Genomic DNA, 144,179 nt, shown 5'->3' with positions numbered 1-144,179 from the left:
GCGCCCGGGTTGTCCTCTAAAAAAGAGGACATGTCCAGTTTTTCCCGGACATCTGGTAACCCTATGTAAATCCAAGCATAAAAAGGAGGGGAGAACAGAGATACCCATGTAACAGACGGTCCAGCAAACAAAAAAACAGTGGGATTGAAGACGCTCTGTATCTCTCCTCTCTTATTTAACTGTATATGCCTCCCCGAGAACTCTATTCTTCAGATAAGTCATGACCTCTATGACTTCACACACTCTTATTCGACTGTAGATTGCCACAATGTCCTTCTCTGTAAGCTCCCCTCATCTGTATCGCCTTTTTCTTCTGTAAGTTCCCCATGTTTGTATGGACTCTTGTATAATTGCAAATCGCTTTGAACCTCTGTAGGCATAGAGCGATCCACAAATCCAATATTAGATTAGATGCTTTTATCTGTACCCCTCAGCTCCACTGCCAATTCTAGACTTTGTTCCTTTCAACTAGCTGCCCCGTATGCCTGGAATAAACAACCTGAGTTCGTCCATCATGCCCCTTGTTTAAAAGTAGACTGAAACCCCACCTTTTTGATGTAGCCTTCAATTCATAACCCTACTCCCCACTGTCCACTGCTCACCACCCTAGCCAACAGATTAACCATCCCCTCCTCCTAACTATATCTTCTACCCTGGCATCCTGTTTGTTTGTCTTGACTGTTTAGATGAGAAGCTCTTTGGAGCAGGGACTGTCTCCTTCATGACTCTGTACAGTACTGCATATGTCTGGCAGCGCTCTAAAAATATTAGTAACTAGTGTTTAAGCCCGTTAGATTAACGGGTGCTAGATGTCTCCTGCTTTTGAACTTGGGCAGGGGCAGAGGCAGAGCCGGGGCGGGAGGGAGTGACGGTGGGAGAGCAATTTCAAAGCCTCAGCAGCGGCGGCTCCTTGACCAATCCGCGCTTACAACGTCCCCACACTTGCGGTCTGGCTGGCTCCCCCACCAAAGCCCTTCGCAGCGGCAGCCCCTCCCGCATCCGTCCCCGCGTTCCAAGCCTCTCCGAAGGCCGGCTCCCACGAAAATGGTACCCCTCTGTCCAAAGCCACCGCGGCAGCCTCCCTCAAGACACATTTCAAATCTGACATATTGTAATCACAAAACAGAAAATAAAATTATTTTTCTTACCTTTTGTTGTCTGGTCATTATTCATATTATGTAGGGGTCCCAGGCTATGGTTGGCTTTTGATAACTCGCTTGCCAGGGCCCCTTCTTTCTTCTTCCCTCCCTCCATCCCGGCAGCTGAAGACAGGCACCTCCCCCCAGTGGTCTGAGACAGGAGGGAGCAGTTAGGAGAGGCTCTGAGGGCAAAGAGGGGCTCAACAGCGCCCAACCACCTTTCCTTCCCTCCCTCCATCAAGTGCAGTGAATCCACCAATGTTAAAAGGAGCCGCGTCGAAATCGGAGGCCTGCCACTGCCGTAGCACGTTCCCTTCTGCCTTGGTCCCGCCCCTTCTCTGACCTATGGGACCGCGGCAGAAGGAATGTGTTACGGTGGAGGCAGGGCTCCAATTTCAAAGCAGCTCCTTTTAACATAGGCGGAGCTGAACTGAAGGGAAGGAACGGTGGGGCCGGGTGAGTAAGGCCGCCTGCTAGGTAGGGGGACAACAATGGCGCTTATGCTCAAGCCCCCGCCGCAGCTCCTCTCTCGATCCTGGTGCGGTTCGAGAGAGGAGTCATGGCGGCGGCTTGAACATAAGCGCGATTGTTGTCCCCCTACCTAGCCGCGAGGCTGCGGCGGGGTTTCCATGGCAACCCGATCGCGGATCTCAGTGTAGGGCCGGGTCTGGCGGCGCCGTGTAGGGCGAAGGCGGGACCTCAGCACTGCACCGCCGGGCGGCTCGCGCCGCCGGCCCCCAGGAGCTCGAGGCCGGTTGCGGACATGCCTGGCGTGGCATGGTGCAGGAGGAGTGATCGGTGGCGCGAGGTAGAGAGCAGGTGATGACAGTGATTGGTGGCGCAAGGTGGAGAGTAGGTGATGACGTAAAACGCGCGCATGCGCACTTGTGTTTTCGGGACGGATCAGGGAACACGTTTTTTTTAGTGCGCATGCGCGGCCTAGCATTTTATTATATTAGATAGTAGTAATAATGGCAGTATCCAGATGACATTTATTAACAAAAGATCATGATAGCAGTAATCAATGATAACAAAAATACCATGCAGATAAAACCAACTGATGTATAAAGGACCCAACACAGTCCGTGTTTCAGCATGAAATGACTTCCTCAGGAGTCCAGTCTTCTATGAATATCACTTCACACTGACAAACATCACTTAAGGCATCATGTATTGAAGAAGAATGGGCAACAATATGGAAAGAATTGGGAGGAGGATGGGAAAAAAATGATTGTTTTATGTATTACTTGTGTAGTTAATAGTGCTTTTATGCAGTATTTTATGTTCAATTAATTGAATTGCACTGTCAAAGTTTGAAAATCAATAAAGATTTATAAAAATAAAAAAAAAGAAGAACGGGCAAGTGTTCACCAATAAGACACACACAACAATCTTGCATGATGTAAATCCCAATACGTTCATTTATTTATTTTAGGTATTTATCCACCACTAGGGTTACCAGATTTTCCCAAAGGAAAATCCGGACCCATGGCCACACCCACAGGCCCGCCCAGTTCTGCCCCCAGCCCCGCCCCCAGACGGCATCCGCGCATGCGCAGACACGACACAATGATGTCATGCACTCCTGCGTGTGACGTCAACGAGTTGCATTCATGCATGCGTGGATACCTCCTCCTGACGCAATTTTTGCAGGAAGCTTTTCAAAACCCAGACAAAGTGGCAGGTTTTGAAAAGCCATCCGGACCCAAGGACATATCCAGGGAAATCCGGATATCTGGTAACCCTATACACCACTTAGATTCTAAGAGGTTTAAATTCAGGTAGTCGAGTATTTTTCCTTATCTGGTCCAGTGGGCTCACGATCTGACTAACGTGCCTGTGGCAATGGAGTGTTAGGTGACTTGTCCAGGGTCACAAGGAGCAGGGCTGGACTTGAACCTGAAACCTCAGGATGAGAAGGCTGCATCCCTAACCACTAGCCACTCCTCCTGATCTGCACTATTCTATAACACTATGTGCATCTTAAGGAAACACACCTGACCCACCCATATCCTTCCCATCATTATTCTCCTTTTGCAGGTCCATGTGGACACACTTAGGTGCTATTGAATAAATGGGCACATAGGTGTGTTTTGTGTGCGTCTGCAATCTGGTGCCATGGATCTGTTAAAATTCTTTTCCGCACGGAAACGTCAATGCAGAAGCAGTGTCTATCATTTGGCGCCGTATACAGAATCCCCCCATGGCATTCTCAGTGCTGTTCCTTTGCCAAAATCTGCCACCTCTGATGCAACTTCCTGTTTCCACCTGGGTAGACTGTGACAGAGGAACAGCGGCGAGGAGGCCGTGGGCAGCACTAGAGAATCAGTGCCACACCGGTGACCTCCTTACATTTTTACAGGTGAGGGGGGGCTTCGGAACCAGTTGGGGGAGGAAAAGAAGTACATTCCTGCCCACGGGGGCCCCCCTGGAGCTAAGGGGCCCAGGGCAACTTCCCCTGATTGCCCCCTCCCCATGCCAGCCCTGATGAAGTTGCCAGTTATAGAATTGTCCTGCAACTGGCCAGAATAAAGTGTGCACATTCCAGGTTTGGGAAGCTGTTGTGGGTTAGGACGCAAAAATTTCATCTATGACTAGGCCAACTGAGGGGAAGAGGGTTATAAATAAAAGTGCAGGAAAACCCAGAATATATTTACAGAGAAAAGCTCCTGCTGCAAGAGTCCAGCAGAGGCTGATTTGGCTTAAGCTAAAGGCCAAAGGGCAGGATCAAAATGCTGAGTTTTTAAAAAAAAGTAAATTCATAGAAAATCCTGAGTCTTCATCAAGCTGTCAACCAAGTTTAAGACCGTTGAGGATTCATCAGCTGTAGATAAAGTGAGACAGGTAGCATTATACAGCAGTCCTGTACAGCAGACAGACCATGCAGATATGAACATATGAAAAAGAAGGTATATACTGAGCTATATTTAAGGCTTTTGTACTTACCGTAAATGTTTATGATATTTTTTTTTTAATATTCATTGTATTGTTTTTTAAAAACTGTGTATGTATCTCGTGAACAGTTTAGGTTTAAATGGGGTATACGTTTTTAAATAAATAAATAGTCTGATGCGATCATGTCAGAGGGAACATGTTAACGAGGTGGAAAGTGGCCTGCGAGGTTCGCTACAGCCAGCCGCGCTTAGAGTTTTTTTTATTATAGAGGATATACCTGTTTCAGTCACATCCAGGTTACCAAAAGGTGCCCTGATTAAGCATCTGACCAGTGGAGGGACAAAGGCATAACCCCACCTACATCTCCCAGTAGTTAATGACCCCCTCCCACTTCCCTAAGAAGGGAAACTGACTTTGGCTACCAAACATTTTGAGAGCTTCAGAAATTATGGCCACTCTTAATAGAGCAGCAAGCAATTGTAAGAAGTGCAGTGGACTTTGAACAATGGGACCTATGTGTAACTTCCACTTTAACACTTTCATTTCTGTACAAATATGTGAGCTCTATTGGAACATAGAAACGCCTACTATACCTGAATTTATAAGACACCTGAAAGTGTTATGGCTATTGTAATGGTGTCGGATATTAACAATAATCACAGTTTTAATTAATTATATTTCATATTAAATATTTATGTGAAAAACTCAGACCCTGAACCCGTGAAATGGTGTAACAACACCAGCTGAGGTTACACTATTTCACGGGTTCAGGGTCTGAGTTTTTCACATAAATATTTAATATAAAATATAATTAATTAAAACTGTGATTATTGTTAATATCTGTTACGTTATTATCACAGAAGAATATAGATTTTCTCTCCATTATTGGCGAATATTGTAATGGTGTACCTTTAGGTACAGTAAGTCTTTTATCTGTTCCTGGAGGGCTTTTACAAACACTAGTGTTTTAGCCCGTTACATGTGTTACAGTAACGGGTGCTAGAATAGCCCCACATATACCCTGACCCCACCCATACTCTGCTTCTTCCATGCCCGGACCCTGCCTCCCACTAATCCCAGTCGCACCACCTCACCTTTCACCATTTCCGTAGTCCTCTGTACCCTTTTGGCCCTCATAGATCCTCCACTGCATTTATCACCCTTTTAGTCCCAGCTCCATTCCTATCTATCCTTCCTTCCCTTGCCTCGAAGACCATTCTTCCTTTCCCTATATTCCACCCCCAACCAGCTTCTCTTCATTTTTTACCCTTTCTCTTGTACCCCTTCCTTCTTCCTGGGAATCCCCCCTCCGCTCAGCTTCTGTCATTCTCCATGGAGTCCTGCTGACCTGCTCATTCCTGCTCATGATTTTATTTCCAGCATCTCTTTCCTAGGAATGTCCAGCGTTCATTCATTCATCATTTGTTTATTCCTTCCTCCCCCCTACCCCAGGTTATCTCCAGCATGTCTGTCCTTCATTCAGCACACATGTAATTTACAGCATGTCACTCCTTCTTCTCCTGCTCCCTTGATCTTCGGAATGTTCAGAAGGCCCCGGAAACAGGATGTTCCGCTGTAGGTGGTGTCCGACTCGCCACCAAAGCACCCCCAGAGCCTTTCCTCACAACAACGGCACAAAAGCCGCATGGATTCCTCGCCCTGCTGCTCCCATAGCAATGGCAACCCCGACACAGCTCTCTCCCAACAGCAAGCGCACCCTTCCCCCCAAACCAAAGCAAGATCGCATCACCGCTTCTCCTTCCAGACAGTAAAGCCCACCTTCCGACCACGGCTGTCTCTTGGCAGTGGCGGCGATCAAGACAGGCTGCCGGCGTCGGCACTTTCCCTCTGCGAGTCCTGCCTCTTTTTTCAACTTCCTGTTTCGGCATAGATGGGTCTTGCAGAGGGAAGACCCTGACGCCGGCAGCCTATCTTGATCACCTCCATTGCGAAGTCGCCAAAGAGGGCCACGGGGAAGCACCCCTTACCTCCTTTAGCGTCTGCACTCCGCCGACAGCCGCCTCGCCTTGAAGCCCTCCTCCTGCTTAGCGCGCATGCGCACTCTGCCGGCCACATCCAGACAGATCAGGACTCAGGGAACATGGGTTAAGAGTGCGCATGCGCGCTTAGCATTTTATTATTATAGATATAAAGGAATTAAAGTGGAATTTCAACCTAGGTCCTGTTGTTTAATGTCCACTGCACTGGCCACTAGGCTGCTCCTTTGCTCTGCAGAGACATCTATGTGGCCATTTTTATACAAATTCCAAAGTTTTCCCAATTCAAAAATGGCTGCGAGATAGAATTTTTTTTTGGAGGGGGGGAGACATTATGAGCAGGACATCTAGGACTTGATTTTTTAAAACGCGCATCCCAATGGCAGGCAGCGGTAGACATCCTATCAGGCAGCCAATCAGGACGCACATTTTTTTTAAAACCTCCCCAAGGCAGGTCGCCCACATTGTAGGCCTCCGTAGTGCATCTACAGAGATGCATAGCAATGTTTAAGCACACCCAAGGCAGGGCATGAGCATGGCTTCGCCCATAAGTGGCCTTGGGTGAGCTTAAGCATCGGTACACATCTCCTTAGATCGGAGAAATGTAGGACTACATTTCAAGCGTCTGTCTGGGAGTGTAGGCGATTCTGCATAGGACGCCGGTGCGTGATTGATACGTGATCAGCAGCCACTTCTTAGGCGGCCAGCGATACTAGCATCCTAATCAGAATCAGCCCCTAAATGTAAGTGGAATGCATGTTATGTTTGCCATGCTATGCTTGTATTGTATATATAATACTATGTCTGCCATGCATGTAAAACTATGCTCATCATCTATGTAAGTTTGTATATATGACTGTCTGCCATGCTAAGCTGCCACCCTATGGTTTTTATGCAATGCTCGTCATGCTGTGTCACACTGTGCCATGTTTGTCATGTTATATTTTAACTGGATTTATCATGCGTGTAAACTTGTAACCCATTCTGAGCGCTCCTGGGAGGACGGGATATAAAACCAAATAAATAAATACTAGATAGGGAAGGAAAAATCATTGGGGGAGGCAAGTGGCCAGTGATTCAGCACTCAATTGTTTTGAAGTGATTGACAATCAGATTAGTGTTGATCCAATCTGAGACTCTAACCAATGGCAATTGAAGGATGGCCAAGTCAGATGAGACGAACATCATCAGCCCCTCCCACTCCTGTTTATTAGTAGAAGAAAATACTCCCCATGCAAAGAAAAAAAAAAATACTACCACCCCTAGTACTCGTTCATCCCTCCTCTGGCTTGTCTCGTATTCTCTGTTCAGTTGTTGGGCTTCTGTGTTGATGACGCCTAAGCAACACAAAAGTACGTGTTTGATTCCACTGGAAAAGATACCAGAAGTAGTATGTGTTTCAAATACACAAATAAACGCTGCTATTTTATGTCTTCAAACATGGATAAACACAGATATCTTGTACCCTAATTAGCTGGAAAATAAATACCTGAGCCAACAATTCATATGCACCTAAGAATAGAAATCCTAATTATACCAGGCCTACATCAATGGAGAGCAAAGACAGCCTGAAGACAGAACGGTGACTGCACCAGGTCTCAGTTAAAGACCAGGAATACAGAGACAGCATTCCACACATCATCAGCATTTAATATTGTCCTTATAGTGTACTTAACACTTCAGTTTTTGTTAGAAGCTAGAGTGCATGAGCAATTAGTACTGATGTAAGGCATGTAAGTCACTTCTGTGGCAATGAGTCAGGTCTATTTCCATTACAAGTCAGATGCTACAATTAAAATTCTGCAAATGTGATGCCTGCCAAATTTAATTCAGGGATACAATTCAGCAGGTTTGTAGTTCCAGTTCCTAGAAGAGCATAAACGTCAAAAGTTTTCAGTACGCATCTCCCCCTTCTGAATTTAGTGAATCAAATGATTTCTGCAAACCAAGAGAGTTACATTTATTTTAATCTCCCTTTCTCTTTTCTTGGCGCAACGTTTTTTTTGTTTTTGATGTTTGACGTTCAGATGGTTGAAAACAATGTTCAACAACCTCCAGAAGTATAAACGGATGAGAGAGCACAGCAGCTCATTCAACGCCAGCAACTCTGATGGGTGGTTGGGCTCCGACAAAACTAAGGCAAGTCTGCTTCTTTCTAGCCTCACTTTCATTTGGAACTTTCTTATATTGCTTAACAAAAATGTAGGCACTGTTAACTTTACAATAATCTAGTTCTTACATCAAGGTTTTATTGTACTATACTGTATATGCAAGATCTGTTCCTATTCCCCTCCCTGCCCGGCACCCCCCCCCCCCCCCCAAAAAAAAAAACTACCTTATTTCCTCCAGCAAAGCTTCAGATCATCTCAGACCTTGAAACTTGGTTCTTCTTCAAGATTTTCACTATTACTATGTTTCATATTATGGGGCAAGTAACGATTGGAGGAGAACCAGAGAGATCTTTCTTCTGATAAACATGTAGAAATGTTATAGTGCATTCCAATCAAACACAGACACCACCATTTAATCCAAACTATTCTTGTTTGTTATTTGACAGGAAGCCAGTGTTATTTAAAGGTATTTTTCAAGTGCTTTGGGTTCCTGACACATGGGGTACAACCCACTTGGTACAAATTACAGCATTTGAAAAAAAAGTAAGTATAGTTACAATTACATTAAATCGCACTTGGAATCATGTATAAAGCAAAAATTTTAATTAACAGCTATTCTGTTAACAGTGCTTGGAGAAGTTTAAACAGTGATTGAAAATATATTCTGGACAATATTCAGCTGGCGGTGGTCAGTGTTTTTTTAAATGCTGACAGCCACCATAGACCCAGATATGTATTGCTGGTATCCTATCCAAAAACACTTGGATAACATTTAGGAACACTTAGGAAACACTTGGAAGCTATCCAATATAGCTGGTATTCAATGCTATACCACATAGTTGCCCAGGCATAATATCCTGATTTTTTAATGGGTGAGCAAAGTGAAGAGTGGTATATGGCACATGTTCTGTATCTGTCCCTTTTACTAAGGTGCGCTAACCGATTTAGTGCATGCTAGCACTAAATGCCCATTATATTCCTATGGATGTCTTACCATATAGCATGCACTAATCATTAGAATGTGCTAAATTGGTTAGCAAACCTTAGTAAAAGAGCCCCTTAGTTACGACTGCTTTTTATATGGTCCAACATGCCCAAGTAGCTACAGAGGCACCCACATTAAATATCCCTGGTGCCTTCATAACTCCTGGCTCCACTCCCAGAATGCCCTGGACCTAACCGAAGGCTGCCATGATGGTCAGAGGGATATTCCACTGAATATTGTTTATTGAAGGCGTCTATACTGCTACTAATGACTGGGTCCTAGTCAAACCATCATGACCATCAGGCAGAAACCTCTCCGCCTGGTTAAATCATTTTGAATATCAACCCAATTTTTGTTTTGGAAAGAAATGGTCAAGAAAGATCTTAAGGTTATATGAGGAAAAACTATAAAAATGATAAAATAATATATTTTGTAACAAGAAGTGGTCATCTGTGTAGAAAAGTAGTGGATATTTACCTTAGGGCAACACAAGATTCCTTATTCACATAAAAAGCAACATAGCCAATCACATATGCAGACCTGGAGAAACACAAGTTTCTCTGCATGCTTCACTAAGGGGCCCTTTTACTAAGGTGCGCAAACTAATTTAGCGCACGCGAAATGTTAAGGCGCCCATAAGTTTTCCTAACACAGTTCCATGTTATCAGACAATACAAAGAAAAATACCCCACAGGCAAAATACAAAGAAACAACAAGGAGTGGGGAGGGGACACAGGTCAAACCACTATGTGGACAAGTACGTTTATTCACGGTGATTTTTAGAGTGTGTGTTTGTTTTACCATTGTGCCAGGCGGGGTCCCACGAGAACTGACGGCAGCCATTCAGGGAGCGGTGCGGGACCAGGCAGGTGCGTGGAAAGCTCATGCCTGCCTTGTTCGCCGCTCTGCCGCTGCCGCAAGAGATCAGGAGGCAGCCATCCCGTAGAAAGAAGGGCAGGAGCACAGAAAGCTCCTGCTGATACAGTGCTGGAATTAAAAAAAGGTACCGGGGGGGTCCTGCCTGCCTGCTCACCTGCCACTAGGCCTGCCTGCCCTGTTCCAGCCTGCCACTAGAACACCAGAGGGGGGGACAGGGTACTCCATTTGGTTCAGAATTTTTTTCTTGGCTTTTCCTCCTCTACAGGTAGGCGTGTCTTATAGTCAGGTGCATCTTATAGAGCGAAAAAGATGGTAAGTACCTGTATATAATATGTAAACTGCTTTGACTGTAACCACAAAAAGGTGGTATTTTAAATTCCATCCGTTCTCTCTGATGCCAGCACTCAGCATCTGAATGGGCACTAGAATCAATAATGAAAGACTTTTTTGTTATTGGCAATAAAATTCTACCTAGCAGTGGTTAGTTACATCAAAACTGGATCTCAGGGATTGTTCAGAAGTCAGTGCTGTCCATATCCATGTGAAAAGCCCCCAGATCAAGGCTCAGGTCAGCTAAGGCAATGTTAATAGCCATTGTAGGGAACGGGGAGTTATGGTCATCACTAAGGGCTCCTTTTACGAAGCCACGTTAGTGGTTTAACGCGCGTAAAAGCACACGCTAATTTGCCAGCCGCGCTAGCCGCTACCGCCTCCTCTTGAGTAAGCGGTAGTTTTTTGGCTAGCGCAGGGGTTAGCGCGCGCTAAAAACCCTAGCGCGGCTTCGTAAAAGGAGCCCTAAGGGTGACACCTAGTAGACAGATATAATGCTAAAGAAACAGAGTCCTGGAAGGAGTCCTTGCACATGGCTCTTAGCCTCAGGACCATTGCCACAGTGAGCAGAGTAGGAACCATGGGGCAAGGTGAGTCCATTAAAATGGGGGGGGGGGGGAATCCCCAGGTGGTCGTGAAAGAAGGCTTATGATGCCAAGATTCGCCAAAAGAAGAAGAAGCAACTGGAGCAAAACTTAAAACACAACAAAAAAATAAAATAAAAGAATTCACAATTCACAATGTCATTTCAGTCAGGTCACTTTCAATCACATTTCATCTTCAGCTCTTTCTAATGGAAAGTCTTAACACATGTGTTCTATGAAATGTGTCTCTTAAATCTTATATGCCACTTTGCTGTGGGAAGCAAGGAGGCTATTTTGTTTTATATCTCTGGTAGTCCAACAGACAGGAAAGATATTGACTGCATTTTCATGTTTTCAGAGTGATAAGACAAAGAATCAATTTTTATTACTTTATTACCGCTTTTATTCGGGCCACCAATAAAACCACTCAACTGTATAGAAGTAGTTAGATTAAAATGTGTTTTAGTTACCGGAACCACAAGGATAAATGCTTAGGTTCGTACCTAGCTTAGGTTTGCAGTAAGTGGTTTGATGTGCTCTCTTTGGCATGTGCCACTTAGATTCCTCCCTTAAAGCTAGTTTCAGTTGAGAAGCCATATTTGGGGCTTTTTAGACTTAAAATTATAGCTGCGCGTTAAGCTCCCTTCATTTAATGTCACCTAAAACTAAAGATTTTGGCTGATATGGCTCAGGGTCTGCCCATGGATCCTTTTTCAAATTTTCAGACAGACTGGCTATGATGACCTAGCCCTGGGGTAGGCAATTCCAGTCCTCGAGAGCCGGAGCCAGGTCAGGTTTTCAAGATATCCACCATGAATATGTTATGAGATGGATTTTCATGCACTGCCTCCTTGAGATGCAAATCTATCTCATGCATATTTATTGTGGATATCCTGAAAACCTGACCTGGCTCCGGCTCTCGAGGACCGGAATTGCCTACCCCTGACCTAGCCTGATTACAGCATCTTTTACACAAGACAAAGGACATATCAGCTGCTCACACGAAGGATTTGCTCTGCTGCTCTCTCAAGTCCCTGGTTAGACTTTGGGCTCCTTTTATCAAGCCGCGCTAGCGGTTTAGCGCGCGTTAAACGTCCGGCCGCGCTCGCCGCTACCGCCTCCTCTTGAGCAGGCGGTAGTTTTTGGCCAGCACGGGGGTTAGCGCGTGATGAAAAGTCGCGCGCGTTAACCCCGCTAGCGCAGCTTGATAAAAGGAGCCCTTTGCTTCACGAGTAAAGTGTGTGGGGTGTCAACGGCATTTTTACGTCAGTGCTACTGTACAGTAGACTCTGGAAGGTGGAGGCGCGACACACAAAAAAAAAAAATGTTGGCGTTGCTGTGGCTTTTAATTTGTGGTTTGTTTTGCGTTTATTTAAAATTTTTGGAAAAACCACAAAAATGAAATGACATGTAAAACGGTCTCCATTCTGGGGCTCTGCCTTTTCAGCCCACGTTCAGAGTTGTTTGGAAGCTCCCTGCTAGCTGTGTCCTATCCCCCAAATCCTTCCATCTTCTTTCCACGGGATAAAAATGAAGCAAGAGTAAGCCCCAGCTAATGGAACAAACGTTTAAGAACATAAGAAGTTGCCTCCGCTGGGTCAGACCAGAGGTCCATCGCGCCCAGCAGTCCGCTCCCGCAGCGGCCCATCAGGTCCATGACCTGTAAGGTGATCCTTGTCTAAACCCTTTAATCCCCTTTTTCCTTATATCTATACCCTTTCATAGCCTACCTCTACCAACTTTATTTCAAACGCACTGTCTTATCAAACGTTCAGGAAGTCAATCAAAACTTATCTCTGTGACAAATTTCTCTGACTCCACTTCTGCCTTGATGCATTCCTAAAACACTGCCAGATAAACTCGATTCATCTTAACATGCGAATGCAATTTCAAAAGTTTTTTGCATTATCGCTGTCTGTTTACAGTCTCTTCCTCTGTAAACCGTTCTGAACTATTTGTGGAATTGCAGTATATAAAAATTAAATCATTAATATTAATTCTGCCTACTCCCATTTCATACCGAGCCACTGCCCCCACAGATCAGATCCCTTGAAGGGCTCCTCCACTTCAGGAAAGCAATAAAAACATACCTCTTCACCTAACTCCTCTGACCATGACTGATGGATTACAAAAAAATATATATTGGTACTAGATCCCGGTTTGTATCATGTTAGCAGTGGCGTAATAAGGGTGAGTGGAGCCCGGGATGGTGGTACCCCTCACCCCTGTCAAGCACGGGCCCCCTTCCCTTTCTCCGTACCTTTTTACATTTCTCAAGTGGCGTCAGAGAGAGCGCTGATGCAGATGCGGGCAGCAACCTTGCGCCAGGGAAGCAAAAAAGGTATGGGGGGAAGGGAAGGGGTGCACACATGCGGCGAGCAGAGGGGAGAAGAGAAGGAAGGGTGCCGTGCCCTTAGGAAGACCACGCTTGGAGCGGAGCACACTTCTGCCATACCTCTCTTACTATGCCACTGCGTGTTAGGATAGAAACTTGAATTGATATTCTTCCACAGTAACTATAGAAAATTCAACCTGTGAATTGTACATTATGTATATTGGTATTAGATCCCTAAGGTGTGTTAAGTTAGTTATCCATACAGTGCAAGTTTTTCAATACAAGTTATTATTCCATGACAAATTGTAACCTATAAACTGTATATTAAGTATATTGGCATTAGACCCGTGGAGGGGCATAATCAAAACATATGCCTAAGTCTGATTTGGGTATGGTGCTAGACGCCCAAAGTCAGCAGTGGTAAAATGCCTATTTTTGAAAAATACATCTAGAATTTTTTTTTTAATCATCTATCTGAATGTTCAGGCTATTGTTTGTCCAGACCACCAAGACATCTATATTTATATAACATTTTTGACTGAAATTTTGTCCAAGTCCCAAATGCCCAGAACAAGATCATTTGAACATGGAAAGGGCCAGTCTTCTAATGGACTGGCCACCCAGACATGGCAACAGAGCAGTGGGGCACCTTAAAGTCCACTGCTATGAACTTCACAAAATGAGTGCTAGATAAACATCTCACCAGAACTCTCTTATAGGTTATGGTGAGCCCCCCCAAAAACCACTATACCCACCTGTCTATAACCCCAATAGCCCTTATGGTTTCAGGTGGCACCTATATGGCAGTAGAGTAAGGTTTCGGGGGTTTGAGTGGGCGTACATAGTGGTTAGAGTGGCTTATGGGCCTGGATCCTCCTCTCTATGGTTCACTAGCCTACTTCCCAGGTTATTTGAGACACCCGTGTGCAGCTCTACTAGGCTTTCCTATACCAGGGGCTGAGGTTCAGGAGACAGGTATGTACTTTTTTACTCTGATCTTTGGGGGGGAGGGGGGAGGGGGGCAGTGAACACTGGGGGAGTGTGTGGGGGGTCTCTACTTTGTTTCTACAGTGGTTATCTGGAATAAACTTCCTCAATTTATTAGAATTGAAAAAAATATCACAACATTTAAAAAACTTTTAAAAACATATTTATTTAAAGATGCCTTTGATTTTTAATAGTTCCTTTAAATCTCTTACGCTTTAGTATTATTGTATATGGAGTATGATCAAGCCATTTTGTGCTACCATTTTTACCCTACCTTTTGTACTTTCCCTTTTTTTCACAAAACCCGAAATTGTAACTTTTTATCCTTTCCCTTTCCCCTCATATACGTTTTAAATTGTTTTTTTTTAGTTATGTTAATATATTTACAATGTTAAGTTTCTTATCTCTTTTTATTATACTATGTACATCGCTTAGAAATTTTTATAGGCGATCCATCAAAAGATTGAATAAACTTGAAACTTGAAACTTTGGATACCTTTTTGGCACTTATACCTGTTTTTACATCATCTAACTCACAACATTTAAATTTCATCTAGGATGTCTAGTAAAACATTCGATTATCTCTGCAGGATGACTAAGTCTATGTCGGCCCCATCCCACCCACATACTGCCCTAAACACTCTTCCAGATACGCCCCTTTCAGCTCTGGGCGCACAGCGGCATTCAGAGGCGTAAAAAGTCCTTCGGCACATTCAGAAAGTTAGTTTGCTTATCGGTACTTGGGCGGCCTGTCTTTTAGATCAACCAAATGCCGACTTGGGCAGGTTTTTAGACGTGTTTAAGTTTTGATTATGAGCCCCCTAGTATATAACTAGTTAGAATAAAAACTTGTATCATAAACTATACTGTAATTATAGCAAATCATAACCTGTTAACTGTCTTTTATGTATGTTCAACCTGCAACCCGTTCTGAGCTCTTTGAGGACAAATTAAATAAATAAATAGTTGCCATAAACGAATTAAACAAATAGATAGTTGCCAGGTATCAGAAGACATGAGGCCAGCACTATTCTAACCAAAAGACCAGAATCCAAAATGATGCCAGCCCCTAGTAAGGAAGAAGTGACCAGAGGAGGGGTTCTCCCCTCCCTCCTTCTCAACGGACTGATGAGGTAAGTTTGCAATAGGGAAGGTGAGGAGTCCAAGCAGCTCTTTTTCTTTCGCTGTGGGTGCAGATGTAGTCTTTAAAATTAAAACATTTCATTTCATTTTAAAAACAAGGCGAAATTAAATTAGAAATGTCATGGAAATGTCCTATTTTGTTTCCAGTCAAAGCTCCTACCTACCATTTTTCCCTCTAAGCTGAGCGGGAACAGTGCTGCCTACTGGAAGGCTACTTGTACAGAATCTATGAAAATATTAATCTGTATCAGTAGATCACTTTTTTTCAAGTTTTATTTAAAATTTGATTGATTGCCTATCCTGGATTCTAGGCGATATACAATAATTTTTTTTTAAACTTTATTTAGTTTTTAATGCCAACAAAAAGTGCAATACAATTTATATACAAATAATGATAATCAACCAAGCACTTATAATCAATCTGTTTCTATACAAAAGATAAAAATTCCCTCCCCCATCCATCATTACCATCAGGAATAATACCAAAACAAAAGATATACCCCCCACTCCCGCTCCCACCCACCCCTGGTTGTGTGGGTGAAAAACAACAGAAAATAAAGATAAAGGACAACTATAGCAAATCTACAAAAGACATCAATGGACCCCAAACTAATTTGAATATCTTATTATGCCCCAGCATGTCAGCATTCATTTTCTCATATTTATAAGTTGAACATAAGCTCGCCCACCAAAAAGGAAAACTAAGGTGATCCCAATTCTTCCAATTGCGAGTAATCATTGCGAGTAATCATACAATAAGTTAAAAATGGGGGAGTACAAAAATTAAAAACAAAGACATGTGCAAACAAAATACCTAGACACAACATACAATTAAACATGAAGGAAAGGGGTTGAGCTACAATAAATTCTAGAAAAGAGAACATTAAAAGGAGAAAACAATAAGAATAAAGGGGAATAGCTTCATTGTCACTGGCTATCTTTCAGGCAAAAAAGGGAGAAAATCGTGTCATTAAAGAGGAAATATTTCAATGCCCCTTTAAATTTATCTGAATTTTTTCCTCTCTAATGTGTATTGGTAATGAATTCCAGGTCATGGGGGCAGTTACTGAAAATGTTGTCATACGGCGAGTACTAATAATCTTTAGTGAGGGTACGAAGAATAGGCTCTGGGTGGATCGTGCAGAGTGAGTAGTTTGTCACTAATGGCAGGTTCCTTAGTTTTATGTGTTTTGAAAATTAACAAGGCAATTTTATAAGATGAATATGTCTACTATCTTTCATTCTCATCCAATACTAGAGGTTCTTAAATTCTATAAAAAGCACTAAAAGTCAGGCAGGCAGGAATCATTTACACTAAATTTTCTTTTTTTTCCAGCAAACTTTTAATATAGATATATTAGATAATCGAGTCTAGGGGCTCCTTATTCGAAGGTGCACTAGCGTTTTTAGTGCACGCACCAGATTAGCGCGTGCTGGCTGAAAAACTACCACCTGCTCAAGAGGAGGCGGTAACGGCTAGCGCGCACGGCATTTTAGCGTGCTCTATTCCACGCGTTAAGGCCCTAACGCACCTTCGTAAAAGGAGCCCTAGAGGCCTGTATTACAAAGCCATGCCGGCGGCTGCCGTGCAGCAACAGCCCCGAAGCCCTTTAAATCTCTGTGGGCTTTGGGGCCGTTACCGCGCGGTTTTGTAAAACAGGCCCTAGGTCTTTTTGGCGAATCAGTACAGTCCTTGGAGATTCAATCAGGCAAGGATTGTTTTAAATTGGTTTTATTTTGTTTTATCTGTGTGAATGTGTTAGGTCTGTCCTATTTTTTTCAGTGGTATTCCTTTCTTAATTTCTCTCTTTATTTTTTTTTGTATTGTACACTGCTGTGATCTGATGAAGCCTAAGCGGTATATTAAAGGCTCCTTATACAAAGCCGCGCTAGGGCCTTAATGCGCGGAATAGCGTGCGCTAAATTGCTGCGTGCGCTAGCCACTACCGCCTCCTTTTGAGCAGGTAGTAGATTTCCGGCTCGCGTGCACTATAGCGCACGCTAATCCAGTGCGTGCGATAAAACCACTAGCGCGGCTTTGTAAATTAACAATAAATAGAAAAAAACTAATTGTTGGTGCTAATTGACAATGTTTAGAATTTAACCCTGCATCTTTTAGTCAAACGAAGGAATAAAATCCAACGAGTCTGCAGTGAGGGCACCGTAAATCCGAGACAAAAAAGAAAACCGCAGACCAATGTACAAGATGCAGGCAGTGTTTATTACGATAAATAAACAATTTGTTGCATACAAACAGATCACCTTTTTACAGGTAAAGGGACCCGACACGCTCCGTGTTTCGATCAACACGTCTTTATCAGGAGTCCCTTAAATGGTGGTTAAAAAATACGCACAACAATTTTGCCTGATCTATGGGCTTCGATGTCTGGGGAAGCATCTCGCTACTGGGGAGACCGGGATTATAGTGCGTCTTTTAGTCACTATTCTATAAAGATGCATGTGTGCATTTTCTGCGCGGATCCCAAAAGGAGGTGTGGCCATGGGAGGGGCAAAGACAGGTCAGGAGCATTCTTGAAATTTGTACAAAGTGTTACAGGATTGGGCAGATTCACACCTAATTTAGGGCCCCTTTTATCTTAGCATGAGCCAGTACAGTAAATGCTATGACGCACAACGAATTCCCACGAGCGTCAGAGCAGTTACCTCGCCGGCCCATGTTAAAACCCTCCAGCACAGCTTGATAAAAAGGGGGAGGGGGTTAGATGTGAGGATTTACACCAGGTTTCAGTTGGTGTAAATTCTTGTGCCCAAAAGTGGGCACAAATCCCGGTGCCAAATGCTATTCGTATTCTATAAATCTAATCTGATCTAATCTTCTATTTCTGCGTCGCTCATACCTAGGTAGGCTCAAGGTGACTTAAAGAGGAGGGGGAGGAAGGAGGAGGGGGAGGAGGGGTGGGAGAAGAGGAGGGGAGGAGGGGGGAAGGAGAGGGGTGGAGGGGGGAGGAGAGGATACAGGTGATTAAGTGTCAAATAGATGAGTTTTCAGTTTCTTCCAGAATATGGCATCCAGCTTGGAGTATAGTTTGTAGAAAAGCGCTTAGCACTTGTTTTGTGTACCATATACAAAATTCTGTCTAATATAAGAGGCTTTTGTCATGTATTTATAGTAAAAAATAAAAATAAAAAAAAATTGCAGTTACAATATTGCCTATATTAACCAAGCATGTTTAGAAAAATAGGGTACCCTATTCTCTTGCATTGCTAACCTTATAAAACAAGTCCCTGGAGTTAATATATGATGTGCCATCGTCTGATTGATTTTGCAATTATGATGTTACCACGGTGAAATTAAGGTGTCTATCAAATGCAGAAAATACTGATGAACTACAAAAAAAAGGCTTGTTATTGACTAGCTAGTCCCTTCTGGTACAATTTTTGAAAATTAAAAATCAATAAAAATGAATGTTTTTCTTTTTAACTGCCGGATAATGAAAGAACTTCTTGTACAACTAAGTAAATGTCTGCTAGACAGACAGCACATAGCATAATTGAAGGGAATAGCTTGCTTAGAGTTTAATAGGATTTGGCTAGTGACAAGAAAGTGTCTACATGCTGGCAGTAGTGAAATTGTTATAAAACCTTATCTTATCCTGGGTCTTATATCCCACAACTACCTTGAACAGATTGGGGCTAATTTTCAGACCACAAGAAGCAGCCCGGCGGCGGCTACCTCCCGCACTCAGAGGCAAACCCGGAAATTCAATGATGGGGGCCATATCGCCAATCTACTGATAACAACCCCAGACTACAAGATGTTCAGAAAAGAAATAAAAACTATACTCTTCAATAAATCCCTGAAAAAGTCTTAATACCACGAGTACCTTCCTTCTTCCCACCTTCTCCCTAACTCACCGATACTACCTGATCTACTCTTTACCTTCACAAGAAATGACCTGTGATCTTACTTTGTAATACTCTTCTGTAATCCGCCTTGAACCGCAAAGTAATGACGGTCTAGAAATCTCTAATGTAATGTAATGTAATATCTTGTCCCCAGTAATGAATTTCCAGTCTAAGTTCTGTCCGATGTCCAGTGAAGAAGAAAAGGGGTGCAAGCATTAACTTCCTCCTTAGTATCTCTGGAAAAACTCCTCGGAAAAACCAAAGACACTGGAACCGCATCTTCACACTCTGCTTCCAGATGAGGAACTCTCAACCTCTCCTTTGGAGAGTAGAAGTGAGAGGTCTGTGCTTTCCGGTGGACAGTCTAGATTAGTGGTTCCCAACCCTGTCCTGGGGGACCACTAGCCAGTTGGGTTTTCAGGATATCCCTAATGAATATGCATGAGGGAGATACTTGTCAAATCTCTCTCATGCATATTCATTAGGGAAATCCTGAAAACCTGCCTGACTGGTGGGTTGGAAACCACTAGTCTAGATATAACTGGACGTTTGGAAGATCAGGATGGAGAGGAATTGAATAGAGCTCTTGGTGTCTGTCATTCCCTTTGATAGAGATCTTGTTATGAATTTTTTTTCAACATAGGCTCCCTATCCCTTGAATGCTAGCAAACTCCCCTCCAGTGTGAATCACAATGCTGGCAAGGTACTCCATACTCCATACAGTAATCATGGAAGAGTTGGAAGGTAAACTCTTCCCTTTTTCCTTTATCTTTGGAATAATAAAAAATAGAAAACATTTTTAAGACAGAAAAAAATCAGAGAGCCAACTCGAATGGCTCTCCTGAACACTCTCCTTGTGTGGCAGCCATCTTCACATTAATCCAGTTGTGTAAGCAGTAGAGATTGAACAGTTAATCTAAAAATGTGACTTTCAAAATATTTCCTGATTAAGTTCAAATTGCATAGCAAGCAAAATGATGTTTTAACAATCTTATTAACCTGATTTTCCATAGAAATTTGATTATCTATTTGAACACCCAAAATCCGTGTTACCGAATCTAACATATTATGATCATTAATGTTAAATGCTTGGAAAGATTGGATATTATCACTTTTTCCTAATAAGAGAACTTGTAGTTATACTTCTATTCAACTTATATTATCCAATTATCTACCATACACTTTTGGATTTTTTCTAGAAAGCCATTACCATCCCTTGACCCTGAAACATTATTGTAATGTTGTCAGCATAAATAAAAGAATCCATTTGCAATTGATTCAGATATTTTCACAATGAATGCATCAAGTCATTGAAAACAATTGGAGAAAGTGGGAAGTCCTGCAGGACTCTGTAGTTCTCCAAGCTTCAAATAGTACTCTATGCATCTTAACTCTATACTGTCTATTCTTCAAAAATCCATAAAAGCAATCCAAAACCCTTCCTGAAATTCCTATATCACTTAAGATATTAATCACTACCTCATACTCTACCAAGTTGAATGCACTTGATAAGTCACATTGTATAATAACGGAATCTTGACCCATACCCATAATAGATTTTCCCCAATTCAAAATTGTTCCTAACACAGCCTCAGTACTAAAATCTTTCCTGAACCCTGGTTGAATATAATGTAGTATATTTAAATGATCTAGTTAAAAGTTAAGTTGTTCAGCCACTCAGTTTTCTATTATTTTAATGAATAAAGGAATGAAGGTCACTAGTCTATAATTTGAATCGTCAGTTAAATCACCTTTAGAATTTGTAGGTATAGGTGTCAATATATTGACCCAAGCACTAGGAAACTACCCTTTTATAATATACTGATTATCCAATCTTTTAAAACACCAGCAAAAAGCAATGAGATCATTTTCATCAAATAAATAGGGCATAAATCTAACATACAATAAGAATTAATATTCTTCATTAAATCCTGAACTTCCAAATGAGTAATTAAAGGAACATCAACAGGAAACCTTTCTACTTCTTTCTGATTTCAGCTTGATTGCCTGAACACTAGCATTTACTTATCTCCTTGTTTTATTTTCATCTTAAAATATAAAGCTAAATTATCTGCTGAGGGTGCCAAATCCACAGGGTTAATTAACTCATTCACATCCCCCCTTTTACAAATTTGTAGCGTGGTTTTTAGTATCGGCCACAGCGGTAATAGCTCCGACGCTCATGGCGTTAGAGCTGTTACTGCCATGGCCGGTTTTGTAAAAAAAAAAAAAAAAAGGTGGGGTCACTTTGATAAATTTATTTACTGTAGAATATACTTGCCTTATATTAATCCTATATATTCCAATTAATTTGGTATAATATTCCTTTTATTTAAGAGCTGTATAAGATTTGTAAGTCCTGATTGCAACTTTCCAATTGAGTTTTGACTCTACAGTATTCGCTTTTCTCCAATGCACAGGAACTGAAACAGAAATAGTAATGGGCAGATTTCCCTACAGGTAGTTCTTCTTTTTCAGTTCCAAACGTTATTGAAAATTTTTCCACAACCATCTTAGAACCAAAAAGAAAAAAAAAAAAACCACCAGCATAATCACAATGAAGCAGTCTAATAGAAGAGAGGAAAAATCGGTGTAGAACAAATGTGGCATAGGCTGTGTCAGACCATTAAGTAAAATGAAATATTTTATTTAAAAAATTTCTAACTCGCACATCCTAATCTAATCTAATCCTTAGGTTTGTATACCGCATCATCTCCACGTTCGTAGAGCTCGACGCGGTTTACAGTAGGAGAAATAGGAAGGAACTACAACAGAGGGTTAGAGGTAGAAGTGTGAAGAAAATTTAGAGGACTTGGGATGCCAAGATATAAGAATTTCCTTGATTCCTAAGTTGGAGGGAGACTTACATTTTTTGAGAAAAGCCAGGTTTTCAGATGTTTGCGGAAAACTTGGAGAGAGCTCAAGTACCGAAGAGGGGAGGTAAGGTTGTTCCAGAGCTCAGTGATTTTGAAGTGGAGGGAGGTCCCTAGCTTTCCTGTGTGGGAAATGCCTCTTAGCGAGGGGAAGGATAGTTTTAATTTCCTGCAATTCTGAGTGAGTTACAGAGAATACACATAATGCAAACATAGACAATTACAATCTAATAACATCTCATATAACCAATAATTCTAAGATCAATTTCATATATAAAAAACATCATTCCCATTTTCACGAGTAATGTCGTTCAAACAACACTGTTTTAATCAATTTCCAAAAATGTAATAAAGATAATGGCTTTTTGACTTCAAGCGGCAAGGCATTCCACCACTGGGTGCCCTGCTCAGCAATCATTGAGCGACGGTGACACACTAGTCTCACCTGCTTCAGAGGTCTCAACAGCAGACTATGGACTTTTCCTCCAGGAACTTGTCCAAACCTTTTTTTAAACCAGCTACATTAACTGCTCTTACTAAATCCTCTGGCAACACGTTCCGGAGTTTATATTCTCTGAGTGAAAAAAAAAAATGTTTCCTCCTATTGGTTTTAAAAGTATTACTCTGTAACTTCATCGAGTGTCCCCCTGTCTTTGTAAATCTTGATGCAGTAAAAAAAAATCAATCCGCTTGTACCCTTTCTACACCACTTAGGATTTTGTAGACTTCGATCATATCTCCCTTCAGCCATCTCTTTCCCACCTGAAGAGCCCTAACCTCCTTTAGTAACTTCCCTCCCTTAGTTCCTCATACTCCCTTCATTTGCAACTGTCCCTAACACCTTCACATTGATGCTCCATGAGTACCCATATGTATTTTATCTACCTTCCCCAAAATGAACAAATATAGTGGAGCTTGAAATCTTAACTATGCGCTGTGGCTTTATGCAATATATGGCAGTAGAAGGATCACGCTTGACAGGCAAGAAACTCAGCCTTCATGTTTTACACGTAAGGGCCTGTGAAAATCAGTGATCAAGATTGTGCTTAATGTGAACAACATTGAAAAACAAACCGCAGAAAACGACATGATTACTTACTGTATATGCAGTGTTTTTGCTTTGTAATCTACCGTAACACAGCCTATTACGTACACAATCTTAGCTTTTCTATTGTTCCAGATGAGGCCACTTCATTATTAATACATGCACTCGGCTTGCGCCCTCAGATATATTGTATACATATGCCTATGAAACATAGTTGAAATGTTAATAGTAAAGATAAACTAAGTACATCATCAAAATGACCGTCTCCTTTTATATGACTCTATTTGCAATAAAACCAGATTCACTGATATGAGAAAATTGCAGGGTTTGGAAATAATTGAAAGAGACCAGGGGAAACACCACAAGGGCATAATTTACAAGTCTTTAAACTTGTCTGAAATATTTATCCTATTGCGTAGGAGGCAAAAGGAGGGCAGATAGTTCTGCTCTTATCTTCCAGGGATACAGTTGTTTTAAGGCTGTATATATTCATTGTCCACATCTTTCTAGAAATTCAATTCCCCTTTGATCATCTGTTGGCATTTGATCACTGATAGGAGTCTCTAATGAGCTTACAGTTGTTCTTTGCGATTTATGCCGCTGCAGGAAAGCGCACGAAGCATCCCATTCCAAGAGTTACGTGGTTCAGAGAAGAATTTTCACCATTTATTGATAATGACTTCCCAGGTCAACAAAGCACTATGTATGCCCACAACATTTGGTGCGTTGCGTAATTGATTCCGACAGAGTCTACACTGGATAGCCTGCTTCTGCGGCTCAGAAAACTAAGGTGACATTCTTGCAAAATTTTGAAACTAATGTATAACCGATGGGTTGTTTTGGAAATTCCTTGCATAAATACTAAGATGATTTAGGTGCTTATGTAAAATTATCCCATTGGTAGTTAGGCGTATGCATTTGCAGCAGCCCAGAAGCAAGTATAAATGGTTTGCATAAGATTGTGTGGATATGTGCCTATTTCACAACATAGGTATATATTAGAGAATGACATGGGGACAAATTTTTCCATGGCCCCGCGGGAACCCATTTTCCCGCCCCTTCCCGGCGAGCTCTTTTCCTGTCCCTGCCCCATTCCTGCAAGCTCCGTCCTCATCTGCATAAGCCTCAACACTTTAAAATCATAAGTGTTGGAGGCTTGTGCGGTTAAGGCAGAGCTTAGAGGAATGGGACAGGGATAAAACTCATAGGGACGGTGAAAATGAGTTCCTGCAGGGATGGGGAAAAATTTGTCCCCATATCATTCTCTAGTACATATCTCACCACTCTACCCCAATTCTATCAAACTTCTATCCCCAGGAATCTCTATGTATATGTGAAGAGCAATTCTATAATCTAGGCCCCTTGTGTATATAAATGTATAGGACAGGCTGATTGATTGACCCTCATCAGTGTTTATTTATTGGTGCTTAAGGAGCTCGCTTGACCAATGCCTTTGTGTGTAGCCTGCAACCTTGAGACAAAAGATAGAATCCCTGACCTAAGAATCTGTCGATTATTGAAGAAAGCAGAAGAACAATGGGAGATAGATTAAAGAACCTTGAGGAAGAAATAGTGAGGAATTCATCAGAGGAGCACAAGAGTAAATGGCAGCACAAGGACGCCACTAGTTGTCTGACCACGTGGTCCAACGTAGCTATAAATTAGAAAAAACTACAGTGGAATTATGTACTACTGAGGTATCTCCTCCTATATTATTATCATAATCAGTATAATAATACAATTATCAGTAGTGGTAGAAAACTAAAGATATATATTAACACGAGTAAAAGCTGCCTAAGAATTACCCTGATGCAGCGGGTAAGATTATACCACCGCGAAACGCTGGCAGCATTGGTTGCAGTGTGGCAGTGTCTTACAATGGCTGCAGCTTGGCAGCGGCCTTACAATTTACCGGCTCATCCAGTACAATACCGCTGACAATAAGAAACAGATAAGGTATTTGGCTGTTAAAAAAAGTTTTCTTTGAGCTGCTGACCGATAGAAGTTACAAGTTACCGGTTTTCGGACTTTATGGCTCACTGAGGCTACCAAAGAGACAAGTCGAGTTTGACACATGGGCAACATAATTCAGTAACGTAATAAGAAAAAAAGTTATCAGATGAATAATAACAATAAGAGTGGATAGGCAGGGGTGTTTTTTTGCCTATGATTTGTTTATTCAATTTTCTATACTGTTCTCCCAGGGGAGCTCAGAACAGTTTCCATGCATTTATTCAGGTCCTCAAGCATTTTTCCCCTGTCTATCCCGGTGGGCTCACAATCTACCTAATGTACCTGCAGCAATGGAGGGATTAAGGGCTCCTTTTATCAAGGTGTGGTAGGCGATTAACGCGCGGAATACCGTGCGTTCCACCGCCTGCTGCGCTAGTCGCTAACGCCTCCATTGACGAGGCGTTAGTTTTTTGGCTTGCCGTGGGGGTCAGCGCGTGATGAAATGTCCGACGCGCTAACCCCCGTAGCACACCTTGATAAAAGGAGCCCTAAGTGACTTGCCCAGGGTCACAAGGAGCAGCGTGGGTTTGAACCCACAACCTCAGGGTGCTGAGACTGCAGCTTTAACCACTGTGCCACATTGTTCCCACATTGTTCCAATGTTTTGGAGCTAGTGACTTGATCACGTTTGAAAACCCAGCTGGGTTAATTGCTCCATGTTCTGAGGCTTTTCACCCCGTAATAATATAATTGTATTACTATACTGATTGTGATAATAATATATATAGACTAGGAGGAGATACCTCAGTAGTACATAATTCCACTGTGGTTTTTTAAAAAATTTATAGCTATATTATAGGTGTCCAAGTTTTAAGTTAGGCATCGCTAAGTGCGAATCTGTAATGGGCGTCCAGAGAAGAGCAACTAAAATGGTTAAGGGACTGGAGGAGTTCCCGTATAGCGAGAGATTAGAGAAACTGGGCCTCTTCTCCCTCGAAAAGAGGAGACTGAGAGGGGACATGATAGAAACATTTAAGATACTGAAGGGAACAGACTTAGTAGATAAAGACAAGTTGTTCACCCTCTCCAAGGTAGAGAGAACGAGAGGGCACTCTTTAAAGTTAAAAGGGGATAGATTCCGTACAAACGTAAGGAAGTTCTTCTTCATCCAGAGAGTGGTAGAAAACTGGAACGCTCTTCCGGAGGCTGTTATAGGGGAAACACCCTCCAGGGATTCAAGACAAAGTTAGACAAGTTCCTGCTGAACCAGAACATACACAGGTAAGGCTAGTCTCAATTAGGACACTGGTCTTTGACCTAGGGGCCGCCGCAGGAGCGGACTGCTGGGCACAATGGACCACTGGTCTGACCCAGCAGTGGCAAATCTTATGTTCTTAATTCTAAATGTGATTGACATGCAATGCGCACCTAACTGTAGGTATCTATCTTTTTTAGGCACCAATTACAGAATCTGCGCACAAATTGTGTCTCTGCCCAGACTTCACCCCCTGAACCTGCCTACATGTGGGTCATGTAAAGTATGCCCCTTCTGTTCACTGTGGGCTCCTTTTACACAGGTGCGTTAGGGCCTTAACGCGTGGAATAGCACGCGCTAAATTGCCCCGCGCACTAGCTGCTACCACCTCCTTTTAAGCGGGTAGTAATTTTTCAGCTAGCGCGCGCTATAGTACGCGCTAATCCGGTGCGTGCGTGCTAAAAACACTAGCGCACCTTTGTAAAAGGAACCCTGTGTGTTCTTTTATGCTTGTAACCCCAGAGCAATTTTATAACGGCTTTTTTTTGGTAAACAAAAAGGCCTTTACATATGAGAAATCCTTTATAAAATTATCCCCTTAAGTTGCTCGGGAAAATCTATTTGAAAATTGTTGTGCTTTAGAGTTTGATGACTACGGCTGCTTCGTTTTTATAGTACAAAAGGATCAAATTCATGAGTGTCAAACATTGCGTTAATAATCTGAACTTGAAACAGAAAGGAGCTTTAGAATCGTTGTGGCATATTAAGCCCCGCCTATGGACCGCTACAAATGCAGGCTATTCCTAATTATGACAGGGATAGCCATGCAAGATGATAACCCATAATTGGAAAAATTGCGACCGCCTCCACTTTCCTTTTTGGTGGGCCAGATACGAAAAGATGAATGCTGATATGTTGGGGCATAGAACTTAACGGTATTGTGGTATATAAACTGTTATTATTATTATAGCAATTATTTTTTAATTGGTTTGGTGCCCGTTGATGTCCTTTGTTACTTCAACATAGTTGTATTTTGTTTTAATTTTTTTGTTTCTTTTTATACACATCCAGGACAGAGTGGGTGGATGGGGGGGGTATATCATTTTGGTTTATTCTTCGATTAAATATGTTGGCATTGTTATTGATTGAATTTAAGGGCTCCTTTTACGAAAGCGTGTTAGGGCCTTAACGCACGGAATAGCACGCGCTAGCCGCTACCACCTCCTTTTGAGCAGGCGGTAGATTTTCAGTTAGCGTGCGCTATGGCACGTGCTAATCCGGGGCGTGCGCTAAAACGCTTAGCGCACCTTCGTAAAAGGAAAAAGAATCATTTCAACAAGTCCCACTGACAATTGATCTTTATGAGGTGGGTTGTTGTTTTGGGGGGTTTTTTTTGCTTTTTCAGTTGTCCTCCCTGCCAATTCATATGTTCTGAATTGTACTGTTCTCCTTAAAAAAAAAAAAAAATGCTTAGTCAATTTGAAGAGGCTGATTGATTGACCCTCATCAGTGTTTATTTATTTATTGGTACTTAAGGGGCTCACTTGACCAATGCCTTTGACTATAGCCTGCAACCTTGAGACAAAAGATAGAATCCCTGACCTAAGAATCTGTCGATTATTGAAGAAAGCAGAAGAACAATGGGAGATAGATTAAAGAACTAGAAGAGAGGAGAACCTTGAGGAAGAAATAGTGAGGAATTCATCAGAGGAACAAAAGAGTAAATGGCAGCACAAGGACATTTTGAAAGAAGAGTAGGAGGGCGATAAACCAAAAGAAAGAGGTCACTTCCAGAATAGAGGTGCTAAAAGAGAAAGGGTGTCAACAAGAAAGGATGCCATGGCACAGAGCAAAACAAAGTACCACAAGAGAGTATAGAGACCATAATCTACCTTGTCCTGCCAACATGATAAAACAACTTCAGACTATACAAAACATTGCCCTCAGACTGATCTACTCCCTGAGAAAATATGATCATAGTGTTCCCGCTAAGCTGCGCTGGCCTGCGCTCGCGCACAAAATATTACATCGCAGCGCAAAGTTTCTCTTCACAGCGCACACACGCGTCGGTAAGGTAAGGGGACGCATTGGGGGGATTGCACTTCCCCACAATTGCCATGCTTCGGTTCCTCTTCTTCCTTCCTTCCTCCCCCCCCCCCCCCCGCGGGACCCTGCGGCACCATCAACTCTTACTCCCTCTAATGTCGGCCCTGCAGCTCCAGACTTCCTCGCACCTTCTCCCCTCCCCCTTTGGATCGCTATTATTTTAAATGTTATAGCCGCGGAGCTGTATCCATCAGTGGAGATGTCTAACCTCGGCCTGCCCCGGAACTCTTACTGCAACAGTGACTTCCTGTTCCTGCCTAGACGGGCGTCTGCTGCAGTAAGAGTTCCGGGGCAGGCCGAGGTTAGACATCTCCACTGATGGATACAGCTCCGCGGCTATAACATTTAAAATAATAGCGATCCAAAGGGGGAGGGGAGAAGGTGCGAGGAAGTCTGGAGCTGCAGGGCCAACATTAGAGGGAGTAAGAGTTGATGGTGCCGCAGGGTCCCGCGGGGGGGGGAGGAAGGAAGGAAGAAGAGGAACCGAAGCATGGCAATTGGGGGGAAGGGCAGAGCTGCAGGGAAGAGTGTTGCGGTACCCAGCTGGAGGGAGAAGGAAGATGAGGGAGGGAATTAAAGGAGATGCCAGGGCTTGGAGCGTAGGAGGAAGGTATGCCAGTCTAAGGGAAAAGGAAGGGGGAGATGTGAGAGCATGGAGGGGGAGCGAAAGATGGAAGAAAAGGAAAGGAGAGAGATGCCAGAGAATCAGGGAAGGGGAGATACCAGACTATGAGGAGAGGTGTGGGAGAGGGAAGGCGAGGAGAGAGATGCCAGACCAATGGGGTGAAAGGAGAGATGGAAGGGGGAGGCATACAGTTTCTGGAAGGGGCATAGAAGGAGAGAAGATGCCATATAGGGGAAGAGAGACGGCAGACAGTGGATGGAAGGAAGAGAGTTACAAGAAGATGAGGAAAGGAGAAACCACAGAAGACAAAGGTAGAAAAAAATTTCTATTTATTTATTGCTTTAGGAGACATGTGTCACTGTTTCTGTGAAGCATTGTATGCAGAGTCCAGCTTCTTGCTGGTTCAATTTAACCTTTGTCTATGTATTTTTATTTTATCCCCCCTTTTACAAAACTGTGAAGCGTTTTTAGCACCAGCCTTGGTGGTAGCAGCTCTGATGCTCAGAATTTTATGAGCATCAGAGCTGTTACCTCCGTAGCTAAAATCCACACTACAGTTTTGTAAAAGAGGGAGGGGTTAGTTTGTGATTACATATTCCTTACTAGGCGAAGGTGTTTTCTGTGTTCTGTGTGTTCGAAAGACATGGTTTTCTGTTAGGATTGACGGTGTAGGATTGATCTGTGCTGGTCTGGCTTGTTTAGTTTTACAATGGGTGTATTGATGTACTGCTCACTGCAATATGTAAGATGCTGCCTTTTCCTAGGTACTCATGTGTGACGTGTGGTTTGTTACTAAAAATCATGTTTTTCTTACAGATGGGGGGGGGGGGTGCCAAAAAATGATGGGCCCCGGATGTTACATATGCTAGGTACGCCACTGTATGTAAAGATACCAGAAAGCTGGCGTAGCAAAAACTTCTAAGTTTTGAGTATTTAACCCTCCCACAATCTCACGGGCACTCGTTTCAAGTTTATTGAGATTTTGATTTAAACGCAATATCAAATATTTTCAATGCGTATAACAAAAATAAATTTGGGGAAATAAATAAAACCATTTGAACCAGTGTTCCCGCTAAGCTGCGCTGGCGTGCGCTGGCGCACAAAATATTACATCGCAGCGCACACGTTTCTCGTCACAGCGCACGATCGGAAGAGGCGTACGGCAGATGGCAGGGCGGCGAGAGGAGAATCGGGCGAGTTGGCTCATAACTTGCTGGCGCCCGATATTTTTGGCTCACGGTGAAAAAAGTTTGCTCACAACACCCGCCCGCTTAGAGGGAACACTGATTACAACTGCCTTCCTAGACTCTCACTGGCTACCTATGCAAGCACGAATTCAATTCAAATTCTACTGTCTATTATTCAAAGCATTAAACGGCTCCACCCCCCCTATCTAAACAACCGCCTAAACCAGATCCTCACCTCAAGACAAAGAAGAACTCCGAACCCTTTTGCCTTCCCTCCACTCAAGGGCACTCAGCGCAAAAAGATGTTTGATAACCTTCTGGCGACGCAAGCAGCAAAACTTAACCACTCCATCTCCAACCTGTTAACGGCAACGGGCGACTTCAAAACTTTTCGAAAAGAAATCAAAACCCTACTTTTCAAAAAATTTAGCCAGATATCTTAACCCATCCCTTCCCCCTCCTCCTAGAAAAATTCTCCCCCAAAACCTTCACTTAAATAATCTCTTCCTCCCCAAAACACCAACCAAGTATTCAGATCCCTGAAATGTTACGTAATCTTATTTGTACTCTAACTGTAATCAATTTGTTATATCACACAGTAACGTACAGTCAATTTAATATCCAATTTGCAAGTTCTTCCGGAATTAATCCAGCTACCTCTCCTCCCTTGTAACCAAAAAAAAACAAACCCAAAACTGTTGTAACTTCACTGGAAATGTCCAGTTAGCTCTTTTGTAATCCGCCTTGAACTGCAAGGTATAGGTGGAATAGAAGTCCCTAATGTAATGTAATGTAATTTTTATTAGAAGAAAGGGTACAACCGGGTAACAGGAACAACAAAAATATCAAAAGCACAGATACAAAGAGGCATCATATACACAAGAAAGGGCACTCTCCACAAATAGGCACATTAATGGCACAGGTATAGCAGGGCAAACAAAGAGAAACCCAAAGGGAAGCCAGCTCCACCCAGCAAACGGAAACAAAGAAATAGCTGGTCCATACAAGCAACTTAAGTGCCCATCATAGAGTCACGCTTAGCGCCACCTAAGTGTGCTTAGGAGGCGCTCAGCATCCTAACATTAAGTGTCACCATATTTATGCCAGGGTCTTCTTCGCCTAAATTTAGGCACCAATATTGGAACCTAAAGGCACCTAATTCACAAAGAGGCACCTAATTCAAAAACATGCCCATGATTTGCCCCTAAACATGCCCACTTTTAGTGTAGGCTCTTTGAGCTAGGCACCTACTTTTAATAGAATCAAGTTAGGCGCCAAACTTTCAATTATGCCCAATAAAGCTGATTGTGAGGTGTAGAGTGCCAATATCGGCACTGATTAAGCCTATGGATCAATTAAGTTAAGTGCAGATATTAGTGCTTAACTTTAGGCAAACTTAGAGTACCGTTTATAGAAAACACAGTGGTTCTTAATATGCATGAGATAGATTTGCATATAATAGAGGTGACAAGCGTGCAAATCTGCCTCATGCATATTCATATATATATATATATATATATATATATATTCATATACCCTCCAGGTACTTTAGTTAGATTGTGAGCCTTTACATTATTATTATTATTATTACATTATTACATTATTATTATTATTACATTACATTATTGTTGAAAGCCTAACTGGCTGGGGATCCCCCAGGATAGGTTTAAGAGCCACTGGAATAGCACTCCACACAAAAAACTTTTTGTGTAAATTTTTGAGCGCTATTTACTGAATTTGGTCCTGCATAATCCTTATTCTTTAAATACAGTACATGCATAATTTGGATGGTGTATATTTGCAAGGGGGGCATACATGAGCAGAGCCAGGGTGGGACTCTCATTTACATAGTGTAGTCATGACCATTGACACCAGCTCTAATTGATATGCATTTATTTGCCCAGTTATGCTAGGATTCTACAAAACAAAATAAGAGCATAAGCATTGCCACTGCTGGGTCAGACCAGTGGTCCATCCTGCCCAGCAGTGCGCTCACGTGGCGTCCCCTAGGTCAAGATTACTATCTTCCTGAATAGGCTCCTCACAAATGCTCTGTAATAGAAATACCCAGATAACGCTGCTCTATAGAATAGCGCTGTTCATAATTTCCTGTAGATATTAGCAGATGTGTGCTGGAAACTGAACTTTTCTCTTTAATGTGTATTAGCATGAGATTGCATTTCGAAAGAGTTGTGTATATACAGTATGGTGAGTTTTCTCATACCTCTGCTTATATGTCATATTCCCCAGATGGATTGCTATCTAATTCAGAGTATCAAAATCATAAGACTTGTGAATCTTCCACAGGACCATCGAGCTGTAGATTGCTACAAGACTGAAAGTTATTTTCTCACCTTTTTACAGCATGAGGAAAGTTCCTCATTCCCTCCAATGTACCCAAGAGAGAAGGTATATGATTAATATTTTTCATTCAATAATAATATTCAATAATAATAACGATTTCTCAGGCTATGTCTGCTTCACAATGTTCACCATTCTATGTCTACCATGCTACACTTGCCTTGCTATTTTTGCCATGTCATGTCATACTAGGTTAGGCATCCATGTAATACTAATCCCCCCTTTTACAAAACCACGCAAGAGGTTTTTAGCGCCGACTGGTGCGCTGAATACTCTGCACTGCTCCGATACTCATACAGAACTGGTCACCGTACCATGAAGAAGGACACGGTACTACTCAGAAGGGTCCAGAGAAGAGCGACTAAAATGGTTAAGGGGCTGGAGGAATTGCCATACAGTGAGAAATTAGAGAAACTGGGCCTCTTCTCCCTTGAAAAGAGGAGACTGAGAGGAGACATGATCGAAACATTCAAGATAATGAAGGGAATAGACTTAGTAGATAAAGACAGGTTGTTCACCCTCTCCAAGGTAGAGAGAACAAGAGGGCACTCTCTAAAGTTAAAAGGGGATAGATTCCATGCTAACGTAAGGAAGTTCTTCTTCACCCAGAGAGTGGTAGAAAACTGGAACGCTCTTCTGGAGGCTGTTATAGGGGAAAACACCCTCCAGGAATTCAAGTCAAAGTTAGACAAGTTCCTGCTGAACCAGAACGTACGCAGGTAGGGCTAGTCTCAGTTAGGGCACTGGTCTTTGACCTAAGGGCTGCCGCGTGAACGGACTGCTGGGCACTATGAACCACTGGTCTGACCCAGCAGCGTCAATTCTTATGTTCTTGAGTTCCTATGAGCATTGGAGCAGTGCAGGCATTCAGCGTGCCGGACGACACTAAAAACTTCTTGCGCGGTTTTGTAAAAGGGGGGTATGTTTGCCATGTTATATATTGTTATACTGTGCTTGCCATGCTATGTCTCACCATACCATGTTTTGTCATATTATGTTTTACAATGCTTTAACTATTTATTTTTTTAAAAATGTTATTCCGCTATAAACTTAAGCGGATTGCATCTAAAATATCCACATTAAAATTCACAAACTTTAACAAAATGTAACAAATATAATGAACCTTTCACCACAACTAAATTACCCACATAGATTCCTTGCTACTGCCTAAATCTACCAGGTTAATGAGTGTTTATGGATTTTTCTCCTGCATTGATTTTATATCAATTGGATCAAAAAAATGGAATAATACAACACAATAGGCCCAATCTTCCACGAGTGACTGCCTTTCTAAATAGACAATAATTTGTTTGCAATCTGACCCCCTATTTTACAAATGCATAGCGCAGGCTTTAGCATCGGCAGCGGTGGCAACTGTTCTGACGCTCATAGTGAGCGTCGGAGCAGTTACCGCTGCTGCCGGCACTAAAACCCGCGCTATGCATTTGTCAACGAGGGAGTAACTGAAGATAGAAGCGAAATGCATATTTGATAAACCCCTGTTACTGATCCTAGATTGCTAAAGCAGCACTGCGGTAGAGAATGATACGGGGACAAATTTGTGCCCATCCCCGCAGGAACTCAATTTACCTGCCCCGTCCCCATGAGTTGTGTCGCTGTCCCTGCCCCATTCCTGTAAGCTCTACTTTAACTGCACAAGTTTTGAACATTTATGACTTTAAAGTGTTTGAGGCTTATGCAGATGGGGAAGGAGTGTTCAGGAATGGAGCAGGGACAAGAAAAGAACTCGTTTGACGGGAAAATGAGTTTCCAAGGGGACGGGTAAAAATTTATCCCCCGTGTCATTCTCTACACTGCAGGATACGAGTCGAAGAAAGACATAGCGGCACCAAAAAGATAATGTGTGCATCTGAGGTCACGTGAGGTTCCAAAAATATTGGAGGTGCTTGGGCACTCACAGCGCCCACAGAGCTGGTACCTATGGTGGTGCCCAAGCAGTCTTAGGTACCAGTAGGCATTGAAAGCATAGGCACATTCCATATATGCCAGGGTTTTCTTGGTCTAAATGAGTACGCCTACATTAGGCGCCTACTGGCACCTAAATCAACATCTAAAATTCACCCTTAAAGCACCCCTAATCATGCCTACTTTCTAATAGGTCTTGGAGTAGACGTCTACCTCAAAGTGGTAGGCACCTACCAAGTTAGACGCCTTACAGCTTCTAATTTTTTTAAAATTGTTTTTTAATGGTACTTTTCAATTAACAGCGCTGATTAAGCCTTATTGATTAATTTAGGCAACTAGGTCAGCTATTCGTGCCAATACAGGCACCTAACTTCAGACGTCGTTTATAGAATCTAGGCCAAAATATGCACCTCTGGACTATTTGCGTACTATTTGATTTGTTTTAACTAACAGCTAAATTATAAGTTTTAAAAACAATGGTTGCCTTTCATATGCATGGAAACTAGTACCGCCATTTTCTTTTTTACTATTTAGACCCATCCTCAATCAATACTAAGGAAAAAGCCACCAGAGAGTAGTGCTGGGAGCCAGAACAAACAAGCTGAGAAGCGAGTCCGATTTCAGGAGCCTGAGGAAATCACTGTGCATGGTATGTTCATGAGACTACAGTAAGCATGCGCGGATGATGTCACATGTATCCGCGCATGCTGGAGGCCCTCCAGACGTGGCCAGAGGTCAGAAAAAAAGAGATGCGGCTTTTGGGGGTGGGGCTAGAGACAGAACAGGGAGGGTTGGGGCAGAATGGGGCAGGGTGGGGCCATGCATCTGGGTTTATAGCTCTTCAAATATGGTAACCTTATACCAGTAGGTGGAGCACAGGCGAGTCATGAGAGTTCCATCTAGTGATATGGGCAGCTTTATAGAATACTATGGGATGCACACATTGGAAGGTGCATTTAAGTGTGGCAACTTACGCAAGCCATTGACATGGCATAAGCAGTCTTGCCCAGATATCAGCACCCCAAGGCTGCTTTACACCAGTATTTTATAATGGGTCAGGCGTACCCTATCACCTTTATATAAATGGCTCTATATAGGCCCCTTCGTACTTTTTGTCATGCTGCCACTGTTGCAGTCAGCACAGATATATCTGTGCTGTGAATAAACTTAACACATGGCAAATAACTTTTCTATGCAATAACTAAGGGCCCCTTTTACTAAGCTGCGGTATATGCTTCAGGTCATTTACCAAGGCAGCATCGCTACCACAACTTGTAAAAGGGGCCCTACATAAGGATTACTGAAGCATTAATATTTGAGCAAGTGCAAAGTTTTACTACACTGTAGGAAAAGAGCCAATAGGCATCTTTGTGTCTTTATAAGATAAGATATCAAAAAAGGGGAACAAATTAAATTAATAATGAAGGTTTCGACTGCAAAAACATTAATTTTTTTAAAAAAATACAGATGCAAAATAAGTCACCAGTGTGCTTAAACATATACATATCGGGGTCCTTTTATTAAGGTGCACTAACCGAGTTAGTGCACGCTAAATGCTAAGACATCCATTATGGGCCTACGAGCATCTTAGCACATAGCATGTGCTAACTCGGTTAGTGCACCTTAATAAAATGCCCCCATAATTTGTGAAAAAAGTGCTCAGTGCCACTTATTTCTCCTTTCCACGCTCCTGCCCCTCCCTTACTGGACGGCTGCCTCCTCATCTCTTGTGGCCAGTGGCGCACAAGGCAGGAGCGAGCTTTCTTGCGCTCCTGCCTGGCCCCGTGCCGCTTCCTGAATGGCTGCCGTCAGTTCTCGTGAGATTCGCGAGAACTGAAGGCAGCCATTCAGGAAGCGGAAAAGGGCCAGGCAGGAGCGCAGAGCATTGCAGAGCTTAAATATTCTCTGAATGAAAAAAATATTTCCTCCTGCATCAAGGGTCAGCCAATGAGCAAAATACGATTACCAAACTTCAGGGATCAGAATCCGTCTTAAAGTCCGAGGACAGAGAATAATCTCTTAGTCCTGTGTTGCTTCGGCAGGAAAGTGTTCAACTACAGACAGGCTGTTTCATTTGAGGCACAAACACATTATAATCCTTCTCTTTCAAGTTAACGGTTTGTATCCTGTAATCCAAACTGTATAACTTTTGTGTAACTGGGCACTGCAAATTTAGATCTGTCACCAAGCAGCAAGAGAACATGTCCTAGCATCACTGAAACTTTTCCATCCTGTGCACATTTATTCTGGATAGGATCCGAGCTTCACATGCCAGACTCTGAACTGTTCCAGTGCATGACCGAGTCAATATATCAGGTTTAAAAATAAACTTTGAAACATTCACTATGGCATTCAGACTAGCAGAAATCCCTACTAATAAAGCTGCAAAGTCCAAAAGCCCCACCGAGGACGTGATCTCAAGAACAACATACACAGAAAATGTCAGCTGTGTCTTTGATTTGTTGTATCCCTGGCTGAGATATGAATCATGGATATGTTTTGCTTGTAACACGCCGCTGGTTGTTCATATTGATTTACTGCACCGTGCTCGGTTATCAGAGGCGGCTCTGTTTTATTTCATACATCAGCACAATCCATGGCTCTATGGCAATAGTTCTTTTCACAGTGAATACATGTTTGGTTGGGTCGGATTCCTTGTTAAGAAATGTTCTGATACCCTACAGGATTTGTGAGTTGCATGGCAATCATTTTGCTTCCTCTGAGGAAAGCGCTCTACAGATTTGGTAAATAACTGGACTAGATATACTTGCTTATCATTCTATCCACCTTAGAGCCCATGTTACAATTGGATGCTTTCTATCCAGTTTATTAGCAGGTGATCTTGAAGGGTGAAAGAAGCTGAGTATTCCATGTTGCTCATAACCAACCAGTCATAGAGTGCAACAGCATTATTATCACTCTGACATGAGTTATTATTCAATCTGCTACTGCCTAGGAAAGGGGCCATTGAGTATTTGGTTGTACGAGTATAACAGTTTGGGGGGGAGTGCAGCAGAGGAGTTTGACCCATCAATTTACTTTAGACCTCCAGATCAATCAGAATCAACCTCTATTGAGCTATGATGCCTGGGAGATAGCAGGTACCATTTTTATCCACCTCCCAGCTCAGTCTGGGAGCCACAAATCATGGCTCTTTCTGATCTGGGCTATTGGGGGATCCTAAGTCCAGCTTCTATCAATGGCTGGAGCTCTTTCTCCCAACAGCTGTGAACATTGTTTTTATAGAAGCACCAACCTCAGCCTACCTGGAGAGCTGAAACCTGACCCCAGAACTGGGCTCGGGCCTTTCACAAGGCATAGCATCTAGCAGTTACCATAGAATCACTTAATCAACACCATTCACCCGTTCAGGCCACAGATTCTTATTTGCTCAGTATCTGTTATCTCATTTCTGCCCAGGCTTTAGAACCAGATGGGAAGAAGGGAGCTCCCTGGAGCTGTGTGGCCCATAGCAGCTGCCTTGTTTGCCTACCCCCCTCCACCCCCCCCCCCCAAATGCCAGCCATAGAAACATAGAAAAAAGCGGCAGAAAAGGGCTATAGCCCACCAAGTCTGCCCATTCCAAGTATTCCTCCCCCCTGAGTTTACTCCCTTAAAGATCCCACGTGAGTATCCCATTTTCTCTTAAAATCCGTCACGCTGCTGGCCTTTATCACCTGGAGTGGGAGTCTGTTCCAATGATCCACCACTCTCTCGGTGAAGAAGTACTTCCTGGAGTCGCCATAAAACTTCCCTCCCCTGACTTTCAGCGGATACCCTCTGGTGGTCGAGGGTCCCATGAGCCAGAAGATATCATCTTCTGACTCGATGGGTCCCGTGATGTTCTGACTCGATGCATCCCGTGACTTTAGGTGCACCAATGCTGACATACTGGTATTCTACAATGGCATCCTGACATACATATGCTCAACTCTCAGCATCTACACATCTACTGGAAGTGCCCAGTTATAGATACACCAACTGAATATATTGCTTATAGAGAATAAATTGAAAAGATGGGAGTACAATAAATTGTCCTACAATAAATTGTCTTACCTCTTCTGGTCAGGTGGAGTTCCTGAACCATGGAGAGGCACTACAGGGACTCCAGGGACCAGACGGACTCCACCTGACCAAAAGAGGTAAGAACGTCTTCGGACATCGACTATCCCGCCTACTTCGAAGGGCTTTAAACTAGGTAAGTTGGGGGAGGGTACCCACTCATGTACCAGCGCAGTAAGTAATTATCCAGGAGAGGTGAGTCGAAACTCCATTTCTGAGACCGAGGTAAGTACACACAGTAAAAACAATACTATAAGAGTCACTCAGACTCAGGCGGGAAATTCCACACAGGGTCTTAGAAAACATAAGGCAAGGAGGGCTATGTATGTTAATGCACACAGTTTAGGCAATAAAATTCTGGAATTGGAGACAGAAATAATGAACGCCGACCTGGACGTGGTAGCAATATCTGAGACTTGGCTCACAGACTCACATGGGTGGGATATGGCTATATCAGGTTACAACTTACTTCGTCGAGACAGAGAGGGCAGGATAGGGGGAGGGGTAGCACTATACACTAGAGAAGACGTCAAAGCTACCAGAATCACGGATGTCAAGTACACCGGGGAATCACTCTGGGTGAACCTGGCCAGAGGTAACTAAAAATGCCTGTATCTTGGAGTGGTATACAGACCTCCAAAACAACAGGAAGACAAGAATATGGAATTAATCGAAGACATAGAGAACATCACTTTGTGAGGGGACACGGTACTGTTAGGGGATTTCAATATGCCCGATGCTGATTGGAACACACTTTTCGCTACAATCAGCGGGAGCAGAAGGCTATTAACCTCCATAAAGGGAGCGCGACTTAAACAAATGGTACTGGAGCCCACTAGAGATCAGGCGACACTGGACCTGATACTCACCAATGTAGAAAGCGTTTCGGAGGTTTCGGTAGGCGATACGCTAGCCTCCAGTGACCACAACATGGTATGGTTCAACCTCAAGAAAGGTTTCACTAGATCAAACACAGCAACAAAGGTCCTCAACTTTCGGGGCACTGACTTTAAACGCATGGGAGACTTCGTCCATCGGGCGCTGCAAAACCAATAATGAAACCAATAATGTAGAGACTATGTGGTCAACCCTGAAATGTACCCTGCATGAGGCAACAAACCGCTATATAAAAACAATAAGCAAACGACGGAGAAAGAACAAATCCCAGTGGTTCACTGTGGAGATCTCGGATCTCGTTATAAAAAAGAAAAAAGCTTTTATTTCCTACAAGCAATCAGAAAAAAGGGTGACAAAAGAAGACTATCTGGTTGGGTCTAAAGCAGTCAAAACGGCAGTCAGAGAGGCCAAGCTTCGAATAGAAGAAAATCTAGCAAAGAACATTAAAAAGGGGATAAATCCTTCTTTAGATACATTAGCGACAGGAAACGAAACACAGATGGGATAGTACTCCTTAGGAAAACAGACGGGAATTATGTAGAATCAGATTATGATAAAGCCGAACTACTAAATGAATACTTCTGCTCAATCTTTACCTGCGAGGCACTGGGGACCGGTCCACAGTTGCAGGCAAGGCAAAGCTCGGAAGACCCGTTTCGGAACTTCGAGTTTACACCCAGCAGCGTCTACTGCAAACTGTCAAGACTCAAAGTGAACAAAGCCATGGGACCGGACAATCTACACCCCAGGATTCTTAGGGAGTTGTGTGATGTCCTGGCGGAACCGTTATCCGTGCTCTTCAATCTTTCCCTGAGTACGGGAAGAGTCCCTTTGGACTGGAAAACAGCTAATGTCATTCCACTGCACAAAAAGGGTTGCAGGACGGAGGCTGCGAATTACAGACCGGTGAGTCTCACATCAATAGTGAGTAAACTCATGGAAACACTTATTAAACACAAATTAGATACGATCCTGATCAAGGAGAATCTACGGGATCCCCAATAGCATGGATTCACGAAGGGAAGGTCCTGTCAATCCAATCTAATTAGCTTCTTCAACTGGGTAACAAGAAAACTGGATATAGGGGAGTCCCTGGACGTCGTGTACCTGGACTTCAGTAAAGCTTTTGATAGCGTCCCACACCGCAGGTTGTTGAGCAAGATGACATCGATGGGATTAGGAGAAACATTAACTGCATGGGTCAATGACTGGCTAAGCGGTAGACTACAGAGGGTAGTGGTTAACGGTGCCCTCTCCAATACGTCGGAGGTGACCAGTGGAGTGCCACAGGGCTCGGTCTTGGGACCGATCCTTTTCAACATATTCATAAGAGACCTGACTCAGGGGCTTCAAGGTAAAATAACATTATTTGCCGACGATGCCAAACTATGCAACATAGTAGGTAACAGCACTTTGCCCGACCGTATGACGCAGGACCTACTCTTGTTGGAACATTGGTCCTCGACTTGGCTAAAAAATGTAAGGTCATGCACCTTGGCAGCAGAAATCCATGCAGAACTTACACTCTAAATGGTGAGACCTTAGCTAGGACTAAAGCAGAACGTGACTTAGGAGTGATCATTAGTGAAGACATGAAAACTGTCAATCAAGTGGAGAAAGCTTCATCCAAGGCTAGACAAATGATGGGTTGTATCTGTAGAAGTTTTGTCAGCCGGAAGCCCGAAGTTATAATGCCTTTGTATAGATCCATGGTGAGACCTCATCTGGAATATTGTGTACAATTCTGGAGGCCACATTATCAAAAAGACGTGCTGAGAATTGAGTCGGTTCAACGAATGGCCACCAGGATGGTCTCGGGGCTCAAGAATTTCCCATATGAGGAAAGACTGAATAAATTGCAGCTATACTCACTCAAGGAATGTAGAGAGAGGGGGGGACATGATTGAGAAGTTTAAATATATCACGGGCCGTATCGAGGTGGAAGACGATATCTTCTTTCTTAAAGGACCCTCGACCACAAGAGGGCATCCGCTGAAAATCAAGGGCGGGCAATTTCATGGTGACACCAGAAAGTATTTCTTCACCGAAAGGGTGGTCGATCATTGGAATGAACTTCCACTGCAGGTGATTAAGGCCAGCAGCATGCCAGAGTTTAAGAAAAAATGGGATACGCATGTGGGATCTCTAGCTGGGTGAAGTTATGAGGGTGGGTCATTAGGGTGGGCAGACTTGATAGGCTGTGGCCCTTTTCTGCCATCATTTTCTATGTTTCTATGTCTTCCAAAACCTATCTAGGTAAGGCCTGCCCTGCAGACAAATGTTTTTAGAGACACTAATGCATTATCAATCTCTTTTCTAGACATTTCCTATGGCAACGACGGGGTTGGTAAGTTGAAATCTGACCTTGCCTTGGAGTCTAACCTGTGATTTCCAGCTGCCCTGCTCTCCCGTTAACAGAGAAATTCAGTTTGGAGTGTTTTGCATGCGTGAAGAGTTGTCAGCTTTCATGTAACACACCCATTAAAAATAGAAAAAAAATAATAATTTTCTCTTATTTGTTACAACTCCTGGTGGTAATAATTAAAGGGGGCCTTTTACTAAACTGTGGGAAGCACTAGCGAGTGCTTACCGCAACATGAAAGGGCATACCGCAAAACTGCGAGTTCCTAATCTATGTAGGCAAACTGCATGCTAAAGCATATTGGCCCTCTTTTACTACTCCGTTCATAGGAATTCTACCCTGTTTCCCTGAAAATAAGACCTATCCTGAAAATAAGCCCTAGCATGATTTTTAAAGATGCCTCTAATATAAGCCCTACCCCAAAAATAAGCCCTAGTTAAGATCAATCCCCGAAGCCCATCTCCCAACTGTCCCCGACATTCCTTGACTCCATCCCTGACACTAGTGCAGCCAGATTCGCCCCCAAAATTGGACTTGTCAATTCAGCGATCCCCCACCCTGGTGAGACCTGACATACCTCCGCTCTGAGTCCTCCAAAAAAGAGCTGCCGTTGCTGCTGTTTTTGGAGGCCTCGTAGCGGAGGTATGTCAGTCTCACGGTGAGAGGGTCAGTGGGGTTCTGCTGCACAGGGGAATGGGAGGGAGGGATAGAACGATGTTGCACCAGGGGATGGGTGGCAGGGGAGGAAAGATACTGCACATGGAGGGGAGAGAAAGGAAAGAGGAAGAATAGGAGTGGAGGAGAGTAAGGGAGAGATGATTGTTGTACATGAAAAAAAAAATAAGACATCCCCTGAAAATAAACCCTAATGCTTGCACGGATGCCCTTCTGCCCAACAGTGATTTCTTCTAAGCTTTTCAAAACCCAGCCAAAGTGCCAGGTTTTGAAAAGCCGTCCAGACTCCCAGACATGTCTGGGGAAATCCGGACATCTTGTAACCCTAACAAAGGGTCTCCAGATAATGGTGATCAATGTATATTATATTGAGAAAGACCCGACACGGGCTGATCACTATTACCTTTGTGCTCTTCAATTTTTTTTTCAATATTACATGCATGGCCATTAAAAGGAAAAACGGCTATTTTCCAGCTGTGGCAATATATAGAAATAAAACAAAAGCAAAGGAAAAAAGGTAATACCTTTTTGATTTGACTAACTCAATGCATTTTATGATGAGCTTTTGAAGGTGACCTTTCTTCAGATCAGAAAAATTACCTTAGTGCATGGGAAAGAACTGTGTAATGGCGCATTAAGGCCAGTTTCTACTGCAGCTTTGTAAAAAATGATTTATATCTCAAAAAGGCAAGCGATTGTAAATACGCACAAAGTACAAAGTTTTAAAACGGTAGCCCAACCAGTGTAGCAGCTCCCTCTGGTCACTTTCATCCACAATATATGTCTATTTTCTTAGTGCGGTAGATTCCTTCTTCTCCTGTGGGACCCTGGCTCAATGGAAACTGGCCTTTACCTGGGTTACTATGCTATAAATCTTTATTTTGAAGTATCCAAAGTTTTCCCTCTGTTTACCATACCACATTCCCCCACCTTGTTCTAGTCTAAACCATACCCCCTTCTAGATCCCAGTATACATAAAGCTGATATTTTAAAGGATTTATGCATTCAGTGATAAAGCTTGATTAAAAAAAATAATAATAATCTGGATCATTTGAACAGCTAATTTTGGATACATAAAATTAGAGGCAGAGAGGCCCTATTTTACTAAGCCACGGTAGAGGTTTTTACCACAGCCAGGGCAGGATTAATTCGTCGAGGGCCCCTAGGCACACAGGTACACAGGGCTGCTGCTAATCTCCATCATGCACCCCTGATCCGAGCCCGCTTGAAGCCCCCACCCCCAATCCAAGCATCCCTGGCTCCCAAGGCCCCCTTCAGCAAGGCCCTCAGGGTCTTTACCTGTAGTCCAGTGGGTGATGGGCAGGAGCAATCCCCCTTCACTCCTGTCCATCCAAAATAGAGCCCCTTTCAATATTCTTGCACTGCTACTGCTAGGAGACATATTTCTCTATATAAATATGTGTGTATATTCCAACTATTATTTATTAGGGCCCTTTAAGTTACATTAAGGGGGAAATAACATAACTTAAAACCCTAATGCAGCTGAATTACTTTTTCCCTTTCCCCTTTTTGTTGATGAGAGAAGCAGTCATTGAAATATATCAATTAGCACTGCAACCTGTCATTTCTTTCTTAAGAAAGCAAACCAAAGCTTAGTGGTTAATGAACTGTGCACATGTATTTTAAAAAGATAAATACCCCCCGTCAGGCCAAGGAATAGATTGGCTTCCCATCCATTTCCGAGTATAATTCAAACTCCTCTTACTGAGCTACAAATGCATTCGCTCAGCTGCCTCTCATTATCTCTCTTCACTTATCTCCCCCTATGTTCTCCCTAGCGACCTTCGTTCCCTTCTATCTGTGCCCTTCTCCTCCTCTGCCAACTCCGGAATCTGTCCCTTCTGTCTCGCAGCACCCGTATTCCTGGAACAAACTGCCCGAATCACCATGGCAGGCTCCGTCTCCGGCAGTGTTCAAGTGCCTCTTCGAGACAGCTTTCAGTTACTGTTAGTTTTTTTGATATAGCGCATTTCATAACAATTGTGGTCAAATCAAGGCGGTTAACAAAATTAAAAACAACCTGGGAGGTTCACTAAGCTTATCGATCGTGTCCCGATCAGTTTGTGACCCCGACCTGATTCACTAACCTTCCTCCCGATCCAATTTTTGGTAAAGCAGCAGCTTGTGGGGTATTTGGTCAAAGGAAATGTCTTTTATTTCAGAAGGCGTGTATGATTGGGCATAAATATATTATGCAATTTTGGTTATTGAAAGAATCTTCAAGTTTCTGGCATTGGAGGAACCAGTTTCATCGTTTACTTTTGTTTTGAGATTTGGGAGGTTAGGCGATCGTCCAGAAAAACTCATCTTTATATGGAAGTTTGGGATCCGTATATTCAAAACCTTTCACCTAGAGCACGAAGTTTAATTCTCAATGATTTACGTTGAAGCTAAGGTTGTTTAAATTACATTCCAGTTCTTTATTTTTATTTTTGTTAGCTTTCATCCGGGTGGGGGAATTGATTATGGGATAGAAGGGATAGAATTTTTTTTATAATATATGGATTATAATTTTAACAATTGTGAATTATTTATTATTTGTAAAGAATATATTTTTGTAGAATTTATATGTATTTTTATTCTATTCCTTTAATAAAATGTTTGAACATAAATAAGGGGGGGGGGAGGGAGGGGGAGGGAAGGGGGAATGGGGAAGGGGGGAATGGGAATGGGGGAATGAATAGAGGTATGAGGTGGGTAATATGGAAATATATTTTGGAGGAATGATAGAAATATGTATGAAAACTGGTATTGTGAATATAATTGTAATGAACATCTTATTGTATTATATTATTGTATGCTTATTTGATTCCTTTAATAAAATGTTATAAACTTAAACAAAAAAAAAAAAAGGCAGGGGGGAAGACCGATACTGTAAACAAACTGGGACAAAAGGATATTCAGGGAAGGGATGAGTTACAATATTTATAAGGGAAAGGGGAAATTAATAAAACAAAGGAAAAACACAAGAGGTTAAGGGGATAAAGTTTATGCCATGCCTGCCTGTCCAAGTTAGATTGTAAGCTCTTCCGAACAGGGACCATCTATTTAATGTCAAAATGTACAGCGCTGCGTGCGCCCTTCAGCGCTATAGAAGTGATAAATAGTAGGAGTGGTATATTCATGGCAATGGAAACCCAGGTTTCTCACCTCACAGTATGCATCAGGGCCACAAAGCCACCTGGCCAATTCCCTACTACAAAGTTGAAATTAGCAACATAGAACAGTAGCTTGGCTTAAAATAATGTAAGCTCCTTCTATTTCCTTTGTCATTTCGTGGTTGAATCACCTTTAAAATGATGCGTCTCTGCAGTAGAACGGTGGTCTTTGGTTTCCCACCTGGCATCTTTAAACTATTTTTGGGTTTTGACTTTTTCCACTTCTCCAAGTTTCCCCACAAGACCTTCACAAATCCTTGCATGTTTGCTTGTGTTTTATGGCTTTAATGTTGCACTAAATGCATCTGACATTTTAATCTCCGGGGCTCATTTAAATATGCTTCAGCAAGTGTTGAACGTCTCCTAATAAACATGCTGCTACAGGGACCATGACGCTGATCCACACTTAGGTTGCACACACATATTATCCGAAGGAATAGAAGTTGTCTTTGTGAAATCATTCTTTCTAAACCAACGTGCCAGAGCTGCCAAACATTTTATTGCTGTTATAATTCATGCGGAATGCCGATTATCAATATTGTTTATGATCCCATGAAGTATGCACACATCATGGATCTCGTGTTCATTGTGGAACAGGACCAGTTTAATAATGGCATCTGCTGTATAATTAACTACTTATCCACTCAAATACTTTCATGCTTTGTTCTCTTGCTGCATTTGTGAGACTCTGCCAATAGTTGCAATTAGTATTTGTCAAATAATAAACCTCAAGGGCATCAAGGGGTAAATTCGATAGATGGCTCTGAAATTTATGCACTGGAAGGATGCGCGCTGAGGGGCTGATTCTATAAAGGGCACTTAAAGTCAGCCGCCTAACTTAATTGACAAAATGCCCTTAAGAGCCTCAATAATTGGTTTTTAAAAAATGTATCCTTCCCCCGCCCCCTTACAAAGCCACGCTAGCACCTGCCACTGCAGTAACTGTGAAGCCATAGGGATTTAAAGGGTGTTGGGGCTTTTGCCGTACGGCAGCCGCTAGCGCGGCTTTGCGCAATGCAGTTAGCAGCACTTAACGCCTAGGTAGGCGTTTCTATGGGTGCAGCATGAGTTAGGCACCACTAAGCGCAATTCTCCAAAAACTTAGACGTCTGAAATGTAGGCCTTTAAAACCCTCACCAACATTTCAGGTGACTAAGTTTTTATATAGGTGCCACTAGCCGTGATGCTGTAAATGGCGCCTAAGTGTAATTAACACGTGGCCAGCGCCTTTTTTTTTTAGGCGCCAATTTAGGCACCCCTGAGTGCAAACTCTATAATGACAGTTCCACGTGGACTTGCCGTTACTTATTTATTTTATCAGAGTTTATTAACAGGGGTGTAGCCAAACATCCAGTTTGGAGGGGGGCCTCTCTCACCCAAGCGAGATGAGGCAATCCAATCTGGACCATCCTCCCCTCCGCCACTGCCGCTTCTGCTGCCTACCTTTCAAAGAGCCGATCATCACTAGCGGTGAGCAGCGTAGTTGGAACCTGAGAACAGTACCGGGCAGAGCTTTAGATTCTTGCCCAGAAATAGATAAGAAGAAAAAAAAAAACCCCAAAAAACAAATTTTTAGACTGAATCAGGTTGGGCAGACTAGATGGACCATTCGGGTCTTTATCTGCCATCATCTACTATGGTACTATGTTACACGCTGCTCACACCGGCCCCACAGCCTTCCTTCTGATGCACTCTACCTCCGCAGAAACAGGAAGTTAAGTCAGAAGGAAGGCTGTGGGGAAAACAATGTGTGTCAGTTATGCTGCTCTCTGCAGGCGAAGATCAGCCCTTTAAAGGTTTTGGGAGTTTTTAGCTGGTGGGGCTTGGGCGATCCCCATCAGCTACCTCATAGAGGTCCTGCTACTGGGTGGGCCTGAGCCCAAAGTGGGTGGACCTGGGCCCACCCATGGCTGTGCCACTATTTATTAACCTCCTTTATGAAAATTAAGGGCAAACAATACCTGGGAATAAATTAAATACCATATTTAAAATGTTTTCTTCTAAGTGCTTAGAGTTCTAGATTGCAGAATATTCTTTAAGGGCTGGGGTAGAATATTAGGGTATTCCAGGGCAAAAGCAAAGCACATTAAAAAAGACAATAGTTGGGATTGAGAGACGGAGCCTTAGCAAAGAGTTCAAGTCCACCTGAAATTCTCTTGTGAACTTTTATTAGCTTCTCATAGAGATTGCTACACTTTTTCTGACCTTCAGCATTGACTAAAGTACATTAAAAGTGCACATGAAGATATGCTTTTTGTGAGGCTCTGCTGCAAGCCTGCAATATCACTGTTTCTGGAAGGACTGTGTGATGAAGAACTTCTGCCATCCCACCAACAGGGAAAAAAAAGAGAAAAACAAATAAACCCTCATTGCTGCTGAATATCTTAAAAGTCGCTAACTGAGCAGCAAGTGCCAATAAAGTGGGGGGAAGGAATTCCACTGTAACACTAAAATACTATAATAATAGTGAAGTAAGTCCTCGGTGTGAGGTTGCAAGCTTGAGGCAGCCAAAAGTTCAAAAAGAACTACATCCACCACCCTTAACCTTCCTGGGCCAACTTAGCCCCACCGTATTACAGGTATATACTATGTGTGAATAAATGTAGTGAAAAAAACTTATACAGCTCTCCTTCCGGATTCACGGTTTCCCTACTTGCGGTTTCACTTATTCGTGAATTTTTTTTCTGCGTTTTTGCAGGCTGCCCGAACCTCCTTGAACCTTAACTGGTGGTCTAGTGGTGGCGCGGGGCAGGAGCGATCTTCCTATGCTCCTGCCCCGTGCAAAGCCTTCATCAATGGCTGCCATGAGTTCCCGTTGTAGTCTCGAGACATTTTGATGACGGCTTTGCACGGGGCAGGAGCATAGGAAGATCATTCCTGCCCCGTGTCACCGCTAGACCACCAGGGGGCAGCAGCCAAAGAGTCAACCTGAAGACCTCCACGTAGCTAGCAAGGAGCAAGGAGCTTCGTGTAGCTAGCACATAGCAAGGAGCAGCGCACAGCTCGAAGCAAAGCAGCAGTACTGCCAGCAGGAAGGGGAAACGGGCAATGTAATTGCCAGTGGCCAGACAGCCTACCACAGGGAGAGCAGAGGTAAGGTCTGGGGGAGGGCCGGGACGCAGGAGAGAGACGGATGTGGGTCAGAGCTGGCCCAAAAAATTATTCGTGATTTTTCCCTATTCGCGGGCCGGCTCTGCACCTAACCCCCGCGAATACGGAGGGAGAAGTGTATAGTGCAAATCACTCATTATAATTCACAAAATAACAGTGAAAATCCTGCCCACCTCCAGCCGAGAAAAATAAAGTAAACAAGCTCCTCCTCCTGCCGAGTACTCAGCTAATCTAAAGCGGTGTAGTCAAGTTTTTGTTTCTTAGGCAGCTTATTGTCAGTCCTCCTTAGGTTTGGTTCCTGGGGAAGGGGCTTTTGTCCCTGAAACCAAGCCTGGTCAAACCCTGGAGACTGGAGGAGAGTTTTACAACAAACTTTTCTCTCCCGGCGTATTATCTGACTCATTAAGCTACGATACTGCTGTTTTTGACTTTTTCAGCTTGTTTATTCTTCTGTGCTGAACGTGTGGGGCAGGGTTTTCACTCTTATTTTGTGAATTATACTAAAGGCTCCTTTTATAAAGGCGTGCTAGCGATTTTAGCGCGCTAGCTGCTACCGCCTCATTTTAAGCAGCGCGTGCTTAAAAGGAGGTGATAGTGGCTAGCGCGCGCTAAAATCGCTTTGTAAAAAGAGCCCTAAGAGTATTAGGGCTAGATTCACAAACCTGCCCGATCGTGACTGATCCGTGTCTGATCCGAGCAAGTCCGATGGATTCTTCAATCAACAATATTCAAATGAGGGCGATCGGAGGAATGCCCCCATGTGCCGACACGGATCGCTAGTGTGTGATCCAGATGCATGCACATACCATCTGCTTTCCCTGTAGATGGTCTGCACATGCGTTTGTGTTCATTTTCTGCATTGTTGTTTTTTTTTGGGTGGGCCCCGACTTGATCCCTGGCAGCAGTCCTGCAGGCTTCTTTGTGAGCCCGTGATTTTAACCTACTTAAACCTGCGGGTTAAAACCACGGGCTCGCTGGGCGGGGAAGGGCGGGGAGAGCAGGGTGGCAATTCGGGGCAGAGCATCAGTGCGGCAGGCAGGAGAGATTCGGGGCAGCAGAGAGCAGGACAGCAATGGAGCTGGAAAGTCAGAAAGGACGTTTGCAACTGGTCCCCAGCAGTCGCTTCTTGGGTTGATCGGCTAGCCCAGTCGGATCGCGAAATTTGTTTTGTGAATTGCGTCCCTGCCTACTTTGCATGCCGTTCCCCTCATTTGCATGCACAGATCAGAATCGGATTGGTAGAGAGGTATGTGAATCGAGCCGGAGTAAAATCGGGTCGCAAAGGGGCTGCAAACCAATCGGTACACAATCGGTTTGCTTAGTGAATCTAGCCCTAAGTTTTTTTCACTACATTTATTCACACATAGTATGTTCCTGTGATGGCAAAAAGCCCAGGAAGGTTAAGAGCGGTGGCTGTGGTTCTTTTTGAACTTTTGGCTGCCTCAAGCTTGCAACCTCACACTGAGGACTTACTTCATCATTATTATATTATTATTATAGTATTTCATTTTACAGTGGAATTCCTTCCCCCACACTTTATCCCACCAACAGGAGCTAGTGTGGGCAGTTGGCCTGATCATTCTTACCTGTTCTATAGTCCCACTTCCTTTTGGTGGCTAACTTGTTTGCATACATTTTATGTTCCTTGTGAGGTCAAAAAGTTTTGTTGCGTTTTAAACACGAGAGACCAAAACAGAGCAAAATATAAGCAAGCGAAGAATTCTGCAAGTTGTTCCACAAAGTAAAAGCAAAGCGTGTCAAAAAAAATGGTTTACGAGCATAATTCGTTGCAGAAGCATGCATGTAAACCAAATTACTCGTATATCAAAGCGAGTTTCCCCATAGGAAGTAAGGGAAACTCGCTTGATTGGTTCCACCTTCCTCCCCCCCAACACACCGGTAGCCACCGGCGCTGCTCCACCCCACCCCATCACATCCCCAAAAGAACCCCCAACCCCTGAGGCCACTGGTGCCCTTCCACATCCTCACCCCCGCAAACCAGCATTGTCCCCCCCCCGAACCAGCATTACCCCCCCCCCTCACGAACGCCCGCCCAAACTGAAGCCTTACCCCCATCTGACACCGGCATGCAGCACCAACCCACAGGAGGTGCCGGTGCCCAAAGATCGTGCTGCTTGCCGGACTGGGCCTTGAGCATCTGCACATGCTCAGGGCCTTCTGGCTCCCGCTTCTCTCTCCGAGATTCTCGGTTTCATAAATTAAAACCAGCGGGCTTGGCACCTCAGCCTCTTTCTTCTCCCCTTGAAACATTTGGTTCTGAGCTGCAAAGGAAAAGAAAGTGTCTTGAACTTGCAGGAGTGGAACAGGACCAGGAACAAAACTTACAGGGATGGGACAGGGATGTTGAGATCCCGTGGGAACGGGACAAATTTGTCCCTATGTCATTCTCTACCGGAAGCTTTCCTTCTTCCGTGTTCTTCCCATGCGGCCACAGGAAGTTGAGACAGAGGGAAGGACCCTGGGGCTGGCCAGAGAGTGCCTGTTGTAATTGCAGTTAGCAGTGCTGGTAAACACCGCAAGTTGGTGGAGCCCTTGGGGGGAGAGACAGAGAGAAGCAGGAGTCCAGCGTTATACCTAGAGGAGGGTAGGGGAATAGAGAGAGGTATGAACTGGTGAAGCAAGTGTGCTAATTCTGGAGTGGCTAAGTGGGAGCAAGGCAGTTTTTTGGGATGGCACTTCCCCCCCCCCTTCCCCCCAGGGCCTACGGTGATGCTTCACATGCTATTTAACTTAATGTTTCTCTTAAATGGGAAAACATAATAATTAAGAATACCTGAGAGCACCTATTAGTTGTGGCAAATCTGTTCTGATTGTAATTCTGCTTTTAAACGCTTGATTGCCTTTAATCTTTTATAACTGACGTCCTCTGTGTAGGGAGAGGAGGATGTCCGTGTGGTGTAAGTCATAGGCAGCACTGTATATAAAGATAACCACGGTAGGGCAGTTATAAAGCAATCAAATAACACCTAAACTTGCATCTTGTTTCTTTGTTTTAGATTTTGATGGTTCAATCTCCTCATTATCCTGGTTCCTGCTGATTTCGGTTTGCATTCTCCTGATCTTGGCACTGCTCTTGTTCTGTAACAGTTCCACCCAGTATTCCCACTTGGCTGCCTGCCTCCGTCAGATAAGGCAGGCCGTTTGCAGCGGCTGGACTTGGTTTATGCCACGGTAGCGAACGCTGATGCATTTTCACGTTTCAGGACCGTACATTGCTGCCAGATAAGGGATTTCAGTCGTTCTATATAATGCAAACGTATCAGAAGGAAAGAGTCGCTGTGTGGAGGGAGACAGGATGTCATCTGGAAATCAGCAAGCAGGAAAATCTGGTGCAAAGGTACATTTGTCGTAGATGCAGCTTATCCTGCGAGCTTCCTTCCAGAACTTGGCGCAATGAATAATAATAATTAATAATAATAATTTATTTTTTTGTATACCACTATACCAAAAGTTCAAAGCGGTTCACAACAAAGTAAAAAACACATACAATCAATATATAGAGAGAACATATTAAAACAGTCAAAAAAACTGGAATGCATCAGTTGAAAAATTAAAAGGCAAGGAGAAGTTAAACAGTAACACAACTAAGATGTAAACCTGTCAAACAGGCGTGTCTTTAGTGATTTTCTAAAATCAGAATAAGAAGTAGCCTCTAATATAGGTTTTCCAAGCCATGTATTCAATTTAGCGGCCTGGAATGATAAAATTCTGTCAAAAAAACTTCTTATATTGACATAATTTTAGAGAAGGGTAATTAAATAGATTTATTCTAGGTGTACTCTAGTTCAAAGAAAACTGAGAAGCAAGATAATCTGGTAGCATCCCAAAATCTGCTTTGTGACAAATACAGGAAAACTTGAACAAAACTCTGGTCTCTACTGGCAACCAGTGAAGTTTTTGATAAAAAGGGGTAATGTTCTCCCATTTTTTTTAGTCCAAACATGAGGCGTTCTGAATCAATCTCAGTTTTTTGAGTATTTTTTTTGGTAAGCCCCTAAATATATAACATTACAGTAATCTAGAATATTCAAAATGGACGTCTGCACCAGCAAACGAAACGAAGGTTCGTCGAAAAACTTCTTGATGGTGCGGAGCTTCCATAAAACCGAATATTAAGAAGGGCGCAAGCATGACAATGGAAACATGAGAGTCATACCTAATATGTCCAGGTTTAAGAATGAGGCTCATTCTTGTCATGGTACATGCAAAACAACGATAACTAATGATACTAACCCAGCAATCTTTTCAAACCAGATTAAAGAGCGTGTTCAAACTGTGACACTTAAAAGAGCCCAGATTCTTCTTCATGGCTTGTGCACGTTCCAACTCCTGATTTTTGCCAACTTTTTTTCCCGTTTTCTTCTCTTTAATTTTGAGTCAAAATGTTTAGCAGTCCCGGATTAAAACACATTTGAGATTGGACGTGTAAAATACCTTTTGATGGCAAGTGTTAATGTATTTACAGTACCTTGCTGCAGAAAAATAACCACCTTCTTTTTACTAGAAATGATACAATCGCTCATGTGAATCACCCTTCCAGAAGCTTTCACCTAGCTCGAATGTCTGGGAACAAGCACTAAAGTTCATTGAGACAGTAAATAGTATTTGTCTAATATCATAGATAGCAGGGACTGAGTGCCAGGTTAATTACCAAGCCTCTCCTTTAATCTTGGGAGTTTTATTCGGTCCATAAACCTCATGAGTTTTGCTTGCACAGCTAGGGCATCAGGGAAACTCCTTCAATTTCCTTACAGCTTGTATTCGGTTAGGAAAGCATGTATCTATTTCCGTGGGTACTCAACTGCAAATTATAGCTTTGCATAACGCTACAATCAAGTGTTTACAATGAACTCAAAAATGCAGTTCAACTGCAGCGATAGTCACCAGTCCCACTAGGAGCAGGACTCGGTCAGTTCGTTCCATGCTATATATTTTGTTATACCATAGCAATAATTGTCTAACATATTTTTATATATTGATGGTATCTGTAATTTTTCCTTAGTGCCTGTGAAAAATAAGTCATTCTACGTAAGTTGGATCCTACCTTTCTGAAGACTGGCTTTTCAATGAACAGATACTGTACATCACGGATTCCAAATCAATGCACTTGCAGTTCTATGGGGTTTTACTACCATTTCCAAATGAACAGCTCTGATAACAGTGTCCAAAAGAATAGAAAAAGATTTTGCTCATCTGATAACCTTTGCCATAAATGGAAAATAAAACCTATAACAGCGGAAAACGTAAGTTGAAGGAAAGCAGAGCAGCAGATAGAAATTACGAACAGGCAGATACTGAAATGTAATTACTCGTATATGGCAAAAAGACAATTTTTTTTTTTTTTTTTACATCTCTGCTCACCAAATGTGTTGTTTTCAATGGATAAGTAATGCACTTAAAAGCACTTGAAGAAACTGAAGACAATTTGGAGAAAGTGGGGTATACTGAACTAATAATATAAAAAGTACATGCCTACATGCTCACAAATCATATGTGAATTCTAAACAACTGAGCTTTTCAAACATTTCTCAATCAAGTGTCCTTTAAACATGTTTGAAGACAACCAGAGACGGAATCCAAACAGCAAAGAAACAGAAGAACTGGAAAAAAGCACCTGGGACCTCCAACGGTGGCTAAATAGGAAATCTTTAATATAGGACCCGACACGGCTGTGTTTCAGCATACCACCTGCATCAGGGGGTCAGCCTTGGTATTACAGCTGAGTGAGATACTGTTAAAAGCCCTTAGTAAGGCAGCTGACACAAAAGCACAAGAGAATTTTGTATGCACTTGTGTGGCAATTGGTTCCTAAGAGCTTTTGATAGTATCTCACCCAGTTGTCCTGCATTAAAGATATGATGCTTGGCCACCCTTGGAGGCCCATAGTGCTTTTTTTTTTTTTTTGGCTCTCTATATCTGTTTGAAATGTGAAAAAGCGAATATGGCTACTTACGATTGGTTGTACAGTGGCCATTTACTAACACCACATAACACACACTGTACGCAAATAAACCCCACTAAAGATTCACCCACACACTCATATGCCCCCAGATTCTACATATGGTACCCGGAATTTCATGCCTAAATTTATGCAAGTACCCAAGATGAAAACACAAATTAATTGCGTAATGAGCCAATTAACTTCAGTAATTGGGTGCCAACAACCAATTATTGATATTAATTGACACTTCTTAAAATCTGTGTCCGCACACAGTTGCGGGCTATTCTATAAGGCATGATGCCAAACTCTATTAGCATGTAACTCGAAAAGGGGGTATGGCATGTCAAATGCATTCCAAAAAGTTGCATGTGGATTCATTGAATATAGCCTCGGCATGCCTAACTTGGGTGCCGCCTCCACAACAAATAAATCAAAGAATAATAGCTCAACGTTAATAGTGCTAAATCTTTATAGACAACTTTATTTAGGTAGGGAGGGGGGGTCTGTAGGGTGGTCTGGTATTGGGTGAGGGGATTGTACAATACTGGTGGACAGAGTTGGGAGGGGGTAAGGCATTGGAGAGGGGGGATCTGTGAGACCGAGTTGGGTACAAGTCAAAAAAGGGGGCGACATCTACCCAAAGATGGTAACACCAAGAAGCCACTGAAGGGGGAAGGTATCAGTGTGGGCTACCATTAAGACGGGTTATTTTATCGCAAGTCGTTTTATGCAATGATACCCTGTGCGAAAATAATATGACTTGCGGTGAAATAACCTACCTTTCCCTTCTAAATGATGGTATTTTCAAAATGAGCATGGCTTAGTATTAATAAATCAACCGCTAAGCAATATTATTATCTTGAAGACCAAGACAATTCTATGAGCCGAATCTAAGGCTAATCCCAACCCGGTTATAGATTTTTTTCATTATTTTTTTATAAGAAGACTTCCAGTTCTCACAGAAGCTGAGCTATGACGCTGTCTTGCTCAATCTTCCCATTCAAGGGCTATCATTAGAAAAACCTCCTTGGAATATATATCTTCTGTGAGAAATCAAGTGTGCATTATAATTCACAATTAGTTCAATATTCAATAACTGTTATCCGATAAACTTATCTATAACCAGGTTGGGATTAGCCTAAAATATTATTAAAGTCATCGCCAAATGGTGAAAAACGAGCCGTTCAGTCAAAGAAGTGCTGGAAACAGAAAAAAATAGAGCAACACCGTTTATTTTGAGGAAATCAGTTGCATTATTTACATTTTTCTATAGTATTCCAAAGCTAGTAACAGTGCTTTCCAAACAATCCTGTATATACAGTATACAATAACACTGGCAGAATTAAAGCTACAAGTCTCAGTATTGTTCAAGCCCGTGTAGCTCCATATTATAATACATGCACTTCCTCTCTAAACTAGAGACTGTCAATCCTGCAAGACCTCCTGTACCTGCAATAGAGAATGACACGGGAACAAATTTGTCCCGTCCCCACAGGAACTCAATTTCCTAGTCCCATCCACATGAGTTTTGTCACTGTCCCTAAACCTGCCCCATTCCTGTAAGCTCTGCCTTAACCGTACAAGCCTCGAACACTTATGATTTTAAAGTGTTTGAGACTTGTGCAGATGAGGACAGAGCTTGGGCATTGGTGGAATGAGGCATTATGACATCACAATCCGAGTTCTAGAATGTTGCTACTTATGATTTTAAAGTGTTTGAGGCTTGGGCAGATGAGGACAGAGCTTGGGCATTGGTGGAATGAAGCATTATGACATCACAATCCGAGTTCTAGAATGTTGCTACTTATGATTTTAAAGTGTTTGAGGCTTGGGCAGATGAGGACAGAGCTTGGGCATTGGTGGAATGAAGCATTATGACATCACAATCCGAGTTCTAGAATGTTGCTACTTATGATTTTAAAGTGTTTGAGGCTTGGGCAGATGAGGACAGAGCTTAATGGAATGGGGCAGGGACAGGAAAAGAGCTTGCAGGGACAGGGCGGGAAAATGAGTTCCCGTGGGGACGGGGAAAAATTTGTCCCTGTGTCATTCTCTAACCTGCAACAAGCATTTCAAGGAAAATCTATCAAATAAACTGGACGGCATGAATAGTAGCTCCAGCCTTTAATGGGGATAGAAATAGATAGGAAACACAGTTAAAACAGACTTACATATAATTAAGTTTTGCATTCATAAACAAGCATTTAGGATATCTGCAGGCATTCAAAGTCTCCAGTGAGATCGCATTTAAAGTAGTCTGCACAATTCTGGAGACAGCACCTTCAAAAAGATATAAACAGAATGGAGTCAGTCTGCTAGTAAAATAGTCCGTGGTCTTCATCAAAAAGCATAAGGGGACAGAATTAAAGATCTCAGTAGTATACTTTGGGAGAAAAGCAGGAGAGGAGACATAGGATAGAGACATTTAAATACCTACGTGGCAGAGAGTTTCTTCAATTGAAAAGAAGCTTTCGAATGAAGAGACATAGGATGAAAATGAAAGGGGGCAGGCTCAGGAGTAGCCCGAGGAAATTCGTCTTCACAGAAACGGGGGTGAATGCATGGATAGCGGACAAAAAAAGCAAAATCCAACAAGTCAGAAGAAACGGTGAAACCAAAACAAGAAAAGACTGCAGAGCACAGTACAAGATGCAGGCAATGTTTATTCCAAAAAAAAATTGGTTACGCTCCACCATACACCGCAGTTCACCTACTTGGCAAACTTGTTGCGTATATAGTTTATTCCCCACCATCTTAGGGACCCAGGATGAAGACGCGTTGTTCATCAGGGAAACTCCTTCAATTTCCTTACAGCTTGTATTCGGTTAGGAAAGCATGTATCTATTTCCGTGGGTATTCAACTGCAAATGATAGCTTTGCATTATGCTACAATCAAGTGTTTACAATGAACTCAAAAATGCCATTCAACTGCAGCGATAGTCACAGTCCCACTGGTAGCAGGACTCAGTCAGTTCGTTTCATGCTATATATTTTGTTATACCATAGCAATAATTGGCTAACATCTATATATATAAAATCGGAGGTATGTATATGTGTGTGTGTGTATGTGCCGCGATCACGCAAAAACGGCTTGACCGATTTGAACGAAACTTGGTATGCAGATCCCTCACTACCTGGGATGATATGTTCTGGGGGTCTCGCGGCCCACCTGCACACGTGGGCGGAGCTACAAACAGAAAATCAGATTTCACCCATTCATGTCAATGGAAAAAATGTAAAAAGCTGCCATTCTCACTGTGACCAATTTGGACGAAACTTGGTATGCAGATCCCTCACTACCTGGGGTGATATGTTCTGGGGGTCTCTCGGCCCACAACTCTATGTTGCTTGCTCAAGGGTGGGTTCACCCAACAATTTATATGTTCTTGCTCCTGGAGGTGAAACTAAAAATGTTGTTTATAATCACGTTTTGCATTAGTTGTATTGTATTCATTTTGTCAAATATTTCACATTATAATTTGAATATTGTACTTTTTATTAAGCTGTAAAACAATAATTTCATTCACCACTATAAAGTATCTTTATTTGAATCCATTTACAGTGTTATTGCTATAATTAAATACCCGTGCAACGCCGGGGCATCAGCTTGTATTTTTATATATCGATGGTATCTGTAATTTTTCTTTGGGCCTGTGAAAAACAAGTCATTCTATGTAAGTTGGATCCTACCTTTCTGAAGACTGGCTTTTCAATGAACAGATACTGTACATCACAGACCGTGTTGGGCAGGGCAGGATTAACCAATAGGCCAAGTAGGCACGTGCCTAGGGCCCGAAATGGTCAGGGGGGGCCCGATGAAGGAGGGCATCAACACTGTTTTTTCCAAACAGCGATGGGCCCCTCCAGCATCGATCGGCAACGTGCCCCCCCCCCCCAATCGGCAATGCGGGCCCCACCCCAATCGGCAACGCAGCCCTCCCCCCATCGACGGAAGGTAAGACAAGCAAGCAACGCGGGTAAGAAAGGCAACGGGAACTGTAATTGTGCAAGCGGTGCTGCTTGCCCAAAGCTTCCCTCTGACGTAGCTTCCTGTTTCCACCTGGGCGCATGGTGGGGTAGGGGGCCTCGACGAATTAATCCTGCCCTGGTGTTGGGCCCCTTTACCTCTTTAAGGTGGTTTATCTGTGCGCAACAAATGTTACTGGAATAAACATTGCCTGCATTTTATACCGTGCTCTGCAGTCTTTTACATAAGAAGGCCTCTGCTGGGTCAGACCAGAGGTCCATCACGCCCAGCACTCCGCTCACGCGGCGGCCCAACAGGTCTAGGACATGTATATTAACCCTCTATCTATACCCTTCTATCCGTTTTTCCTTCAGGAAATTATCTAATCCCTTCTTGAACTCCAATACCGTACTCTGTCCTATCACACCCTCTGGAAGCGCATTTCAGGTGTCCACCACGCTTTGGATGAAGAAGAACTTCCAAGCATTGGTTCTGAATCTGTCCCCTCTTAATTTTTCCGAATGCCCTCTCGTTCTTGTAGTTTTCGAAAGTTTGAAGAATCTGTCCCTCTCCACTTTCTCCATGCCCTTCATGATCTTGTAAGTCTCTATCATGTCCCCTCTAAGTCTCTGCTTTTCCAGGGAAAAGAGCCCCAATTTCTGTAATCTTTCAGCATTTGAAAGGTTTTCCATCCCCTTTATCAATTACGTCGCTCTTTTCTGAACCCTCTCGAGTATCGCCATATCCTTCTTAAGGTACAGCGACCGATACTGGACGCTGTACTCCAGATGCGGGCGCACCATCACCCGATACAACGGCAGGATAACATCCTTCGTTCTGGTTGTAATACCTTTCTTGATAATACCTAGCATTCTATTTGCCTTCTTAGCGGCCGCTGCGCACTGTGCCGACGGCTTCATTGTGTTGTCCATTAGTACCCCCAAGTCCTTTCCTTGGGTACTTTCACCCATTTCCAGCCCTAACATCGTATAGCTGTACTTCGGGTTTCTGTTTCCTACATGCAAGACTTTACATTTCTCTACATTGAACTTCATCTGCCATCTCGTCGCCCACTCCCCTAGTTTGTTCAGGTCCCTTTGTAAATCTTCGCAGTCCTCTTTAGTCCTAACTCCACTAAATAGTTTGGTGTCGTCCGCGAATTTTATTACTTCGCACTTCGTCCCTGTTTCTAGATCATTTATAAATACATTGAACAGCAGCGGTCCGAGTGCATGCATGGAACAGCTTCCCAGTTGGGGGTGGTGGAAACAAAGACTGTTCCTGAATTTGAGAGAGGAAGGGATAGTAGAGATTGGTTGATAGGGGCATAATCAAAACATAGGGGTCCTTTTATTAAGGCACGCTAACTGATTTAGCGCATGCTAAAGATTAGAACTATCAAAACATAGGGGTCCTTTTATTAAGGCACGCTAACTGATTTAGCGCATGCTAAAGATTAGAACTATCAAAACATAGGGGTCCTTTTATTAAGGCACGCTAACTGATTTAGCGCATGCTAAAGATTAGAACTCGCTAAATGCTAAAGGCATCCATTATATTCTAAGGGCGCCTTAGCATTTAGTGCACGTTAATCTTTAGAGCGTGCTAAATCAGTTAGTGCATCTTAATAAAAGGACCCCATAAATACGTCCAAAAAAAACCCTCCTAAGTCGGCATTTGGATGTTTCGCTTGCCAAAATATCCCAAGTGTCAATTTTTGAAACGAGAAATTTGGATGTCTCGTGGGTCATTCATCTTCTAGCTCAGGGGTCTCCAAAGTCCCTCCTCGAGGGCCGAATCCAGTCGGGTTTTCGGGATTTCCCCAATGAATATGCACTGAAAGCAGTGCATGCACATAGATCTCATGCATATTCATTGGGGGAAATCCTGAAAACCCGACTGGATTGTGGCCCTCGAGGAGGGACTTTGAGACCCCTGCTCTAGCTCATCTAAGTCTAAAAAGGGACATGTTCTGGGTGTGTTTTGGGCAGGCTAGACGTGGATGTTTTGCAGTGATAATGAAACCTTTTGCAAGACATCCTAGACCTGTTTTAGAAGCATCTAAGTGCTAAAAAGGGAACCAGACTGACAAGATGACCACTGGAGGGATTAAGTAATGACCCCTCCATACTCCCCCAGTGATCACAGCCCCCAACTTTCTAAATAGAACAGTACATACCTGTCTGTAGAACAGCAGTGCCTGGTATGGGAAATCCTAGTAGAGCATCACACATATGTTTTAAGTAACCTAGTGGGTTAGTTAGTGAACTACAGAGAGGAGGACCCAGGCCCATAAGCTACTCTAACCACTACATTTATGGTGGAAAGTATGAGCCCACCAAAACCCTACTCTACAGCCATACACTGTAGGTATCACCTGCAGCCATAAGGGCTATTAAGGTAGTAGACTGATGGGTATATTAGGTTTTGGGGGAGTTTGGAGAATTCAACATAAATGGAGGTTATGGTGAGATGTACATCTGGCACCCTTTATGTGAAGTTCACTAAGGTACCCCACTACTTTGTTGGCATGTCTATGTGGCCAGTCCGTTATAATCCCTCCCAGATCTAAAAAGCATTGATTTGGACGTTTCTAAGTTGGACATTTTTGTGGTCGAAAATGGTGAGGAGCTTCAGACGCAACTACAGAAAGGTGGTATATCAAATCCCACCCCCTTAATTTAAGTGCAATATTTAGGACTTAACCAGTTAAAGCTGACCACATAAAAGACAGCCCTATCTTTGTGCGATTCTTATAGCTGGTTAAGTGCCGAATATCACACTGAACCGGTTATATTTTGGCCAGCTCTATATACCCAGATATTCAGTGCCAAAGCCTGGACATAGCACACCATTGCATTTCTGGGTCTAATGCTTATGGTGGTCATGAAAACTCTGATCGCCATCAACTGAATACCGGGCCCTTGCTGAGTAGGGTTGTTTCATATTCCTACATATTCTTACTAGTGATACTGTCAATAGATTTTTAACACGTTAGTAAACATAGAAATATGCAAGATGACAGCTAGCCAGCCTGCCCAAACATACTGAGGGACATTTTCAATAGAATGTCTAAGTCAAAATTTGGACATTTCCTACTAAACATCCAAATTCAGGAGTGGCAAAATGTCCATTTTCAAACAGGACATCCAAATAATTTTTTTTTAAAGCCTACTTGGACGTCTTGGCTGTCCACAGTGGCATTAGGCGGCCTAAAGCGCCTATGGGGACGCGATTCCGATGCCAATTTTTTAGGCGCAAGTAGGCACCTTGACAAATTTTTCCCTGTCCCCGCAGGAACTCAATTTCCCCGTCTCCATGAGTTTTCTCGCTGCCCCATTCCTTTAAGCTTTGCCTTAACCACACAAGCCTCGAACACTTATGATTTTAACGTGTTTGAGACTTGTGCAGATGAGGACGGAGCTTAGGCATTGGTGGAATGAGGCATTATGACATCACAATCTGAGCTCTAGAATGTTGCTACTTATGATTTCAAAGTGTTTGAGGCTTATGCAGATGAGGACAGAGCTTGAAGGAATTGGGCAGGAACAGGGACAGAACTCTCGGGATGGGACGGGAAAATGAATACTCTCTCCACCCTCCCCTGCTTTGCCCTGTATATGTCACTCAGGGCCAGACTCTATAAACGGCACCTAAGGGCACCTACATTGTAGACGCCACTCAGCATGGTTGTCAATCAACCGCTAGGAACCATTTATAAAATCACGCTTAAGGGCACCTAAGTGGACTTCGGCATTGCTAGATGTCCTAGACATAGGTGCCAGTCCATTAGGTGAGGTTTTCACTCACCTAATTTGGCAGTACCTATGTCAGACGCCTAACGACGCCTAACTCAACCACACTTATTCTCCGCCCTAATCATGCCTACTTTTTAACATAGGTGTCATTAGGCGTGGGAGGGCACCTCCACTTAGGCGTCGCTAGGTGTCGTAAGAGTTCAGCAATGAACTCTTAAATTGCTTAATTAGTGTTTTTCTTGATTGGCTGATTACCAGCATGGTTAATTCGGCGTGGATCCTGAACGTAGGTGTTGCTAGGCGGCCACAATTAGGGCGTTTAGTGGCACCAAAATATGGCCTTCAGTGCTGTACCTCTTCAGTGCTGACAACTCCTAAATGACACACTGGAAAAGGTAGGCAGCCATGATACCTGTGGCACCAAGACACATAAATACTGATTTTCATACTTTAAAAGAACCCCTAATTAACTGGAAAATTAATACCTAAATTGACATCTAAGAACTGAAGCCCTTAATATAGCTATTAAATCTTTGGCCAAATACACTGCTCAGTCTGTATCATAGTGAATCAAACCAGAGGAGAATACAGTGACGTAGCGAGGGCGAGAGGCGCCCCTCTCCCGCCCTCATCTCCACCTCCTCCTGCTCTGTCCCTGTCCCCCTTCCACACACGCACACCCCTTCCCTATCCTGTACCTCTTTTAACTTCCCCGACACAAGCAGCATCACCAACTTGCTGCCCGCGTCGGCTCGCCCTCTGATGTCACTTCCTTGGCGCTGGACCCAGAAGGGACGTCATAGGGAGAGCCGACGCTGGCGTGAGCAGCAAGTTGGAGCTGCCACTCGTGCTGGTGAAGAGACAGAGGTACGGTGGGGGAAAGTGAAGGCGCGCCCGTGGCGGGGGGAAGAGTGGGAAGGAGCAAGGGGGGGCAGAGAGGAGGAGGGGTGCCTGTGCCGTCACCAAGACGGCGCCCGGGGCAGACCGCCCCCCCCCCCTTAATACACCACTGGAAGCATGAATTGTTTGCTAAATCTGGAAAAAGCAGAATGAACGTACAGTAAAGGTATAAACCCATCAAAAAGGAACGTACCTTCTTCAGGGGCATACGGTATGGTTTGGCAAATGCTCAAATTATGTATCAAATAACAGAGGTGGTGCCTTCATAATTAGGAGCTGCTTGCTAAACAAAATTCTTACAACCGCTGTGTTCAGCTTAACCAACTAGTGGAAGCTGAAAAGCTAGAGTGCAGGGTGGCTTGTGGACGGGTGTTAAATGATGCCACTCTTCTCGTCCTGTAGAGAAGTTCTGGAAGCAGACCGTCCGATCAGCAGCTCCTTCTCGTGGATCAAGCTGTCCAGCAGATCCTCCTGCCTGTAGTTGTGGTAGACCTTCAGAAAGACGAGAACCGTCACACCCAGCCAAGCCAGCCAGGCCGCCCAAAGACCAAACTGGACAAAGCAACATAAAGCAGCATTAAACTTTTGAATTACAATTTACAACATAAGCCTGTACTTATAGTTAAATATGTCGCAGTTTCCAACCTTAATGGAGTAATTAGTTTCACTTTGTAAAAACAAAAAAAAAAAATTTTTTTTTAAAGACAAGATTTTATTTATTTATTTTTTCATCTTTATTCGTTTTAAAACTTTCAATAACTGTGATACAATATACAATACACAATCAATTTCATTTAACATCACTTAAAACTCACACAATTCCTTCAAAACAATTACCCTCCCTCCCCTACCATCAGTTTCTCACTCAAAGACCTTAAATATCCCACCCACTCCCTCCCTCCCCCTAGATATGTACAATCAACATAGGAAAAGAAAAATATTATCAGTCCTTACAGTATTTTTCTAATGGTCCCCAAACCATCCTAAATTTATTTAAAGATAAGATTTTAAAAGTTCACAGCACAAAGCAATGCAGTAAACTTTTCATTTCTATAGAATGGGCCTAAAATTCTCCCTGCTCTCCTCTCTTGTACTGATACCTGCGATATCCACACTGTACTTCCATCTTACTGTATACCGTCTTGAACTGAAAAGGTATGATGGGATATAAATAAAGCTATTATTATTATTAATTCACTAGCTCTGTTCCCCAGACATCATCATTTCCAAAGGCATTTCCAGTGTTTTATGCACACAAATGCGTCCCTTACAAAATTTTGTGCAACTGTATGGGATATTCTACGATGGTTTTGTTAAACTCTGCAAAATACTCATTGACTGCATTGATGACTTGGGGCTCCTTTTACAAAAGTACGTTAGGACCTTAACACGCAGAATAGCGTGCGCTAGCCGCTACCGCCTCCTCTTGAGCAGGCGGTAGTTTTTCAGCTAGTACACGCTAATCCAGTGCATGCGCTAAAAACGCTAGCGCACCTTTGTAAAAGGAGCCCTTAATGGACTGTGACGCCATCTCATAGAAATTTACCAAACTTTTCAAACCACCCTCATATAACAACACCCATATGGCGCTTACTCTATATAGGAAAATATGTGTGCACTTTGTTCAGATGAGTGCGTACAAGTTAGATACATGAGCACTTAAACCAGCCACAGAGCGGTGGAGCTGATGTAAGTGCACACGCCTTAATACCAGAGATGACATGTACCTTAGGGCTCCTTATACTAAGGTGCACTAGCGTTTTTAGCGCACGCACAAGATTAGCGCACGCTAGCTGAAAAATTACTGCCTGCTTAAAAGGATGCAGTAGCGGCTAGCGCTCAAGCTATTCTGTGCGTTAAGGCTCTAATGCACCTTTGTAAAAAGAGTCCTTAGAGTATGGTACAAGTTACACATCTAAGTGTACTTACCAGGTCAACTGTAACGGAACCTTCTCCCAATCCTGGTGCAATCCCTGCGGAGTCCCACAGGGCTCCCCTCTATCCCCCTCTCTATTCAACGTCTACATGGCTTCATTGGGACTTATGTTATCTGCCTAAAACTGAAATCATATATATACGCCGATGACATCACAATTATCATTCCCATAACCTCTCTGACACAAGAGACGGAACAATTCACCTCATCCATCCTCACCAAGATAGAACAATGGACCATACTATTCAAATTAAAACTGAACCCAGAAAAAACCAAGATTTTCTTGGCAAGTCCTACATACAAGATAACAAATACCTCTTTGAAATTAAACGGATTAAACTACCCAATTAACCCTACTATCAAAATCCTTGGAGTCATCCTGGACCGATGCCTGACTTTCGAAGCCCATACTAATGATCAGGTTAAAAAATGCTTTTGTACCCTCTGGAAACTTCGCACCATCAAACACTACTTCGACTTCCTCTCCTTTCGACTGCTGGTCCAATCACTAATCTTAAGCATCTTAGATTACTGTAACATTATATACCTGGGATCCTTTAAGAAAACCTTCAAACGCTTGAGAATCGTACAGAATGCTGCCGTTCGCCTCATCTACAATCTCAAAAAATCGGATCTTGTAAGCCCGTATTACAGAAAACTGCACTGGCTGCCGATGGAGGCAAGGGTCATCTTCAAGTTTGTTTGCCTCTGCTTCAAAACCTTAACAGGCTCTTCCCCAATCTACCTGTCGGAACATTTTGAATTTTCAGGCTCCACCCGCACACGTAATGCCTACCTGTTTGCCTTCCCGTCTTTAAAGGGCTGTATCTACAAGAGATTCCTTGATAGAGCTCTGTCATTCCAAGCAGGCAAATGAAACAAATGTCTAACCACCCTCATTTCAAATTCACCCTCCTACCAAACTTTCAGGAAATCAATTAAAATCTATCTCTTTGATAAATTTCTCTGAGTCCCTCCCTGCCATGCATCTCTGATATGCCTCTGGATATACCTGACTAATCCCGATTTGCTAAGCTAATCTGAATGTCTTGTATGTAACATCGCTGTCTGTGTACAGTCTCTTCCTCTGTAAACCGCTCTGAACTGTTATGGTACTGCGGTATACAAAAATAAAGTTGTTATTATTATTATTATACCTACCTATCAAATATGCACTTAGGTAGATTTTTGATATTTATATGCAAATGTGCCAGCATTTTAATCATTTATATACATAATTGTGATGTAAATGTTAAATGCCTCCTTTATAGAATTCTATATATGTTTATTAAAATTTACTGTACTGCTTGGCTTATATAGGTTGCAGCAGTTTATAGTGAATAGTTTTCCCCTAAGAGACTTACTCAGTGAAAGAGCACCCAGACGGCATTGCAGTTGGAACCTATTCTATTAAGGACAATAGACACCTACTGCCCGATAGTCAAAGTGATTTAATCAGGCAGGAAACGTTCTTGCCTGGTTAAATTGCTTGTGGCTGCTTGAAGTATTGGTATTCAGGGGCACTTAACCAGATGGTGTCACTGAATATCACAACAGACCACCCCTCGCTAGTGCTGCAAGGCTGCTGCTAGAAGTGACAGCAGCCATTTTTGACAAGGAGCTGTGATGGGCAGAACTGAGTAGACATCGCTCCTGCCCTCAAGACCCCGAAGCCAATGCCAGCCAGTGGCGGTCCACACTCCCCACCCTCCATTGGCACCGTTACTTAATTTCAATTATCGCTGATAGTATTCTTGAAGTCATTGGAGTCATTATCTATTATATTTTAGTATGCATTAGGGGCTGATTCTGTATAGGACGCTGGTCTCGGCGGCTAAGAATCACACGCCAGCATCCTATACAGAATCGCATCTGTCTTAAAGAAAAGATGCCTTACCCACCCCCCACCCCCAATTCTCTAATTGGCACCCTTGTCACCGGCAACAGATACAGAATCGCGCCTGTCTGATCGTAATAATCAGGACTACTCAAATCAAGTCACTTCACAACCAATCAAGATGACCTTTATTCTATGCAATCACTGTGGTGCTTTAATTCCAAGACACACTACCGTATTTTCACGCAAATAACGCGCACCCGTATAAAACGCGCACACGGGTATACCGCGCATGCTGCCCGACGCTCCTTTCGCCCGCCCTGACTTTCCGACTCTCCGTTCACCCCCCTGACTTCCGTGCACTGTCCCCCCTTGAAGGTCTGTCCCCATCCTGAAAGCCTGATGCCCCCCCCCGACGTCCGATACATCCCTCCCCCCGAAGGACCGCCGACTCCCCAACAATATCGGGCCAGGAGGGAGCCCAAATCCTCCTGGCCACGGCGACCCCCTAACCCCACCCCGCACTACATTACGGGCAGGAGGGATCCCAGGCCCTCCTGCCCTCGACGCAAACCCCCCTCCCCCCAACAACTGCCCCCCCCAAGAACCTCCGACCGCCCCCCCAGCCGACCCGCGACCCCCCCTGGCGACCCCCACGACCCCCCCACCCCCCTTCCCCGTACCTTTGGTAGTTGGGCCAGAAGGGAGCCCAAACCCTCCTGGCCACGGCGATCCCCTAACCCCACCCCGCACTACATTACGGGCAGGAGGGATCCCAGGCCCTCCTGCCCTCGACGCAAACCCCCCTCCCCCCCAACGACCGCCCCCCCCAAGAACCTCCGACCGCTCCCCCAGCCGACCCGCGACCCCCCTGGCGACCCCCACGACCCCCCCACCCCCCTTCCCCGTACCTTTGGTAGTTGGCCGGACAGACGGGAGCCAAACCCGCCTGTCCGGCAGGCAGCCAACGAAGGAATGAGGCCGGATTGGCCCATCCATCCTAAAGCTCCGCCTACTGGTGGGGCCTAAGGCGCGTGGGCCAATCAGAATAGGCCCTGGAGCCTTAGGTCCCACCTGGGGGCGCGGCCTGAGGCACATGGTCGGGTTGGGCCCATGTGCCTCAGGCCGCGCCCCCAGGTGGGACCTAAGGCTCCAGGGCCTATTCTGATTGGCCCACGCGCCTTAGGCCCCACCAGTAGGCGGAGCTTTAGGATGGATGGGCCAATCCGGCCTCATTCCTTCGTTGGCTGCCTGCCGGACAGGCGGGTTTGGCTCCCGTCTGTCCGGCCAACTACCAAAGGTACGGGGAAGGGGGGTGGGGGGGTCGTGGGGGTCGCCAGGGGGATCGCGGGTCAGCTGGGGGGCGGTCGGAGGTTCTTGGGGGGGGGGCGGTCGTTGGGGGGGAGGGGGGTTTGCGTCGAGGGCAGGAGGGCCTGGGATCCCTCCTGCCCGTAATGTAGTGCGGGGTGGGGTTAGGGGGTCGCCGTGGCCAGGAGGGTTTGGGCTCCCTTCTGGCCCGATATTGTCGGGAAGTCGGCGGTCCTTCGGGGTGGGGGTGCGAGTGGTCCTGCCGGGGGGGGGGGATGTATCGGACGTCGGGGAGTCGGCCGGGCAAGAGGGCTTGGGCTCCCTCTTGCTCCGATCGTGGATGCGGGTGCGGGTGGGAGCGCGTGCGAGCGGTCGTTCGGGGTGGGGGTGCGAGTGGTCCTGCCGGGGGGGGGGGGATGTATCGGACGTCGGGGAGTCGGCCGGGCAAGAGGGCTTGGGCTCCCTCTTGCTCCGATCGTGGATGCGGGTGCGGGTGGGAGCGCGTGCGAGCGGTCGTTCGGGGTGGGGGTGCGAGTGGTCCTGCCGGGGGGGGGGGGGATGTATCGGACGTCGGGGAGTCGGCCGGGCAAGAGGGCTTGGGCTCCCTCTTGCTCCGATCGTGGATGCGGGTGCGGGTGGGAGCGCGTGCGAGCGGTCGTTCGGGGTGGGGGTGCGAGTGGTCCTGCTGGGGGGGGGGGGTGTATCGGACGTCGGGGAGTCGGCCGGGCAAGAGGGCTTGGGCTCCCTCTTGCTCCGATCGTGGATGCGGGTGCGGGTGGGAGCGCGTGCGAGCGGTCGTTCGGGGTGGGGGTGCGAGTGGTCCTGCCAGGGGGGGGGATGTATCGGACGTCGGGGAGTCGGCCGGGCAAGAGGGCTTGGGCTCCCTCTTGCTCCGATCGTGGATTGCGGGTGCGGGTGGGAGCGCGTGCGAGCGGTCGTTCGGGGTGGGGGTGCGAGCGGTCCTGCTGGGGGGGGTGAATCGGGCGTCGGGCGGGGTGGGAACTATGTTTTAAAACTTTTGTATACCGCGCTCACGCATATAACGCGCGAGGGGTATGCGCGGTAGGTAAAAACGCGTATAACGCGCGCGTTATATGCGTGAAAATACGGTATTTGGAGACTTAAGGCTTGCCCCATCTGTCTTCAACTTGCTAATATTAAGGAGGAGCTCTGCAAACTTAAACAGGAATTGAATACAATTAAAGCAGCTTCCATCACTCCACAAAATCATACCGACTTACCACCTGAGAATAAAACAGCCCAGGAATAAATGGGTCACAGTAGGCTCAGGAAGACTGCGACATGTAACACAGAAACATCCACCTTCACTAATATTACCTCTACAGAATTCCTTCGCTCCACTAGTGCACTGCGATACTCAAGAAAACAGAAGGGAGGTGGGACTGAAATCAATGAAGGTAACTCAAGAGAACAAGCGCACCCTAAGCACAAATAAAAAAGCCAAAAACAGAAAACTCTTACTGTTGGGGGATTCCATCATCAGAGGCATTAACCTTGGAACATAAGGCGAGGAGACCAAAATAGTGAAATGTCTTCCAGGATTCTCAGCTACCAGGAGTTCCAGGCAAATACTGACTATAATTAAGGAAGAAACTAAGGATTTTAACACTGATGTTGTTATCCATCTGAGAACAAATGACCTGGCCAACAACTCCACATTTGCAGCATAGAAAGCCTTTTGGGAGCTGGGTGAGGGCTTGAAACTTTTTGTAAAGACTTTAGCTTTTTCTGAAATACTGCCTGCATATGGAAAGGGAGAGCAAAGAGTGAAAAACACAGAGGACTTTAATAGATGGCTCAAAGCCTGGTGTCATCAAGAAGGCTTCAGGTACATAGGAGGATGGGGAAATACATGGAAGGACAAGAAGCTATATTGCACTGATGGGCTACATATTACTACAGCAGGAAAAAGAAACCTTGCAGAGAAATTTAGACAATATGTTTCTAGGCATTTAAACTAGAAGGTGTATGTATGAAGGACAATTATAGAGACAATTATAGAGACCACCCCCGGCAAAAGAAAATATGTGATATTAGTAAAGATTGCAACATAAACAATATCAGCAACTCATTTCTTAGCATTGCAACGAAAAAGGAGATTACCGCTGAAAAATAGTTGGAAAGCGATGATCACAAATGCTCGCAGTCTAAGCAACAAAGTTCATGATCTGCAAACCCTGATGTTAGAGGCAGATCTAGATATTGTTGCTATCACAGAGACATGGTTCAGTGAATCACATGGATGGGATGCAAACATACCGGGATATAATCTTTTTAGGAAGGACAGAGATGGACAAAAAGGTAGAGGAGTAGCTCTCTATGTAAAAATCAATATCCAAGCGACTGAAATGTAAGGGACCTCGGGAGAGGAAGAAGCAATATGGATCGCTCTGAAAAGAGAAGATGGAACTTCTATCTACGTGGGTGTAGTCTACAGACCTTCAACTCAATCGCAGCAAATAGATAAGGATCTGATTGTGGATATCCAAAAGTTTGGAAGGAAAGAGGAGGTGCTGCTGTTGGGAGATTTCAACTCCTGGATGTGGACTGGAATGTTCCGTCTGCGGAATCGGAAAGAAGTAGGGAGATTGTGGATGCCTTTCAAGAGGCTCTGCTCAGACAAATGGTGACGGAACCCACGAGGGAAAAAGCGATATTGGATCTGGTCCTCACAAATGGAGAGAGTATCTCTAATGTTCGAGTGGGTGCTCACCTGTGAAGTAGCGATCATCAAACGGTTTGGTTTGATATAACAGCTAAAGTGGAGAGCGGCGGAATGATACTTAAAGTCCTAGATTTCAAACGTACAGACTTTAATGAAATGGGAGAGTACCTGAAGAAAGAGCTGTTAGGATGGGAGGACATAAGAGAAGTGGAAAGACAGTGGTCTAAGCTGAAAGGAGTGATAAAAATGGCTACGGACCTTTATGTGAAGAAAATAAATTAAAACAAGAGAAAAAGGAAGCTGATATGGTTCTCCAAACTAATGGCAGAGAAAATAAAGGCAAAAGAGTTGGCGTTCGTGAAACATAAAAAAAAAACCAAGAAGAGGAGTGCAGAAAGGACTATAGGGTGAAACTGAAAGAAGCCAAGAGAGATACGTCTGGCGAAAGAACAAATGACTAAAAATGTAAAAAAGGGAGACAAAATTTTTTTCAGATATATTAATGAAAGGAGGAAGATGAAAAATGGAATTGTTAAACTAAAAGATGCTGGGAACCGATATGTGGAGAGTGATGAGGAAAAAGCAAATATGCTAAACAAATACTTCTGTCCTGTGTTCACAGTAGAAAATCCTGGAGAAGGACCCAGAATGTCTGGCAAAGTTGCACGAGAAAATGGAGTAGATTCTGCAACATTCACGGAGGAGAGTGTTTATGAGCAACTTGAAAAACTGAAGGTGAACAAAGCGATGGGACCAGACGGGATCCATCCCAGGATACTAAGGGAGCTCAGAGAGGTTCTGGCGAGTCTTATTAAAGACTTGTTCAACAAATCTCTGGAGACGGAAGTGGTTCCTGGGGATTGGAGGAGAGTAGATGTGATCCTTATTCACCACAAAAGTGGTCACAGGGATGAAGCGGGAAACTACAGGCCGGTGAGCCTCACTTCGGTTGTTGGAAAAATAATGGAACTGTTGCTGAAAGAAAGGATAGTGTACTTCCTTGAATCTAATGGGTTACAGGATCCGAGGCAACATGGCTTTACAAAAGGTAAATCGTGCCAAACGAACCTGATTGAATTTTTTGATTGGGTGACCAGAGAGCTGGCTCGAGGATATATGCTAGATGTAATTTAGTTAGATTTCAGCAAAGCATTTGATACAGTTCCTCATAGGAGGCTGTTGAACAAACTTGAAGGGCTGAAGTTAGGACCCAAAGTGGTGAACTGAGTTAGAAACTGGCTGTCGGGTAGACGCCAGAGGGTGGTGGTTAATGGAAGTCGCTCGGAGGAAGGAAAGGTGAGTAGTGGAGTCCCTCAGGGTTCGGTGCTGGGGCTGATCCTGTTTGTGAGTGACATTGCTGAAGGGTTAGAAGGAAAACTGTGCCTTTTTGCAGATGATACCAAGATTTGTAACAGAGTAGACACTGAAGAGGGAGTGGAAAATATGAAAAAGGATCTGCAAAAGTTAGAGGAATGGTCTGATGCCTGGCAACTAAAATTCAATGCAAAGAAATGCAGAGTAATGCATTTGGGGATTAATAATCGGAAGGAACCATATATGCTGGGAGGTGAGAAGCTGATATGCACGGACAAGGAGAGGGACCTTGGGGTGATAGTGTCCGAAGATCTAAAGGCGAAAAAACAGTGTGACAAGGCGGTGGCTGCTGCCAGAAGGATGCTGGGATGTATAAAGAGAGGCGTAGCCAGTAGAAGGAAGAAGGTGTTGATGCCCCTGTACAGGTCATTGGTGAGGCCCCACTTGGAGTATTGTGTTCAGTTTTGGAGACCGTATCTGGCAAAGGACGTAAGAAGACTTGAAGCGGTCCAGAGGAGGGAGACAAAAATGATAGGAGGCTTGTGCCAGAAGACGTATGAGGAGAGACTGGAAGCCCTGAATATGTATACTCTAGTCTAGAGGAAAGGAGGGACAGGGGAGATATGATTCAGACGTTCAAATACTTGAAGGGTATTAACGTAGAACAAAATCTTTTTCAGAGAAAGGAAAATGGTAAAACCAGAGGACATAATTTGAGGTTGAGGGGTGGTAGATTCAAGAGCAATGTTAGGAAATTCTACTTTACGGAGAGGGTGGTAGATGCCTGGAATGCGCTCCCGAGATAGGTGGTGGAGAGGAAAACGGTGACTGAGTTCAAAGAAATGTGGGATGAACACAGAGGATCTAGAATCAGAAAACAATATTAAATATTGAACTAAGGCAAGTACTGGGAAGACTTGCATGGTCTGTGTCTGTATATGGCCATTTGGTGGAGGATGGGCTGGGGAGGGCTTCAATGGCTGGAAGGGTTTAGATGAGCTGGAGTAGGTTTTAACTGAGATTTTGGCAGTAGGAACCCAAGCACATTACCGGGTAGAGCTTTGGATTCTTGCCCAGAAATAGCTAAGAAGAAAAAAAAAATTTTAAATTTAAATTGAATCAGGTTGGGCAGACTGGATGGACCATTCGGGTCTTTATAATAATAATAATAATTTTATTTCTTATATACCGCTAAATCCGTTAGGTTCGAAGCGGTTTACATAGAAATATACATTGAGGAAACAATAAAAATAGGATAAATAAAGAAAAGGTACTTAGAAATTCCCTTACTGTCCCGAAGGCTCACAATCTAACTATAAGTACCTATGAAAAAAAAAAAAAAAAACCCAGTTATGAAAATGAATATTAAGATGTAAAAATTAAGACAAAGATAGAACAGGAAAGAAACATCCCAACAAGAAAAACATTGATCTCATTACGGCCATATTCTTTTAAAGCAAGTGTACATCCCAGCAATAATAAAGTGGGTAAAGTAAATTAAATTAAAATTATTTGAATTAAAACTAAATATATATTAATTAATTAATTAATTAAAAGAGAATATATGGACTCTATAAGTATGTAAGAAAGGAATAACGATAGAAATGAATAGAAGGAAAAAAACAAAAAAACATTAGACAATGGAATTCTAATGAAAATTTAAAATAAAGATGTAAAACAAAATAAATAAGAAACAGTATAATAAGTGATATTTTAAACACGATGTTATAAGAGTCAGGAGGGTCTCATTTCCACTTCAGTCAGACCACCATTCTCAGCGTCTCTAGTCCATCAGCCGTTTTATCCGATCAACCGCCATTATCATCCTCAGCACACAACTACAGGTCACCTCCTCCGATGCAAAAGAAACCTCCCTCAGTCTCCTCAACGGTCAGTGCGCTGAACAGCTCTGCTTCCACATAGATCATGCCGACTTCAATCATCTGCTCCCTGGTCCAGACTGCGCCTTACTCTGCTAGCCCTCGCTCCCGCAGACACCGCCGTCATCTGCCGTCATCTACTATGTTACTATGTTTGGCTCAGCTGCCTACCTTTGCAAGGGATCCCTTGCCATCTGATGATCGTGGAAAGGGAATCCCCGATCAGCTGAGTTGGCAGGACTTCCCAAACTGCAGCTTTGGGGAGTCCTGCTGGCTCAGTTGATTGGGGTAAAATATCCCTGCCGTGATCAGCTGAGCCAACAGCAGTTTTTAGCGCAGAGAGCCAGGAGCATCAGGAGCCGGGAGCATCGGGAGCAGCACGGGCCGTTCAGCGCGGCTCACAGCGCTACAAACTACTAGCGCAGTTTGATAGAAGAGGTCCACAGTATTGTTAATAATCTACTTCCCATACTCCCATTCCTACTTCGTTTCCCCCCCCAGTTAGAGGTTGTAAACTGAAAAAACACCATGAACACCTTCTTTCACAACAAACAGTATTGTGGGGTAAAGACCTAGATCAACTGCTTTCGCCCACGATTTATGAGGAATTCAGAAAACGTCTAAAAACTCAACTGTTCCTAAAGTATCTAGACAACTGACCCACTCATCTTCTTTCTCCTCCATAGGGATTCCTCTGTCCTATTAATCTCTTTCTCCTCAACAACGCATTTCCGGTCCTATTAACTCTCCTCTTCCCCCCTCTTAAATTCAATCAATTTGTACCTCGCTTAATCTATTATAAACCGCATTGAACTTAGCGGTATTACGGTATATAAACTGTTATTATTATTATTATTATCTATAAGAAAAAAGTTAAACAAAGAGCAAATTACTATTTCTCCAATTATTTGTTCAAGAGGAAGGCTTCTTGATACAATATCAAACATTTACATGGAAAACCTAGGAGAAAATTTGCACCAAAAGCCAGTACTTTAGATTTAAACTTAAGAAACTACCTCCTTCTCAGCCGAGTTGCTCTAGACGCCTCAGGGAATATAGTAATCTTTTTGCCACAATGCATTACATCTTTCTTAGATAAATTAGCTTTTATGACTGATAGTTTATCTTTTGCTGTTATGAATGTGACCGATAATGTTACCTTAGAGGAAATAACATCCTGATAGATTTCAAGAATCTGAGTCAGATTGGCAATTGTAGGATCAGCATTAGCTTGTCCTTCCTCCTTTGAAACATTAACTGGACCAGGAATATAATACAATTTAGACCACAAAATATTATCCACATCAGACATTTACAAGACCCGCTTAAGATAATTCCTAAACAAAATCTCTGTTGTCAAAAATTGGGTTTGTGGAAAATTCAACAATCCAAGGTTTTTCATCCGTAGGGAATTTTCCCAAGTATTCTCTACATTCCTATGAAGATTCAAGTTATTCATAATTGACTATATCACGTTTCCTCAATCTTTTTAAGAATACCATCCACCTCCCGCATTTCTCAACTGCTCCTTGTGAAAATTTGACAACTTGATCTGTGATGCTCTTCAGTAATAGATGATTATTTGAAAAAAAAGTCCAAATATCCTTTAAAGCAATCTCAGATGATGCTGTGGGCATATCCAGAGTCACAGTTGAATCCGCAAATAAAAACGCTAGTTTTGGTATAGGTAGAAGGTCTTTACTAACGGAGGAAGCACTCTGCTTTAGAAAATGACACGGGGACAAATTTTTTCCCGTCCCCACGGGAACTCATTTTCCTGTCCCGCCCCAGAGAGTTCTTTACCTGCCCCTGCCCCATTCTGCAAGCCCTGTCCTCATCTGCACAAGCCTTAAACACTTTAAAATCATAAGTAGCAACATTCTAGAGCTCAGACTGTGATGTCATAATGCCTCATTCCACCAATGCCTAAACTCCGTCCTCATCTGCACAAGCCTCAAACACTTTCAAATCATAAGTAGCAACATTCTAGAGCTCAGACTGTGATGTCATAATGCCTCATTCCACCAATGCCTAAGCTCCGTCCTCATCTGCACAAGCCTCAAACACTTTAAAATCATAAGTAGCAACATTCTAGAGCTCAGACAGTGATGTCATAATGCCTCATTCCACCAATGCCTAATCTCCGTCCTCATCTGCTAAAGCCTCAAACACTTTCAAATCATAAGTAGCAACATTCTAGATCTCAGATTGTGATGTCATAATGCCTCATTTCACCAATGCCTAAGCTCCGTCCTTATCTGCACAAGCCTCAACACTTTAAAATCATAAGTGTTCGAGGCTTGTGCGGTTAAGGCAGATCTTACAGAGATGGGGAAAGGACAAGGACAGCGACAAAACTCACAGGGCGGGATGGGGAAATTGAGTTCCTGTAGGGACGGGAAAAATATGTCCCCATGTCATTCTCTACTCTGTTTCTCATTTAATATTACGACACTAGCTGGGACAAACTCTTGTAGCTTTAAAGGTGACAAAAACTCAACAGAACTTCCAGGAACTAGGGGAGGTGTCTTTTCAGTGGAGTTAAATGATGCCCCTAAACTTGAAGTTGACCGAGGTGAGGGATTAAATTATGATAAAGTACTTATCTGAGCAGAGGTGATCACGTTCTTATCCATAAAAGTACTTGCAGCAGCCAAAGGTGTTGACATTGATTTTGGCTTTCTCTTCACCATTTTAACAAGCACACTTACATATGTCCAATTGACCAAAGTGGCACCAAAGGGATACAACCCTCTTTGGTCTTGCGCCCCTTAAGTCATGCACCCTGTGGATCGCAAACTGCAGCCATTATACAGGGAGACTCCAGATATCGGCAGCAACAGATGGCATCACTGTCGGGGGGGTGGTTTCCTGCCATATGAGGGATGACCCAAGAGTCCAATCTCTCACCCAGCCACCTATCTGTAAGTGCTACCACAGTTCTCACACTGTGCCCCAGGATAGCTCCTCCATTTTCTATTTATAAATATTTAATACAGCTACAATACTATTTTATCCTAAAGCAAAAAATAATAATTATTATTATTTTTTCTACCTTTGTCATCTCTGGTTTTTGCTTTCCTTCTCTTCTCTTCACTCTCTCCCTTCTATATAACATCTGTACCCTTCCATCCACTGTCTGTCCTCTCCCCCCTTCCATATAACATCTGCCCTCTTTTATCTGCCCCTTCCAACCAGTGTCTGCCCTCTTCCCCTTCCATATAACATCTGCCCTCTTTCTCTGCCCCTTTCCATCCACTGTCTGCCCTCTCCCCCTTCCATATAACATCTGCCCTTTTTCTCTGTCCCTTGCATCCACTATCTGCCTTCTCTCCTTTCTATGCAGAAAGCTAGAATATCAAAACAGTGAAAATCTCTCTCTCTCTTATATATATATATATATATATATATATATATATATATATATATATATATATATATATATGCGTGTGTGTGGGTGTATACACACATCCCATCCGCTGGTTACCAAAAGCCAATCTATATATATAAAATCGGAGGTATGTATGTGTGTATGTATGTGTGTATGTGCCGCGATCACGCAAAAACGGCTTGACCGATTTGAACGAAACTTGGTATGCAGATCCCTCACTACCTGGGGTGATATGTTCTGGGGGTCTCACGGCCCACCTGCACACGTGGGCGGAGCTACAAACAGAAAATCAGATTTCACCCATTCATGTCAATGGAAAAAATGTAAAAAGCTGCCATTCTCACAGTAATTCAAAAACGGCTTGACCGATTTGAACGAAACTTGGTATGCAGATCCCTCACTACCTGGGGTGATATGTTCTGGGGGTCTCGCGGCCCACCTGCACACGTGGGCGGAGCTACAAACAGAAAATCAGATTTCACCCATTCATGTCAATGGAAAAAATGTAAAAAGCTGCCATTCTCACTGTAATTCAAAAACGGCTTGACCGATTTGAACGAAACTTGGTATGCAGATCCCTCACTACCTGGGGTGATATGTTCTGGGGGTCTCGCGGCCCACAACTCTATGTTGCTTGCTCAAGGGTGGGTTCACCCAATAATTTATATGTTCTTGCTCCAGGAGGTGAAACTAAAATTGTTGTTTATAATCACGTTTTGCGTTAGTTGTATTGTATTCATTTTGTCAAATATTTCACATTATAATTTGAATATTGTACTTTTTATTAAGCTGTAAAAAAATAATTTCATTCACCACTATAAAGTATCTTTATTTGAATCCATTTACAGTGTTATTGCTATAATTAAATACCCATGCAACGCCGGGGCATCAGCTAGTAAACTATAAACCATAAACTTGGAATCCTCAGAGACAGTCTTTACATTTTTGCCCTTATTCAATTGTGATTTTTTTTTTCTTTATAACTGGTCCTTTCCTTAACCCACAAATATCTAGAATATTTTCTCCTCTTTCTCCAAAGATTCTCATCAGTGAGATAGTCTATCTAATCATTACAACTTCTTCAACCTCTCTTTTCCTCAGACATACTAGTGAAAAGTAGCAACCTCATGTCTCTCTGGTAATAATGATGTTCATCTTAATCACGTCCAATCTGGCCACTAGCCGACATGTGACACCAAGGTAGCTCTATTCTGAGAGCTTAATGATCCCCTCAGCGCTGATTATAAATCTTATTCACTCTTGGGATGAAGTGAGAATTTCTATCCGTACTTCAAGCAAATCATACTTATTCATTATTAAGGCAGAGTGTCAAGTGTGATAGGAATTTTTATCAAGCAGAGCTCTTTATCTGAAAATGGAATGTACATGGTCTCAGCTTTGGTCATTTCTTATGTTGAAACACTAAAAGGTGTCAGAGCTGACAAAGAATCCAGCTTATGCAGTATTTAGCATCTTTGCATATAATTATACTAAACTACTTCCCAATGTATTAAAATTATTTTTTGCCTTCGGGAATAGGCAAGACAAGAAAAACTGGCACAGAATATAAAATGTATTTCAGAAACTATTTAGTACTGAAATCAACTTAAAGCTAGATAAATAATATGTACATGTTCCTCTTGGGTCGCATCTTTAAAAGGGCCACCCAAGGTACAGTGTGCTGTCCCCAATCTCATTCTACCCTCTTTAAAGATCCCACATAGAAGAGGCCCCTTCTGATCAGTCCACCCCATGTCTTGTGTTCCTCAAGACTGGAGTCCCTAAAGTCTGGGCCCCAAAATAAATGCTTCCCAAAATAAAAGCTTCCCACTTTACAGCCCCCCACTCCAAGCAGAGGCTCTTCCACCCTCAGGAGCTCTTTACAACATCACATCCCCCACCCAGAAATACCCAACAATAGGAAGATCCCATGGAAGGCCTCCCCACCCACTGCTAGTCCCCTCCCAGACCTACCTTGACAATTCCCTGATATCTAGTGGCAGAGGGGGGAGATGGATCGCCATGGGCACAGTCTTGGTGGGGGCCACCAGCAACTATCTACCCCTCCATGCCACACTCGCGTCCTCCCTTCCCCGCCCCCCCCCCCCCATATCTCTTTAAAATCTTTGCCAGTGCTAACAACTACTCTAGCTTGCTGCTTTCACCGGCCTGGCTCCCTCTGAAATCACTTCTGTGTCACGGGGCTAGGAAGTGACGTCTGAGGGAAAGCCAGCATGAGCAGCAGGCCTGAGAAGCTGCTCACGCAGGTGAAGATTTAAAGAGGTATGGGGGTGGGAAGGGAGGGTGCAAGTGTAATGCTGAAGGAGCAGGGGGGTTAGCATGGAAGGAGCGAGGGACAGAGATGAGGGCACGGGGACGCGCCACTGCCTCGGGCACCTCCTACCCTCACTCGCCACTGTCTAGTGGTATCTTCCCAGTCACTCTTGCCTTTGTGCCTGGTTGAAAATGGCACCAGCAAGCCTCAGAAATAGTTTTACAGTTACTACTGCTGGGGTCAGATTTCTGTATATGATTTTATTTCTGGGTGGGGGTTGGAGATGATATTGGAGGAAGCTCCCAGAGGGGCCTTTGTTTGGGGGAATATGGAGTGAGGGCGTTGATTTGGGGAGCCCACACTTGAGAGACACTAGACTTGGGGAACACTGGACTTGAAGGGACTATCAGAAGGAGGCCTCGTTTATGAGAGGGTTCATTCAGGAAGGCAGTGTGTGATGGGAGCGGAGTAGCATGTTGAATCTTGGGAGACCCCTTTAAGATAGGTTACCAGATTTTGGGTTGCAAACCCCGGACACATGGCCCCGCCCCGTACTGCCCCAGCCCTGACCAGTTCCACCTCCGGCCCCTCCCCCCACAAAGCCACTTCTCTTCTTCCCTGATGAGCTCCGGCCCTGTCTGGAGGGCCTGGAGCATGCGCGGATGTGTGTGACCTCATCCGTGTAGGCTCAAAGGCCCTCCAGATACGGTCAGAGCTCATTGGGGTTTTCCAAAACCCAGACAAACTGCAGGGTTTTGGAAAGTCAACCCGGGAACCTGGACAGTCTTCTAAAAAGAGGACATGGCCGGGTTTTCTCGGACATCTGGTAACACCTACTTTAAGAGGCAGCCCAGAAGGAGCAGGTACATAAGATATTATTTATCTAGCTTTAAGTTAGCTTCAATAGTAAATGGGTGCTTCCTTGAAGATTCATTCCAGAAACCAGTGGCGTAACAAGGGGAAGGCGGGGGGTTGAACCGCCCTGGGCATTGTCTCAGTGGGAGTGCCAGTACTTCTCCTCGTCTCCAACCACCCACCTTTTCAAATCTTCGTCGGCAGCAAGCAGCTCCTAGCTGCTGCTCACGCCCCCCTCCGCTTTCCTTCTGACAGCACATCCTGGTCACGGGACCAGGAAGTGACATCACAGGGAGAGCCGACTAGGAGCTGCTTGCTGCTGGCAAAGATTTTGAAGAGGTACACGGGGGGCGCATGGCAGGAAAGAGTCCTGGGTGCACACGGCCTGGCAATGCTGGGTGCCACCGCTCCGGGCACCTACCTCTCTCACTACGCCAATGCCAGAAACATCAGGTTGTGACTTGGTGAATCAGTGCTCCCAGAATGGTAGGAAAATGCTGCTTGCAAGGTAACTCAGAAGCAGCTCGATTCAGTTCCCATGAGAGCCAGTAACCTGCCTTAGAGAGATACTACAGGTTGGTGGCTCCCGTGATAAACGAAGGTAAAGTAAAAGCCCATCTTTCAGCGCACTTTGATAACTTCCCCCCTAAATGTGTTTAAAGATTTAGGAAAGCTATTTTTAAAATAACAAAAACATGATTTACAAGTTTAATGAGGAAGGAATAAATACAATTTAAACAGGCAATCTTCAGCCCATGGCAGCATTTAAAAATCATTGAGTGCTGTCGGCTGATTTAGACCCAGATATTCAGTGACAAGTCATATCGGGCGAATACTGCTGAATATCCAGATCCTTTGCGACCTTCTAATGTTCAGGGCTGTATCTGGATAGCTCTCCAGATAAGTTAGGACTTTCATTTATGCGGAGTTACTTTCCCGAGCACTAACACTGAATGTCTAGATAACTTTTCCCGGATTGTCCCAGCTAGGGTTACCAGATTTTCCAGTTGGAAAATCTGGACCCCCCCCTTAGACCCTCCCCCAGGCCCGTCCAGTTCTACCTTAGCCCCGCCCCCTGCTGCCTGCTCTGGTCGAGCAGGAGGGCATCCACGCACACCTGTGCATGTGATGTCATCACGTTGCCCTCCTGCACGATGGCGATTTTGAGGGAGGCTTTTGAAAACCCAAAGTGCTGGGTTTTTGAAAAGCCGTCCGGACCCTCAAAAGGAGGACATGTCCAGAGAAATCCAGACATCTGGTAGCCCTAGTCTCAGCACTAAGGGCCAGATTCTATAAATGGCACCTAAGCGTGCCTACATTGTACCAGTGTCTAAGCAGACTTAGGCCTAACTCAGACTCCTAGCGACTAAGTCTAGCCTATTCTGTGCCCTTAAAGCCTAAGTACAGGGTGGTATATAAAATAGCTGAATAGAATAAGGCGCCACTGAGTTTCACACGAAACTCTTAATTGTTTAATTTTTAAAATTTTTGCCAATTAACGTCAATGGCATGGCCACTTACCAGGCCATTCAAGCTAATTAAAACAATTTGGGTTGCTCGTGGATTTTAGTTAGGCCTTGGCTAGGCATCCTTAATGTAGGCGCCTAGTGGGTGCCTAACGAAAGCGCCATTTATAGAATCTTGCTTTAACCGGATAGCGCCACAATGATCAGACGTGATATTCAGCAGCATTCTCCAGTTGGGAACGCCGAATATCATCTCAGGACTCGGCCGACAGTAGTTAAACGAGCAGGTATTCGCTATGCAGGCAAACTGTGAAAATCCCTTCTCTTCTGAATCACAGGTCTTTGGAACGACCTTACTACCCCGCTGCGGAACCTGGGCTCCCTCCAATTATTCCGCAAGCAACTGAAAACCTGGCTTTTCACTAAAATGTAATTCTATCCCCCCTTACTCTTCTCTTCTATATATAAAATCATGTAAACCTTTTTTTTTCCTTCTCTTCCTATATTTTAAGTTCTTGTAATTCGTGCCGAGCTCCACATCCGTGGAGATGATGCAGTATATAAACTTAAGGTCTAGTTTAGTTTAGTTTAGGAGCCACTCGTGCCAATTGTTTCCCACCGCATATCGATCCCTTAAATTAAAACGGGTTTTGCTTTCTAGAAGAAATCCTACCTGTGCCGTAGCAAACTGATCATAAAAGGCCGAGTTGTCTAAATTCAGTTCCAGATTTCTGTCTTGTAATTCTTTACAGCTGAAACAGAAAGTAGTTGCGTATGGTGAAATTACTTCAGAGACTCAACAGGAGAGGTGAAAACAGCCCTATGTCATTCAGATTGTAGAACAGTGGTGGGTAACTTGCAACCTAAAGGCCAAACGCAGTCCACGAGACCATGGGAGGTACACACAGAAAACACTGTTAACCACTGGTTACCCTATTTGAGGGGGAAAAGGTTACCTCGGTTTATACTCGAGTATATATGGTACTTTATTTCAGAAATATTTTCAAAGCAGCCACTCTCAAGGTTTGTTTCCATTGTTTTTCACTACATTTTTACTTATTTATTTATCACAGAAGCTCTATGGAGCTCTGTCCATTTCCAGTTCTTACAATATATAATGTTGCGGCCCACTCTTGCTATAGCGGGTATGTCGGTGTAAAAAATAAAATAACACTGAAAGATTAGAGCTGGATTGAGTGCCAGTACTGTGGCCTCCAAGCAGAGGACCTAGGTGTAGGGTTACCAGAAGTCTGGATTTCCCTGGACCTTTCCTCCTTTTGAGGGCATGTCCGGGGGTGGGGGGGGGGGGTCAAAACCGGCACTTTGACTGGGTTTTGAAAAGCCTCCTCAAATCGAGTCGGGCAGGGAGGAAGTCCGCGCATGCTCCCTGCCCAACATAAACAGGCAGCGGGGGGGGGGGGGGGGGCTAGGGCGGGACTGGGGAGCGGGATTAGGGCGGGGATGGGCGGGACTGGGGGTGGGTCTAGGGGGTCCAGATTTTACAATTGGAAAATCTGGCAACCCTACCTAGGGTTGCTGCAATCACCGTCTCAGTGCTAAACAGAGGTCTGAAGCCAGACTGGGTTTCATGTAGTAGAGAGAACTGATCAATTGGGTATGTACTAAACCTTCCATTATTTTTACGAAGAATGGAATGGATGCTACCGGTCTATAGTTGGTTACTGATGTTAGGGATTGTTTACGATTTTTTGGAATTGGGGTGATTATAATGTGACCGTTGTTCGTTAGGAATTTTCCATTTTTGAACTTATTGGTCAGATAACTCCACAGTGATAGTTTAAAGTCTAATGGGGCTGCTTTCATAATGTTAGGGGGACAGGGATCTAGAATGCAGTGTGAGCTTTTTGAAGTAGAGGTGTGACATGGTCAAATTTTTTTTGAACCTGAAATTATCTTTATTGCTGTGTTTTGTATAAGTTGAAGACGCCTTATATCCTTTAGATATGCCCCTTTTAATAATTAGAAATGTTTTTACACAACCCTTGAAATGCATGTCTACTTTGTTCTGTCACAATTATGTTGCAACCATTTTGATCAGAAAGGTCGCTCTGTTGTTTTGAAATAAATGTTTTCTTTTTTGCCTCTAAATTCTGAGGGCCAAAAAAAAAAAAAAACCCTCCTAAAATACCCCAAAACATCGGTATTTCAGGCTTTTGAAATGTTTTTGCTCCTCCCAAGCAGCTATGTCATTTTAGCTACTATTTCTGCTGCTTTTCTGGGACAAATTTATAAAAACACATAAGGCCTGATTCTGGAAACGGCCCCTGCAGCGGTAGACACCTGCAAAACGGGCACCAACCGTGTGTCAATCACCGGTAGACGCCGCATTCAGAATCATGTCTATTTTCTTCTACAGATGCCTTAAATGTAGACCAGCATTTTACAGGCCTATATTTAAGGCATCTGACTCATGCCTATGCGAAGTGCCTACACATGCCTACGGACACCTAGGCCACTTCTGGCGTAAGCTGGCCTTAGGTATCCATAGGCATGCCTAGAAGCTACCGATCGCATACGAACAATGCCTACGTTGTAGGTGTCCTTCGCCCCATCGATTGCTTTTTTAAAATGAGCAACCCAATTGGTCCATTAGATGGCAGTAGGACAATTGGAACACCATTTTTAGATTCAGGCCCATACAGCCTATTTTAGACAGGTCATAGAAGTCAGAATTGAGACAGGCAGATCAGTGTGTCTTAAGTTTCACCAGTATTTTAGAACAGTCAACAGACTCTGCGAGCCAAAAGTGGATTTAAGATAAGGATGATAACGTATTGAGTCGAACTGAGGTGATCGCCAAAAAGAACCGTCCAGTGCACTGCATCAGAGACAGCAAAGAAGTTTGAAAGAAATAGAGTAAACCCCTGATACAGCCGGGAGGTGAAACGGGGAGCCCTTGTTGGATTTGTTGCTGTAACATTGAACTGAAGAGGTTTTGAGTGATATTTGGACTATGGAAGAAATTAACCGGAGGATTAGCCAGTTTCAGATTACAGTACTCTGTAGCGATTTTTTTTTCTCATGATGTTGTCAAATTTTGAACTTTGTGCAAGATGGATGCTAAAGAAGCTTGATGTGTGAATAGTGACTATTAAATCTGAAAATACATTTTTTGCAATCAGAGACTGTTGATAGAAGACACTTTGACCTATATAAGGGGGAAGTTTTTTATGGCCCATGAAGCTGAACTGAGGTCTTTATCTCCCCTTTATTATTTTTTTGCAAGGTGGATTAGTGGCTGGTTAGTTACAAAAAGAGTGTGTATATTTGTATGCTCAAGTACCCATAACACCCACAGTGCTGGGCTCCAATGCATCAGCACTGGGGGGGGAGTGTGTGGGCCAGTGGTTAGAGCTACAACCTCAGCACCCTGAGGTTGCGGGTTCAAATCCCATGTTGTTCCTTGTGACCCTGGGCTTAATCCCCCATTGCCCCAGATACATTAGATAGAGTGTGAGCCCACCAGGACAGATAGGGAAAAATGCTTGAGTACCTGAATGCAAATCACTAAGGGCGGTCCAGAGAATGGCCAGAGAATGGCCACCCGAATGGTCTTGGGACTCAAGGATCTCCCGTACGAGGAACGGCTGGATAAATTACAGCTATACTCACTCGAGGAACGCAGAGAGAGGGGTGACATGATCGAGACATTCAAGTATCTCATGGGCCGCATCGAGGTGGAAGAAGATATCTTCTTTTTCAAGAGTCCCGCGGCAACAAGGGGGCATCCGTGGAAAATCAGGGGCGGGAAACTGCACAGGGACACCAGGAAATTATTTTTCACTGAAAGGGTGGTTGATCGCTGGAATAGTCTTCCACTTCAGGTTATTGAGGCCAGCAGCATGCCTGATTTTAAGGCCAAATGGGATAGACACGTGGGATCTATTCACAGAGAAAGGTAGGGGAGGGTCATTGGGGTGGGCAGACTAGATGGGCCGTGGCCCTTATCTGCCATCTATTTCTATGTTTCTATGCTTCTATGTTTAATCAAAAATGTCTAATGTGGGCCTGTACGAATTACATGTTTCAAATTACATACTACCCGTCCTGCTACTATTGGCCTCTATAGTTCACTTATACTGTTTAAGGGGTGTTAGTGGTGGGAGGTTGTGCAATATTTTGATTTTGCATTAAAATACGCTGCTGAAAGTGCCATGCAAAACAGAAGAAGGTATCACTAACCTGTATGGCATGCTTCCTTTTTCCGTAATAGCATCGCACCACATGTTAAATCCAACGCTTACTATAGTACTAGCAATAAAGATGAGAAAAACCACAAAGGAGCTGATCAGCAGATTCAGGAAGGCATAAAAGAAAGAGCTGCAATAAAAAGGAAAGAGAAATGTAACTCATAAATAGCTGAAACACAGCATCAGCACTCTCTCTGAACAGCGTGCGTTGAGTACACAGGAAAGATAAGTAGTCTCCCAAGACAACTTCTTTAATTAATAACTCCTACTACAGCTGGCAAAAACCACGGATTGTTCTTCTAGATCCTCATTATCCTCATCACTTAAGCTTTTTTACTTTTTTTTTTTTCTTAAATAAGGAGGCAGGACTTTAAATCATCAGGAGCAATTTCTTTGGGTGTCAGATATCACTAAGGGCTCTTTTTACTAAGCCGCGTTAGGACTTTAACGCGCGGAATAGCACGCGCTAAATTGCCCCGCGCGCTAGACGCTAACGCCAGCATTGAGCTGGCGTTAGTTCTAGCCGCGTAGCACGGGTTTTAGCGTGCGCTACCAAACGCTAACGCAGCTAAGTAAAAGGAGCCCTAAGTTTACGGGCGCACTTGTAATCAGGATCCCGCAGTGGGAGGTGCTCTTTTGGGGTGAAAATTTGGACTTAACGAGATCTGCAGACCAGACATGTCCCACAAGGTAAGATCCTGTAGTTCTGATCATCACTTACACCCTCAAGACCTTCCTAGCTAACCATTCACTGGTCAATATTCTGCCTGTTTTAGTGAACTAATAGGGTTCCCGGATATTTACAAAAACTAACCTCTTAATGCAGATTAAATTGGCTATCTCATGCCTACCAATTAATTAAAGAATTTTTAAGATAAATTCATTAATAATTTTAGTTTATCCTAAATCTAGCACAAAACTACTCTTGATGACTTAGGTGAAACAACTAGGAGGGAAGGCATATCATATGACATTGGTAGCCAATTTGATCTGCATTAAGAGGTTAGTTTTTCTAAATATTCGGGAACTCTATTAGTTCACTAAAATCGATTTATTGGGTTGGATTATATATAGAAGGATCCGCTTTCTGTATTTTTGGTTGCTTGTGTAAAAAACTGCTCTGCCACGACTCTTCTCTCTCTGGCTCCCCAGACTCTTGCTCTTTGCCACCCTGCAGTGTGAGCCTGTGGTTTTAAAGCGGGGCTGCACTGCGGGGAAGGGCGGCAGAGAGCACGAGAGTCCAAAATTGCCCACCCACCGGCTCCACTGGCCCGCCACCCCCCCCCCCCATACATAAAAGTTGGGAGCAGGAGGGGTAATCAGTCCCTCCTGCTCCGTAGGCCTCCCTCCTGCCACTGGCACTGCCCACCCACTCACCCTGGACTGACCCACCGCACCCCAATGGGGTGCCTGTGGCAGACAGCATTTTTTCAAGACAAAACAAAAAATGGAACAAGAGTCACCGCATGTCACAGGAACGGTTAAGCAATGAAGGTTTTATTTACTGTACAAGTATCCAAATATGAGAGCAAAAACAGTAAATATATCTGAAGTATAAAAAGTGCCAATTACTCATGAAACTAGCAACATACATCATAAAAAAATCAGACCCAACACGGTCTGTGTTTCGGCGTACTTTGCCTTCATCAGATGTCCTAATGTTGCACAATCATACTGTACAGTATGACTTGTGGCACGAACAATGAGCACTATAACACTACCAGGAAGTATAGCTTGCATTGAGGATATTGAAAGAGCTTATAATATGCGGTAACGCCCCTAAAACCAGGGTTTTATTTCCTGCCTGCCCCTCCTCCCAAGGCTTATACTTGTTCCAGCAATCCTAGCCCAGCAGCATTTTAAGCTGTTTCAATATCCTCAATACAAGTTATACTTTCCGGTAGCATAGTACAACATCGGTTATATTGCTCATTGTTCGTGCCATTTATAGAATCAGCCCCTTAGGGTCTTATCCCAGGATTTAAAAAAATGGTGGCCAGTGGCACAGTAAGGAGGGCCAGGGGACGGTCCTCCCTGGGCATGATCTTCCTCGGGGTGCTGGCACCCCTCCTCCTCTCTCACTTTCTTCTCACTTCCTTCCCACTCCTAAGAACATAGGAACATAAGAAGTTGCCTCCGCTGAGTCATACCAGAGGTCCATCCTGCCCAGCGGTCCGCTCCTGCGGCGGCCCATCAGGCCTAATTGCCTGAACAGTGTCCCTGACTAATTTTGTAACTGCCTCTAATCCTCTAATCCTATCCCTATTACCTACCTCTACTCCTATCTGTACCTACCTCTACTCCTATCTGTACCCCTCAATTCCTTTGTCCTCCAGGTACCTGTCCAGACTTTCTTTGAAGCCCTGTAGCGTGCTTCTGCTTATCACATCCTCCGGTAGCACGTTCCATGTATCCACCACCCTCTGGGTGAAAAAGAACTTCCTGGCGTTTGTTCTAAACCTTTCCCCTTTCAATTTCTCTGAGTGCCCCCTTGTACTTGTGGTTCCCCATAATTTGAAAAATCTGTCCCTGTCTACTCTTTCTATGCCCTTCATGATCTTGAAGGTTTCTATCATGTCTCCTCTAAGTCTCCGCTTTTCCAGGGAGAAAAGCCCCAGCTTCTTCAGTCTGTCAGTATATGAGAGGTCTTCCATACCCTTTATTAGCTTAGTTGCTCTTCTCTGGACTCTCTCAAGTACCGCCATGTCCTTCTTGAGGTACGGCGACCAGTACTGGACACAGTGGCGCACTGCGCACTGCGCCGACGCCTTCAATGATGTGTCTACCATCACTCCCAGGTCTCTTTCAAGGTTACTCACCCCTAGCGGTGATCCCCCCATTTTGTAAGTGAACATCGGGTTCTTTTTCCCTACATGCATGACCTTGCATTTCCTTATGTTGAAGCTCATTTGCCACTTTTTGGCCCACTCTTCCAGCGCTGTCAGATCTTTTTGGAGATTTTTGCAGTCCTCCTTGTTTTCAACCCTGCTGTATAGTTTGGTGTCATCCGCAAATTTAATAACCTCACATTTTGTTCCTGCCTCCAGGTCATTAATAAATATATTGAACAGGAGCGGTCCCAGCACCGACCCCTGCGGAACTCCGCTCGTGACCCATTGCCAGTCTGAGTAATGGCCCTTTATTCCAACCCTCTGTTTCCTGTCCGCCAGCCAGTTTTTGATCCATCGGTGGACCTCCCCTTGCACCTCGTGGTTCCATAGCTTCCTTAGCAGTCTTTCATGTGGTACCTTGTCGAAGGCTTTTTGGAAGTCAAGGTAAATGATGTCTATAGATTCCCCTTTATCCACCTGGCTGTTTACCCCCTCAAAGAAGTATGGTCAAATATATTTTATTGAGCTCAGGAAAAACAGCAAACAATGGTATAAATCCAACAGCATATACGCTCACAGTTTTGTGACATTAACATGTGAAATTCCCCAGCCCTCCCCCACTCCAAACCATCCCACCCATCCCTCCACCCCAATCCCCACCCCCCCCCCCCCCCAAGGAGGTCCTCCAGTAAGGCTCTACAGAAAGAGACTGAAATGATTCCAGGGGAACAGGCATATCCAAATTTGCAAAAGAAGGAATAAGAAAGAATCAACAATTAAGCAAATGGCTACGTGCCACAGAAATCATGGTAGTCCAAAATGGTTCCCAGATACGTTGAAAGGCACGGCCTTGGAGAGAGGAAAAGTCCTGCACATCCCTCCGTTCCCACATCAGGAGAGTAATCATTCGACAACGCCATATAGAATAATCCGGTGCTTCCCCCTCAAGCCATTTCAGTAAAATACATTTCAAAGCTACTAAAACAGTCCACTTAAGGAAAGCTGCAGCCCCCTTCGTACGAGGGTAGTAATGAGGGATAGCTCCAAACAAAAATAAGGGCGAGCGTCGAATTGAGATGTTCCAAATACGTTCCACAAATGTAAAAACAACATGCCAAAAAACCTGGATGCGAGGACAAGTCCAAAACATATGGCCCAGGCCCGCATCAGGAGCCTGGCATCGGAGACATTTAGCCGTCTCACGAAAGCCCGCAAGGTACGCCCTCTTGGGAGAAATGTACAAGCGAAAAATCAACTTGTAATGTTGCTCCCAAAAGGTAGTATACTTCTTAAGGGTAGGCAACCTACGGACTGCCTGGACAAGCACATCATCAGGCAATGCTGTGGCAAGATCACAGGCCCAAGCATCCCGTAAAATGATAGAGTCAAACATGGGGGATTCATCCTTCAAATGGCGATGATGGAATTTGAGAGGAACAGAAAGTTGGGAACCAAAAGTAAAGGCCGTGGAAAGCAAGTCATGGCAAGAGGCCTGTAAAAATCTAGAGGGCAGAGATGAAAGGTAATGATGAACTTGCATATAGGCAAAGTAATCAGTGGGCGGTAGACCAAATTCTTCGCTGAGTCGTGCAAAAGATTTAATTTTTCCATCATCATCGACCAGTTGAAACACAAAATGAATGCCCCTTGTTTCCCATTGAGCAAAACTCAACCCATCAACCCTGGGTAAAAAGGAGGGATTAAAACGAACAGGCAAAAAAGGAGAGACTGAAGCAGAGAGAGAATGAAATTTACAGACCCAGCGCCAAACCTTCCGTAAGGGACGGTGAAGCACCTTCGTTGAAAGAGACTCATGCAAAGGGGAGGGAAGCGAGTGAAAATAAGTACTAAAATGAAGAGATCGAAAACAGTAGAGTTCCAAGGGAGTAGGAGTAAAGATAGAAGTCCCTCTGAAAAAGTCATTAATATGGCGCATTCCACAGCCAATGGTCAGATAACAAAGATTCAACACTCCCAGACCACCCTTGTACCACGGAGCTGCCGCCCGGTTGTAAGGGAGACGGGGCCTCTTACCACTCCAAAGAAATCGTTGGACTAGACGTTCCAATCGGCGTTCATCCCGAGAAGTCAAGTAAAGAGGAAGAACCTGGAAAACATATAGCCAACATGGAACAAGAAGCATATTATACAAATGTATGCGGCCTAAAAGCGAAAAGGGTAGGGTTCCCCAGAGCTGCAACTTATTCTGGAGAGCTTGGAACAGGGGTTCCACATTCAGTCGATATAAAGTGGATAAATCTGAAGGAAGGAAGACTCCTAAATACTTCAAAGAAGAATCCGCCCAACGAAGGGGGAACACCCCTCTCCAAGTGTGACGAAGTTCGGGAGAGGAGGGTAGAGCAAAGGACTTATCCAAATTAAGCGAAAGACCAGAATAAAAACCAAACTCAGAAAGAAGATCTAGCGCAGTAGGTAGGGACACTTCAGGATTAGTGAGAATTAAAAACAAATCATCAGCAAAGGCAAGTGTCTTCAACTCAAGCCCAGCAACAGAAAGACCCTGAACAGCAGCAATCCCCCTAAGAGTGCAGAGTAACGACTCCAAGGCTATCAGAAAAAGTAAGGGGGAGAGGGGACAGCCCTGCCTTGTACCCCGAAAAATATGAAAAGAATCGGTCCGGGTCCCATTAATCAAGAGAGACGCCCTCGGGCTACTAAAAAGAGATCGAATCGCATCAAGATAAAAGCCACCCAAGCCAATATGTTCTAGAGAACAAAATAAAAAGGACCAGACGATACTATCAAAAGCTTTAGACGCATCTAAACTAACAAACAAAGCTGGAATGTTATTAGAACTGCAATGCGCGATAGCAAAGAGAACTTTACGAACATTACAAACCGATTGATGCCCCCGGACAAATCCCACCTGGTCTTCATGAATACGGTTGGGAAGATGAGGGGCCAAACGATCCGCCAACATTCGAGAAAGAAGCTTAAGATCCACATTAATCAAAGAGATAGGACGATAGGAGCCAGGGTCGTCAGCCGCCTTACCAGGCTTCAGCAACAATGTAATAATAGCCTCATTGGCGTAACGCGGGAACGAACCCTGAGCTATAGCAGCATTGAAATAGGCCAATAAGGGATCACTGATATGGGAAGAGAGAAGACGATAAAAGTCGCCCGAGAAGCCATCTGGACCCGGGGCCTTTCCCGAATGAAGAGCTTTTAATGGCAGTATCCAATTCCACCGCTCGAAACGGTCTATTAAGGGAAGACACGATTGCCTCTGACAAGACAGGCAGACCCGAAGAGTGAAGGTAATCAGTCAACAAGTCAGGAGAAACTGAAGCGGGCTCATCATACAATTGACGAAAAAAATCTAAAAGGACAGCTGAGACGTCCGCCTGACTAGTCACCACCCCCCCACCCGGTGTTCTAAGGGACAAAATAGGTTTCTTACATGTTGTAGCCTTAACTAAACGGGCCATAATACGCCCAGGCTTGTTTCCAAAGCGCTGAAAGCGATGATTATAATATGCCGCCCATTTTTGAGAGCAAGAATGAAGCAGGGAGTTGAGAGCTTCTTGAGTAGACAAGTATTTCTCTCTAGTCTCCGTAGAAGAGCTAGAATGGAAAGACCTCTTAGCAGCCCGCAGCGCCCGTTCCAAAGCAACTATACCACCATGTATACGTTTATTGCGGGCGCTTAAAAAGGAGAAAATATGACCCCTCAGTACAGTCTTGGCTGCTTCCCAGAATAAAATGGGATCATCCTGATGGGAAGCATTATGCGTAACATAATCTTCCCATTGGGCTGTCAAAAAAGTGTGAAATTCCTCATCTTGGGCGAGATAAGAAGGAAAGCGCCAAAAATGCGCCCTAGAGTATGCCACATCCAAGTGAACATCCACCCAAATTGGAGCGTGGTAAGAGATACTCATAGGACCTATCTCAGCAGAGAGGGCCAAAGAAAACAATGTAGAAGAGAGGAAGATATAATCTATCCTAGACCAAGTGTTGTGGGCCCGAGAAAGATGAGTATAATCTCTTACTTCAGGATGAAAGAGACGCCAAGGGTCAACCATCGATAAAGTATCACAGAAATCAGAAAGAAGACGGCCCTTAGCTCCCAAAGAAGTAGAAGGAGAGCCAGATTTGTCCAAGGTTGGATCTTGTACCAAATTGAAGTCCCCCACTATAAACAACTGATCTCCAGGAAAACGGGAACATAGACTGATCAATCGACGCAGAAATTCAGATTCCGACGAATTAGGTCCATAGACCACAAGTAAGAGGTAAGAGCGATCTCCCAAGGTAACACGTAAGAGCAAATATCTACCATCATCATCTTTATCAAGGAGCTGCACCCCATGGGGAGAGGATTTACGAATCAACACTGCAATACCGCCGTGGCGGCCCGAAGAAGAAGCAAAATAAACCTCCCCCACCCAAGAACGGGCCAACTTAAGATGTTCCGCATCCGTTAATCGAGTTTCTTGTAAACAAGCAATGTCTGAATGGTAACGCTGCAATGCAGCCAAGATTTTGGATCGCTTAACCGGTGAGGTAATACCCCCAACGTTCCAAGAGACAAGCCTGAAAGGTGTACTCATATCAGTAAGTCCAGTAAAAGGAGATACAGGAAAAAGAAAAAAGAAAGAAAAAAACCACCCTGGGCGCCCAGCCCCCACCCAGGACAGTACATCCAACATACTGGAAAGCCTGAAACCCCTAGCAAGAACATAACAATTGTCCCAAAAAACCAAACCCCTAAACGAAAAGAGGACCTCCCACCCCAAAACAAACGACTATCCCCCCTAACCCCTCCAACCCCATCCCCAACCCTTCCCCCCTCCCCCCAGACCCATGTCCCCCCATCCCTCCCCAGAGCACACACTCCAACCCACAAAAGTGGAAGGGAGAAGGAGTCACGCATAGATGTGATCAGGGCCCCGAACCCCCAGCTCCAAACCCACTGTCCCCAGATTCCACCCACCAAAATCACAAATCAGTCAGTAAATCCCACCAACCCAGCACACCAGACCAACCCCCAAGACCTACGTCAGTCCAGACACAGAATTAAAACATTAAACTCTTAAAGCCACAGGTGCAAGAGAAGCCTAAACAAAGCAAAGCCACCAGACACCTGGTAACATTGGCAGTCGTCCCCTAGCTATAAAGAAAAGTGCCATCGAGGGTCCCATGTAATCATCAACCTAGGCACTCACATCCATTCAGCAGCAATGCACCCAAAGTCAACTCCTGACGAAAATTACCCCCCCAAACCTTAATAAATAATGGAAGAAACAAAGTACCTCCCCCTGCAAATCTCACCCACTAAAGACAGTCATACCAGAGCCATAGCCCAACGCAACACCCCCCAATCACGCCCCAAACACACTAAACCACACTGCAGCCATACAGAACATAATGTAGAAAGTCCAGAGGTCCAAAAAGTCCAAGGGAACAGAAGATCCAGACAGGCTAAACCTGTAAGATGAGCAGAAGTCATGGTTCCACCGGCGGGCCCCTGCCAGGTGAAGTCAGCAGCAATCAGATCTGCCTGCCAGGTGAAGTCAGCAGCAATCAGATCTGGAGTAATATAGTCCTTGGCCCCAAATCAATGCCAAATAATGTAAGGAGGCAGTGATGAGGGCTAACAATGAATGCCCCAGGTATCCAATAGCAACCAATGCTATGAAAACGAGAGCCCGATCCCATAAGCAGAACTCCAAGTGCAGTCAGAATCTTCAGTTTGGGCTTCAAACAACGAAAGGGGGCCCACTAGGTATAACTGGCAACAGGCCAACAAACAGGTTACAACAGTGATCCACAATCCGAGGATGAGAAGTGACTCAGCATCGAATAAGAGCCCCCAAGTCAGTCAAAATGAAACTGGGATCCACAGGGACAGAGCAACCCAGAGTCCTCATCCAGGTAGCGCCAGATCCAGGCAACATTAGAACAGACAACACCAGCACAGAAAGGAGGGCCTCAGGGGGCCGAGGAAGGTCCAGCCTCCCCCGGCAAAGAGTCTAAATAAGCCTGAGCATCCTCAGCTGAGGTGTAGCTCCTCCACCCCACAGCAGTCCAGATCCTCAATTGCGCTGGATACAACAACTGGAAACGGTGCTGTCGGTCAAATAGAGCGGAGCACACCCTTGAAAAACGCCTCCTGCGCTCCTGCAGTGCCGGAGAGTAATCTTGGAAGAGATGAACCTGTATGCCTTCAAAGGTGAGGAGGTTGCGCTTTTGGCGGTACTGTTTCATTAACTCCACTTTGTGAGCAGAGTTATGGACCTTAAAGATGGTGACCCGGGCTCTTGTATGATCTTCATTACGCCTCCCAAGGCGGTGGGCACGATCCAGCCGCAAAGGTCCCATACCCTCCGGAAGTGGCAAGGCAGTCCGGAGCCAAGATTCCAAGGTAGTATGCAGCCGAGATTCAGACACGGACTCCGGCAGACCAATAAGGCGGAGGTTATCCCTTCTCGAGCGATTCTCGAGGTCTTCGATTTTTTCTGCCTGTCGCGCTACTTGAGTTTGAAGGGAGGTTAGGTCCGCCGCTGAAGTAGATTGGGCCTCCTCCACGTGCGCCACTCGAGATTCTAGTTCCCCGGTCCGTCGAGTCGTCTCCGAAACCAGGGATTTGAGTGATGAGAGCTTGCCCGAAAGTTGTTCAAAACGGGCGTCTAAGGCCCGCACCACCGACGCAGAAAGAGCTGTAATGTGCGCCGCGGACAGCAGTAGTTCAGCTCCCGAGTCCGACATTCCCACCGCCATCTTGGGGTCAGCGCGCTGCAGGCGCGCCTCTCAGTCCTTGGTTCCTCGAGTCACCTTGCCGCTCATTCCTGGGCTGGCGGGCTGGGCAAAGCGGTCCATAAACTAATCCAGCTAGATAGAAAGGGCTTTAATCGTAAATGCACTCGCGATCAGGTACTGGGAGGCTCGGGGCCCCGGAGCACGAGCAGAACACGTCCTGCTCGGTTCAGCACATCACGTGACCCTCCCCCTCAAAGAAGTATAATAAGTTAGTGAGGCATGACCTGCCCTTGCAGAAGCCATGCTGGCTCGGCTTTAGCTGCCCAGTGTTTTCGATGTGTTCCCAGATGCTGTCTTTAATCAGCGCTTCCATCATCTTTCCCGGGACCGAGGTCAAGCTCACCGGCCTGTAGTTTCCTGGGTCTCCCCTTGAGCCTTTCTTGAAGATGGGCGTGACATTTGCTATTTTCCAGTCTTCCGGAATCTCTCCAGTTTTTAAGGATAGGTTGCATATTTGTCTAAGTGGCTCAGCTATTTCGTTCCTTAGTTCCTTGAGTACCCTTGGGTGAATGCCGTCCGGACCTGGCGATTTGTCGCTCTTTAGCCTGTCTATCTGCCTGAGGACATCCACTTTGCTCACCTCTAGTTGGACCAGATTTTCATCCTGATCTCCTTTTACGATTTTCCTTGCTGGTTGCTTCCCCTTGACGTACCTGAAGAATGATTTGAAGTTTGTCGCTTTCCCCGCCAGTCTCTCTTCATATTCTCTTTTTGCTCTCCCACTTCCTCTTCCTTCCTTCCCACTCCTCCCCCTTTATGTGCATGAGCGCATGCACCCGCACCCCTTCCCCATATCTTTTGAACTTCGGCGCGAGCAGCAATGAATTTGCTGCCTGCGTCAGCTTCGGCACTCTCTCTGACGTCACTTCTGAGAGGAAGTGACATCAGAGAGAGCTCTAAAGCTGACGCGGGCAGCAAGTTTATCACTATTCGCGCCGAAGTTAAAAAGGTATGCTGGAGGGATGTGTGCGACGGGGTGGGGAAAGGGCAGGAGAGGGGCACCACTGCCCCGGGCACCGATCATCCTCATTATGCCACTGATGGGGACTTAGAGGTTTATTCAAGGTAAACATTTAAGTGCCAGTTTATGCACGTATTAAACCCAAATAGGGTTTATAAAATGGGGCCTTAGGGATCCTCTTATCAAGCCGCGCTAGCGGTTTAACGCACATAATAGCACGCGTTAAACCGCCGGCTGCGCTAGCCGCTAACGCCTACCTTGAGCAGACGGTAGTTTTTTGGCCAATGCGGGGGGGTTAGCGCGTGATTAAAAGTTGCGCATGCTAACCCCGCTAGCGCGGCTTGATAAAAGGAGCCCTTAGTATTATGCTCACCTTGCTCCTTGACCCTGGGCAAGTCACTAAGGCCCAAATTCTGTAATCAGCACCTAAAGTTAGGCGCCTATTTCGGAGGCGCCAAACTAGATAGGCGCCTTTCTAAATTGAAGAACAAGCTCAATTAAGCCTTTTAATCAGCACTAATTGAAACATAGGCACCTATCCATAAAGCGCGATTCTTTAACAAGGCGCCTCTACAAATTTAGGTGGCCTTCAAAAAAATAGGCAAGATGATTACTAGGTGTGGGCGTGGCTACGTGTTGGGCGCCTTCTTACAGAATCGCTGCTGTTAAGCGTGCTTAAGCACTCGCATGGGCACCTAACTTTTAGTTGTGCCTAGAGCTGGCCTATTTATTGGGCGCCTCCAAAATAGGTGCCCAAATAGGTGCCGCTCAGTGCAGTTCACTAAACAGCACCCAATTTTACTTGAATCGCGCTGAACAGTGCCTAATTAGGCACCTAACTTTTGGGCGCTTCTTATAGAATTTGCCCTTTAATCCCCATTGCCCCAGGTACATAAGATAGAGTGGGAGCCTGCCAGGACAGTTAGGGGAGAACGAGTAGGCACTCTCTAAAGTTGAAAGGGGATAAATTCCGTACAAACGTAAGGAAGTTCTTCTTCACCCAGAGAGTGTTGGAAAACTGGAACGCTCTTCCGGAGTCTGTCATAGGGGAAAACACCCTCCAGGGATTCAAGACGAAGTTAGACAAGTTCCTGCTGAACCGGAACGTACGCTGATAGGGCTAGTCTCAGTTAGGGCGCTGGTCTTTGACCAAAAGGGCCACCGTGTGAGCGGACTTCTGGGCACGATGGACCACTGGTCTGACCCAGCAGCGGCAATTTTTATGTTCTTATGTAGGATATTTATTTATTTAACAAATTTATTAACCGCCTATTACTAGGCGACTTACAAATAGCGACATTTATAAAATAAGTAGAAACATACCAAAAACAGAATGTATCCAGTCAATATATATTTCAAATTCCTCGAAAAGAACAATTTATCCACAGTATTCTGCTATATAGCAATCCAGACCCAGAGAAAACAAGAACAAATGCCAGGAAGTTCTTTTTCACTCAGAGGGTGGTGGATACATGGAACGCGCTACCGGAGGATGTGATAAGCAGAAGCACGCTACAGGGCTTCAAAGAGGGTCTGGACAGGTACCTGGAGGACAAAGGGATTGAGGGGTGCAGATAGGAGTAGAGGTAGGTAATAGGGATAGGATTAGAGGATTAGAGGCAGTTACAAAATTAGTCATGGACACTGTTCAGGCAATTAGGCCTGATTGGCCGCCGCGGGAGCGGACCGCTGGGCAGGATGGACCTCTGGTCTGACTCAGCGGAGGGAACTTCTTATGTTCTTATGTCCTTATGTTCTTCTATAAAGAGTATAGTCTTAAGCATTTTCTTAAACTTCTGATATGCGGAACATAAATTATTAAATTAATTATTTTATGCTAGCCTTCTCTGTAGCATTGACAGTCTGAATTCCGAGGTATTGACTGAATACGAATGCTATGTACGATTCCTATCTGAATGGAATTCTTTTACCCCCCCTCTTTTACCAAGGTGCGCTAACCAAGTAGCGCGTGCTAATCATATTAGCGCACACTAAACGCTAACGCGTTCATAGACTAACATGCATGTGTTTGCGTTTAGCGTGCGCTAAATCGATTAGCATGCTTATTATTATTAATCAGTTAGCACACCTTAGTAAAAGAGGGCCTTAGTCTTTTATTACTATACTAGTCATTAAGCCCGTTACATTAACGGGTGCTAGAATATGTCTATCTGTCTTTCTTTCTTTCTATGTCTCTCTCTGCCCCTGTCTCTTTCTTCCTTTCTTTGGTCTCTCTCCCTCCCACTGTCTGTCTTTCTTTATGTCTGTCTCTCTCCCTGGCCCCCTTTGTCTGTCTGTGTTTCTTTCTTTCTTTCTGTCTCTCTCCCTGCCTGCTGTCTTTCAGTCTCATGCGCTGCCTGCCTGGCCCCCTTTTTTCTCCCCCCCAAAGCAAACCAAGATTGCTCCTTGGCCCCCTTTCCCTTTCCCCCCTCCCCCACTTCCCTGTGCAGCAACAGCAGCATTCCCCTCCTTCTCTGTGTAGCAGCAACAGCATTCCCTCCCTTCCCTGTACAGCAGCATTCCCCTACACTTCCCTTTAAAGCAGCAGCATTCCCTCCTTCCCTGTGCAGCAGCATTCCCCCCTTTCCCTGTGTAGCAGCAGCATTCCCCCCTTCCCTGTGCACCCATCCCTTGCCTTCTCCCCCTGTTCCCTTCCTTTTCCCTCCCCCCATCCATCAGCATTCCTTTCCTGCTCCCCTATGCATACGCAAGGAATCTACTTGCCTCAAAGAAAAGCGCTGCACCGCACTGTTGCTGGCCTCGGTGTCTTCTCTACACTGCGGCCAACCCTAGCAGAAACAGGAAGTTGTGAGAGGGCGGGCCGCAGTGGAGAGAAGATAGTGAGGCCAGTGGCAGCACAGCGCAGCGCTTTTCAGTTAAATGCTGTGAGCAGGCGAGAGGGAGGAGGGGGAAAAATAGATGGCGGCAGGGGGGTTTGGAGGTCAGGGCGCGTGCGGCAAGCCGCCGCTCGTGCCTGAAGATTTTAAAAAGGCGCTTGGCGTTGGGGCGCGTGCACTCACGCCTGAAGATTTTAAAAGCGATTCCAAGGCTGCGTGGGAGTTTAGGGGCATAGCAGCGGGCGTAGGGATTCGGGTGGAGAAGATCTGGTTTGCTGATGCTGGCCTGCTCTCACTGGGTCCCCGCGCCGTCTAACGTGCCGTGCGTGAGGCCGCTGGTACTGTCGGATGGCTCGGCATGGGCCCCGTGCAGCAGGAGCTGAAAGCAGCGCTGGGGGCTCGTGAGAGGAGCCGCCGCTGCTGGCGGCCAAGATAGGTGCTGGGAAGAAGGCTGGGGACTCGCGCATGTGCACTCCTGCCGCCACAGACCTACGGATCATGGAAGCACGCAGGTAGGAGTGTGCATGCGCGGCTAGGGTTTTATTATATAGGATTATATTATTTTGAAAAATGCTTTGTTCTTGTTTATAGTTTAAGTGGTATAGCAAGAATTTTAATAAGCATTAACATAAAGATGTCTGGACTGCATATTGGCAATCGCACGTAGGGATCCAGGGCGTTACCTCCATTTGGCCAGCAGCCTCAGTTTACAGCGAAATATAAACAGCACTCAACGGACAGCAAATTTCCTACAAATACCCTTATTAATGCAGCATAACTTAGGGGGGACATAAAATATTAATGTCACTGTCATGAAAATTATCTCTTTAAAGTGCTCCTACTATTAATAGCTTAAAACGTCAACTGAGGGAGCCCTCATTCTAATGAAAATGAAATGTAAATGATTAGAATACGGAAAATTATTAATGTCCTGTATGAGCCAAACCATGAAATATTAAAATCTCATTATATGAAACAATTCCAAATTTCTAATCTCTTAAACCAGTACATTTCCATATCAAGCTCACCTTTTGTGATTTTTGTTCCGCTGCTTTTTTTTTTTTTTTTTTTGCTTTCTTTCTTTTTATCAGAAGTAAGAACCCGGATTTTAACTACTCTGATTGCCCTTCACTTTGGGAGGCACAAAGGCAGTGGTCAAAATGCACCGCCTTCACTTTATTTGATTGAAAGAAGATTTTGAGATAAGGTCACCAGGCAGCGGACTCTTGATTGCTAGACCGTAAGTGCAGCAGATAATGATGTGACTCCGGTGGCCAGGCTAAGGTAATCTACTTGGGACAGCGCCGAGAAGAAATGAAGATGGGAAAAAAAAAATGAGATTCTGTGGAAATGGACTTAGCTATCAGTCAAATCCTTTGATGAAAAACGATGATGTTTTTAAGGCGAAGGAGAATAATGTGGAAAACAAAGGGCCTTCCAGTCAAAGAACAAGGGTCCTTCAGAAAGTGCTTCCTTAGGGCATCGTGCGTTGACAGGAAAACAAGCCAGTCAATATTTAAACTCCTCGGTCAATGACTTTTTAAACATTTGCCGTGGCATTTAAATAGAGAGAGAGGCTCATGCTGAATATCTGGATAACCAGAACTATGGCACTAGTCTCAGTAGTCCTTATTCCAGTACAAGTCCAGAACTATTATAAAAAGTGTTTACTGGATAAGAATCTTAACCTTGCAGACTCATGAGTGGATAAATGAAAAAGCCTCAGCCCCACCACTCCACCGCTGTAATATCTTGTTACTGCAGGAAGAAATTACGTAGTGCAATCATCACTGGCTATTTCATTCCTCTATAAGTGCTTTTTGTTTAAATAGTATTATTAGTTTCAAGTTTATTAGGCTTTTTTATATACCACCTATCAAGGTTATCTAAGCGGTTTTACAATCAGGTACTTAAGCATTTTCCCTGTCTGTCTCGGCGGGCTCACAATCTATCTAACGTACCTGGGGCTATGGAGGATTAAGTGACTTGCCCAGGGTCACAAGGAGCAGCGTGGGATTTGAACCCACAACCCCAGGGTGCTGAGGCTGTAGCTAAACCCTGGGAACATGACCCGACATGTTTCGCACCGTCTGTGCTATATCAAGGGTCCCCCGGGTTGCCTATGTCATCCGACTCTGACTATGTTTGTAAAAGAGCAAATAAATGAATGAAATAGCCAGTGATGATTGCACCATGTAATTTCTTCCCGCAATAACAAGATATTACAGCGGTGGAGTGGTGGGGCTGAGGCTTTTTCATTTATCCACTCGTGAGTCTGCAAGGTTAAGATTCTTATCCAGTATACACTTTTTATAATAGAATATCTGGATAAAGCAGTTACTAACACTGCTATCCACAGAACCATGATATTAAGATCACCTATCTCCATAGCTATTTTACTTAGTTATCAGGGGCCTGATATTCAAAGCCATTTAAACGTGAACTTAGGGCTTGATTCTGTATAGAATACCTACATTAGGCGCCGTAATCAAGGACACGTAGCGACGCCTAACTTCAGAATCTGCGCGCTTTTTTTTTTTAATTGGCTTAATTGGCTTGATAATTGACCATGCCAGTTTCTAGCAAATCAAAAAAAATGTTAATTAACAATTAAGAGTTTGACACAGAACTCTTAGGACACCTAGCAACGCTTAAGCTGAGGTATCCTCTGATGACTGAAGCCTATCTGATAAACAGGCATGGTTAGGGGCAGATAGTCCAGAAAAAGGAGGCCGGATTGAAATATCTGGTTGCTATATACGTGTCGGCAAACGGATTTATCATAAGTCCACAACATTTGTTAAGGATTTAACTTTAGTTCTGATACAATACCAATATGTGAAACCAGCATAGCATTTAGACTCCTGATGCAAGCCTAAGGGGCCGAAACACAAATCGTGTTGAGTTTTTTTAATGCCATCCATTGGTTTCCATAATAAAGATGATTGAACTTGAATTTGCCATCCAATTTGTTTGTCTCCACCACTGTTTCCTTGTGTCAGTAGCCCATCCACTATGTGATGCTCTACTAGGCTTTGATGGAATTCTTTAAACGATGACTAACTCGGAAGGCACCTAGAAAAATGGCACCTACCGCATGTCAAAGTTGGGCACCATTTGTAGAATTGCACCTAGCAGCACCTAAATCAACTTAAGTGCCAGTAGGTATTATACTGTTAGGCGCCAGGGTTTTCCGGGTCTAATATACCAGCACCTCACACAGACACCGACCAATGTCTAACTCAATTCATGCTCAAACTCCACCCCTAATCACACCTACTTTTTGTGTAGGTACCATTAGGTGCCTTGGTATAGACACCTACTGTGAGGTGGTAGACCCTTACCAGCTAATTCATTTTTTTACATTGTTTTTTAATGGCACTTTCAATTATCAGTGGCAATTAACCAATTAAAAAAATTTAAATTATGTTAGGAGCCTAACTTGGTAGGTGCCCTGATCTAGGTGCCTACTAGTAGGCACCTTTTATAGAATCAGGGCCTTAGCATTCAATAACACCCCCCACCCTCTTTTACGAAGCCACTTTAGGCTTTTTTATCACCAGCCATGGTGGTATTAGCTCTGATGCTCATAGAATTCCCCTCCCCAGCACCCCCAGACCCCCCACCACACCTCGTACCTTTTAAGGTGAAAGTCCGACTGGAGGGATGCATACACCCTCTGGCCGGTAGGTCTGCCATTCCAAAATGGCGGGCCTTCCCCTTCCCAGTACATTCTGGGATGACTGGGGAAGGTCTTAAAGCTCTGATTGACCCAGATGCCTAAGGCCTCTCCTATAGGAGTAGCCTTAGGCACCTGGGCCAATCAGAGTTTTAGGTCTCCTTCCCAGTGCATCCTGGGATTCAGTGGGCATGGCCTAATACTCCAATTGGCCAGATATCTAAGTACCCTCCCATGGCCCCTCACATAGATATCTGGCCAATCAGAGTATTAGGCCACTCCCACTGCATCCCAGGAAGCACTGGAAAGGAAGCCTAAGACTCTGGCCAATCGAAGCCTTAGGCCCCTCCCAATTGCAACCCAGAATGCAACGGGAAGGGGGAAAGCCCACCACTCCTGCCCCATGCAGATCGCTCACAGGAAATGGCTGCCTTGAGCTCCCGTAGACTCTCGAGCCATTTCTTGTGAGCGGTCTGCACGGAGCAGGAGTTTGGGAAGATCGCTCCTGCCCCGAAAACCTGCTAGACCACCAGGTAAGGCTTAAAGGGGGGCTTACAGGGCTTAAAATAGCCCAAAAAATGAAAGGAATTTTTTTTGTTTAAAACTGCAAGTAAGCGAATCTGTAGATAGGGAATTCGCGAATACGGAGGGGGAAGTGTACTACCTAAGAAGGGGTGAGGGCTGATCATTTGTGCATTATGGTTTGTTTAATTTGCCAAAAAGTATTTTGTCACTTATTTATTCTAATTATTACCGTTTAGTTTTGATATGTATCTGTTGTTTGTATATTAATTTGTTTGTATGTATATTGTAACTCGCTTAGATTGGTGTGGTATGTGGGATAAAAGGGTTTTTTTTAAATAAAATAAATAAATAGTACTTAACCTCAGCTAAAATTCAGGCCTATAGAGTGTGGTTTTTTTGTGCTAGCGAGCAATCTTTTATCAGGTTTCAAAATTTCAACACAGTGATAAATATAGGGGGAAGTGAAACCTTGCTTATGCATGGATTTTCTAGCAGTTTTCAACATTGATCCTATTAAAAATTATCTCAGCCTTATCAAATTAAGATCTTTTCAATAAGTTAGATGCCCGGAATAGATGTCACCTTCCCACCTTGTCTGAATTCTATCATTTCATTTTCAGAGAAGTTCTGTTCCCAGTAGATCCCTGGACTTAATTTGATGCAGAAACTGACTAAACCTAGGTGATACATGCTAATATGCTAGTCATATATTTATTTAAAAACTTTTCCATATACCGTTTACATCGATTAAAACATACATAAAATAAAAATGAACCATGTCATAAAATCCACATAATTAAACAATTTTATCTCTTCAAATGTCAACTAATAAATCACAAGATTTATTGACACGCAGCTCCTGATTGGTACGGCCCGACTTTAGTACAGGAAGAGGCGGTCGAAGCATACAGCGAGTGGTTTCCTTCACTCGCCAACGCTCCGGCTGCCCTCTCCTGCCCGGTCATTCATGGTCGGAAAATACCACGAATGACCGGGACCGCCAACCGCAACTTCGCAGGGGAGCACTGTACTGAAAATCAAGGAAATATACAAAAAAAAAATAGAAAAATCATACAGCAAACAAAAATAATGAGAAATAATAAATGACTGTTCATCTACAAATTTTAATTTAATTTAATTTTAATAAACACATGATGGACCACAGAAACAACTTTATGTTGCACCTGATATACAACTGGTAACCAATGCACGTATGTAAAAAAGACACATAACTGTAAATAACCAATAATCTGGCTAAGGGCTTTTCCATAGCTCTGCACATATCTTTGATAATGTGTAGTTAGCAGTTGAGTGGAATCTTGGCAGGGCTCACATACCCATAACTTATATGTGAATACTCGCCTGCCAATTACATGCTATTGAAGCTATCCAGGTAGTTACAGAATAGCATATCGCCAGATTATGGCTGGTATAAGTGCTTGCACCTAAACAGATACACGTATATATACCTGGTTATATTAGTAGTTTATAAAGGAAAATAAGCATCTATTGTTTTCTAGAACAGTTTTCTAGAACTCGGGATATCCACATTGAATTTTCAGAATATCCACATTGAATTTGCATAAACCTGATTTGCATACACTGCCTCCATTATATGCAAATGTCTTTCATGCACAGTCACTGTGAATATCGTGAAACCCTGACTGGCAAGGGGGTACTCCAGGACCGAGTTGAGAAACACTGCTCTAGAAAATAGACTCCAAATAGGCTTCCCTGTATACTATTGTCCTCTTGGTCTTCATTCCCAGTCCTCGAGGGCCACCAATGGATCAGGTTTTCAGGACATCCCTAAAGAATATATATCTTTAATAACCCAATACACAATAAGTGAGACAAATCACTAGAAAATTTTGACTTCAATTAATTATATCAATCACAAACAGAGAAGCCACTAAAATTAAGTTACAACTTTTAATTTATTATTACTTTTTTATTTTTTCTAATTTTGCTTTCTAAACTTTATTAAATAATTATAAATACCGTATATACTCGAATATAAACCAGGATTTTTGGAAAAATGGGGGTCCTGGTTTATATTCGAGCCAACGCCCCCTCCCAGAATTTTTCAGGCTGCAGCCACCACTGCCAGGCTCTGCCCCCCTCCTCCATGCCCTATCCTCATACCTCTGTCGATCCCTGATGGAGGTACAGCCGGCAGGAGCAAGCTTTCCGAACTCCTGTCCGGCTGCTAATCAGCTGCCACAGATTGAGTTTCTTTGGCCGCTGAGTGGCATGAGCAGGAGCGCAATTTTGTGCTGCTGCTCGGTGCTGAGCAACTTCCTTACTGTCTCCTGCAAATTCTCACGAAAATTCACAAAAACCAGTAAGGAAGCCGCTCAGCGCCAAGCAACAGCGCCAAATCACACTCCTGCTACTCTGCTGAATAAACTAGGTCTGTGCAGCCAGTTAGCAATGGGGCAGGATTTTGGAAAGCTTGTTCCTGCCCACTGCACCTACACCAGGGATTGGCAGAGGTATGAGGATAGGGCAAGGACGGGAGACAGAGGGCAGAGCCTGGGAGGGAGGGTGCAGAGTCTGACAGGGGAAGGAAGGAAGGGTGCTGGGTACAGAGCCTGATAGGGGAAGGAGGGAAGGAAGGGTGCATTGCCTGGCATTGCCTGGGTGCATTGCCTGGCAGGAAGGGAGTCGGGTGAAGTGCCTGACAGATGAGGGAGGGAAGGGGGCTGGGTGCAGAGTCTGACAGGGCAGGGCACTTGAATATTAAGCCACCCGATTTATATTCGAGTCAACCATTTTTCCTCCTTTTGGGGGGAAAAGGAGGGTCTCGATTTATATTTGAATATATACGATACTTCCAACACCAAATATTATATATATATCTATGAGAGAGATTTTCATGCATGTCAGAAAAGCCTTCTCATGCATTCTTATGATAGGTAGGCTGGCAACCTGACATCTCAGCAGCCCTCAAGAACTGGGCTCTAGACAGACAGACAAGCTATAGCACTTTCAGCCTGAGCTGAAGTGCATTAAACACCAACTGAAAAACCACAATGTATTTCTGTAATGAAATATTACTACTAATTATATTTTTTTAAAAGATTCCAATGAAGACTTGATTGTGCTCAATGTAATCACAGCACATTATTTATAAGCTAATTCTATAAAGTGCTCAAGGCTCTAGCTGTAGACTTATAATGGTTTTTTACTATTTATTTTTTAATATAAAATTGCTTCAAAATCCATTAGACATCATATCTTGCATCTTGCCTTGCTGAAGACAGGGATGATGCCATTAAGTCTGTGAAGAAATAAAGTGCCTGGTAGCCCATGCTGTCTTCAACTTTAATTAAAGCTATATGAGAACAAGATTCAGCACAGCTGTGGGTGTGCTTGGGGACGCAACGACACCAGATATATAGGGTTGAATAAACACATTTTTAAGCTGGTTCTAGTCTTGGATCTAAGGTGTTGCATGCATGGTATTACATGACGTTGGAATTGATGGGATTATCCATAGTCTGTTATTGAGAAAGACATGGGGGAAGCCACTGCTTGCCCTGTATTGGTAGCATGGAATATTGCTACACCTTGGGTTTTGCTCAGGTACTAGGGACCTGGATTGGCCACCGTTAGAATGGGCTATTGGGCTTGATAGACCATTGGTCTGATCCAGTAAGGCTATTATGTTCTTATATTGTACTTGCATTGAGAGAGAATACTGCAAGCTAATGCTGTTTCAAAAATGGCAAGATAAAAAAGCACCAAGGAAGTGCAGGATCTGGACTCCAAAGAGTTCTAGTAAATAAATCAGGTTGTGTGCTGTGACCTTTCCTATTAGCTGCTAAAAGCACCCAAGGTCCCAACACTTATTGTTTTTAATTATGCATTCTGTATGGTTTGTATTTGATCATGAATGTTTGATAAGTGAACCTCCTGGACCAGGGGTGTCAAAGTCCCTCCTTGAGGGCCGCAATCCAGTTGGATTTTCAGGATTACCCCCCATGAATATGCATGAGATCTATTTGCATGCACTGCTTTCATTGTATGCTAATAGATCTCATACATATTCATTGGGGAAATCCTGAAAACCCAACTGGATTGCGACCTTTGAGGAGAGACTTTGACACCCCTGTCCTGGACTCTTGTGATACTGCAGTATTACTACTACTATTTATTATTTCTATAGCGCTGAAAGGTGTACGCGGTGCTGTACATTTTAACATACAATAGACAGTCCCTTCTCAGAAGAGCTTACAGTCTAATTTAGACAGGACATTTCATGGTTGGGGAGGTTATAGTGGGTATAGGTATCTGACAGCAGTGAGGGGGAGTTAAGAGTTGAAAGCAGTTTCAAATAAGTGGGCCTTTAGCTTGGATTTGAACACTGCCAGGGATGGAGCAAGACGTATTGATTCAGGCAACCTGTTCCAGGCATACGGCGCTGCAAGAAAGAAGGAACAGAGTCTGGAGTTGGCAGTGGAAAAGAAGGGTACAGATAAGAGGGGCTTGCTCGATGAGCGGAGATCACAGGGGGGGAGCATAGGGGGAGATGAGTGAGAGATATCGGGGGGCTTCAGAGCAAACGCACTTGTAGGTCAGCAAAAGGAGTTTAAGTTGTATTCGGAAATGGACAGGGAGCCAATGAAGCGAATTGAGGAGAGGGGTAACGTGAGAATAGCGGCTCTCACAGAATATGAGTTGCGCAGCAGCATTTTGAATGAACTGAAGAGATGAGAGACAGGTGCGCATGAGGCCCAAGAGAAGTACATTGCAGTAGTCTAAGCGCGAGGTAACGAGAGCGTGGACAAGGGTTTTGGTCGTGTGTTCAGAGAGAAGTCTTTTGATTTAGGGATGAGCTGTTCTTTCCAATGACATAGGATATGTCATTGCATGTCATCACCAAATGAAGTTGTGCAGAAAAAGACACATTTCTGTTTGGTTGTTTGCAGATAGTATGTTATGTTATGTTAAACCAGGTCTTCTATTCCACCACTACCTTCACAGTTCAGGGAGGATTCTACAAACAAGAGACCAGATTAATATATCTAGGAATTATATCAGAAAGAAAAAGGCAATCAAAGCTGACAAAACATAACCAAAACTATCAATTTGAAATCATAATCCGATTGACCAAATTTATAGAACAAAAATGTTTTCACATTTTTCTGAATCTGCAAAGATCATTTACAAGATCTTAATGAAAAAGGCAAGGTATTCCAAATTTCTACCATCTGATATATTGCATAGATGAAAAAAAAAAAAAGATGCATTACTGATTTTAAATTGTTAATTCCTGAAAATAGTGTGCTCTATGTGGAAACAGTATATATAGTGACGTAGAAAGTGGGCAGAGGGGCACACTGCCCTTGGGTGCCATCTTAGTGGGGGCGCTAGCACCTCTTCTCCTCTTCCCCTCTTCTTCGCCCCCTTTGGCTCTTCACTAGTGCGAGCAACATTTCCGATCTGCTGCTCACGCCAGCCTCAGCTCTCCCTCTAAAGCAGGCATGTCAAACGCTGGCCTGCGGTGTGCTGAAATTTGGCCCGCTAAATCGGTTAGTGCACCTTAGTAAAAGGACCCCTATGTCTGCAATCCAATGAGTCGAACAAAAGAGTTGACCCTTGCACCTCCACAAAAAAGGAGCCAACCAAAACAAGAGACTTGTGGAGGGTCGATGTCCAAGATGAAGGCTTTATTAAAACAACTTAATAATCCACATGGAAATGTCTAGGACCTAATACACCGAGAGCATTTGGACCCAACACAGTCTGTGTTTCGACACTATAGTCTTCCTCAGGGGTCCCTGTAGGTCCTATAAGGAAACTCATGGATTATATATTAAAAACAAACAATGAAACCGTGTTGGGTCCAAATGCTCTCGTTGTATTAGGTCCTAGACATTTCCATGTGGATTATTAAGTTGTTTTAATAAAGCCTTCATCTTGGACATCGACCCTCCACAAGTCTTTTGTTTTGGGTGCAATCCAATGAGTTACGTACACGCACTCTATATCAAAACTCAAAAACAAGTGAAGTAGAAATCAAAACAACTCTACAGTAAAGAGCCTACACATGCATCTATTTTATTAACGTATAAATAGAAGAAGAAAAAAAGCTTAGAGCTTAGACACAACAACCTCTGGCTTTGTATCAGACTGATTAAGGAGATCTTCCATTTTACAATTTGAAAAAAAGAAGTGGATAAATCCTTGTCCTGGAATGATTTTCATGCTTTATCTAAAAGATTGATCAGAGCTGATTTGCCTGGAGCTACCATGCTGGAATTTTGCATGAAAGAGTGATTTACACTTCATTCTTGTTTAAATGTTATTAGACCTAATGGTTTTGATTATAGAATATGCAAGGGAAGTTATAGTGGATTTACAACAACAAGCTGAAGAAAAACTGGTCACTTTAAAATCATCCATAGCAATTGAAGAATTTGAGAATCTGCATCTAGAAATTAAGGCAAAGAATAAGAGTAAGATCAGGAAATTAAACATGACAAGGAAAATTATGACAAGCAAACTATCTATGAATGAATCCAACATATAAGATGAAAAATAGGAAACTTGCTTTTGATGCATCCTCCAACTCTTCATGGTTTTTACCAGAGTCTTATACAGGGACTTCAATACCTCCTTTTTCCTATTGGCCATTCCTCTCCCTATGTACCCAAGCATCCTTTCAGCTTTTCCTGCATGACCTTGCATTTCTAACATTAATGCTTAGGTACCAAATTCCGGACTAAGCTTCACTAGGTCCTTTCTTGTGCTATCCACACCATCATAGGTGTCTACCCTATTGCAGATTTTGGTTTTACCTGCAAAGAGACAAATCTGACCAGGCAGCTCTTCAACAAAATCGCTTACAAAAATGTTAAAAAGAGCATACCCAGGAACCAAATCTTGCAGTACACCACTGATAGCATCCTTTTCCTCAGAAAGATCTCTATTTACCACTACCCTCTGTTCCCCTTTACTCAACCAGTTCCTGACCCAGTCCATCATTTTGGGGCCCATACTGAAGACACTCCATTTATTTATTAGATGCTTTTGTAGAACAGTGTCAAAGACTGTTAAAATCTAAATATATCACATCAAGCGCACTCCCTCTATCCAACTCTCTGGTCATTCAGTCAAAGAAACTGATCAGATTTGTCTCAAAAACCTGCCGCTAGTGAATCCATGTTGCCTCAGGTTCTGTAAACCACTGGATTCCAGAAACATCACTATTCTCTGCTTTAAAATCAGATACTGGATACAAAGGGAGGAGCCTGAGGACCTGATTGGCTCATACGCTCTCCTTGGGAAGGCCCTTAGGCGTCTGAGCCAATCAGAGCCTTAGGCTCCTCTCCATGCATCACATGATACACTAAGGAGGGAAAGGCCCAGGAAAACAAGCTAGAGATTGACCCTTAATCCCACAGAAAATGCAAATCCAGCGAAAACAAAAACTCTGTGGAGATGGTAATGTTCAAGATGCAGGCTTTATTTAAAAATATACAAATTCATAATCCACTTAAAATATATCTAGGACCCAAACCGTTGGGAAATATGGACCCAACACGACAATGTTGTCTTCCTGATGAGTCCTATAAATGACAATTTAATGAGTGTAATCTTGTAATATGTGATGAACGCATTCCTATATTTGCGTGTGTGGATTGGCAGGCCTTGGAGCTGGAGGGACCGAGCCTCCCTCCTGATCTCTTCAGACAAAGGTACTGGGGGAGAGGTGAGGGAGATGAGGGAGGTTCAGGGGAGCATCCAGTGGCAGGAGGGAGTGGGCATCCCTCCTGCCTTTTTGGGAGGGAGAAGGGGGAGGGTAGGAAAATGAGCGATCCTGCAGAAAACCACGCGGTGAACCATTTTCGCTAAACCAATCGAAACTGGCTTAGTGATGACTGTTAGATGATCGCTGACTTTAGTGCGTCTGGCTTCAATTCTACAAGGACCCTAGCCAGTGGCGTAGTGAGGGGGCAGGGGAACAGACCGCCCCAGGCGCTGTCTTGATGGGCGCACCATCACCTCTCTGCCCACCCACACCATGCTCGTGCCCTCCCTTCTCCACCTTCACCTCTTTTAAATCTTCGCCAGCGTGAGCAATCTTTCCAGCCTGCTACTCAAGCCAGCCTGGCTTCCCTCTAAAATCACTTCTGGGTCACGGGGCCAGGAAGTGATGTCAGAGGGAAAGCCAACACTGGTGGGAAGCTACTTGCGCTGGTGAAGATTTAAAGAGGTATGGGAGGAAGGGAGCGTGTGAGCATGGCATGAGGATGGGGAAGTAGCAGAAGGCATAGAAGGAGTGAGACAGTGTGATGAGGAGGGCATGGGAGGGTGACACTGTCCCGGGCACCTCCTAGCCTTCCTATGCTACTGACCCTAAGTGCCAGAAATGTAGACCGATTAAACCCTGGCCTACATTTCTGGCACTTAGGGTCCTTGCAAGTCGCAATTCTATAAGCGGTGTCTGTCCGTGATTGACATGCAGTGGGTGCCACTTTTCTAGGTGCCTGCCACATCAGGCACTGCTTACAGAATCAGCCTCTTAGTGTGCACAAAATTCTAAGAAGCCCACAGGTATAAAATGGGTTCTTTGGCATTTAGCATGTTCTAATCCTTAGCAAAAGGACCCCTATGAATTGTTGCTATATTACTTCTGAGTGTGTGTGCCCTCATTCTGACTGGTGTCAAAAGCTCCAAAAGCCAAAAGTCAAATCCAGAGCTAAAGATATGCAAAGGTAACAGTTTATTTAAATCATTTGCTAAAATGAATCAGGGCCTTTACATTTAAAAAAAAAAAAAAATCAAGCTTAAAATCTAGGTTAGATAAGAACTAACATTGCTGAATTCAGACACAAGTTCCAACCACATCAAACTCCCTTGAAAAACCTATAGAGTGCAAAGCACTATATTCCATTTCGTGTTAATAGAGTCAAACTGGAAAACTGATTACTACACCAGAGAGCGTTCCCCTATAGGGATGAGCTTTTGGTTAGGAAATTATATGCACATAAGGAATGCAACACTAAATCAGTTTTGCATGCATAAAATCTCGGAATTAATGCATGTAAAGTTGATTTACACGTGTCAAAACATTTTTATGTGCTCTAATAAAATTTTTGCATGCATTAATTTCTGAAACAAACTGGGAAAAGATGTAAGGAGATCAAGTAAAAACTTGATCCAAAATGAGCTGAAAACTATTTCTACGCTCATCCCTATTCCCCTAGTCTAGTATTCAGATATCTTCCTATTGATTGTGAGACCAATACTTTCAGTGCTGGTGGCCTTTTATGTAATGAATCACTTCCCATCCACCCCCCCCCACCACCCCCTTTTACAAAACCACAGTGTGGTTTTTAGCGCCGACCACAGCGGTAACAGCTCCGACGCTCATAGGAATTCTATGAGCATCGGAGCTGTTACCGCCACGGCCGGCGCTAAAAATCACGCTACAGTTTTGTAAAAATGGGGGGCGGGGGGTATTTGTTACACAAACCAAAAATAACTTTCAAAAAGATTGTTGATCTCTCTCTGGAAAGACTGCTAATAAGTTAGCTCGTTTTCAATTGTTAAGCTCCATAATTTGCTAAGAAGGAGGAAAAAAGCCTCAGACTCTTGCCTCCTGCAGTCACTTTTCCACACAGGCAGGCCTAAAAAAACCTCTTCCTCACCAAATCCAGTGCTTGGAAACTAAATGTGCCGGATGAAGCCTGGTTCACCCTGACGTAGCTTCAACGAAACGCTAGCTGGCCACCGTCGGCTGAACCACAGAGCAAGATCTGACACCAGGCCGAGCTTTACATGCACAGCCAAACTTCAAAACACTGATAAGTGCACTTTAACCTGAGATAAATGAACTTTGAGGTTTAAAACACAAGATTCAATATCCACACATTTAGGGGTCCTTTTATTAAGACGCGCTGATTTACTGCGCGCTAAATGCTAAGGCATCCATTATATTCTATGGGCGAATTAGCATTTACGCACCTTAATAGAAGGACCCCTTAGTTTCTAAGAAGTGAACTTTGAGGTTTGAAACACAAGATTAAATATCGACACGTTTAGTTTCCAAGCACTGGTGAGGAGGAGGTTTTTTAAATGCCGATGGGGTATCTCTCTAGTTAGTGCCTGCCTGCATGTAAAAGTGACTGCAGGAGACAAGAGGCTTTTTCCTCCTTCTTATCAAACTATGGAGCTTAACAATTAAAAACTAGCTAATTTATTGGCAGTCTTTCCAGAGAGAGATCAGCAATCTTTTTGAAAGGGTTTTCAGGTTTCTGAATTATTTTGTACCCTTTAGTTTGTGGAAATTGGAGGTTTATTTATTAGAAAAGCTTCAAAAAATTATAACTGCGTGGTATTAGCAGTCAGTATACAATAAGAATCAATACTCCACTCATGAAATGATCTATATTCTGTCACTTATTCTTATACTCGTCTTAAACCAGTTGATTAATCATGTGTTGAGCATTTTTTTAAGCACACTGTTTGTGCAGGAAAAGGCCTCAGAGTTAAGGAGTACTACGCTTATAGTCTCATCGACATTATTTTATCTTTTTTTCTTAATTGTACTTGTGATTAATATATTCCACAAACTATCAGAACCAGGACCGGAGCTGTTCCCTGCTCTCGGAGCTGGAACTGGAGCCGACACAGCTGGCGTTTCATGGACCGCTAGTTTGTCCACTACTTCAGGGCCAATTTTAGGGCACAACAATATTGCCTCATTGTCTTCTGTCAGAAATTTTTATTACCCAGGAGTAAGGATGACTTTAAAAAAAAAAACCTAAACTAAATAAATTCGTTTGAAAAATACACGGATTTAATTATATGGCCATGGAAGCTGGTTTGAAAGCTTTTGGCAGTTTGAATTGTATAAATGGTGCCCAAAATTAAGCATCTTTTTTTTTTCTTTTCATATAGCTTTTACTGAAAACTGCAACAATGACTCTACAACCAGTAAATAACACAACCAGGTATAAAACAAAACAGGGCTACAAAAACCGTGGCTAATCTAAGAAAATACTTTTTTACAGAAATGGTGATAAATGCATGGAATAGACTCCTGGTAGAGGTGGTGGAGACAAAGACTGTCTGAATTCATGAAAGCGTGGGACAGGCTCGTGGGATTAGAGAATGACACGGTGACAAAATTCATCACCGTTCCCGTCCCCGCGGATAACCGCGGGAAATAATTCCATGTCATTTTCTAGCGTCTATTTCAACCTCGGTCCTTCTACACCAGCATTCTTCAAAGCAAAGCTTGCGGGTCAGTGGTTTTGCCATTCATACTCTGATTCTTATGTGAGCCAAGGATAATGAAGCCATTGTGACATCACTGATGTGATTGGTTCTCAGGCACTGGTGGAATGAGGCATTATGACATCACAATATCTGCTCTGGATACCATTCTGTAGTGTCTATCTCAACCTCAATCCTTCTACACCAGCATTCTTCAAAGCAAAGCTTGCGGGTCAGTGGTTGTGCCCAATTATACTCTGATTCTTCCCTCTCTCCTTAAAGAATGACATGAAGATGGTTTCCCGCGGTTATCCGCGGGGACGGGGACGGTGATGAATTTTGTCACCGTGTCATTCTCTACGTGGGATCTCTTAGGGAGAGGAGGAGACAGTGGATGCTGCAGATGGGCAGACTGGATGGGCCATGTGGCCTTTATCTACCATTATGTTTCTATGTTACTTTATAACATTAGAACCAAGACTTCTCAGAGTAAATATCCAAAAGGGAGGTTAGATGAAATTCAGATGCAATAAAGTAAATGCATTTGTACATACACTCAGATATGTGTAATCCGACCAAGAGCCGTGGCTCCTATAGCCTAACCCACCGTCCCATCACTGTGTATGACTGTAATGCTAATAATATTAGGGTGCTTCTTAAATAATAAAAGTATTTTTCAGTGGCAATAAAGGAAAAACAATTCCTACTTAACTTAAAGAAGTGTTAGTAGGTCCCTATAAAGTTCTATGACTTCATAATGCAAGTGTTAAGAGCCTTAGCCTAAAATCATAAAGCTCTATGACTTCACAATGTAGGTGTAAAAGGCCTAAGAAGGAATTATTGAGATTATCATTGATACAGAACACAGCAGTTGGACTGATTTACGGATTGAAGAAATACGATCATGTTACGTTATTTTATTGCGAATTGCATTGGTTGCCTGTGGAAGCTCAGGTATTGTTCAAGTTGGGCTGTTTTTGTTACAAGGTTTTATATGGTGCAGCCCCTACTTATCTGGCTAATAGTTTTTCCATAGCTACGCACAGATGCAGTAGAAAAACTCGTGCTCTGTTCAATTTCCCTTCTGTAAAAGGTTGTCAAAGCAAGAAATTCCTAAATCACTCTTTAGCATCTCAGGCAGCTTCTCATGAAAAAGAATTTCGATCATTGTTGCTCACAGCTGCTTCTTACAGACATTTTAGAAAACAGCTAAAAACCTATCTTTTCTCCAAATACCTGACTAGCTGACTCATTCAAATTATGTTTAATGTTTATAATCTTTTGTAAACTGCGTTGAACTTTTTGGTAACGCGGTCTGTAAGTATCTAATATAATAAAATGCTAGGCCGCGCAAGCGCACTCTAAAGTCGTGTTCCCTGATCCGTCGCGGACATGAGAGTGCGCATGCGTGCTTACTACGTCACCACAGCCTCCCTGCTCTCCACCTCGCGCCGCTGCCGTAACGGCCCCACACTCGCGACTCGCCAAAGAAGAGCGGCGGCCTTCCTTTCCTGCCTCTCCCACGGTGCGGCTCAGCGCTCGCGCAAACCCGGCTTCCCCACCATCCCGCGAGCCCCGGCCTCGGCACTGAGTGCGCATGCGCGCTAAGGCAAAGGCGGTGCGGAGCGGAGCCATGAAACGATAGCCACCATCGGGGGATCATAACCAGTGGCATAGTAAGGGGGCGGACCGCCCCGGGAACCATGTTAGGAAGGGTCCGCTGCTCCAGTGCAAAAATCTAAACTTTTTTTTACTGCCACATCGCGTTCCTACGGCACTACGGCTAACAGGCGAAAAGAAAACACAAGAAAATAAATAAAACATTGGCCCCCGCCGAAGTAGCGGAAGGTGGAGGAGGGGCGTGAGGAGCCGGAGAGGTGTATGTAAGTGTGTGTGTGCGTGTGTATAGCCGAGGAGGAAGTGCAGCAGGAGCAAGGAGGTGGGGAGAGTGGATTTCCCCTACTTGGATGTCAGACATTAAGAGGATTGGAGGGAGAGAGAGAAAGAGGGCTGCTTTATGAGGAGGGGTGTGCTAAAAAAAAAAAAAGGCCAAGGAGAGAAAGAAATACGGACACACACATCTATTCTAGCACCCGTTAATGTAACGGGCTTAAATACTAGTAATGTTATATTATGTTATGCTATAAGGAGAGGAGGAGACAGTATATGCTGCGGATGGGCAGACTGAATGGGCCATTTGGCCTTTATCTGCCATCATGTTACTATGTTCTGTAATCATAAAGCTCTATGAGAAATGAATGAAAAAATGGTATTACAATTAGAACTATTATGGGGGTGGAGTCTGGGGCAGAGCTTTGGCAGGGTCTGGTGTGGAGCTTGGGTGGGGTCTGGGGTGGAGCTTTTGGGCCCCCCAAGCAAAAAGCGTTCCGCTGCCTATGATACATTAGCATGCCATTAACTGTAAGGTGGAAATCATTCCTACCTCCTGCCAATTCCCTGCTCCATTCTACATTAAGGGGCCCTTTAACCAAGCTGTGATAAACACTAATACATGTTAACCACTGCTTAAAATGGCAGACCGAAGGGTATGTTTGACCATGCTATAAAATAAAATGTATTTTTTTTCACCAAGGAGGGGGTGACTGGGGCAGAGACTGGATGTGTCTATGGTAATCAGTTAATGTAACCAGATTGCCATTTGCTAACTGATTATTAGCACAGGGTTAGCACATGAGCCTTTACTGGTGGTGGAAAGGGCTCACGTACTAATATTTCTTACCGGCCACCAATTAATGGCAAAATTATTATGTCCATTAAGAGAAAAAAATAGGAAAATCAGCCATCTTACTGCAGTGGTAAAAAAATAGCCTTATCATGCGAGTAAGACCCACATAAGGGTGTTTTAAAGTCACTTTTTACCTCGTCTAAGCAATTAACACAAGAATTAGCTTGCACTGTTAGTACAGCCATACCTCCGCTTAACATGCTTTACTAAAAGGCCCCATATATTTTCTCAGGGGGATAATTTCATGAAAGGATGCCTATCTGGCACCTATTTTATGGGCATTTTATAAAGGCATAAAAGTATTTGATACAATTTATGATTTGAAGAGTATGGATTAAAAGAAAAAAAACTACATTCAATGTACCCTTTGGACTGATGATTATATCTTATGGTAATATCATTGGTGAATAAATTAGCTGAGTGATTTTCCATTTTCCATACACGAGCAGGTTTCTAACAGTTGCCAATCCGGATTACAAGCACCTGGCAGCATTTGCTACTTTCCCCGAGGAATAAGAAATGGTTTTCCCAACATTTACTTCAATAATACGAGGTGCCGCTTAAATGTTCTCAGTCCAACAAAGAAGAGAATGATGTGGAGCCATGAAACTTACAAGTTAGTCCACACTTTTCTTGACACTTTTCATTTCAATGAGGCAAATGCATCTAGTAAATGGGCGCAGGTATGGGGAAACCAAGCCATTGTGACATCACTGATTAGGATGGCTCTTAGGCATTGGTGGAATGAGGCATTATGACATCACAATACGAGGGGCCGCTGAAAAGTTCTAAGCCCAACCAAGAAATTCTAAGACCAACCAAGAAGAGAATGATGTGAAGCCATGAAACTTACAAGTTATTCCAAACTTTTCTTGACACTTTTCATTTCATATCAATGAGAAGAAAAGTGTGGAATAATTTGTAAGTTCCATGGCTCCACATCATTCTCTTCTTGGCTGGGCAGAGAACTTTTCAGCAGCCCCTCATATTTTCCCAAGAAAATAAAGTTACAGGTCAGAATTAAAACTTTTTATATGTATGGCCCATAGGAATGGTCTTTGAAGCAAAAGCATTTGTTCCAGGTTTCATTAAAGCAAAAATCCTCTTCTTATATTTGGAATCCTTTTGAATAAAAGGGGTGGATTTTGGTGTGCCTCCATAAAATTATGTTTGCAAGAAAATAGAACAGTAAACTGATTTATACTCATCCACCAAAAAGAATGTGTTTCCAAGCCTACAGCTATTTTGATTTTTTGTAATGATTCCTTACTTTGTACAAAATATCAGCAGTCAAAGGCCCCAATTCTACAGTAGATCCAGAGTAGAATGAGATTTACTCAGGAAAATGTACACACCTTTAAAGACCATAATAAAGTTTTCTTTTAAAATGCAATTTAACACATACCGGAGCAAAAAGGATTTCTCAAATTAAAGTTGGAAAAGTTTCCTCTCTTCCTCCTAGAATATCTACCAATCAGCCTTCAGCTGCAAAGTTAATCTTCACTCTCTTAGCACATACTAATTATTCTAAAGTTGCTTTAGGGAGCAGGCCTTTGTTACAATACCAAACTCTTTAAGGTTTTCCTAAAAATGGAGGGGGAGCTGTGGTATAAAATGTTGCCTTGGTTGGGTCCTGTGTAATTTTGTTTGGTCTACCCACTGCCATGGCGAGCCAAGACCGAAGGAAGGTCTATTTGCTGCTTTGAACTAATCTAAAATGGAATTAAGGGTGGTCAGGACCTCCTGGGAGCAAAAAAGCTGTGAGGAAACCAGAATGGGACTGGGGATGTGAGGGAGAAAAAAGGTGAAATCACAGAGAAGTGGGAGGGGAAGAGGGGGGTAATTCATAGAGGAGTTTAATCCCGAAAGATGATGAGTGGGAAGGGTAGGAATGAGGAGCAGTAAATCACAGAGGAGCCAGATGTGGGAGGGGGAGAGCTAGAAGAAATGGCAGGGGAAGAGGGGGGTAAGTCATAGAGGAATTAATCCCGAAAGATGATGAGTGGGAAGGGTAGGAGTGAGGAGCAGTAAATCACAGAGGAGCCAGATGTGGGAGGGGGAGAGCTAGAAGAAATGGCAGGGGAAGAGGGGGGTAAATCATAGAGGAGTTTAATCCCGAAAGATGATGAGTTGGAAGGGTAGGAGTGAGGAGCAGTAAATCACAGAGGAGCCAGATGTGGGAGGGGGAGAGCTAGAAGAAATGGCAGGCGAAGAGGGGGGTAAATCATAGAGGAATTAATCCCGAAAGATGATGAGTGGGAAGGGTAGGAGTGAGGAGCAGTAAATCACAGAGGAGCCAGATGTGGGAGGGGGAGAGCTAGAAGAAATGGCAGGGGAAGAGGGGGGTAAGTCATAGAGGAATTAATCCCGAAAGATGATGAGTGGGAAGGGTAGGAATGAGGAGCAGTAAATCACAGAGGAGCCAGATGTGGGAGGGGGAGAGCTAGAAGAAATGGCAGGGGAAGAGGGGGGTAAATCATAGAGGAATTAATCCCGAAAGATGATGAGTGGGAAGGGTAGGAGTGAGGAGCAGTAAATCACAGAGGAGCCAGATGTGGGAGGGGGAGAGCTAGAAGAAATGGCAGGGGAAGAGGGGGGTAAATCATAGAGGAATTAATCCCGAAAGATGATGAGTGGGAAGGGTAGGAGTGAGGAGCAGTAAATCACAGAGGAGCCAGATGTGGGAGGGGGAGAGCTAGAAGAAATGGCAGGGGAAGAGGGGGGGTAAATCATAGAGGAATTAATCCCGAAAGATGATGAGTGGGAAGGGTAGGAGTGAGGAGCAGTAAATCACAGAGGAGCCAGATGTGGGAGGGGGAGAGCTAGAAGAAATGGCAGGGGAAGAGGGGGGTAAATCATAGAGGAATTAATCCGAAAGATGATGAGTGGGAAGGGTAGGAGTGAGGAGCAGTAAATCACAGAGGAGCCAGATGTGGGAGGGGGAGAGCTAGAAGAAATGGCAGGGGAAGAGGGGGGTAAATCATAGAGGAGTTTAATCCCGAAAGATGATGAGTTGGAAGGGTAGGAGTGAGGAGCAGTAAATCACAGAGGAGCCAGATGTGGGAGGGGGAGAGCTAGAAGAAATGGCAGGGGAAGAGGGGGGTAAATCATAGAGGAGGCTGGAGCGGAAGGTGGGGGACGGGGTTTAATCACAAAGGATGGCGAGTGGGAAGAGTAGGAACGAGGGAGTGAGGGGCAGTAAATCACAGAGGATGAAGGGATGGAGAAGTGAGGAGGACAGCTGGAGCAGGCGAGGGTGGGGAGAAGATCGCTTCCAGGCGCCCGCAGCTACTCACTCGTCGTGGCCCTTGGAGAGCTGGAATAGTGTCCGCCAGGCCTGCACGGCGGCCACCAGCACGGCCAAAAGCCCGGTGAAGACACTGAACCTGCAGGCGGACTCCGGCCCCCACTCGTCCACGGTGAAGCGGGAACGCTCCGCCGTCACGTTCACGTTCAGCCACATGCCCTCGGCGAAGAGCAGGCACTTGCCCTGGAAGTCATCGCCGTTCTCGGCCAGGGGCACCAGAGCGATGAAGCTGAAAAGGAAGGCCAGAACGTGGAAGATGCACTGGGCGAAGAGGAAATGGTTGAGCGCCATGTTCTGCGGCTCGGGCGGGCGTCGGGGGGGCTGAGGCTGCGCAATGGGGTCTCGGCAGTGCGCTAACGCCCGACAGAATAAGCATCGACTGATATCCGGTACAAAATCATGGCAGAGACACGAACACCGTAAGCCAGAGTCCAAGAAAAAGCGAGGCGGCGAGAAATACCTGCACCGACTAAACCGGAAGTCGTCCCCTGGGCTGATTAGGCGTGCAATGCATCGCAGTGTCCGTGAGCCTCCTCGCTTCAGCACCGTGGACAGCGCCAGACAGCGCTCTACCCCCCTCCCCCCCGCTCAAGAGTCGCGCAGCGCGCTGTTGACCCTCTACCTGGGTGTATTATTTTACTGTTTGCTTCCTTACATGAAACGCCTCTCCGGCAGCAATAACAATAGTTAATGCAATGAAAATTGTATGTTGATATTTTGTCCTGCATCTAGCATAGCAGGTTAGCAAAATGTCTGACTGGAGTCTTATGATGTTTTATTAACTTTTAAATAATTAGCATCAGTATATACAGTGTTATGCTGCTTTTTATGATGTTCGTCTTTGGAAAAGTACTTCCGAGGGCACAAGTTTTCTTCAGTAGCAATGGGCAGGGCGAACTCTACCCTTCAAAAAAATCAATGCAAGTTGTGTACTAGGAGAAGACTATCTCCTTTGCACCTTCCTAAAGAAAGCTAAATCTGTTAAAGCTAATGAAAATGTAGGAAGTTGATACAACAAAACCACATCATCTACAGCAGTGGTCTCAAACTTGCGGCCCAGGGGCCAGGTACTATTTTGAGGCCCTCGGTATGTTTATCATAATCACAAAAGTAAAATAAAACAGTTTCTTGATCAAACATCTCTTTAGCTATAAATGACAATATTATTATTAAGACTTAACCAAAAGGAAAGATTTATAAACTATAAAGAGTTTTACCTCATGCAAAATTGTCATTTCTTTAATAAGACATTAACTATTTTTTTCTGAGGCCCTCCGAGTACCTACAAATCCAAAAGGAGGCCCCGCTAAGGGTTTGAGTTTGAGACCACTGATCTACAGGTAGTCTGTTGACTTTTATATCTATATCTCTACATGAGTTTTACATATAGGGAGGATCATTTTATAACAGGTTGCCTAACTAGTGCTGCGGTTAGGTGCATTTTTCACTGGTGTCCAAAGAGAAAGTACTGCATACTTTTCCTTTGAAACTCTCCTGATCTACACATTTGCACTTCACATGTAATTTATAAAGCACACATATAAACTGGAGATGCACACTCTTTCTTGACACATGCGCACAGTATTGGAAAAAGAGTGCACACTTTTTAGAAGAGTGCACTTTCTTTACACATAAGGAAATTCTGTGTCCTTCATTGAATAATTAAATTAAATTTTAGAACGTTTTATGATTAGCTGCTTGATTATTGGGTTAGGAAGTTTTTTGTTAATTTTATTTAGATTATTTTATTTGCTTTATTTTTATTTTTGACCAGATTTATGTAAATTAATTATTTGGCTTTTAGTGTAAGCCGCCAGAAGCCTATGACCCTTGGTGCGGGATAGAAAATTTTAATAAACTTGGAAATGTGCTTAGTGCCAATTCCTGCTCCCAACTCTAGGGGCTCCTTTTACGAAGCCGCGTTAGCGGCTTTATCGTACGCAACTTTTTAGCACGCGCTAACCCCCACGCTAGCTGAAAAACTACCGCCTGCTCAAGAGGAGGTGGTAGCGGGCAGCAAAATTAGCATGTGCTATTATGCACGTTAAACCACTAATGCGGCTTCGTAAAAGGAGCCCTAGGTGTTAAAGTTATGCCTGCTGAATCCTAGTAAAAGTCCTAGCATCCAAGCTAGACATGGATGCTCATTATTCCGTAGCACTACATGCAATGCCCATGATCTTTCCATGGCCATGCCCCCTTTGGGTTATGCATTATATGATTTGAGCTGTCAATATAGAGATGCTACTCTTTCAGGTTATAGGTGATTTTTATTTTTAACTAGATTTATGTAAATTAATTATTTGACTTTTAATCTGTAAGCTGCCCAGAAAGGTATGATTCTTGTTGCGGGATAGAAAATTTTAATAAACTTGGAAATGTGCTTAGTGCCAATTCAGAGGAAAATTATTATTCTATGTATCCACATACTCCAGAAGAGACCACACTGGGACTCCTGAGGAAGACTATCAGGTCAAAACACAGACCATGTTGGGTCATCTTCACTACTTCAAGTTGTTGGTGTTCTTATTTACTCTTCTATACCAATAAAGTCTACGTCAGCAACATCGGCTTCCACATTCTCTTGTTTTGGATTTTTGTTGCATCTGTGGATTCCTACGGGTCAACCCTTTGGTTGATGATCCTAAGGTGGCCATACAGGTTGAAATGGCAACAGCGAAAGCTAGAAGGATGCTAGGGTGCATAGAGAGAGGTATGGCCAGTAGGAAGAAATAAAGTATAAGATTCTGGTGAGACCTCCTTTAGAATATTGTATATAATTCTGGAGACCGCACCTTCTACATGAGGTGATAGGCTCAGCAGTAATCTAAGGAAATACTTTTTTACTGAAAGGGTGATAGAAATGTGGAATAGTCTCCTGGTAGAGGTGGTGGATAAAAGACTGAATTCAAGAATACATGGGACAGGCAAATGGGATCTCGTGAGAGAGAGGAGGAGATAGTGGATGCTTTGGATGCTGCAAATGGGCAGCCTGGATGGGCCATTTGGCTTTTATCTGCCATCATGTTTCTATAACTGGTATATTTAGCTTTATAAAATGGTATGTAATATTCTGAAACAGAAGACATGGCCTGACCTTCTAGGAACCTAAAATCTCTACTGGGCATTATTTTTGTTGTTTGAAAAAGCAGTGTTGCTTACAATTTGTGACAACATTCTAATTTCTGGGAAAATGGAAATACCCCTCGATATAATAACAATAAATAAATGTCAGACTAGTTTTTCTTTAGGAAAACACACAGGCCACAATATTGAAAGGAAAATTTATGGATAGTATCAGTCATTGTCTGGATAATTACCTTAAATGGCACTATTGGTTGATGTTCAGCAGCTGAGAATCATTACAGAACACATTGACAATATGGATTTTATTCTCAACAGATCGACTAAAGTTAAGCACTGGGAAAAGCATGCTAAGCACAGATTCAGACACATTAATAGCTTTTTCTGCATGAACTGCTCATTTCAGGTCCTTCAAGAGCTTCTCTATTGTGTTCAGGTCAGGACTTTGACTAGTCCAATCCAAAATTTCTCCTTATCCATTCAGATGAAGGTTTGCCTTTGTGTTTTGGATCATTGTCTTGCTGCATAACCCAATTATGCTTCAGCTTCAGCTCGCAGACAGATAACTAGATTTTCTCCTTAATTTTTTGATACAGTGCAGAAGACATAGAAATATGATGGCACTTAGAGGCCAAATAGCCCATCCTGTCTGCCCATCCACAGCATTAGAGAATGACACGGTGAAAAAATTGGTCCCCGTCACCGCCCCGTCCCCGTCTCACCATCCCCGTCACCGCCCCGTCCCCGTCTCACCATCCTCTTCACCGCCCCGTCACCGCCACTGCCACCCCATTCACCGCCCCGTCACCGCCACTGCCACCCCATTCACCGCCCCGTCACCGCCACTGCAATCCCATTCACTTTTCTTTATTTACGTATAAAGGAAACATTCTTTAAAACTTTAAAACTTAGTTAAATATTAGTTAATAACTATACAAAAACAAAACACGCAGAGAAAAAATTAATTAATATAAATTCCCTGACTTCCCTGCACTGTCCCCCCTTGAAGGTCTGCCAACCCCCCTCCCCCCAACGACCGCCCCCCCCAGCTTCAAAATGATGCCTGAAGTTACCTTGGGGGTTCTGAGCACTATTAATTTTAATTTATTACAGCACTCCAGAAATATTTTTCTAATTGTTTTAACTTGGAAAAGCGAACCAGGATTGTCTTAATGAAAGGCTTATGTTCTGCACTGCAGCCCTCCTGCCCTCGACGCAAACCCCCCTCCCCCCAACGACCGCCCCCCCCAGCTGACCCGCGACCCCCCTGGCGACCCCCACGACCCCCCCACCCCCCTTCCCCGTACCTTTGGTAGTTGGCCGGACAGACGGGAGCCAAACCCGCCTGTCCGGCAGGCAGCCAACGAAGGAATGAGGCCGGATTGGCCCATCCATCCTAAAGCTCCGCCTACTGGTGGGGCCTAAGGCGCGTGGGCCAATCAGAATAGGCCCTGGAGCCTTAGGTCCCACCTGGGGGCGCGGCCTAAGGCACATGGTCGGGTTGGGCCCATGTGCCTCAGGCCGCGCCCCCAGGTGGGACCTAAGGCTCCAGGGCCTATTCTGATTGGCCCACGCGCCTTAGGCCCCACCAGTAGGCGGAGCTTTAGGATGGATGGGCCAATCCGGCCTCATTCCTTCGTTGGCTGCCTGCCGGACAGGCGGGTTTGGCTCCCGTCTGTCCGGCCAACTACCAAAGGTACGGGGAAGGGGGGTGGGGGGGTCGTGGGGGTCGCCAGGGGGGTCGCGGGTCGGCTGGGGGGGCGGTCGGAGGTTCTTGGGGGGGGCGGTCGTTGGGGGGGAGGGGGGTTTGCGTCGAGGGCAGGAGGGCCTGGGATCCCTCCTGCCCGTAATGTAGTGCGGGGTGGGGTTAGGGGGTCGCCGTGGCCAGGAGGGTTTGGGCTCCCTTCTGGCCCGATATTGTCGGGAAGTCGGCGGTCCTTCGGGGTGGGGGTGCGAGTGGTCCTGCCGGGGGGGGGATGTATCGGACGTCGGGGAGTCGGCCGGGCAAGAGGGCTTGGGCTCCCTCTTGCTCCGATCGCGGGTGCGGGTGGGAGCGCGTGCGAGCGGTCGTTCGGGGTGGGGGTGCGAGCGGTCCTGCTGGGGGGGTGAATCGGGCGTCGGGCGGTAAATAGCGGTTCCTAGAAGGGGGTACATTGGCCCGCGGGGACAAACCTGTTCACCGTTTCCGCGGTCGGTGAATGGCCTTGTCCCCGTCACCGCAGCGACTGCTAGTTTTCTTCCCCGTTTTCGGCGGTGACCCGCGGCTTAAATGCGGTGGCCGCGGGTAAACCGTCACCGTGTCATTCTCTACACAGCATTTACTATCTCCTCCTCTCCCTAAAATCACAAATTGTGTGCTGCAGCGATGAGATTCCGGGAGTGCCGCAAGACACTGGTGAGGAGGGAAGGTTCTGGCATTGGCTGATTGCCTACAGGACTTGCCTCTCAAGGTGAGAAGCACGTCCTGTAGACAGTCAGCCAGTACCCGTGCCTCTTCTCCTCGCCTCCTCTTTTCCTCTCCTTTTCTCCATGCCACTCCTGCTCCAGCACCGTCCAATGGTGGCTCAGGGCCCTGTCTGGAAGGCCTTCATGTATGAGCAGATGTCGATATGATGACAACACACATGCACATCACATCACATCGACTTCTGCATTTCCAGGTGCCCTCCAGCCATGGCCTGGAGTTTGCTGTGCCGCCGAGTAAAAAGGTTTGTGGGACACTGCCCTAAGAGATCCCACATGCCTGTCCCACGCTTTCTTCAATTCAGACACAGTCTTTGACTCCACCACCTCTACTGTAAGACTATTCCATGCATCTACCACTCTTTCAGGAAAAAAGTATTTCCTTACATTACTCCTGAACTGATCACCTATGCCCTCTCATTCCAGAGCTTCCTTTCAAATGAAAGAGATTTGCCTCATGCGCATTTATGCCACATAGATATTTAAACGTCTCTCATATCTCCCCTCTCCTGCCTTTCCTCCAAAGTATACATATTGAGATCTTTAAGTCTGTTCCCGTATACCTTATGACAAAGACCACCAACCATTTTGGTAGCCTTCCTCTGGACCGACTCCATCCTGTTTATTTCTTTTTGAAGGTGCGGTCTCCAGAACTGTACTCAATTCCTTCAATAATAGCAAGTTTTTCAGATCCTGGGGCAGCAAAGCATCATTACACCATCACACTATCACCAGGTCTGACTATTGGTATGATGTTCTTACTGTGGGATGCTATATTTGCTTTATGCCATACATAATGAGACCTACATATGTTATCCAAAGAGTTACATTTTTGACTCATCTGTCCATCGAACATTATCCCAAAAGGCTTAGGAATCATCCAAGCATGATTCTGCAAATGTGAGACAAGCATACTCTTCAATAGCATCAGTTTCCTACTCTCCAATGAATCCCATTTTTGTCCAGTCTCTTTCTTACTGTGGAGTCATGAACCCTGGCTATGCTAGAGAGGTCTGCAGTTCTTTGGATATCCTTCTGGAATGTCTTGTAACTTCTCACTGTGCCCTTGAAGTAATTATGGAAGGCTGGCTAAACATATGAAGATTTACCACTGTTCAAAGTTTTCTCCATAATACTTAACTGGTTGTCTGGCGTATCATATTGCACTTCCCAAGCTGTGTTCCTCTGAACATTGGGATCTGCAGATCCCAATGAGAAAGGAGATAAGACTGCAAACATCAAGGGTGGGGAGTTTCTCCCGCATTGGTCCAGAGAAATGGAACAGGCTTCCGCAATATATACGGCTACAAGGGAATATGGCAACATTTAAAAGATTGCTGAAACGTCATCTTTCTGTAACATGAAATATGGCTTTGTTGTGGTTGTGGGGAGGATGCTGTGTATACTGAAGTTGATCGCTGTTAACTGTTTTATGTTTTTATTGGATTTTTGTATGGTTTGATAATTGTAATGGTATTTATTATGTCTGTTCATTTGTCCTTCTCCTTGTATAAGGCGAATAATAAATAAGTAAATACAATAGAATAGACTAGAATAATGGCTCTCACACTGTAATTTAGTGAAATGAACAGGGAGCCAATAAGAAACAGGAATCCCTATGGTGTCTTTCCCAGGAGACAGGAAAGAGCAGGGGCTCCATGTCCATGTGGGTTGCTATCTAACCCAGAAAATGGGCTTGGGGAGAGGTAAGAACCAGAGCCAAAGGACCCTATGGTCCCACTGTGTGAACCAGTGCCAGAAAGTATGGACATGGATTTAGAAAGGACTGGCCTTCAGGAACTGAAACAGATTTGTTGTGCACTATTTGAACCAACGGCAGAAGATATAGACACAGATTTATAACAGACTGACTCTTAAGGAATTAGAACTGGGTTTTTCAGAGCCACGATTTTTTGTTTTCAGAAAGTCAAGGTTGCTTTATTTTAAACTTTCCAGTTTGTTGTTCGTTATCAGCCCAGCAAAGTCCTGGGAGGGTCCTGAAAATTAAAGGTTATGGGTGGTGACCTTTCTACCTCTTGTTTCCCTCTTGTTGTCTCAGGGGAACATGAGGAGAGAGAGGCGCAGCAGCTACTGAGAGGATTTTTATTTGAACTGGAGCTATAAAGAAAGCCCTAGGTCAAGCAAGGTCCAGAGTGGCCAAGGACTACTAAGCTAAGCTTCAGAAACTGAACTGGTGATTTCAACATAAAGATTCTGGTCAGCCCTCAGGAGCAAGGTCTGTGTGATTTGTTTTGAGGATTTTTTTTTCTTTGAAGTAGGGGCAGGTAACTGGAAGCCTTGCCCTGAATCTTGAGGACTGAGACAACGTTTGAGAAGAAGTCAGTCCATTTTAATCTTAATCCCAAACCTTAGTGGAGCTTGTTATATAGGGATATAGCATGCATTAAAGCATTTACAGTTGTTCCTTTGGAATAAAAATGATTGACTTCCTTTCTAATCCTGGAGTATTCTGAGGATATTTTCCCTAGACCTAGAATGGAGAGAAGAACTCTGACGTCCAACCCAGAGGGTGGGTCTCACCTGCATTACCACATCCAACCAGCAGGAGGTGACAATACTCAACCTAAAAATCCTCATACACTGAACACTCCCAGTAATATCAAAACAACAAAATCCAGTGCATCAGCCAACTCTTGTAATTTTTTTTTTTCACTAAGCCAAATGCTCAATAAGTTAAATCCATGGTTTATATGAATACATTCATATAAAATCACAAGAATTGGCTGACACACTTGACTTTGTTATTTCGATAACAACATTAGTGACAGAAAAAGACCAACTACCCCGTCAAGTTAGACCACTTATTCTTCTCCACATTACCCAGGATATATCACAGATCAAAATACCAGTATCCATAACACACAAACTACACTCTATCAAACCCAATTTATATATGGGTTACATAGACCATGACCACATATTTGTTTGTTTGTTTCCATAATCTTCCATTGTACTCCATCCTTATGGGTAAGTGAGCATATAGGTCCTCATTTTACCTCACACCCAGCATTCCTCCCCTCCTATGTCCATATGCAAGGCCTCATATTGTCTTTTTTTTTTTTTTTTGCTGCAATCTTCTACCTTGCCATATCCTACCATTTTGCGTACTCAACCCATGATATAGTCTGAATGTTTCTCCTCCTCTTCTCAACTGTATATCATTGCATAATAAGACTTCCCTTATTTATGACATTATTCTGTCTCCTAATCTCCAGCTGTTCTGTTTAACTGAGACCTTGTTAAAGGATGACGAGGAACCGCTCCTTTACCACTGTTTACCCTCTAGGTATAGATAGGTAGCATGGATACAAGTGGATCAATCTTTTTTACTCCGTTAAAAATGACAAAGACTAAAGGACACTCGATGAAATTACAGGGAACATAACATAGTAACATAGTAGATGACGGCAGATAAAGACCCGAATGGTCCATCCAGTCTGCCCAACCTGATTCAATTTAAATTTTTTCTTCTTAGCTATTTCTGGGCAAGAATCCAAAGCTCTATCCGGTACTGTGCTTGGGTTCCAACTGCTGAAATCTCTGTTAAAACTTACTCCAGCCATCTACACCCTCCCAGCCATTGAAGCCCTTTCCAGTCCATCCTCCTCCAAATTGCTATATACAGACAAAGACCGTGCAAGTCTGCCCAGTACTGGCCTTAGTTCAATATTTAATATTATTTTCTGATTTTATATCCTCTGTGTTCATCCCACGCTTCTTTGAATTCAGTCACCGTTTTTCTCTCCACCACCTCTCTCGGGAGCGCATTCCAGGCATCCACCACCCTCTCCGTAAAGTAGAATTTCCTAACATTGCTCATGAATCAGAAATAGGAGGAAATATTTTTTTTCACTCAGAGAATAGTTAAGCTCTGCAATGTGTTGCCAGAGGATGTGGTATGAACGGTTAAGGTAGCTGGTTTTAGGAAGGGTTTTGACAATTTCCTGGAGGAAAAGTCCATAGTCTGTTTTTGAGGCAGATATGGAGGAAGCCACTGCTTGCCCTGGATCGGTAGCATGGAATGTTGCTACTATTTGGGTTTTTGCCATATATTAGTGACCTGGATTGACCACCATGAGGAAGAGCTACTGGGCTAGATGAGCCATTGGTCTGACCCAGTAAGGTTATTCTTATGTTCTTACACCTGTTTCTCTACTTCTAGATCTACTAGATGGAAAAGTGGTATTGCTGTCATCTCTTCTGCTACACGCTCTCTAGCTCATATGTTTATCTTTCTTATCCTGAGCTGCTTTGTCTACACATTGATATTAACCCCGATATTCATCTTATTGTTTATTAACCTCCTTCTGCTTACCGCTCCTGGAACTCCTTAAAGCAGGGGTGGGCAATCACAGTCCTTGAGGGTCACAACCCTGTCAGGTTTTCAAGATGTCTACAATGAATATGCATGAGATTGATTTGCATACAGCTGAACCTCTATCCGTCTTTTGCAATCACTCTCCCTCACCCCTCCTTCCTGCTCAACCACCTAAAGACCTTTCCTGGGCCCACCTTAGTAAGGTTCATAGTCTAAAGCGTGTGAGGACAAAGGCGCGCCGACAACCGAGCGCGGACAACTGAGCGCAGGACTTCATCACGCCGAAGAAAAACCATATTTTAAAGGGCTCCGACATGGGGTGTTGGTGGGGAACCCCCCCCCCCCACTTTACTTAATAGAGATCGCACTGGCGTTGTGGGGGGTTTGGGGGGTTGTAACCCCCCTCATTATACTGGAAACTTAACGTTAAAATATGGGTTTTCTTCGGCACGATTAAGCCCTGCGCTCAGTTGTCTGCGCTCGGTTGTCGGTGCGCCTTTGTCCTCGCGCGCTTTTGACCCGTCACCCCTTAGTAAAGGAATGGGTGATGTCTGCTCCTGCTCCTGAAGAGGCTACTAGACCCCTAGGGATACTTTGAGGGAGAAACAGCGTGGAGCAGGAATAAGTGGGTTTGTTCCTACCCCCTGAAGAAACCACGAGACCACCAGACTTCACTAAGGTAGGCCTGGGGAGGGTCTGCAGGTGGTTGAGCAGGAAGAGGGGTGGTGAGAGAGAGCAATTGCAGGACAGGGAGAGAGCTTTTGTCTCAACTGAAAATGCACAGGCATTCTCAGCCAAAACCAGAACCCAGATTTCAGGTCAGTTTCAGTATTAAAATCAAAATTTGGCTGGCCTCTAATTCAATCTCTCTTACCTCAGTTACCTTCATAATATATAACTAGGGTTAGTGTTATCAGAGGTCCTGGAAAACCCGGCCGTGTCCTCTTTTTGAGAAGACTGTCCGGGCTCCCGGATGGGTTTTCCAAAACTTGGCATTTGTCCGGGTTTTGTAAAGCCCCAACGAACTCCAGCTGCTCTTCTGAAGGGCCTCTGAGCATGTGCAGACGATGTCGCCCACATCCGCGCATGCTCCAGGCCCTCCAGACACGGCTGCAGCTCGGCCAGAAGAAGAGAGGAGGCTTTGTGAGGGGGTGGGGCCTGGGGGCAGAATGGGGCAGGGCTGGAGGAAAAACAGGGTGGGGGGTCAAGTGTCCAGGGTTTCCCAGAGCAAAATATGGGAGGTCCTTTTAGTAAGGCGCGCTAGCCTTTTTAGCGTGCGCTGCACGCTAACGCATCCATTCTATCCTATGGACGCGTTAGCATTTAGCACGCACTAAAACGGCTAGCGCACCTTAGCAAAAAAGGACCCCATGGTAACCCTAGCTATAATTCTATACAAAGGCACCTCACACCTTTAGATATTATCAACACCCCTTAATACATTTTTCTTCTTGTTATTGTTATTAATCCTGGACTTTTGCCAGGCATCATCTTTAACAAGAATACTTTTTAGAAGTTCTGTTTGTGTTTTAGGTGTGTATAAATTGGCTTTTAAATGTGTATATTGCACACACATCTAAATCTACCTTTCCTGTTACAAAGCCGCCCTAGCGGCTGCCACACAACAAAAGCCCCAAAGCCCTGTGGGCTTCAGGGCAGTTACCAAAGCCGTTCATGCTATCAGGCTTTGTAAAAGAAGGGGTTAAATGTTAGAAAGACGAAAATGTTATCATGCTTTTGTATCATTCTATGGTGTGGCGGCACCTCAAATACTGTCTTCAATTCTAGTCGCTGCATCCCAAAACATATATAGCAGAATTAGAAAAGGTACAGAGAAGGGTGACAAAAATGATAAAATGGATGAGACAACTTCCCTATGAGGAAAGGCTAAAGTGACTAGGGCTCTTCAGCCAGGAGAAGAGACGGCTCAGGTTCAGTCCTAAAACCTTGGAAGGGAGCTATTATCTACTAAACACTTCACCTAGGGACCAGGGTCTGTACCATCCAATATCACTCAAAACAATACCCCATATGGAACTAGACTCCAACTCAGCAACACTACAAGGCCTTAAATCAAACACATCAGTCATTCACACAAAGAGAAGCAAGAGAAAGGAAAAGAAAAAAGAAGTGGAGAAGAAGCCTCAGTTCTGATTTATCTGGCAAAAAACTCCACTTCTTAAAAATAACCACAAAAAATAGAAAAAAGCACTATAGTAGCCTGCAGAGTGATGTCAAATAGCACGCCTGGGCACACAGCCCCAAATTGTGATATTGTGGATAAGTGAGCACTTTAGCACTACGGTTATAGATATTGCATACGAGGCTGACAAGAAACAGAAAAAACTTAGCTGCTAATGGCTACCCAACCATTAAAAATGGCTACCCAACCATTACAAATTTCAAAGTAAGTGCTATGAATTATCGACCTATCTCAAATATCTCTTTCTTATAAAAAATCACTGATAAAGTAGTCTTTAATCAAATATCTGACTTTGTGGAAAGCACCAATGCCCTACATCCAAATCAAACAGGTTTCAGAAAACACCACTCTACTGAACTTTCACTAATTGGCTTTCTTACTAACATTAATTACCACTGGAGCATCATAACTCAGTCATACTCATATCCCTTGACCTCAGCATTTGACACAATTGATCACCATTTACTCATTCATCAGTTAGAGGAGATAGGAATATCCAGCCAAATTCTCAATTGGTTTATCTCATATTTCCAGTGTCGAACCTCTAAGATCTTATTTAACGGCTCCTTTTCAAATTCATTTTCAAATGACTTTGGTATACCACAGGGCTCAATACTCTCCCCTCTTCTCTTTAATATATTTTTGGCCCTTCTTATCATTCTCGGGCAATCAATTGGCTTTACTGTGTATGCCTATGCTGATGATATCCAGCTAACCCACCCTATTAACCTGGATAATCCAGCAGACATCTCTATCATTAATCAAAAGCTTGATAAAATACATGATTGGTTGAATTCTAACATATTGTCACTTAATGTTAATAAAACTATAACAATGATTTTCCCAATTAAGAAAGGCTATTCACTAATCTCTCCCATTAAACTCAAATCTATCCCAATACAGACAGTTCACACTATTAAGCTCTTAGGAATCACTTTTGATGAGAATCTCACTTTTCATGAACACATAAGCATAGTTGTTCGAAAATGCTTCTACTATCTAAGAATGATTCGCTCCTTAGCTAAACTCCTCGACCACTCTGCTTTAACTACTCTTATTCATTATCTGGTCATTTCCTGTTTGGACTACGGTAACGCTTTATACCATGGAATCACCATGAAAGAACTAAGACGCCTACAGATAATTCAAAATACTGCCATAAAAAACATTTATAAGGCCAAGAAATTTGACCATGTAACTTCTCTTCTAATTAAAGCTCATTGGCTACCCGTCAATCATCGAGTTACATATAAAACGCTACTGTTGACTTTTAAAACTAGAAAAACAGCTCAACTTGAATTTATCAATAGACTTTTGATTCCATACACTTCATCACGCACCCTTCGATCCTCTGAACAAAATTTACTAGTCATTCCATCACTGAGCCATATAAACACTAGGAGAAATACTATTTTCTCTGTGGTTGCTCCCACCCTTTGGAATTCAGCCCCAAACTCGTTAAGAGAGACAACAACACTCGAGAAATTCAAGTCTTCTCTTAAGACGTTCCTTTTAAGGATGCTTTTCAAGTTTGACTGTCCTTATAAGGATTTTTAAACTTTTCTTGGTCCATTTCTTTTGGACTTACATGTTATCACCCCGCCCTCTTGTTTTTTTCCCATCCTCTTCTCTTTCCTTAACATTACATTGTAGTTCTCCCTTTTCCTTTTTGTACCTGTTTAGTCTTTTTTAAAATTGTCCAGATGTTTAGTTTGTTATTAATTGTTTTGATATACTATTTGACACTGTGACCAAAGCAAATAGAAAAATAAAATAGACAACAAAACTAGATAAAAAGTATTTTTAATTGTACAACCACCTTGAAATACATGATAAGGTGGTATATCAAATTTTTAATAAACTTGAAACTTGTCTATAAAATACTGAGTAAAGTGGAATGAGTAGATGCAAATTGCTTGTTTACTCTTTCCAAAAATACTAGGATCACAGGGCATGCGATGAAGCTACTAAGTAGTAGATTTAAAACAAAGTGGAGAAAATATTTTTTTTTCACTCAACATATAATTAAATTCTAAAATTCATTGCTGGAGAATGTGGTGAAAGCAGTTTGCTTAGCAGGGTTTAAAAAAGGTTTGGATAATTTCCTAAATGAAAAATCCTTTAGCCATTATTAAGATGGCTTGGGGGAATCCACTGCATATTCCTAGGTTAAGCAGTGTAAAAATCTAAGGGGCAGGATGTTACTCTTTGGGATCTTGCCAGGTACTTCTGAGCTTGATGGACCTTTGGTCTGTCCCAGTATGGCAATTCTTATGTTCTTATGTTATGTTCTTATGTCGGGATATACAATATACACCTGCTACCAGGTATATCTAGGCTTCAGGAAAATACTTATATTTGAGTAGAAACATAGAAACATAGAAGATGACAGCAGATAAGGGCCATAGCCCATCAGGTCTGCCCACTCTACTGACCCACCCCCAAGTCTACTATCCTAGGGATCCCACTCCTGGTGACAGGTTCCCTTGGCTTAACCCTCTAAGGCACAGGTGTCAAAGTCGGTCCTCGAGGGCCGGAATCCAGTCGGGTTTTCAGGATTTCCCCAATGAATATGCATGAGATCTATGCGCATGCACTGCTTTCAATGCATATTCATTGGGGAAATCCTGAAAACCCGACTGGATTACGGCCCTCGAGGAGGGACTTTGACACCCCTGCTCTAAGGCAATGGTTCTTAATCTTGTTGGAGGTACTGAACCCCACCAGTTTCATATGCGTGTTCACCGAACCCTTCTTTATTCCCTTAGTTTTGCCGGAGCTAGACTAGAATTACTCAACTTGGCATTGCAAATCATGCAATTAGGACGCTGACTCCCATCACGTCCCGTTATACATGTGAATCCATATTGTACATATTCGTCCGACCACTTTCGTATTTTGCTCGACATAGTAAGGGATTAAAATATTAAGATAGGTATCACACGACGTACCATCACAACAGTTACAATTCGACTACTGTGCGCATCAAATCCCCTGCAGCACAGATAGGCCCAGCATTGTTGCGTGATCACCTGCAGCCAATTATGGACAAGCGGGGCGTATCATCACGAATCATAAGCGCTTCGGTCACGTTCAATCATCTATCGGTTAAATCACAAATTTTGATCAGGAATCGATTGATGTATATAAGGCGTTCGTTACAGATTGATAGATCAAGAAACCGAGGACACGATCAGTCTTGATCAAAATCACCGAATAACTGATAGATGATTGAACGTGACCGAAGCGCTATAGGAGTCGGAGGTGTGTTTTGACCTCCGCCGAACCCGCGAGACTGACTCAGCGAACCCCTGGAGTTCGGTCGAACCCAGGTTAAGAACCACTGCTCTAAGGGATCCCACTGAAGGGATTAACAGAAACATAGAGTATGACGGCAGAAAAGGGCTGACGGCCCAACAAGTCTGCCCACTCAAGAACCCTCCCTCCTCGAGAATCCATCTTTTAAGCATTCTTCTGGGAGCGACCCCACCAGACGGTCCCATCGTCCCTTAGAGATCTTCTCCTTAATTCCCCAGTGGTAGATGTACCAGCCATCAGCAAAACTTGCAGGGGATATTGGGCTCTGTGACACTTTCTTGAAACATGCATGTGTATGTTTCTAAGAACATAAGAGCATAAGAACAGTCATACTGGGTGAGACCAGCGGTCTATCTACCCTAGAATCCTGTTTCCACAGTGGCCAATCCATGTCACAAGTGCCTGGCAAAAACCCAAACAGTAGCAACATTCCACGCCACTGATCCCAGGGGAAGCATTGACTGACAAACATATACGTTCTGGCACATACACATATATGTTTATGGGCCTATTATGGTTCTAAAATGGATGATTCTGGCATATGGAACCAGTGGATTTTAGAACAGGCTCTAATGTCAACAGATCCTGTTCAAAATACTGGTGGAATTTGAGATATCCATATGTGAATGTCTCAATTCTGATTTGCATGCCCTTTTGAGAATCCACCTCCACGTGTTCCAATTAGCCAAGTGTTACAATGTCCCTCTCCATTCTTGCCTCTCCGGGACTCCGTATCTATATCTGTACTGAGATTTAAACTCTGTTTATTTCTTGAGTTCTCTTTATATCACCTCACCTCTATTGTATTTGACTCAGACCTTCCACGATCTTTTGCTATTTTCTCTCCTATGTTACTTGTCATTGTACCCTCACCTCTTCTCTTATGTACGATCCTCTGTTTAACCCCTGTTAACCAGACCGAACCTCATGGTGTATTGCAGTATACAAATAAAATGCTATGTTATGTTATCTCTCCTCTCTGGTCTACCTTGTATCACTTTGCCTGCTTTAAATCCATTTAGTGCAAGCATAGCTGGGTGTACACTATTGAACATGCACAAGACAGTAGGCTGGGAGTGGCCAACCACTCCTCAGGAGTTACAGACAGGTCTGGCTTCCAGGACATCCTAAGTCAGTGGTCTCAAACTCGCGGCCCGGGGGCCACATGCGGCCCGCCAGGTGCTATTTTGCGGCCCACGGTCTGTACTAGTGCTGCCCACTCTTTGCAGCATCCTCCAGTTTCCCCCCTGGCCTCCCGCTCTTACCTTCAGATAATTACCGCTACCTGCAGAGAGGATTACCGGGGCTGTAGCGATCCTTTCATGCAGCCGTCATCCTCAGCAGTACGTTTCCTCTGCTGCGATCCTGCCCCTGATGTCAGAGGAGGGGCGGGATCACGGCAGAAGGAACGTGCTGTGGAGGCCGCCTGCAAGGAACACTACAGCACTGATGATCCTCTCTGTAGGCCGCAGTAATTAGCTGAAACTAAGACTGGGAGGCCAGGGGCGAAGCTGGAAGAGGCTGCAAAGAAGGGGGAACATGCAGGACTTCGGGGGGGGGGGGTAAAGATTTATAAACTATAAAAGAGTTTTACCTTATGCAAAATTGTCATTTCTTTAATAAGACATTAACTATTTTTTTCTGCGGCCCTCCAAGTACCTACAAAGCCAAAATGTGGCCCTGCAAAGGGTTTGAGTTGGAGACCACTGTCCTAAGTGAATATGCATAAGATGAATCGGCACCCACTGCCTCATTGTGGATCTCCTGAAAATCTCTTGGCATCTGGAGTTCATTGCATGTTCACTGCAGATCATCCGTTATTTTGTGTGACTGAAAGCAGTGCTCTCAAGTTGATATTTCTTGAGATAAATGAAGCATTTCCTTTCCGCAGAGCAGCTCATTAAGAAACATGTTTTATCTCAATGGAATTTGTTGATGGGTTAATTAAAGAGTCAAAATTCATTTCATGTTCACATATATTTTTAGATAGCAAACATTTCGTCTTGATCGTTTCACTGCTGGGTTCCTAAAACTGTTATAGCTCATCAAATAAGAACACTGACTGTGTGTCTAAAACCGTGTTTTGCATTTTGCAGGTAATGCTGCATGCCAACATGGCATTATGGCATGAGAAAGAATACTTCATTTGAGGTCCTCTTACTAAAATGAGTTAAGTTTCTGTATTTACCGTGCTTTAACACCAAAAATTAATACACAGTGGGTCGGATTCTTTAAACCATCCTTAAAAATGGGCACCGAAGAATATTGGCTCTGAGCACAATTCTATAAAGAGTGCACCCAAACTTTAAGCGCCAGACGTACACCTGCTGAAAACAAATGTAAATGCAGGCGCCCAAGCTGGGCACACTGAGCCTTTTATTCTAAAATTACAAACGCCGCTTTTTGGAATGCTTCTGACATTGCCATGGCCATACCCACTTTTGAGATACGTGCTATGGAAGTTAAGTTCACCATCTTATAGAATAGCATTCATGTTCTAATGGATGTCAATTACCTTTAATAATTGGTTGTTAACATCCAAGGGGAGAGTGTGGTGCAGTGGTTAAAGCTACAGCCTCAGCACCCTGAGGTTGTGGGCTCATATCCACACTGCTCTTTGTGACTTTGGGCAAGTCATTTAGTCCCCCCATTGCCCCAGGTACATTAGATAGATTGTGAGCCTACCAGGACAGGGGAATATGCTTGAGTACCTGAATAAATTCATGTAAACCATTTTGAGCTCCCCTGGGAAAACAGCATAGAAAATTGAATAAATAAATAGTGTGAAAAGTTTCAGCCTCTGATAACCAGAGCTGGTATTGTGACATCATAATGCCTTATTCCACCAATGCCTAAGAGCCAACCTCATCAGTGATGTCACAATGGCTTGATTGTCCTGTACTTGGCTCACTTTTGCTACATTTTTATTTCTAGAGTATCACAGTGATTAAAGCTACAGCCTCAGCACCCTGAGGTTGTGGGTTCAAACCCATGCTGCTCCTTGTGACCCTGGGCAAGTTACTTAATCCACCCATTGCCCCAGGTACATTAGATAGATTGTGAGCCCACCAGGACAGAGGAAAATCCTTGAGTACCTGAATAAATTCATGTAAACCATTCTGAGCTCACCTGAGAGAACAGCATAGAAAAATAAATAAATTATTGGTGATTAACAGCTCATTATGTCAATCTGGGCACACATCTCAAAATCATGCCCAAATAAGGGCGCATAAATCTGGGTACCATATATACAGTACTCCCCCACAAATTTACGGTTCAGCGTTCACGGCCTCAGTCATTTGCGTTGTTTTTTTTCTTCTTCCTCCTGCTGCTTTCGAGAAGGGCCGGCTCAGGTGAAAGTCCCATGAGGAGAAGCAGCAGCTCGCGTCCATGTGGGAGGTCATTCGGAGAACACGGTTCCCAGTGCCCGGTGCTGGTTCTCATCTGCCCCCCATCACCCCTCGCGCCGTGGAATCTGGCCCGCCAGCTGCTGCAGCCGCACTTACTACTTCCAGCGTGGCCGCTGTGAGGGAGACTGAGGAGGGGGGAGAGAGAGAGGAGATCGGTGGCAGTTGTTGCGGTAGAGCGCGCACGCACGAGGGAGCCTTCCAGCTGATGGCAACCAATGGCAGCAGCCAAAAACAGAGCGGGGGAGGGCATTTTTGTACCACATCCATTTTTCGTGGTCACTCTGAGAACCTAACCCCTGCGAATTTCAGGGGAGTATTGTAGAATCCAGGGGGAGTGAAGGGAAATACAATATTCAGCCAGCAAGGGTCAGAAATGCTAAGATTAGACCTGGATTATTCAATACCAGTAAATCATGGGCACAAAAAGAAAACTACAGACTACTGTACAAGATGCAGGCAATGTTTATTACAATAAACAATTTGTTGGGTACAGATACACCACCTTGGGACAGGTAAAGGGACCTGACACGATCCATGTTTTAATCAACATGTCTTCATCAGGGGTCGCTAGGATGTTGGTATGCTCGCAACAATTTTGTACTATTCCAGACAAACAGCCGATCAAATAATCCTGGCCACAACCCAAATCCCGTGCTCACAGCAACATTGCATGAACCTCTCCAAAACGGGTGCAGTACCTCACGTCACCATCGAGATGACTGTGGTAATTTGTTTTTGTTTTTTTTTAATACTGTTAAGGATTATCTCCATTTTTTAAAATGTTTTTGGTCACCTTTTTTGTGCTCTTGACAAGTTGAATACCACCAGCTCATTGTTCCGGTATATTATCCCCATGTAGAACTCAACAGGGCTTATTTTCAAAGCATTTCCATATGTAAAAGTGGTATTTAATGCATACCAGGGGTATAACCACAGGTGTGGCACATCCATATTTGCCTCTGGCCCGCCCAGCAACTAAATACACCAACTACTGTATATAGCTGGCAGGGATCCCCAAGCCCCACCAGCTGAAGAAATCCAGATCCACCCTGATCACGTAAAGCCTGGTTGTCAGCAGTTTAAAATGCTGCCACTGACGTTGGCACTGTGAGCATATTCGGTTCTAGTGCTAACTCTGTTCAGCATAAACAGTGGAATTTTGAGCCATCCACAGCAGCATTTCAGTTGATCGGGATGGGGGGGCACCATTTAAGGTAATTTTTAATTGGGTTGGGGGGATGCAAGGAGTGCAATAGAAGGAGGGAGGGAAAAGAAGTAGGATGCTTATAGTGCACAATCATGTTCATTGCTGGCCCACCTATAATTTACGTTCTGGCTATGTAAATGTTGCATACATGTGTAAATGATGATGATTTCAGAAAATCACTATTTACACATTGAGATCATACCATGCAGGAATTTCAAGGGGGTGTGGTGGAGGCATATCCAAAGCTTCCCATAATAGAGCTGTACTTGGGGTTACCAGATTATACTCATGTAAAATCCGGGCCTATGGCTAAGATCCCAGGCCCACCCAGTTCCAACTTGCCCTGCCCTGTGCGCAACAAATTGTTTATTGGAATAAACATTGCCTGCATCTTGCACAGTGGTCTGCCCTTGATTTACTGTGCCCTCACTTCAGATTTGTTAGATTTTGTTTCTTTGTCCGTTATTCAATACCAGACCACAGTGGGGTACTGGCATTGAAGATCCAGGTCTGATCAGACTCCTGCTGGCTGCCTCTCAACATCAGCCAGAACCTGCATAACTATCTTAGGTGGGTCCTGACTGAATATCAGCTGGGATCCACAGAAGTGGATCTGTCATTATCCCTGGACAAGCAGGCAGCATATTGTCACAGATGGGTGACATCATCCACGGAGCCTGGTATGGACAGGGCTAAACTTTAGAAAACTTTGAGGCTGCCCACACTGTGCATGCATGAGTGCCTTCCCACCTGACGTCAGCTCGTGAGGTTGTCAAGTTTTCATTTTCCATGGAGTGAAGAAGACATATCTGGGCTCCATCAAGTTATTTGCCTTCCCGCTTCTTTTTCATTATTTTCTTCATCTTAGATGTTTTTTTTTTTAAACCTTTTATTTCCAATCAAAAATTTCTATATGTTCGCCATTGGGGCCTGTAGGCAATTTTAAAGCCTTTGCCCCTACCGATAGTGTTGATGGCTTTTCAGCCTACTTTTTACTCGACCTGCGGTATTTCCTTTCTGGCTGGAACTGTTTGCAATCTTCCAGGACTACAAAAAAAAACAACAACAAACAAAACATTACTACAACAATCAACAAAACATTTTGCTTCTGTTCCTTCATAAACCAAAGAAAAGAAGCGAAGCACAAGGGACTTCAGCAAAGTCCCAGCTGCAGTATCAGCTGGTATAATTAATGTCAAGTCCAATAGAATAATCACTCTTGATCAGCTCAAAATATACTGTTTCAAAAACACATCAACTGCTAGTAGAACTTATGCTCAGAGACTTGGAGGCAATAAACATGGGAAAAACCCAACACTACTGCCTCACCACTCAATCATCGCATGTTCAAAAAAATTTTAAGTTGATAATCAGTGGCGCACCAAGGGAGGGGTGGGGGGGGAGGTCCGCCCCGGGTGCAGCCTTAGGGGGGGTGCACAGCCGGCCAGGTCTGGAAAATTCTACCGGGCCGATCAGCCTGCCTCTCCCCGTCAATTCTGCCGTCGGAGAGGAAGTTCGCGCCAGCCAATCACTGCCTAGCTTGGCGGAACTTCCTCTCCAACGGCAGAATTGACATCGGGGAGAGGAATGCTGGTCGGCCCGATGCAGGGAAGACACAAGGAAGGAGAGCTTGGGGTGGCAGCAGCTTTGGAGCATGTTACCCGATGGCGGTGACTTGGGGGGGCTGTTCCCCGATGGCAGCGGCAATGGCTTGGGGGAGGGCAGGGAGAAAGAAAGAAAGGGGGCAGGCAGGGAGACAGAAGGAAAGAAGGGAAACAGAGAAAAAGAAAGGAATGAAGAGAGAAAAAAAGAAAGAAAGGGCAGGGAGAGAGGAAGAAAAAGTTGGGGGAGGGAATGAGGTCTGGAGGAGAGGAAGCATACAGGCTGAAAGAAGGGAAGAAAGATTGGATGCACAGTCAGAAGAAGAAAGTGCAACCAGAGACTCATGAAATCACCAGACAACAAGGTAGAAAAAATTATTTTATTTTCAATTTAGTGATCAAAATGTGTCTGAATTTATATCTGCTGTCTATATTTTGCACTATGACCCCCCCTTTAACTAAACCACACTAAAGTTTTGTAAAAGGGGGAGGGGTTAGTTTGTGATGACATATTCCATACTAGGCGAAGGTGTTTTCTGTGTTCTGTGTGTTCGAAAGACATGGTTTTCTGTTAGGATTGACGGTGTAGGATTGATCTGTACTAGTCTGGCTTGTTTAGTTTTACAATGAGTGTATTGATGTTGTACTGCTCACTGCAGTATGTAAGATGCTGCCTTTTCCTAGGTACTCATGTATGACATGTAGCTTGTTACTAAAAATCATGTTTTTCGTACAGATGGGAGGGTGCCAAAAAATAATGGGCCCCGGGTGTCACATATGCTAGGTACGATAGAGTAAACACTTTCAACACTGAATGTGAAGATGTCCAAACATGTAAGACAGGAACAGCATAGACCTAACTCAATCCAAAAAATGAAGGAAAAAGCCTCAGAAAGGGCCCTACCACCTCACCAAAACGTCTCAAAGAGGTGGTCGAGCTTTCACCTCACTGGCAAAAAACCTTCATTGTGTGATAAAGTCTTATGCTGTGCTGTAATGTGCCAACGAAAATTAAATAATAGAGGAATTGTTCCA

General features: G+C 44.0%; 1 protein-coding gene across 1 annotated transcript; it reads right to left on the bottom strand.

Moving 5' to 3' along the window:
• Positions 1 to 62,273: 62,273 nt before the first annotated feature.
• On the bottom strand, positions 62,274 to 121,991 carry TMEM179 (transmembrane protein 179). The gene is made up of 4 exons (XM_033952785.1): positions 121,509 to 121,991; positions 86,608 to 86,745; positions 83,078 to 83,156; positions 62,274 to 64,008 (listed from the first exon to the last, which is right to left on the bottom strand). Exons 1-4 carry the CDS (start codon positions 121,808 to 121,810, stop codon positions 63,829 to 63,831), a joined length of 699 nt encoding a protein of 232 aa, XP_033808676.1. The 5' UTR covers positions 121,811 to 121,991; the 3' UTR covers positions 62,274 to 63,828.
• Positions 121,992 to 144,179: the final 22,188 nt, after the last annotated feature.

The sequence above is a fragment of the Geotrypetes seraphini genome, chromosome 7 (assembly GCF_902459505.1).
Source record: "Geotrypetes seraphini chromosome 7, aGeoSer1.1, whole genome shotgun sequence".
NCBI classification, from domain to species: Eukaryota; Metazoa; Chordata; class Amphibia; order Gymnophiona; family Dermophiidae; genus Geotrypetes; species Geotrypetes seraphini.
Note: the sequence above shows the minus strand (reverse complement) of the source record. Positions and strands in the feature narration are given on the sequence as shown.

Coding starts and splice junctions, on each gene's coding strand:
- TMEM179 (XM_033952785.1), bottom strand. CDS start 121,810: ATGGCGCTCAACCATTTCCTCTTCGCCCAGTGCATCTTCCACGTTCTG. Junction 83,157..86,607: donor AAAGGAAGCATGCCATACAG/GTTAGTGATACC, acceptor TTTCTGTTTCAG/CTGTAAAGAATTACAAGACA. Junction 64,009..83,077: donor ATCAGTTTGCTACGGCACAG/GTAGGATTTCTT, acceptor TGCTTTGTCCAG/TTTGGTCTTTGGGCGGCCTG.